A 144,179-nucleotide genomic window follows, 5' to 3' on the forward strand; every position below is an offset into this window, starting at 1 on the left:
GGATATATACATCCCAATGGCTACCATTTATTTCTTATCCATGATGGAATGAAGGATTCTACCTCATGAAATCTGTAGCATTATTTTGCTCTTTTAAATTTCTTGTTTATATAACAGGACTCTTGGAGATGTAGCAGACATCTATCCATCTAACTTTCTCTATCTCTATCAGCTTCCAGGGTAGCTGAGCTGGTAAAGAATAAGCTTGAAATGCAGGAGACCCCAGTTCAATTCCTGGGTCAGGAAGTTCCCCCAGAGAAGAGATAGACCACCCACTCCAGTGTTCTTGGGCTTCCTTGGTGGCTCAAATGGTAAAGAACTCTGCCTGCAATATGGGAGACCAGAGTTTGAACCCTGGGTTGGGAAGATCCCCTGGAGGAACAGCATGGCAACTCACTGCAGTATTCTTACCTGGAAAATCCTCATGAACAGAGGAGCCTGGTGAGCTACAGTCCATGGGGTCACAGAGATCAGACAGGACTGAGTGACTAAGCACACACACACACACACACACACACACACACACACACATTCTTGTTCTTAATTGAAATTATTTATTTAAAAAGCAAGGTTACACTGAGGAAATTAAAAGCTAACTGGATAGATGTTATTTAAAATGTGGCTTACTGCCATTCTATGTATATTATCATATGTGAAACGGATCGCCAGTCCAGGTTGAATGCAAGATACAGGGTGCTCAGGGCTAGTACACTGGGATGACCCAGAGGCATGGGATGGGGAAGGAGGTCGGGGGGGGGTATTCAGGATGGGGAACACATGTACACTCATGGCAGATTCATGTCAATATATGGCAAAACCAATACAATATTGTAAAGTAATTAGCCTCCAAAAAATAAATCAATCAATAAAAAATAAATAAAATGTAGTTTACTTTACTGGGCCTAGATTATAAAACCAGAACAGATACTGGAAGATAGGAGTGCTAGCATTCTTTATTGTACACTGTAAAGAGATGACTCCAATGTCCTTAGCTTAAGGAAAGACATTTCTGAGTTGTAAAACCTAACAAGATGCTAAGAGATTTACATCTCAAAGAAGCAGAAAAATAATTTATAATTGCTAGTTTATGAAGCAAATTCTCTAAGAAAAGGGTGACATGAGACTTAATAGTCTGAAAGAAACTTGTTTAAAGTTTACTCATGCTGAGTGGAACATTGAGGTGGTCTCAATCACAGGCCATAGTGATCTAAGGAGAGGGACTGAAAAATGTTAAAAGAAAAAAAAACAGTAACAATGATGATGGTCTATTTTTATGTATCAAGCACTGTGCTAAGCTCTTTTATATGGGTACTTTAATCTTTTAAACTAAACTTTTGAGGCAGTGACTATACTATTTGTGTTACACATCTTCCTAAATTTTCAGTGAGGTTGTCCTGGCAAACCCATCCTAAGTTGAAAATTAAGTCAAAACTCCATTTAGTGCACCTAACCTGCTTAGCCTCAGTTCAGTTGCTCAGTTGTGTCTCGACTCTTTGCTACCCCATGAACTGCAGCACACCAGGCTTCCCTGTACATCACCAACTCCTGGAGCTTGCTCAAATTCAAGTTCTTCAAGCCAGTGATGCCATCCAACCATCTCATCCTCTGTCATCCCCTTCTCCTTGTGCCTTCAATATTTCCTAGCATCAGGGTCTTTTTCAATGAGTCAGTTCTTTGCATCAGGTGGCCAAAGTACTGGAGTTTCAGCTTCAACATTAGCCCTTCTAATATATATTCAGGACTGATATCCTTTATGATTGACTGGTTTGATCTTGTAGTCCGAGGGACTCTCAAGGATATTCTTCAATACCACAGTTCAAAAGCATTGGTTCTTTGTTGCTCAGCTTTCTTTACGGTCCAACTCTCACATCCATACATGACTACTAGAAAAACCATAAATTTGACTAGATGGATCTTTCTTGGCATAGCTGAGCCTGGGCTAGCTTAAACATGCTCAGAACAATTGCATTAGCCTGAAATTATGTAAATCTTCTAACACCTATTTGTAAATCTTCTAAAGCCTATTTTATAATGAAGTATTGAATATCTTATATAATTTATCAAATGCTATAGAGAAAGTAAAAAGCAGAATGGATATATGCATCCAGAATTGTTTTAAATGTTAGGCTTGTTTACTTTTGTGATCACATGACTGACCAGGAGCTGCTGCTTGCAGTTGTCATCCAGTCTCACAAGAAAGTGTCTTCCACATATAGCTATCCTGGGGAAAAGATCAAAATTCAAAGTATAGTCTCTTCTATTCTGTAGCCTATTTGAAAGTCTATAACTTTCCCACTATTGTCAAAATTTAATATTGTACTAATATTATTTACACACAAATAAGCCTATATATATTGAGTGAAAGAATGAATCTGTGGGAATTATACAATATTTGGAAAAACAGTGGCCTAGGATACATCTGTAGAAATAATATTGGATCTAACAACCTCTTCTGTCAAGTTTTCCAAACTCATAACCTAATCTTATATCTCTAGATCTCAATAATACAATACTGAGAAAATCTGAAAATACAGAACAGTGTAGAAATAAAAAAAAGTATAGTCTGTTGGATCATACAGTACAGCATTTTATTATAAGTAAAATGCAGGTTTCATTTCATATTAAATATATTTATGCTATCTGTTGCAAACAGTATTGTTTAGAATAAAACAAATGTAATGCAGACTGGAGAGATGGAAGTGGAAGGTAGTGAATAATTATTTAGCCATCTTTAAATGTTTGAACAATCTGTCTTGCAAAAAAAATTACATTTATGTTATAAGCTTAAAATGTTGGAAGCAAGATTAAATATGTAAATTAAGAGTATCTGGTTTCTGTTAAATATCTGATTTCCACTAGACTTAATATTGCTATACTGGCTAAATTAGAAATAAATGTCTTTAAAGTCAGAAACTTCTCCATTATTATATGTATTCATGAAAGATTTTAAATGCAGAATTATAGGATAGAATAGAGAATATAATAGGGAGTGATTTTTAGATTTTTAGTCACTTTTAGATTCATGAATTTTGATTCTGTGTCACTTTTGTTATCAAGATACATTCATTGTACCTTATTCTCTCTTGGCTGTATCAATAAAATCAACTTCAAACAAATTTCAGAGCACTGCAATCACAGTAACTCTGTGCCTGGGATTGGAGGGTTATCATATTCATTTTTAAAGCAAAAAAGGGACTGTTTTGGATAGGGAGTAAGCTTAATACATCACTACAGAAGGAAGAACTAAAAGGAGACTTTAAAATTCAAATTTAAAAAAGAAGTTTTATTATTAGAAGTTTTTATCTTATTTTACATGTGGTGGATTCATGTTGAGGTATGACAAAACAGCAAAATTCTGTAAAGCAATTATCCTTCAAAAAATAAATTAATTTAAAAAATAAAATCATATGTGAAATATCAAGTTACTCATTCTTGGAAGATTTTTTTAAAAAGAATGAGAAAGAACCTTTCAGAATTTTGTGACAGAATTTTGCAATTTGGTAAAATATTTGGCCTGATGATATCTAAGTTTATTCTAACATTAGGATTCATGTTTTGTATTCTTCTACATTATAGAAATAGATATGATCTAAACATTCTTTCTAGCAGATAAGAGACTTCCCCTGTGTAATGATTTTTCAAAACACCATCTGCCTTAAGATTCTATTACTGTGTAGCTAATGATATACTGACATGAAAATTAGTATGCCACCTGGTTTATGCAGTTTTTGAATGAACCCAGCAGTACTTTGTTATGAGGCAAACACAATGGTTCAGTTGTGCTAGACAGCCACCGTCCATTATGTTAGTAGCTATGATATATATCACTCTTGCACCTCATGCTTTTATTTAACAGAAATAAACAAAACAAATATGGCTCTTGTTCATGCACTGGATCAATAAAGTGGAAAGGCCCCTTGTAGACTCAAGTGCTATTACCTTATTATTTGTTTTCCCCTTCCAATGTTTAAAATCATACAAGACATTATGTGAAATGGATTTAAATCTCCTATTGAGGTTATACAATTTGAGAAGTTAATGATTATAATTTAATGCATTATTTTTAAGTTTAGTAATCGCAATTTATTAAAAAATATTTTGTTCATGTTTAAATAGTTTTTGTAATATAAGTAGAATGGTAGTGATGAACTATATACTAAATTTTAAGAATAATTCATTTGTGATGCTCTTAGAGTATTTTTCACTTTTCTAGAGATGGCACATTCATGTGTCTTTTCATGATGACAGAAAAATATAAATAAATATTGTAAATGTGAATGCACTTTGGCTTGAAATGCTATATTTTAGTGAAAACATCATGTTTTTCACATTTTAATTTATGCTTTGACACTTTATCACCATGGAGCAGATATGCAAATATATTTTAAAAAATGAGAAGATTTTTATGTGGAGTGCTAACAGTGACAAAATTGCCCTTTTTGAGATGATAAGTTATTTAAAAGTTGCAGTCATCATCTTAGTTCCTTAAATTTTATTTCTAACAGCATTGACTAAGAATGGAGTAGTCACAATAATCACAGTTAACTTTATTCCATGGTTATTATATGATTTACTATACACAGCACTTGACATCAAATTCTGAGTAAAATTTAGAAATAAATTATCTCCTCTATCCTTCCCCTTTTCCTATCCTTACTTTATGGATGAGCATATCAAGGCTAAATTGAGTGAACAAAATTATTTTGTTATTGGACAGATAGGAACCTTGTTTGTGGGTGATGGCAGGATAGTGAGAGAGGTTTATACATGGAAGAATGGGCAATTAATGTAAAATGAAAAAAATGGGAAGAAGTAAGGCCAGATAACGAGGGGCTTACACACCATGGTAAAAATGTCAGACATCATTCTGTAGGTGATCAAAAACTATTTTAGTACTGTGAAAAACAGAAATACAAGATTAGATTTTAATGAGCAAGACAGACCAAGTTCTGATATTACAAAGTGATAGATGAAGGAAGCAAAGCAGATATTAGGACAGAGAATGACAAGTGGTCATGACACCAGGGGACTTAATTTGGACATTATAGTAGAGAAAAAATCCTTTAAGGAGGTGACATTTGAGCTGAGACCCTACTAATGAGACACATTTAAGCTAAGAATGCTTAGAATGAATAAGTCATCTGAAAATCTTGTTGAAAATGTTCTAAGTAGAGGTCAAGGAGAGTTCAAATATCCTTAGAATCAGAACAGTTTGGTGTACTTCTTTAAGGACAAGCATATGCCCAGTGTACATGAAATACAGTAAAAGAAGGAAGCATGATTGGAGATAATGTCTGAGATCAAAGACCAAGTCCTGTGTATATCCCTTTGATACCATACTTAGTAGTCTGAATTTTATCCTAATAGCAATGAGTGTGGAAAACCAATGGGATAATGGTTGTCCAATAGCTGCCCTAACCTGAGCTCTTAGGTACATGACTGACCCATCAATCAGAAAAATTAACACAGGAAAAATAGTAGGTAGAAACATGAGCAAGTGAGAAGCAGAGAAAATGAGTTCAACTCTGAATATTCTGAGTTTTAAGTGCCATTAAGCAATTAACTGGAGAAGTCCTTTAAAAATCACATTCTCTGTGCAAAGAGTGAGGAGACAGCAATTGGGTGGTCATTTGCAAGTCAAGGAGAGAGGCCACAGAAGAAATATACCTTGCTGGCACCTTGATCTTCTATTTCCAGCTTCCAAACTCTGAGAAAATAAATTTCTGCTATTTATACCACTAACACACTCCAGTCTGTGGTTCTTGTTATGGAGATGCTAGCAAGGAATACAGTGCCTTCCTTACTTGTACTAGTCTTTAGATTAGCATCTCTGGTCTCAGTCCATATTTTCCCCAATATGCCTCCATCTTTTGGATTTTCTGTTCTATGTGGTCTTAATTCTGATAGTTTGAAATAGTACACTGATGTTTGAATAATGTAAATTTCAAATCTCTGGTGTCATTCTGTAGTAATCATCCATAAATATTTTAGACATTGGCTTAGATGAAAGTAATAATGCTGTGATGATAAAAAATCTGCCAACAGATGTAATTAGATTCCATGATACAGTGAACACAATGCTTGACTGAAGGGGCATCAAAGAGATGAGCTGGCATGAAGCCAAGTCTAATAAAGAACTATTAAATAAGCATGAATATAATGCCTTGAATATAAGTCTAAAAACTATATTTATAAAGTAGAGATAACACATCCAAACACACCACATGAAATGCTAAAAACAAAGTCTTAACTATTCTAACTATTTCAACTGACTGTTACTAAAATGTTTATCAGTGCTATTAGGTTTGTAATTAACACTGATGTGAAGTTAGATGCATTGGAAGCAATGGCCATTTTTTTTCTAGGCTACTAAAATTCTAGCTGCTAAAACTTAAGAAAGACATTAATCAACCTAACTGTATCCAGAAAGCAGGAATATGGATGTTGAATAGCCTCAGTATCAAGTACACAAGGAGAGACTGGTTGGGCGGTAGGATTTTACACTGAAGATGAAAAAAACTGGAGAGTTTCATAATAGAGACTCAAAAATATTTAAGGACTGTCATTGAGACATTTATTTTTTTTTTTCAAAATGATCACAAAGAAAGCATTTAGACTAAGGGAAAGAAGTTACAGTCACAGAATGGATATTTAATAGTTTATAAAAAAAATAAATTTGCTTACAATCTAAAAAGAGTTCTGCCATTGCTAGGGCTCCAGTTTTGGCTGAGTAAACGTTGCTGCTAATGTCTTAAAGAATAGTAAAGCATCTACTGAGGATTTTAAAATTAGGCTCCATGATCCTTGTGTGTTTTTCTGGAGTTGCTTAATGAACCACACGCCACAGCATGGGTGAGATGAAAGGGGCTGAGTAGCTGGATTTCTCGAATTTTGTCTTATTGCAAACATAAAAGGCTTGCTTTTATGTGCATCACATGCCAGACTTCTGACTTTTCCTATCTTCTCTTCCTCAGAATTCACTCACCACTATTGGGGTCCAGACAATAAAACCAAAGCTACCTCTCTAGAGACTAGAAAAAGAACAGAATGGGACTTAGGTTGCAAAACTGTTGGAAGGACTGAAATATTTGAAGAAGGAACGTAGTGTTATCTGGAAGTCAGCAGCTTTAGGAAACTCCCACCACGCTGAAGAAGCAGGTACTTCCCTGATGCAGGTGCCACAGGCAACCAAGCTTATGTTCTGTCCTTTCAAAGTCCCATTGCTTCTGATTTTTCTTGACTAGTACTTGGGGCTTTGTACTGGCAACACACCCCAAACTTCAATGGCAAGGAAGCCTAAGATGTGCAATTTCTGGTGGTTATAGTCAAAGCATTACAGAGGGGAGGCATTATGCTAAAATGATAGAAATTCTAAACTGATGACATAAACTCATCTACTATGGAGAAAATAGAAGTAATCACACAGGAACCAGTTCCTGCACCTACCAAAGATGCATCAGCCTATGTACACCCTTATTCACATCTTTGCTTCCCTTCTTTTCACAGTGCATAGTTATCAGTTCAGTTCATTCGACATTTGTGTCTGAATCTTTGTGACCCCATGGGCTTCAGTACTCCAGGCTTCCCTGTCCATCACCAAATCCCAGAGTTTACTAAAACTCATGTCCACTGAGTGGGTGATGCCATCCAACCATCTCATCCTCTGTTGTCCCCATCTCCTCCTGCCTTCAATCTTTCCCAGCATCAGGGTCTTTTCAAATGAGTCAATTCCTCGCATCAGGTGGCCAAAGCATTGGAGTTTCAGCTTCAGCATAATTTCTTCTAATCAATATGCAGGACTTATTTCCTTTAGCATTGACTGGTTTGATCTCCTTGCAGTCCAAGGGACTCTCAAGAGTCGTCTCCAATACCACAGTTCCAAAAAATCAATTCTTTGGCACTCAGCTTTTTTTATAGTCCAACTCTCACATCCAAACATGACTACCGGAAAAACCATAGCCTTGACTAGATGGACATTTGTTGGCACAGTAATGTCTCTGCTTTTTAATATGCTATCTAGTTTGGTCATAACTTTTCTTCCAAGGAACAAGCATCTTTTAATTTCCTGGGTGCAGTCACCATCTGCAGTGATTTTGGAGTCCCCCAAAATAAAATCTCTCACTGTTTCCATTGTTTCCCCATCTATTTGCCATGAAGTGATCGGACCAGAAGCCATGATCTTAGTTTTCTGAATGTTGAGCTTTGAGCCAACTTTTTCACTCTCCTCTTTCACTTTCATCAAGAGGCTCTTTAGTTCTTCTTTGCTTTCTGCCATAGGTATGATGTCATCTGCATATCTGAGGTTATTGATATTTCTCCTGGCAATCTTTATTCCAGCTTGTGCTGCTTCAAGCCCAGCATTTCTCATGATGTACTCCACATATAAGTTAAATAAGTAGGGTGACAATATACAGATTGATGTACTCCTTTCCCTATTTAGAACCTGTGTATTGTCCCATGTTGCCTTTCTTTGGGATTGGAATGAAAACTGACCATTTCCAGTCCTGTGGCCACTGGGGAGTTTTCTAAATTTGCTGTCATATTAAGTGCAGCACTTTTATAGCACCATCTTTTAGGATTTGAAATAACTCAACTGGAATTCCATCACCTCCACTAGCATTGTTTGTAGTGATGCTTCCTAAGGCCCACTTGACCTTGCATTCCAGGATATCTGGCTCTAGGTGAGTGAATAGCTATAGCTGTACATTTTAGGTCACTCTTCTGCTGCTTTAGATACAATCCTCCTCCTTCTTCTCTTCCAGAATGTCTCTTCTTTTATTACCCAAGTATTAATATTTCAATAACTCTTTACTGGAGTTTTCACCTAAGACTACCACATATCCTAGAATTGCCTATATTAACAATACTTATTGAGACAGCATCCTCTCTCTACCTATAAGATACCCCTTTTTGCCTGTGTATTTTCAAAATGTTTCACAAAATGTTGGTTCCAGAACATTCTATATCCATGTCCTCATTTCACATCCTCTCCTCAATCTCATCAGTCTTCCATTACCTCAACTCCATTAAAGTCAAAGAATTCTGTTTCCAAATTTGGATTTTTTTTTCATTCTTTATCTACTGTATACACTAGAATCAGGGACAGTTTCCTTCCTATAACATTCAGCATTTTGTCTGCAATCTCCCTTGTACCCCTAGACCATCTTTGGTGTTACATCTCTTTCTTGACTCTTAAAGGCTGAAGTTTCCATTCTGCTCTCTTGTTTTTTCCTTTTTTTAATATTGAGATTAGTCTGCTAGTCTCCAATAACTCAATATAAGCTACAAGCTATATTGAGTTATCACCACAAGCTATATCTAATACTGATCTTAGAATAACATATACCAAAGTTAATTATATAAATTCTCCACTAGGACATAAGTCTTCTCTGTCTGACATTGTTAAGAGAAAATCCTTGGTTTTCTCTCCACATTTTTACCTTCTTAGGTATTTAATGTACTAACAGGGGTTCTAGGGCTTCTCTTGACTCAGCAGGTAAGGAATCCACTTGCAATGCAGGAGATACAGGAGACATGAGTTTGATCCCAGGGTCAGGAAGATCCCCTGGAGGAGCAAACGGCAACCGATTCCAATATTTTTGCCTGAGAAACCCTATGGAAAAAGGAGTCTGGCAGGCTGCAATCCATGGGGTTTCAAAGAATTGGATACTACTGAGTGAATAAGGACAAACACAGCAGGTGTTCTATTACTATCACCACTACATTGCTTATGTTAAAACCAGAGATTATCTTTCGTTCTCTTAAATTTCCCATCTCAATGTCATCCCACCAGCAAAACCTATTACTTCTATTTCTTTTAAAAAATCTTAGAATCAGTTCAACATCCATTGGATCATAGAAAAAGTAAGACATTTCCAGAATAAAACATCTACTTCTGCATCAATGACAATGCTAAATACTTTGACTGTGTGGGTCAAAACAAACTGTGGATATTCTTAAAGAGATGGGAACACCTTATGACTCATGAGCAATCTGTATTCAGGTCAAGAAGTAACAGTTAGAATTGGACATGAAACAAACAAAAAAAACTGTTCAAAATTGGGAAAGGAGAATGTCAAGGATGTATATTGTCACCCCACTTATTTAACTTCTATGAAGAGTACATCAAGTGAAATGCTGGGCTGGATGAAGATCAAACTGGAATCAAGATTGCTAAGAGAAATATCAATAACCTCAAATACGAACATGACACCACCCTAATGGCAGAAAGCAAAGAGGAACACAAGAGCCAATGGATGAAGGTGAAAGAGGAAAGCAAAGAAGCTTGTTTAAAATTCAACATTCAAAAAAACTAAGATCATGGCATCCAGTTCCATCACTTCATGGCAAATGTGGGAAAAAATGGAAAATAAAATCTGGGCTTTTTATTTCTTGGGCTCCGAAATCACTGCAGATGGTGACTGCAGCCATGAAATTAAGACGTTTGCTCCTTGGAAAAATAGATATGGCAAACCTAGACAGTGTATTAAAAAGCAGAAACATCACTCTGTCAACAAAAGTCCATATAGTCAAAGCTATGGCTTTTCCAGTAGTCATGTATGGATGTGAGAGTAGGACCATAAAAAAGGCTAGGCACAGAAGACTTGATGTTTTTGAACTGTGGTGTTGGAGAAAACTCTCAAGAGTTCCTTGGACTGAAAGGAGATCAGTCCAGTCATTCCTAAAGGAATCAACCCTGAACGTTTATTGGAAGGACTGATGCTGAAGCTGAAGCTCCAATGCTTTGGCCACTTGCTGCAAAGAGCCCACTCACTGGAAAAGACCCTGATGTTGGGTAAGACTAATGGCAGGAGGAGAAGGAGACAACAGAGGATGAGATGGTTGGTTGACGTCATCTACTCAATGGGCATGAGTTTGTGCATGCTCCAGGGTATAGAAGTACAGGGAAGCCTGGTGTGCTGTTGTCCATGGGATCACAAAGAGTCAGATAAGACTGAGGGAATGAACAACAAAAAGCAGTTTAATTTTGTCCATCTCCACTATCACACACATAAATCCATACTACCTTGAAAATTATAGTAGCTTTCTAACTTGTCTCCCAACTTCTGCTCTTGGTTCCTACAATTTTTTGTCTACTCTGCATAGTAGGGCTTTCCTCATAGCCCAGTTGCTAAAGAATCCACCTGCAGTGCAGGAAACCCCAGTTCAATTCCTGGGTTGAGAAGATCTGCTGGATAAGGGATAGGCTACCATTCCAGTATTCTTGAACTTCCCTTGTGGCTTAGCTGGTAAAGAATCAGCCTGCAATGCAGGAGACCTGGGTTCGATACCTGGGTTGGGAAGATACTCTGGAGAAGGGAAAGGCTACCCACTCCAATATTCTGGGCTGGAGAATTCCATGGAATGTATAGTCCATGGGATCACAAAGAGTTGTGCATTAGTGAGCGACTTTCACTTTCACTTTCTACATAGCAGCCAGAGTGATTTATTTCAAACTAAATCAGACCATTTTACTTACTGCTTTAAATAATTAACAGACTTTCTTTTTAATTGAAATGGAATGCAGTCTACTATCTGCTTTACAAAGTGTTGATGTGAACTGACTTTCATCTATCTGACTAACATGTTCTAACACAGATCACCCACTTGTCTGATGATTCCAGGGAGCAGACATGTTTCTTGAATATGTCAAGCTTGTTTTAGCTCCAGAACCTTTCTTTAGTCAGTTCCTCTTCCTGGAATCTGTTCCAGCATTTTCTTTGTGCTAGGGAAGCCTCTCTGAAACCCAATATAAAGTAAGTAACTTCTCTTCCTACCAATTTTTGGTTTTCTGTTTAGTATTCAGTTCAGTTCAGTTCAGTTCTGTCGCTCAATCGTGTCCGACTCTTTGTGACCCCATGAATTGCAGCACGCCCGGCCTCCCTGTCCACCACCAACTCCCAGAGTTCACTCAAACTCACGTCCATCAAGTTGGTGATGCCATCCAGCCACGCAAACTCACGTCCATCAAGTCGGTGATGCCATCCAGCCATCTCATCCTCTGTCGTCCCCTTCTCCTCCTGCCCCCAATCCCTCCCAGGATCAGAGTCCTTTCCAATGAGTCAACTCTTCTCATGAGGTGGCCAAAGTACTGGAGTTTCAGCTTTAGTATCAGTCCTTCCAATGAACACCCAGGACGGATCTCCTTTAGAATGGACTGGCTGGATCTCCTTGCAGTCCAAGGGACTCTCAAGAGTCTTCTCCAACACCACAGTTCAAAAGCATCAATTCTTCAGCACTCAGCCCTCTTCACAGTCCAACTCTCACATCCATACATGACTACTGGAAAAACCATAGCCTTGACTAGAAGAACCTTTGTTGGCAAAGTAATGTCTCTGCTTTTCAATATGCTATCTAGGTTGGTCATAACTTTCCTTCTAAGGAGTAAGCGTCCTTTAATTTCATGGCTGCAATCACTATCTGCAGTGATTTTGGATCCCCCAAAAATAAAGTCTGACACTGTTTCTCCATCTATTTGCCATGAAATTTTGGAACCAGGTGCCATGATCTTAGTTTTCTGAATGTTGAGCTTTAAGCCAACTTTTTCACTCTCCTTTTTCACTTTCATCAAGAGGCTTTTTAGCTCCTCTTCACTTTTTGCCATAAGGGTGGTGTCATCTGCATATCTGAGGTTATTGACAGTTCTCCCAGCAATCTTGATTCCAGCTTGTGCTTCTTCCAGCCCAGCGTTTCTCATGATGTACTCTGCATATAAGTTAAATAAGCAGGGTGACAATATACAGCTTTGACGTACTCCTTTTTCCTATTTGGAACCAGTCTATTGTTCCATGTCCAGTTCTAACTGTTTATACTAATGCTGACTAATTATGCATTACATTTGCTGAATTTTCCTTTTTACTAAATTTATTAAAGGCAAACACCTCACCCATATTGGTGACTGTTGGATAGTCAGAGTCTCAAAAGGAGCCCAGTGCTTTGATTGGGATTTAAAATATTTATTTATTAAACAAGTCTTAGATTGAAGAATTAATTACATCTAAAATTATTAGTCTGACTATAATTTGTAAATATCATTACTTTAGGTATTACTAAGCTTTTTGTGTATATTTCTAGCTAGCACATATTTTAGGCATTGGAGCTCATATGATTTTCTTGCAACTATTCAACTCCATCATGGTAGCACAAAAGTAGTCCTATATAATAGGCAGATGATTGGACATAGATGGGTTCTGTTAAAATTTTATTTATGAATAAAGCTCACAGGCTAAATTTTGCCCACAAGCTGTAGTTTGCTAATCTCTGATAAAGATTTTAGTATTACAACTAAATCTTGTGCAAAATTACATAAGATGCACTAATTTTAGGGGAAAGCACATAAAATATTGTCTTTTTATCTTATATTTTTCAAAAAATTTCATTCTTTTTATTTTATCTATTCTATGTAGTTACTATTATATATAGTTACTCCTCCTGTTTTTACATCACCTTGTCTTCTATTCTTTTTTAACTTTTATATTTTCAATTTCTTATTTATATTTCTCTCGCTTCCAATGCACATGTTATCTGCTTTTTTGAAAGGAGATTTCTTACTTTTGTTGGAGAAATACTTCCATACTTATGTGAAAAGAAAATGTTGATTTTCTTGGTAAATAATGGATTAATTCAGTCATCTCCTTTTCCAGTACTGAACCAAGCATCTGAATACAGTTGAGAAAAATAACACTCTATTTCCTGAACATTTGAGCTCCTAATAATGAATGGTGATTAATTACTGTTGTTCAGTCATTCAGTCATGTCTTACTCTTTGCAACCCCATGGACTGCAGCATGCCTGGGTTCCCTGTCGTTCACTATCTCCTGGAGTTTGTTCAAACTCATGTCCACTGAGCCTAGAATGTCATCCAGCCATTTCATCCTCTTTCGTTCCCTTCCCCTCCTGTCCTCAATCTTTCCCAGCATCAGGGTCTTCTCCAGTAAGTCATCGGTTGGCATCAGGTTGCCAAAGTATTGGAGCTTCAGCTTCAAATCAGTCCACCCAATGAATATTCAAGGTTGATTTCCTTTAGGATTGGCTGGTTTGATCTCCTTACTGCCCAAGGGACTCTCAAGAATCCTCTCCAGTGCCACTGTTCAAAAGCATTAATTCTTCAGTGTGCAACCCTCTTTATGGTACAACTCTCACATCTATACATGACTACTAGAGAAACCATAGTTTTGACTAGATGAAGATTTATCAACAAAGTGATATCTCTGATTTTTAATACACTGTCTACTTTGTCATAGCTTTTCTTCCAAGGAGCAAGTGTCTTTTGGTTCCATGGCTGCAGTCAGGGTCCTCAGTGATTTTGGAGCCCAAGAAAGTAAAATCTGCCACTGTTTCCATTTTTTCCCCATCTATTTGCCATGTTTATATATTATTGGGTTAATTATTAGAACTTCATTATTCTAACCAGTTTTACTATTTATTTTGCCAGTTTTTCTTTCCAGTATCCTATCGCATATTCCCTTATCCTTATTCTTGTCAGATGACTTTTGACTTCATCATAGACAAAATAAAGGTTACAAATGGGGATTTTCTAGCCTTTTCAACACCAAATTCAAGGTCACTTTCAGTTTGTGATCATCCTCTATCATGATACAACTAGACAAAAGTGTTTCCTCAAAGTCTGGATGCTTTACCTGTTATTTTGATTTTATTCCTTTGCATCTCCCAAACTGTGTACTGTTGATTGTTCTCTAATTCTTTTTTATCATCAACATTTTCATTTACACTGGATCTTTTTACTCCATTTCATATGTTCTAGTTTATCACATCAATAAATAAACAATAAAAGTGGTAAATAATGCATTAATGATGACTGTACTGCACTTAGTTGTGCCTGACTCTTTTTGACCCCATGGACTGTAGCCTGCCAGTTTCCCCTGTACATCCAGATTCTCTAGGCAAAAATACTAAAATGGGTTGTCATACCCTCCTCCAGGGGATCTTCCCAACCCAGGGATCAAACCCAGGTCTCTCACATTGTAGGTGGACTCTTTACTGACTGAGGCACCAGAGAAGCCCTTATTATTAACAATTTCTCAAAAAAATAAGATAAAAATTCTAGTAATTGACATATAAATAATCAAATAAATCATCAATTTCTGCACATTCTTCCATCTATTTCACACAGCTTTAACTATTCCTTTCACTCACCTTTAATTCAAAGTTAGCTTTATCAAAAGAGTTTTTCAAATTTTTAATAAAACTTTCTGTTCTTTAGCTTACTTTTAAGCTTATTTCATTCTGAATTTCTCTGTTAAAACAATACGATCCATGTTCATATGTTCAAACAGAATTCAGTTGAAAGACTGTATTTTCCTGAAATCACTTGGATCTTTCTATTCTTATAACCTTTTACAGAGCCCCATTTACCCCAGATGGAAAAATACACTCTACCCCAAGTTAAAGCAAGGTTACTAGCAATAACAACCTGTACTTTTCTCAATAAACCTGCAAGGGTCCTTTTGTTTTTACTCACATCAACTGGTGTCCTATTTTGCTGAAAGCTTGCTTGTCAGAATGTTTAAAGCCTTGCAATTTGCTTTCCCAGAATCACTCCTACTTGTCCTTAGCATGGCTCCATCGGCAAAAGCCCTACAAATCCTCATCTCCATTTAATCACTTTCAAGCAGTTTCATTGGAGGCTGTCATCCCTGCTGTGCATCAGCTTATAAGAGAAAACTCTATGCTTTCAGATCTCCTTGTTTATTTCAACACAGGCTCAATTATATACTGATTTTATGTTTTGTTTCTACATATCAGTGGACAGGACTAGATACTCTTTATGGAAAAAAATATTATCACACTGTGCTGGTTTCCATCCCACTTCTTTGGCTACACTTTTGGTGTCTACTTCTAGTTTTATCTCTTTTATCTAATCCTTATATTTTTATTTCCTCTGGATTTGACATTAAAATTGCTATATCTTCCCTGATGGCTCAGAGGTTAAAGTGTCTGCCTCCAATGCGGGAGACCCGGGTTTGATCCCTGGGTCGGGAAGATCCCCTGGAGAAGGAAATGGTAACCCACTCCAGTATTCTTGCCTGGAGAATAATAAATAAATAAATAAATAAACAAAATAAAGATTCTAGTAATTGACATATAAATAATCAAATAAATCATCAATTTCTGCACATTCTTCCATCTATTTCACACAGCTTTAACTATTCCTTTCACTCACCTTTAACTCAAAGTTAGCTTTCTCAAAAGAGTTTTTCAAACTTTTAATAAAACTTTATGTTCTTTAGCTTACTTTTCAACTTTCATTCTGAATTTCTCTGTTAAAACAATGCAATCCATGTTGATATGTTCAAACAACAGAATTCAGTTGAAAGACTATATTTTCCTGAAATCACTTGGATCTTTCTATTCTTATAACCTTTTACAGAGCCCCATTTACCCCAGATAGAAAAATCCACTCTACCCCAAGTTAAAAATTGCTATACTATTGCTTTAATCATTCTCCTTAAATGCTCTCATCCATTCTTATAACTTCAAGCACAGAATACATCTCAATTAATCAAATAAAAAAAGTATATTATTCTGAGCACAGTCATTGACGTTGAACATCAGAATTATATAGCATTTTTTTCACTCATCCTTCCTATTTGCCAAACAAGTCACAGGAATTCTGAGATTGAACTCATATTCCACTCAAGTAGTTTCCCCTCTAGTTAACCTACCCTAGTAAATAAACTAGCCTCCAGAGCTTATGTTAGCAGTAAGGATGACCTCTGCCTCTCTCTCTGTCCAATCTGTCAGTTTCACTTCTGTCCTTTCACTTTTTTTTTTTTTTCCCCAACTACAACCACTCTGGACCTAGCCACAGTCACATCTACTCAAGAGCACAACAGATGCCTTTCCCTGGTCTTGTAGCCTCTCTGATTTGTCTCACACCAATCTTCATTAAACCCCCTTATCTTAAAATCTCCACAATATTTTCTGGTCTGACTTATTTCTGCTGAATTTCCCACACCAAACTCAGGTATTTGTACATATCAGACACTCAGTGAATTGTTAGGATAAACATTAAACTCCATGAATAAATGATAGAATGGATTTGTAAGTTCTTGACAGTGTAGAGAAAATTTTAATATCTGGATGCTAATGAGGGAGACGCAATCATTGAACCAGTGGGTAAAGGTCCCAGTGATCAGAATCTGTACTCTTTACAAGAAATAATTCTCTATTTCTGCATTCATTTAAAAAAAAATCTCTGACAGTAGAAAACTATATCTATTACAAAAAGGCTTTTGTTATAGATGTCATGCATTACCTGCATGAATAGAATATTTTTTAAAAATCACTAAGAATCAGAAGAAGACTTATTAAAGACTTTAGATTCCTTCAAAAAATTATTTTTTTTTTTTTTTTTACTTTTAAAATAATGCATTTATTAGATTCCTTTACCCAATATTTATCTATAATAGGTTCATGAACTCATTTGGTAAATACCTGTTGAATTTAACTGAGAGTAATTAAGGAAGTAATTAAGGAAGTTAGGAAAGAATCCATTTAAATTGTTTCTGAAAAAAAAATAAATTGTTTCTGGTGTACATTTTACCAAATGTCTTTTTTATCAAAGAAAATACTTTATGCTATATTATTAATACTTAGTTCAGTTCAGTTCAGTCACTTAGTCTTGTACGATTCCTTGCGACCCCATGGACTGCAGCACGCCAGGCCTCCCTGTCCATTGCCAACTCCCGGAATCTACCAAAACTCATGTCCGTTGAGCCAGTGACGCCATCCAACCATCTCATCCTCTGTCGTCCCCTTCTTCTCCTGCCTTCAATCTTTCCCAGCATCAGGGTTTTCTCAAATGAGTCAGCTCTTTGCATCAGGTGGCCAAGGTATGAAATTAGTGTCTTTAAAAAAGGAAAACTGAATTCAGAAATGTTAACTACTTAACAATTTTTAGTCAATGAAATTTATAAAGCATGAATCATATAAAATCTTGAAATATTATCATTATATCAGTTAATATTTATGGAATACAAACTATGTGCCAGATAGTAGACTAGAAATTTTTAGTAACATCTCTCATTCTATCCTTCCTCTTTCATTAATCCTCAATCTTTAATTAGTATATATGGGAAAGGTATTATCTTCAATTTTAGAAATGATCAAACTCAAAGAAATCATATGATTTGCCCCAAATTATACAATTATTCAAATAGATGGGGAAACAGTGGCAGACTTTATCTTTTGGGGCTCCAAAATCACTGCAGATGGTGACTGCAGCCATGAAATTAAAAGACGCTTACTCCTTGGAAGAAAAGTTATGACCAACCTAGACAGCATATTAAAAAGCAGAGACGTTACTTTGTCAACAAAGGTTGGTCAAGTCAAGGCTATGGTTTTTCCAAAAAATTATTCTTAACTAGAAACAAAACACAAAAGAAGATGAATTCTCACTGCTCAGATTTAATATCAGTTACTTATATGGGGAAATAGTCTAACAGTTCTATTATTTTGACTCCATCCAGCTTCAAGATTTACGTGTAGGATGACAGAGCATTATATGCCCATGCCATTAGATTCATATTTTAAATTTTTGCAAACCCTTAAGTGAAAACAAAGGAAGAGTCAGCATATAACGCTGACTTGAGTGCACTGTGGTTGTACACTCAAGGCATCTGTTTCCCACTGAATTAAATGCACTTTTCTTTTGCCAAGAAAGACATTGACAAACTCATGATAAGTGAGTAGCAGAAGAGTAGTGCCCTGAATTTAATGCTGATCAAAATATACTTGTTATTTTCAAAACTCTATTTTTTTTAAGCAGCTCGTATTGAAAAGCCAAACTCTCTAAGTAGAGAAGGAGCTCACAACTCTTTCAATTCAGATCAGACTGAATGAAACCTTATCCTGCCACAAGGGAGCGCTTTGCTTTTTCTGCAGATGACATTGTATCACTTACTCTCTGCATTACCCATTAATGAATTCCCTGTACTATAAGTGAGATTATGCATTATTTGAATACCAAGTTGTTCTCATGAATAAAACTAGGATGCGGAAAAGTCATTTTTATCGTGAATGCACTGAGCCACTTAACTGTCAAGTATTCTCAGTCCAGCAAAATCTTTTCCCAGCATCCCCTGGGAAGTTCAGAACATTCCTTTGGAAATGAAAGTGTTTTTCTTCCCACTCCTACTGCATTTTTTTGAAGCCATTATTCAAAGAATGAATAATCCTGAAAATTCTCCTGGGAGTATCATCCTGACATACTAAATATAATGCAAGACAGAAGACAGAATGAGCTAGCTTTTTGTAATAGCTGAAGTTTGTTTTTTTTTTTTTTTAAAGAAAAGCTAAAATAATTTTTAAAAGTTTTTCTTCAAATTATGTGTGTGTGCTTATTTCTGCATTAAACTGCCAATTTTTAAAAGCCATTTGTGGCAGCTAGATTAAACTTTAGCTATATTTTATAAACATTATGGCCCATACCACATTTAATCCTTACATTTTCACTATCTCATGCCATTAAGCTATTTTACAAGGCTTCACAGAGCATATGGAAAATACTCGAAATTTATTGAACAGGGAGGCACAGGGACTGGGTTCAGAGGAAGGGAGAGGAGGTTGTCAAACCAAATCTAAAATATGCTACATTTTTTTAACAATTGTTTTTAACAATCCTAACCTCAGGTGAATTGCAATAAAACATGGGAAATCTAACAATACTCAATAATTATCTTAACTAATATAGATTTTTTCTGAATTTAAGTGTGCTTTCTACAATAAAATATAAGAAAAATTCCTCTAACACATTTGGAAATAAGTAAAAGTCACACTCCACAGTAGTATAACAACAAATATTAAACACATTTCTTTATTTAAATATTGAAAATGTTAAAATGTTTCTCACAAATAACTCTTTCAAGTTTTGCTTATTTCATTTAAAATTGGCCATACACCAATTTTCTCTTTCAAGCTATAAAGAAATATATAAGAAAACAAAACAGAACAGGGGATAGGGTATGTGAAGATTACTGTACTGTGAATGATATCAGAAAACTAATCTAAGGAAGTAATCTTTGATCTGAAACCAGAATAATGAGGCAGCCAGTCATGTGAAGATTTCAGAAAACAGCATTGCAAGTTGAAAAAGCAACAAATTCTAACCCCTGGAGACAGGAATAAGCTTAGAATTATTAAAAGAACAATAAGAAAGTCTATATGGCTGTTGCACAGTATAAAAAAATAAAAATAAACAGAAACCTCAGTTAAATAGGGTTGAAAGACCAAAAACAGAAGCTCACATGCCTTGCCTTGCAAAGATACCAAGAGTCCAACAGGAAGAGAGACACCTGTTCTTTCTTGGCAATGACCCAGCCAATGAAAAGCCATGGTCTCCATTTCCCAGAATCACTCCCACCCCGACCACTTCCTTTTCCCCTCTATAAAAGAGTTCTCCTTCCATTGCTGTGTGGGGACTCAAACATGACTCACCATGGTTGTAGATACTGAATTGCAATTCTCTGCTGATCCTGAATAAATTCATTTTTAATGGAAAAATGATTGACAGTCTATCTTTTTAGGTCAACAAGAGTATGGTGGTGGTAATATGAAATGAAGACAGGGCTAGGACATGTTGAGCTTTGTACTCCGGAATAAAGAGTTTAAGACTTATTTTCAATGTGAAGAGAAATCATTGGACATATTTTAATGGACAGAGCATCACTTGATATCTGAGAATTCAGGAAAGAGTAGAAGCAGAGAGGTGAGTTAGGAGGCTGTTACAGTAGGATTTGGACTATGGAGGTAACAGTGAAAGCAGTGGGGAGAGGATGGAGGGATGATCAAATTTAGAATGTATTCTATACATAAAATCTATGGAATTATCTGTTGGATTACATGTGAAATGTAATGGAAAGTGAGGATTTACGAACAACTATGAGAGAAGGAACAACTATGGAGAAGGAAATGGCAACCCACTCCAGTGTTCTTGCCTGGAGAATCTTGGTGGATTCCGGGGGAGCCTAGTGGGCTGCCGTCTATGGGGTCGCACAGAGTCGGATACGACTGAAGTGACTTAGCATGAGTATGACTTTCTGGATAGTAGTTTTATTTATGAAAGTAGGAGAGAAATAGACTGGGTAGAAAGGTTGTGAGCATATTTGAAAGTCACATTGTTTCATTCTTATGAATGTTTCATTGACATAGTTTAATTGCCAACTAGCAAAGGGAACATACTAGAATAAGTTAGAATGACCATTCTCATTACGTTTTAATCATAACTGAACAGTTAAATATGACATTTCTTGCCATAGTCACTTTAATAATTTGGCTTTTCATTTGCTTTCCTTTCTTTTCCTTCCTTGTTTTTTTTTTTTGATTTGTTTTACTTTGTTTCATTTTGTGGTGCATGTATGCTCAATCACTGTAGTGTCTGAATCTTTGCAACCCCATGGACTGTAGCCCACCAAGCTCCTCTGTCCGTGAAAATTTTCAGGCAAGAATACTGGAGTGGGTTGCCATTTCCTCTTCCAGGGTGTTTTGTGGTACTTGGTACAATTAAAAAAAAAAAAGATATTGATGATTTTTAAAATCTGGAATATTGTCCCTACTCTGGCAGTTTTTTTATATATGCCTCTTATCTGTGGGCTGGCTAGCAGATCCAAGAGCCACAGTATTCTCTGGGAAGCTAATTTAGCCTGATGTTATAAGACAAAAAATCCAATATGAAGGTAAATGGCTCTCTCTGGGAGATGTTAAGCATATATAAGGACTTTCGAAACCAAAGTCCTCTCTTTGATCCAACTGACTGGTTCAGAATTGGAAAAGGAATACAACAAGGCTGTATATTGTCAGTCTGTTTCTTCAACTTATATGCAGAGTACCTCAAGCAACATGCCAGGCTGGATAAATCACAGGCTGCAATCAAGATTGCTGAGAGAAATATCAACAACTTCAGATATGCAGATGATACCAGTCTAATGGTAGAAAATGAAGAGGAACAATAGAGCCTCTTGATGAGGGTGAAAGAGGAGAGTGAAAAAACTGGCTTGAAACTCAACGTTAAAAAATCTAGGATCTTGGCATCCTGTCCCATTACTTCATGGTAAATATTAATAGAAGGGGGAAAAGGGAAGTGGTGATAGATTTTATTTTCTTGGGCTCCAAAATCACTGTGGATGGTGAATGACACCAGGAAGTTAAAAGATGTTAGTTCCTTGAAAGGAAAATTATGACAAACCTATGCAGCCTATTAAAAAGCAAAGATATCACTTTGTCAACAAATATCCATATAGTCAAATCTATGGTTTTTTGAGGAGTTATGTATGAATGTGAGAGTTGGACCATAAAGAAGATTGAATGCCAAAGAATTGATGCTTTCAAACTGTGATGCTGAACTGAGAGTCTCTTAGTTTTGTAAGATCAAAACGGTCAGTCATAAGGGAAATCAACCTTGAATGTTCATTGGAAGGACTGATACTGAAGCTGAAGCTTTGGCCATCTGATGTGAAGAGCTGACCCCTTGGAAAAGACCCTATGCTGGGAAAGATAGAAGGCAGGGGGTGAAGGGGACGGCAGAGAACGAGATGGTTGGATGGCATCACTGACTCAATGGACATGAATTTGAGCAAACTCCTATAGATAACAGAGGACAGAGAAGCTGGTGTGCTATAGTCCATGGGGTTGCAAAGAGTCAGGCATGACTTGACGACTGAACACCAATGTGTAGTATTTAATATTTTTTCAAGGAATTGAATATGAGTTCTACATATACTAACATTTAATTTTCACAATAATCATACGGATTAATCTTTATGATTATTCTCATTTTAGAGAAAAATTGAGACACAGAGGGGTTAAATAAACATGTCATGATTATAAGGTTATTAAGTTTTGTAGTTGTGATTAGAACCAAGCCTATCTAACTCTTTATCATTAGAAAAATTAGGAACATTAAAGAACAAGCTGGTATAAGTTTGGAAATAGCTTTCTTCCAGAAACCATACAAGCATGACATGTTCCACTTGTAGAAATAACATAAAATATATTTCTAATATATGTGCACATAGTCATAGACATTACTTTAAAAAATTAAAAAATTTTTCTTTTTATTTATTCAATTCATGAACATATATTGAAAATCTTTATTGTAGGGTTTTGGAGTTCATTGTTGAACAGAAAGATTCTCACCCTCACTGAGTTTACTTCCTCAAAGAGGGAATTGTTGAGAAGCAAGATTGGCTTATTTCCATCTTTTTCTAAAGAAATGGGAATATATATCATTCACCTTACAGTAAATGCCAAGTGGATCCAGACCTGCAAGGAAAGATTTAACCAAGTATGTCTCAGTGCACTAAGGCATAATCCATTGCACAGCTTCTGGCGTACCATCCCTTTACAAGTCAGCAGTGAGTGTTCCTCCGTGTCTGCAGGGATGAACTAAAGTTTCAACACACTGGAAATCTATGAGAACTGAAAGAAGGAGCCCATTCCTTGATTAAATATCAATACTGTTTTATGGAAATGGATTTTTGTTATTCTTTCACTTTCACTAGTGCTTGCAGTGCTTATAAGACTTTAAATCTGCTGAGAATTTCTGAAGGTTTTAGTAGGTTACGCTTCAGAGGAAAAAATTATTCATGACAATAGTATTCTGAGACTTATCTGGGATAACAAAAGTTAAATTTTGGCACTTCTCTGAATTCCTCCCATTTTGGATAAGTGATACAAATAGTATGCTGAATGGTGTCACTGCATCTTCAGTCACTGAGAAATGGTATTCTGTATTGCTCTCTTAGAGAGCCTACTGGTATAGCAAATCATCAGCCAACCTTTGTGTCTGGAATATCTTCCTTCACGTTTTACACAAGGAGAGATTTACTGTGCATATTAGTGTGTTCATGTAATGTTTTGCTGCTGTTTTAAAGTGATAACATTTTAATGTGCTTGTTATTAGTCTTGTTAAGATGAGGGTGATTATTTATGAATGCTTGCCAAAGAATAGATACTGAAGGTTTTGTGTTTGAGACAAGTCAATAAAAATATACATGCATAAATGAGGTACACCTGTAAAACACTTTTACTATGACCTAGTTAAGACTTTTGTTTTATCACTTTAAAAATGTTTTCAAACCATTACCGATCATTAGAATTTTCCTTCTGAAGTTTGCAGGTTTCTGTGCTGTGGCTTGTTTGAGAAAGATAGTGCGAGTTCTCAACAGCACAAACTCAGGCATCTCAGAGAACCATGTTTAAACCTCTTTTCTTCTCTATTTTTATGAGTAACCTTGCAGCTCAGTAAGAGATCTCCTCTGTGTAAATTGACAGTATGCCAAGCTGTGGTGTGAAATTGCAGTATGCAACTTTGCCCTAAGGAATTTAGCAGCCTAGAGTTGAACTTTGATAAAAATGAATGGATTATTTCCCCCACTGGGAAAAGCTGAATGGCCTGGCGTGCAAAACATTAGATGGTGAGTCAGAAGTCATAGCCTTGTCACTTACTTGCTGTGTGACCTTGGGCAAATCAATTAACTTCTCTGAGCCTCAGGTTCTCTATCTGTATAATGAGGACTGTGATACTTACCTTAAAAGGAAGGTGGAAGGATTAATGAGGCAATGTCCACAAAACACATTAAGCTCCACAGAAGAGAGGAGCTCTATAATTACAAGCCATTATTACCCAATTTAAAGAAGTAAAATGGAGCTATTACTTTATCTTCACTTGTAGGAGTTATTTCAACTGAAACAGTATTAGAGAGCATCTTGAAGCTGAATAGCTTGTTTAAATTGGTTGAATTTTTGAAAAATTTCTCTTAATTATATAAAATATAAAATTTTCAATATAATAAGATCTATGAATTAAGATATTTCTATATGTTGGCAGAATACAAATCACAAAGTATTGAGCTCCAGATGGACTCATATTTATTCCACTGAATAGACAGTACTGAGCCTAATTCATCTCAAAGAGATCGTTATCTATTTGATCTTTACAATCTTAAAAGAGAGTGTTTCTAAGAACTCCCATACTAACTTGTTCTAGTTTTCAGCAAAAGAGCCTTTCACATTTAACTAAAGAGTTCTTGCTCAATTTAACAGAAAAAAAAAAAAAAAAATTTTTTTTCTTTAATTCTCAAAGGAAGAGAGTGGTCACACATTTGTATACTTAAGGAGAATTTTGAAGTTATATTTTTGTCTCAGTGCTTAATACCTTGGAGAAGGCAATGGCACCCCACTCTAGTACTCTTGCCTGGAAAATTCCATGGATGGAGGAGCCTGGTGGGCTGCAGTCCATGGGGTTGCTAGGAGTCAGACATGACTGAGCGACTTCACTTTCACTTTTCACTTTCATGCATTGGAGAAGGAAATGGCACCCCACTCCAGTGTTCTTGCCTGGAGAATCCCAGGGACGGGGGAGCCTGGTGGGCTGCCGTCTGTGGGGTCGCACAGAGTCGGACATGACTGGAGCAACTTAGCAGCAGTAGCAGTAGCAGCAGCTTAATACCTAAAATTTTCATCATTTTTAAGAGGTTCATCTCTTATGATAATATTATCTCTTTCAACTTTGAATCTCATTCAGTTTTTTAAATAGTACTTTACTATTGCCACCTTCAAGCTATGAAGAAATATAGCTTCTACGTGTTTTGCCGTCAACCAGTTATTTGAAAAATTTGTAACTTACTCAGTCTTCCAGTTGGCTAGTGTACTTTTTAGCAGCCTGAAAAGGTAGGACTAAATTACAAGATTTGATTTGAGCACTCATATTTCATATTGCTATACATTTTTTGTTATTTTACCATTAGCTTATTGAACATCAATGAGGTGTTCCAGGCCATTTCTATGAATTGGTATACTTTAATCATTTCAATGACTTTCTGAAATATAATTACTTTTTATTGATAAGGAAATTGAATGCAAACAGGAAGTATCATGTTGCTTGTAGTTAAGTTCCTGGACATTAAAGTCAGAGAGATTTGGTATAGGATCTAATTAATTCAGTTTCCTAGCTTTCTTTTTGTATCTACAGCCTAATAATACTTATTTGAAAGTTTTAATGAAGACTAAAGATCAAATTGCCAACATCCGCTGGATCACAGAAAAAGCAAGAAATTTCCAGAAAAACATCTACTTCTGCTTTATTGGCTATGCCAAAGCCTTTTATTGTGTTCAGTTCAGTTCAGTTGCTCAGTCATGTCTGACTCTTTGCAACCCCATGAACTGCAGCATGCCAGGCCTTCAGGCCTCCCTGTCCATCACTGACTCCCAGAGTCCACCCAAACCCATGTCCGTTGAGTCGGTGATACTATCCAACCATCTCATCCTCTGTCGTCCCCTTCTCCTCCTGACCTCAATCTTTCCTGGCATCAGGGTCTTTTCCAATGAGTCAGCTCTTCGCATCAGGTGGCCAAAGTATTGGAGTTTCAGCTTCAACATCAGTCATTCCAAAGAACACCCAGGACTGATCTCCTTTAGGATTGACTGGTTGGAATACCTTGCAATCCAAGGGACTCTCAAGAATTTTCTCCAACACCACAGTTCAAAAAAGCGTCAATTCTTCAGTGCTCAGCTTTCTTTATAGTCCAACTCTCACATCCATACATGACCAGTGGAAAAACCATAGCCTTGACTAGACGGACTTTGTTGGCAAAGTATTCTCTCTGCTTTTTAATATGCTGTCTAGGTTGATCATAACTTTTCTTCCAAGGAGTAAGTGTCTTTTAGTTTCATGGCTGCAGTTACCATCTGCAGTGATTTTGGAGCCCAGAAAATAAAGTCAGCCATTGTTTCCACTGTTTTCCCATCTATTTCCCATGAAGTAATGGGACCAGATGCCATGATCTTCGTTTTCTGAATGTTGAGCTTTAAGCCAACTTTTTCACTCTCCTCTTTCACTTTCATCAAAAGGCTCTTTAGTTCTTCACTTTCAGCCGTAAGGGTGGTGTTGATTGTGTTGATCACAACAAATTGTGGCAAATTCTTCAAGAGATGAAATACCAGACCACCTTACCTGCCTCCTGAGAAATCTGTATGCAGGTCAAGAAGCAACAGTTAGAACTGGACATGGAACAATAGACTGGTTCCAAATTGGGGAAGGAGTATGTCAAGGCTGTATATTATCACCCTAGTTATTTAACTTATATACAGAGTACATCATGTGAAATCCCAGGCTGAATGAAGCACAAGCTGGAATCAAGATTGCCAGGAGAAATATCAATAACCTCAGATACACAGATGACACCATACTTATGGCAAAAAGTGAAGAAGTTCTAAAGAGCTTCTTGCTGAAAGTGAAAGAGGAGAGTGAAAAGATTGGCTTAAAATTCAACTTTCAAAAAACTAAGATTATGGCAACCATTCCCATCACTTAATTGCAAAGAGATGGGGAAAAAATTGAAACAGTAAGAGAATTTTATTTTCTTGGGCTCCAAAATCACTGCACATGGTGATTGCAGCCATGAAATTAAAAGACACTTGCTCCTTGGAAGAAAAGCTATGACCAACCTAGACAGCATAGTAAAAAGCAGAGACATTACTTTTCTGACAAAGGTCCTTCTAGTCAAAGCTATGGTTTTTCCAATAGCCATGTATGGATGTAAGAGTTGGAATATAAAGAAGGCTGAACACCAAAGAATTGATGGTTTTGAACTGTGGTGTTGGATAAGACTCTTGAGAGTCCCTTGGACAGCAAGGAGATCAAACCAGTCCATGCTAAAGGAAATTAGTCCTAAATATTCATTAGAAGGACTGATGCTGAAGCTGAAAAATCAATACTTTGGCCACCTGATGTGAAGAACTAACTCATTGGACAAGACCCTGATGCTGGGAAAGATTGAAGGCAGGAAAAGGGGACGACAGGGAATGAGATGGTCGAATGGCATCACCGACTCAATGGACATGAGTCTGAGAAAGCTTCGGGAGTCAGTGATATACAGGGAAGCCTGGTGTGCTGCAGTCCATCGGGTCGCAAATAGTTGGACACGACTGAGTGAACTGAACTAACTGAGCTGATGTGAAAACTAAATGAAATAGTATGTAGTCAATGGAAACCCACTCCAGTACTCTTGCCTGGAAAATTCCAAGGACTGAGGAGCCTGGTGGGCTTCAGTCCATGGGGTCGCTAAGAGTCAGACATGACTGAGCAACTTCACTCTCACTTTTCACTTTCATGCATTGGAGAAGGAAATGACAACCCACTCCAGTGTTCTTGCCTGGAGAATCCCAGGGATGATGGAGCCTGGTTGGCTGCTGTCTATGGGGTCGCACAGATTTGGACACAACTGAAGCGACTTAGTAGCAGCAGCAATGATACCAAAGATTTGGCCTCTGTGCCCTGGTGCTGAATTGAATCTCAGAGACAGTGTTTTGGGAGAAGTAGAAAAGAATAGCTCTATGGCTTCCCAAGGCAAAGGAGGGCATAGTGTAGTTGTGCCTCAAAAACTTATCCCACCCTAGGGTGAACTGGAGAGGAGTTTTACAGACATGGTTCAAGGATGGGATTGCTGATAAGGGTCAGGATCTGTTCAGGGCCCGCCATCTTTAGGTGGTCTCCTGAAACTGAAGTTTTAAAAATTCATCCCCTCATCTCTAATTTTCATCAGAAACTGAGCCAAGATTTCTCTTTGTAATTAAATATGATTATTAATTTTTTCCTGCAGAAAGAAGATAAGGAAAGAAGAGGTAGGAAGAAACCCATGATCACACTATGATTCATAATATACAAAACAAGATAACCTGACTTTATTATGCAAAAGCTGAGTCAGTATGATTCTGCCATTTATGAATGGGTATAAGATTGAAGAGACCCAAAACAACTTTCTCCAATTATAGTGAACTGTTCTTTGATTCTCATTGCCTTCCCACCCAATACCCAGTCTCTCTTTATCTAAGAGACAGGGTTGGATGGTCAAACGAATCCCTGACAAATGCAGTTTTACTTTTACTAATCAAGTGTCCTAAACATTCTGAACCCCATTTTCTTCCTGTAAAATGATATTGACTTCATATCAGTGAAAGAAATGTAGAAATGTACAAAAAGAGGAGTGTCTTGTACAGAGAAAAGAAAACAAAGAAAATTATTTTCTTTCTGCACTGTACATTCTTTTTTGCCTGCACAAGCATTTCTTCCTGTCTCTTCATTTCTGAGCCCTGCTTTTCTTTCAGTGCTCCACTTAATTTTTTTCTTCATGAAATGTTATTTCAAATTCTGGGAGAGATTTTCACTGCTGAATTCTGAAAGTAATTTCCTCCATCTCTTTATGGCAGCCATAACATTTTTACATTGTATCAGAATCAGATTGGTACATGCCTTACTGCTTGTCTATATGCTCCTCAGTAAAACTCAGTTTTGTTCAAAATTTATGGAACACCTCTTAAGGGTCAGAATTCATATGTCATTGGAGATTCAAGGTTAAAAAGAATCTCTGCCATGAAACTCCTCACAAAATGGTAAGGAAGATATGACTCTATTGCCTTTATACCCTAGCATAGAGTTAGTGGAACAAATCATTAATCTATTACTGTGCAGATGATGAAAGAAATGAAGCAAGTAATTATTAATAACTTATTCATTGTCATTGAAATGGATACATTTCATCAACCAGTTGTTTAGTAATTATATAAATTTTTTGAAGTACGTATATGTAAATTTCTTTTAAGCAATAAACATACATATAAATGTATGTATACATATTCAGGCATAATAAATAAGCCAATTGCTGCAGGAACTTCGTCCAATAACTGATCTATGTAGTCTCAGCGACCTTGAAGGAAGACAAGAAGAAATTGAAAAATTACCTATTATTTTTAATAAGTTTTCATTGTAGGCACCTTAAAACCTAGCTATAGACTCTGAATAGTGACTGGATTTGGGCTTTGTACAAATTTGCATAAAAATTATGGTTCTGCCTTCTAGATATGTTTCCTGGAATAATAAATTTGTACCATTAATCACAACCCCAATCACAATCAAAAGCAGTAAGCTACCAAGAAATTACCAAGTTTCTAACATACTGGACATTATGTAACACATTACTGAAACCAAGCAGGACCCTGTGGGGCTTCTAGAAATGGAAGACTTTCTGTGTCCCCTATTGTTCATTTGCAGGGAAGAGATGCCAGTCTCCATGACATTTCCTGAGTTACAAAGGGTGGATTTGTACAGTTGCTAGCAAAGGAAGAGAGGGAATACAGAGATAAGGGAAAAGCAGTCAAGAAACAGTAGTGCAGCCTTGGAGCAGGGTCCTGGTTCTGCCTCCAGGGATACGTATAACAATATCTTTAAGCTCTGCTGAACTAAAGCCCCCACCAAATGCAAGATGTTCTAGAGAAGTCACAGTTTGAAAACTTCAAGAAGCTGTAGAAACACACATACATATACAACTTTTGTCATATCTTGCTTACTAATTTTGTTTAATTTTATATTTAACATTTTATAGTACTTATTTCTCTTGAAATTAAATTGTTATGCACATTACCATAATTCAATTAAGTGATCACCTATTCTTGAGCGTTTCAATTATTTAAAAAAAATTTTTTCCTGCTACATATAATGATTTCATATATAAATCTTTGAATTTTCCCACAATCGTTTACTTTTCAGGAAAAAAAGTCTCCATTTCCAAGACTGAAATTGCTAAACTTGTAGATACATATGCTTTTTAAGACTTTTCATACATATTTTCAAGTGCCTTTCAGGATAACTATCCTGTCTCACTAGCTTTCATTCTTCTTTTTTTCTGTGCTGTTTAGAATAGCCCTTTGGTGTTCTTCCTTTTATTCCTTTCCTTATTAGCAGCTCCTGGAGAAGAGAAAGGCTACCCACTCCAGTATTCTGGTCTGGAGAATTCCATGGACTGTATAGTCCATGGGGTCCCAAAGAGTCAAACACGACTGAGTGATCTTCATTTCACTAACTGGCAGCTACTCTGGAATCTCATATAAAATTATTCTACCAAATGTCAAAGTTCTGAAGATCATTCACACAACTTTCAGTATAAGAGCTCTGCCATTTATTAGAGTGGGAAAAATGGTTTTATTTTTATTTACTTACATTTTATTCTATATTTTCATGATTTTATAAATTTAAAGGTAAAAGAAAAGTTTCTCTGAAATTGAGAGTTTAAATACAACTTTCTAAATCCAAAAGTGATTTAATATGCTAAATTTAGCAAAGTATACACATTGATTTAGATCCACTTTTATTGAGCTTAGATTTAAAATATTTCTTCACCAAACTACTTATTGATATTAGTGCCAAAAGCCTAAAGTTACTATAGAAAGTGTTTTGAAATTTGGAACTCTTGAAACCTTCAACTCTCTTGCAGCATTAACTTAAATTTAGTCTTTTGGGCACAATTATTTTGTGTGATGTGTCACTCTTCTAAAATTAGCTACTTTTAGCTATGAGACTCTAAAACTAACTTTGCATTAGGATCTAAGAACAGATAATAACACCTCTATCAGTTTACTGAAAATAAAATTATAAAAGTGGCATCATCCATATACATTAAAATTTTTCACAAGAATGGGCTTATATTTATCATTTTAGTATCAAGCTACTTATGACTTGTATGTGCTAAAATAATCAAAGATAGCAAGAAGATATGAAATGATGCTATAGACTGAAGGTTTATGTCTCCCCATAATTCACTGAATGAATCCTCATCCTCAAGATTATGATATTATATGTAAGATCATAAGTCTTCATGAATGATATTAATATCTTTGTAAAACAGACCCCAGAGAGCTCCCTTGATCCTTCTCCGTTGTGGAAACACACAGAAAACATGGCCATCAATGAACCAGGAACCAGGATCTTCAGTTCAGTTAGTTCAGTTCAGTCACTCAGTTGTGTCCGAGTGCAACTCCATGAATTGCAGCACGCCAGGCCTCCCGGTCCATCACCAACTCCCAGAATTCACCCAAACTCTTGTCCATCAAGTTGGTGATGCCATCCAGCCATCTCATCCTCTGTCGTCCCCTTCTCCTCCTGCACCCAATCCCTCCCAGCATCAGAGTTCTTTCCAATGAGTCAACTCTTTGCATGAGGTGGCCAAAGTGTTAGAGTTTCAGCTTTATCATCAGTCCTTCCAAAGAACACCCAGGACTGATCTCCTTTAGAATGAACTGTTTGGGTCTTCTTGCAATCCAAGGGACTCTCAGGAGTCTTCTCCAACACCACAGTTCAAAAGCATCAATTCTTCGGTGCTCAGCCTTCTTCACAGTCCAACTCTCACATCCATACATGACCACTGGAAAAACCATAGACTTGACTAGACAGACCTTTCTTGGCAAAGTAATGTCTCTGCTTTTGAATGTGCTATCTAGGTTGGTCATAACTTTCCTTCCAAAGAGGAAGTGTCTTTTAATTTCATGGCTGCAATCACCATCTGCAGTGATTTTTGGAGCCCAATAAAGTCTGACACTGTTTCCATTCTTTCCCTATCTATTTCCCATGAAGTGCTGGAACCACATGTCATGGTCTTAGTTTTCTGAATCTTGAGCTTTAATCCAACTTTTTCACTCTTCTCTTTTACTTTCATCAAGAGGCTTTTGAGTTGCTTTTCACTTTCTGCTATATGGGTGGTGTCATCTGCTTATCTGAGGTTACTAATATTTCTCTGGGCAATCTTGATTCCAGCTTGTGCTTCCTTCAGCCCAGTGTTTCTCATGATGTACTCTGCATATGAGTTAAATAAGCAGGGTGACAATATACAGCCTTGATGTACTCCTTTTCCTATTTGGAAACAGTCTATTGTTCCATGTCCAGTTCTAACTGTCGCTTCCTAACCTGCATATAGGTTTCTCAAGAGGCAGATCAGGTGGTCTGGTATTCCCATCTCTTTCAGAATTGTCCGCAGTTTATTTTGATCCACACAGTCAAAGGCTTTGGCATAGTCAATAAAGCAGAAATAGATGTTTTTCTGGAACTCTTTCGGTTTTTCAATGATCCAGTGGATGTTGGCAATTTGATCTCTGGTTCTTCTGCCTTTTCTAAAACCAGCTTGAACATCAGGAAGTTCACGGTTCACATATTGCTGAAGCCTGGTTTGGAGAATTTTGAGCATTACTTTACTAGCATGTGAGATGAGTGCAATTGTGTGGTAGTTTGAGCATTCTTTGACATTGCCTTTCCTTGGGACTGGAATGAAAACTGACCTTTTCCAGTCCTGTGGCCACTGCTGAATTTTCCAAATAGGCTGGCATATTGAGTGCAGCACTTTCACAGCATCATCTTCCAGGATTTGAAGTAGCTCAACTGTAATTCCATCACCTCCACTAGCTTTGTTCGTAGCGATGCTTTCTAAGGCCAATTTGACTTCACATTCCAGGATGTCTGGCTGTAGGTGAATGATACACCATCGTGATTATCTTGGTCTTAAAGATCTTTTTCGCACAGTTCTGGTTATTCTTGCCACCTCTTCCTAATATCTTCTGCTTCTGTTAGGTCCATAACATTCTGTTCTTTATCGAGCCCATCTTTGCATGAAATGTTCCATTGGTATCTCTAATTTTCTTGAGGAGATCTCTAGTCTTTCCCATTCTATTGTTTTCCTCTATTTCTTTGCACTGTTTTCTGAAGAAGGCTTTCTTATCTCTCCTTGCTATTCTTTGGAACTCTGCATTCAGATGCTTATATCTTTCCTTTTCTCCTTCGCTTTTCACTTCTCTTCTTTTCACAGCTATTTGTAAGGCCTCCCCAGACAGCCATTTTGCTTTTTTGCATTTCTTTTCCATGACAATGGTCTTGATCCCTGTCTCCTGTACAATGTTACAAACCTCCGGCCATAGTTCATCAGGCACTCTGTCATATCTAGTCCCTTAAATCTATTTCTCACTTCCACTGTATAATCATAAGGGATTTGATTTAGGTCATACCTGAGTGGTCTAGTGGTTTCCCCTACTTTCTTCAATTTAAGTCTGAATTTGGCAGTAAGGAGTTCATGATCTGGGCCACAGTCCACTCCCAGTCTTGTTTTTGCTGACTGTACAGAGCTTCTCCATCTTTAGCTGCAAAGAATATAATCAATCTTATTTCGGAGTTGACCATCTGGTGATGTCCATGTGTAGAGTCTTCTCTTGTGCTGTTGGAAGAGGGTGTTTGCTATGACCAGTGTGTTCTTTTGGCAAAATTCTATTAGACTTTACCCTGTTTCATTTCATATCCCAAGGCCAAATTTGCCTGTTACCCCAGGTGTTTCTTGATTTCCTACTTTTGCATTTAGTCCCTATTATTGAAAAGGATATCTTTTTTGTGTGTTAGTTCTAAAAGGTCTTGTACATCTTCACAGAACCATTCAACTTCAGCTTCTTCAGTGTTACTCCTTAGGGCATAGACTTGGATTAATGTGATATTTAATGGTTTGCCTTGGAAATGAACAGAGATCATTCTGTCGTTTTTGAGATTGCTTCCAAGTACTGCATTTTGGACTCTTTTGTTGACCGTGATGGCTACTCCATTTCTTCTCAGGGATTCCTGCCCACTGTAGTAGATATAATGGTCATCTGAGTTAAGTTCACCCATTCCCGTCCATTTTATTTCGCTGATTCCTAGAATGTCTACATTCATTCTTGCCATCTCCTGTTTGACCACTTCCAATTTGCCTTGATTCATGGACCTAACATTGCAGGTTCCTATGCAATATTGCTCTTTACAGCATCAGACTTTGCTTCTATCACCAGTCACATCCACCCCTGGATATTCTTTTTGCTTTGGCTCCATCCTTTCCTTCTTTCTGGAGTTATTTCTCCAATAATCTCCAGTAGCATATTGGGCACCTACCGACCTGGGGAGTTCCCCTTTCAGTATCCTATCATTTTGCCTTTTCATACTGTTCATGGGGTTCTCAAGGCAAAAATACTGAAGTGGTTTCCAATTCCCTTCTCCAGTGGACCACATTCTGTCAGACCTCTCCACCATGACCTGCCCGTCTTGGGTGGCCCCACAAGCATGGCTTAGTTTCATTGAGTTAGACAAGGCTGTGGTCCATGTGATTAGATTGACTAGTTTTCTGTGATTATGGTTTGTGTGTCTGCCCTCTGATGCCTCTCACAACACCTACTGTCTTACTTGGGTTTCTCTTACCTTGGGCGTGGGATATCTCTCCACAGCTGCTCCAGCAAAGCGCAGCTGCTGCTCCTTACCTTGGATGAAGGGTAACTCTTCACAGCTACCCCTCCTGACCTTGAACGTGGAGTAGCTCCTCTCGGCCTTCCTATGCCCATGAAGCCACGGCTCCTTGGACATGGGATAGCTCCTCCCAGCAGCCGCACCTGACCTTGGGCATGGGGTAGCTCCTCTCAGCTGCTCCTGCGCCATCGTAGCCTGGCACTCTCGGCTGCCACCCCTGTCCTCGGCCACTCTTCTGCGCTCTTACCAGACACCAAATCTATTGGTATCTTGACCTTGAAATTCACAACTTCCTGAATTGTGAGAAAATATTTTCTTCTTTTTATAAGTTACTGTGTATATGGTATTTTATTTAACAAACTGAATTAAGTAAGACATATGATAATTTCACATGTTGAGTGCAAGTTTAACCTTTATATAATTTAGCATGCTTAGAAAAGTAGAATTGGATACTAAACTAAGAAGAGCTCCTAGAATATACTGAGGCATTTCTAGTTTGAGGTAACGATTTTGAGTTAACCTTTCTGTTTAGTCGTAAGCACTCAATGTTAAATAATTTAGAGTTTTCTTTCATTTTGATTACAATTAAATTTTGTCGTGTCAGATACCAAGCTTATAAGATTGACTTCATTATTAACTTATCTTTTGAGAGATAATTATTGACTAACAAAACCCATCATTCCTAAAGTGAGCTTCATAATTCTTCTGCAGAAGACAACTGTCTCTTAGAATAACGATGGGATATGTGAATATGAAACATTAGGACAACAGGCAGGTTCATGCAGAGTGCCTGTGTGCTTGCTAAGTCGCTTCAGCTGTGTCCAACTCTTTGAGACCCTATGGACTGTAGCCTGCCAGGCTCCTCTGTCCATGGGATTCTCCAGGGCAGAATACTGGAGTGAAGTTCCATTTCCTTCTCCAGGGGATCTTCCCAATCCAGGGTTTAAAACTGCATCTCTTATATCTCCTGCATTGGCGGGCAGGTTGTTTACCATTAGCACCACCTAGGAAGCCCTTATGAAGGAGAGGATTTAACAAATAGAGACTCAATCAAACTACTTGATAATAATGTGAAATTATGCAGTCTTTTTTTCCCCTCAATATAAGACTATAAGTATTTGAAAGAATTAAAGTGTTAGATAGAGCTCAACAAGGAAAAGAATTTGGAATAAAATGGGAAAGGTGAAATTCAGATATTTTCAAGGCAAAGTTGGTAAGTAGGCAGTGTTCAATTTACCTCTAAAATCTGCCTTTCCTCTTTATTTAAGTAAAACTCAGCTAAAAACACTGTTAGTGTTATTTTTAAAAGACTTGTAAAGAAATCTTGAAGGGGTGTATGAAATTTTGTGGAAGGGAAATATACAAAAGGCTAAACACAAAAGCAGAAAATGAAAACTCAGGAATATCATGAATGTGGAAAAAGATGTTGAGGATAAATGTCAGTCCACCAAGAATTCCCATATATAATTAGAACGATATTAAATTTCCTCTGAATGCAGTGGATGAAGTTGGCATAATTGTGTTTAAATCTTTTTTTTTTTCTTTTTGACATAACTATTTATAATTTATTTTTAAACTGGCATATAATTGCTTTATAATGTTGTGATAATTTATGCTGTACAACAAAGTGAATTGGATATATGTATACAAATAAACCCTCCCGGTTCCATCACTTCATGGGAAATAGATGGGGAAACAGTGGAAACAATGTCAGACTTTATTTTTTGGGGCTCCAAAATCACTGCAGATGGTGACTGCAGCCATGAAATTAAAAGATGCTTACTCCTTGGAAGGAAAGTTATGACCAACCTAGATAGCATATTCAAAAGCAGAGACATTACTTTGCCAACAAAGGTCCATCTATTCAAGGCTATGGTTTTTCCAGTGGTCATGTATGGATGTGAGAGTTGGACTGTGAAGAAGGCTGAGCACTGAAGAGTTGATGCTTTTGAAGTGTGGTGTTGGAGAAGACTCTTGAGAGTCCCTTGGACTGCAAGGAGATCCAACCAGTCCATTCTGAAGGAGATCAGCCCTGGGATTTGTTTGTGGGGAATGATGCTGAAGCTGAAACTCCAGTACTTTGGCCACCTCATGAGAAGAGTTGACTCATTTGAAAAGACCCTGATGCTGTGAGGGATTGGGGGCAGGAGGAGAAGGGGACAACAGAAGATGAGATGGCTGGATGGCATCACTGACTCAGTGGATATGAGTCTGAGTGAACTCCAGGGTTTGGTGATGGACAGGGAGGCCTGGTGTGCTGCGATTCATGGGGTCGTGAAGAGTCAGACACAACTGAGCGGCTGAACTGAACTGAACTGTGATTCTCTCTCCCACTCCCCAATCCCACACCTCTAGGTCATTATAGAGCACAGAACTAAACTCCCTATGCTATTTAACAGCTCCACACTAGCTATCTATTTTACACATAATAGTGTGTGTGTGTTTGTATATATATATGTATATATATGTCCATTCTCTAAGTCTATGCCTCTATTCCTACTCTGCAAATAGATTCATATGTGTAATTTTTTAGAGATTGTGTATATATGCATTAATATACAATGTTTTTTCTCTTTATAACTTACTTCACTTTAATGACAAACTCTAGGCCCTATTGCATCATTACTAATGAGGTAATTGCATTCTGTTTTATTGCTGAGTAATATTCCAGTGTATATATGTACTGTGTCTTTATCCATTCATCTGCTGATGGATGTTTAGGTTGCTTCCATGTACTTATTATTGTAAATGGTACTGCAATGAACATTGGGACATATGTGTCTTTTTGAATCATTTATTTTTCCAGGCATATGCCAAGGAGTGGGATTGTTGGGTCATATGATAGCTTTTTAAAGGAACCTCTATACTTTTCTCCATAATGGCTCTATCAATGTACATTTCAAATAACAGTGCAAGAGGGTTCCCTTTTCTCCATACCCTTTCCAGCATTTATTATTTGTAGATTTGTTGATGGCCATTCTGACTGGTGTGAGGTGATACTTCATTCTGGCTTTGATTTATAGTTATCTAATAATTAGTGATGCTAAGCTTATTTTCATATGTTTATTGTCCATCTGTATGTCTTCTTTGGAGAAATGGCTGTTTTTAGGTCTTCTGCCCATTTTTTGATTGGGTGGTTTGTTGTTTTTTGAGCTACATGAGCTGCTTGTACATTAATCCTTTGACAGGTGCTTAGTTTTCAAATATTTTCTCCCTTTTTAAGTTTTCCTTGGCTTCAGACTATATTTTGAAGGTGCAGTAATCAAGACAGTATGGTGCCAGCACAAAACAAAAATATAGATTAACGAAACAGGATAGAAAGCTCAGAGATAATCTCATTCACCTACAGTCACCTTATCGTGGAGAAAGGAGTCAAGAATATACAATGGAGAAAAGATAGTATTGTCAATGATGGGTCCCTCTGGGGTCTCAATGATAAGATGGCTCATTATGTTGACCTCTAAAAGAATAAATCACAGTGATCCTTGAGACTGACCAAATTGCCCAAATGGCATCCTGTTATCTCACTGGCACCTATCTTCTTAAAGCTTCAAGACCACCAGATTCCAGACCTCTGGTTATGTGACCACCCCTTCAGAGAATTTTTCATTGGTGGGGAAAAGAAGAACTCCATCAGAAAGGGAGGATGATGATTCTCCTTAAGGGCCAGTCACCCTCTCTTTTCCCTTTAATAAATTTCCCTTTTCTTGCCTGACTGCCCAGCTCACTCTCTTTTTCTCTGCACTCACTTTACAGTCAATAAGTAGTGCTGGGAAAACTGGAAAGCTACATGTAAAAGAATGAAATTAGAACACTTCCTAACACCATACATAAAAATAAACTCAAAATGTTTTAAAGACCTAAATGTAAGGCCAGACACTATAAAACTTTTAGAGGAATGCCTAGGCAGAACATACTTTGACATAAATCACAGCAAGATCCTTTTTGATTCATCTCCTAGAGTAATGGAAATAAAAACAAAAATAAACAAATGGGATATAATTCAAATTAATAGCTTTTGCACAACCAAGGAAACCACAAAGATGGAAAGACAACCCTTGAAATGGGGGGAAATATTTGTGTTTAATCCCAACCATACTGAAAAATTTAAGGCTGATATTTGAATTTTGTCTTAAAATGATATTAATACCTTACACCAAATCTAGTCCTACAAAAAAAGGCATCTTATCTTTATCTAGCATATATGTTTTTATACTTTGGATGTTAAAAAATGAGATGAGTGAGTGAGTGAAGTCACTCAGTCATGTCCGACTCTTTGAGACCCTGTGGACTGTAGCCCACCAGGCTCCTCCGTCCATGGGATTCTCCAGGCAAGAATACTGGAGAGGGTTGCCATTTGCTTCTCCAGGAAATCTTCCCAACCCAGGGATCGAACCCAGGTCTCCTGCATTGCAGGCAGACACTTTAACCTCTGAGCCAGCAGGGAATAAACTATTAGTATTATCTTGTTCGATATCTGTTCTGGTAATATGGAAACATGATTTCTCTTTTTTTACTTGATTATTTTCTCATTTACTAAAAATATGCAATCAGTATATACTTTGTTATTATTATTATTATGGCATAAAATAAGTACAAACTTTATATTAAATCATTGAACTGATAATTCAATAAACATTAAGGACTTAAGTTTCAAGAACTGGTGATAAAATTTTGAGGAGAGTAGGCGTTTTCATAGAGACCATATTCTGCTGAAAGAGACGTTAGTCAAATAATAAGATAATTAAATAAAAAACACAGCCATGCTAAGTGTTATGAGAGCATCAGATTTAGGAGGACAGAGAATATAGTTTCTTTGAGTAAATTTTGCCCAGGCTTAAGTCTGAATGCTACATAGGAGATAACTGATGAAAAGAAGATGAAAGAGCCCTATGGGGAAGGTGGGTAATGAGCATAAAGTTTTTATTGCAGGAGGGAGCAGGTAAAAATTTCCAGAGCTATAAGAAGCTCTGTATCACTAGAGCAGACAGTGAAAGAGGGCACAAGGTATAATAAAAGCCTGAAGTGGTAGGGAGAGCCCTATTTCATGCTGAGCCTTTCTAATCTCTTTCAATAGTTTTGGCTTTGTTATAGGACCAATTGTAAACAATTAGAGGATTTAACCATGCCTGAAACAAGCAGGAAAGTGGATATGGTCAAATATGTATTTCAAAGAAATCCTTATTTCCAATTGTAGAATATAGATTGAAAGTATGAACCAGCAAAATCACCTTGAAATCTGTTATAGAAATCCAAAGGTGTGATAATAATAACTTGGGTTATTATGATTACTGATGCAAATAGCTACAGTCAATGGGTTTGAGGTACATAGTTAAACTTTAAAACAGAAAAGTGAATTGGATATTTGGAGGGGTGAGGAAAACATTGGAAATAGTTAAGAATGGCATCGTGTTTCTGCTGTGCAGTACTCAGTACGAGGTAGAGTGATTCAGTAATACAGGCATCTTTGAAGAAGGGCAGATACAGGAGGATCATTCATTTCACTGGAAAACATGGAACAGTTTGTGGTTTTGAGATTTTAATAGTGAGCTGAACATAACAATTTGAAATAGATGTCTAGTTTACCTACAATGACTTCTGACACCAAGTATACAGATCTAAATCAAACCTAACAGATTAAGTATACAGTCTTCCACAAAGCTACTCTTACTTCCCGTATCAGATGCAGGTTGCTAGGTCCCCAGACAACCTTCACCTCTGACCAGCTGACTTCTAATTTGGGGGATCCCACTTGTTTCCAGTTTCAATAATTCACTAATACATCCCGTATAACTTAGGAAAATGCTATGCTTATGATTGGAGTTTTATTGTCACAAACAGATTCAAATCAGAAGCAGCCAAAGGAAGAAATGCTTATGTAATATTCAGAAAAGTTTCAAATGTGAAGCTTCTATTTGTCCTCTCCTCATGAAATCAGGACACATTAACCTCCCAGCACACTGATGTGTGACAGTATATAAGGTACTGCCAAGCAGGGAAGTTTACTTAAGCTTTGGTACCTAGAATTTTGTTGACATTTCATTATCTAGGCATGATTGATTGAATCACTGGCCACATGATTGAAGCTCAAAACTCACCCTCCTCCCATCCTCAGAGGTCAAACTGATATCACTTGGCTAAGAATCCCAACCATCTAATCACATGGTTGGTCTTTCAGGCATGATTAGACCCAATCTTAAGTTAATTAATTAGCACAAAATATTGAAAACTCATCCTGAGTCATCTTGTGAGCACATCACATCCTTTGTGGTATTAGGGGCCTGCAATGAATAACAAAGACATCTCTATCACTTAAGAAATCTCAAGGATTTACAGGTTACCACCCAGGAGCCAGATTAAGATCAGCTATTTTATTACACATTAGTAATTCAAAAAATGAGGATCATGGCATCCAGTCACATCTGCCATCTAAAACCATGGCAAATAGATGGGGAAACAATGGAAACAGAGACAGACTTTATTTGCTTGGGCTCTAGAATCACTGTGGATGGTGACTGGAGCCATGAAATAAAAAGATGCTTGCTCCTTGGAAGAAAAGCAATTACAAACCTAGATGGTGTATTAAAAACCAGAGACATTAATTTGCTGCAAACATTCATACAGGTATTAGAGGTATTGTTTTTTCAATAGTCATATATGGATATGAGAGTTGGACAATAAAAAGGCTGAAAAATGAAGACATGATGTTTTTGAACTGTGGTTTTGGAGAATATTCATGAGAGTCCATTGGACTGCAAAGATATCAAACCAGTCAATCCCAAAAGAAATCAAACCAGAATATTCACTGGAAGGACTGATGCTGAAGCTCCAATACTTTGGCCACCTGGTACAAAGCATTGACTCATTGGAAAAGACCCTTATATTGGGAAAGATTGAAGGCAGCAGGAGAAGGGGACGACAGAGGATGAAATGGTTGGATGGTATCACCGACTCTATGCACATGAGTTTGAGCAAACTCTGGTAGATAGTGAAGGACAGGGAAACCTGGCATGTTGCAGTCCATTTCAGTTCAGTTCAGTTCAGTCACTCAGTTGTGGCTGACTTTTTGCGACCCCATGAACCACAGCACGCCAGGACTCCCTGTCTATCACCAACTCCTGGAGTTTAACCAAACTCTCGTCCATTGACTTGGTGATGCCATCCAACCATCTCATCCTCTGTTGTTCCTTTTTCCTCCTGCCCTCAATCTTTCCTAGCATCAGGGTCTTTTCAAATGAGTCAGCACTTTGCATCAGTGGCCAAAGTATTGGAGTTTCAACTTCAACATCAGTCCTTCCAGTGAACACCCAGGACTAATCTTTAGGATGGACTGGTTGGATCTCCTTGCACTACAAGGGACTCTCAAGAGTCTTCTCCAACTCCACAGTTCAAAAACATAAATTCTTTGATGCTCAGCTTTCTTTATAGTCCAACTCTCACATCCATACGTGACTACTGGAAAAACCATAGCCTTGACTAGATGGACCTTTTTTGACAAAGTAATGTCTCTGCTTTTTTACATGCTGTCTCGGTTGGTAGTAACTTTCTTCCCAAGGAGTAAGCATCTTTTAATTTCATGGCTGCAATCACCATCTGCAGTGATTTTGGGGCTCCCCTAAAATAAAGCCAGCCACTGTTTCCACTGTTTCCCCATCTCTCTGCCATGAAGTGATGGGACCAGATGCCATGATCTTAGAGCTTTAAGCCACTTTTTCACTCTCCTCTTTCACTTTCATCAAGAGGCTCTTCAGTTTTTCTTCACTTTCTGCCATAAGGGTGGTGTCATCTGCATATCTGAGGTTATTGATATTTCTCCCCACAATCTTGATTCCAGCTTGTGCTTTCTTCAAGCCCAGCATTTCTCATGATGTACTCTGCATATAAGTTAAATAAGCAGGGTTATAATATACAGCATTGACGTACTCTTTCCTATTTAGAACCAGTCTGTTGTTGCATGTCTAGTTCTAACTGTTGCTTCCTGACCTGCATATAGATTTCTTAAGAGGCAGGTCAGGTGGTCTGGTATTCCCATCTCTTTCAGAATTTTCCACAGTGTATTGTGATCCACACAGTCAAAGGCTTTGGTATAGTCAATAAAGCAGAAATAGATGTTTTTCTGGAACTCTCTTGCTTTTTCGATGATCCACCAGATGTTGGCAATTTGATCTCTGGTTCCTCTACTTTTACTAAAACCATCTTGAACATCTGGAATTTCAGGGTTCACATATTGTTGAAGCCTGGCTTGGAGAATTTTGACCATTACTTTACTAGCATGTGAGATGAGTACAATTTTGCAGTTGTTTGAGCATGCTTTGGCATTCCCTGTCTTTGGGATTGGAATGAAGACTGACCTTTTCCAGTCCTGTGGCCACTGCTGAGTTTTTCAAATTTGCTGGCACATTGAGTGCAGAACTTTCATAGCATCATCTTTTAGGATTTGAAAGAGCTCAACTGTAATTCCATCACCTCCACTAGCTCTGTTTGGAGCGATGCTTCCTAATGCGCACTTGACTTCACATTCTAGGATGTCTGGCTCTACGTGAGTGATCACATCCTCATGATTATCTGTGTTGTGAAGATCTTTTTTGTACAGTTCTTCTGTATATTCTTGCCACCTCTTCTTAATATCTTCTGCTTCTGTTAGGTTCATACCATTTCTGTCCTTTATTGAGCCAATCTTTGCAGTCCATAGGGTCGCAAAAGGTTAAACATGACTTAGCTACCAAACAACAACAGCAATAGGTGAGTTTGCCTAAGTATTTGAATGTTAATTTGGATATAAATTTAAAGTTTCACTGGAGTTTAGAATCTTTAAAATCTGATGCTTAGTTTGAAGAAGATGAGCCAATAAGGAATAGAAAGAGGGAGTGAGTATATAGGTAAGAGGGCTTTAGAGTGGGTTTCTGAAATTTAGAAGAGATTAGACATACTGTTGCTGTAATGTATTGCAAGAGGAGGCCTAAAAACTTTTATGTTTAATTACTGACTTGGATGTAATTTTGACCTTTTATCCTCATTTATATATTTTGAATTAAAACACTGTTTCATATTGGAGTATAGTTGAGTCATAATGTTCTGATATTTTTGGTATACAGCAAAGTGACTTATGTATATCTAATTAGTTATACATATGCACATTACTATGGGCTTCCCTGGTGTCTCAGACAGTAAAGAATCCACCTGCAGTGCAGGAGACCCAGGTTCAATCCCTGAGTAAGCAAGATCTCTTGGAGAAGAGAATAGAAACCCACTCCAGTATTCTTGCTTGGAGAATTCCATGGACAGAGGATCCTGGTGAGCTACAGTCCATGGGGTTGCAAAGAGTGGACACAACTAAGAGACTAACATATTTTTCATGCAGACTACTATAGGTAAAACATATTATTAACAAGGACCTACTGTATTACACAGGAAACAATAATCAATACTCTTTAATAATCTATATGGGAAAAATCTCAAAACAGAATAGATAGATGAATATATAACGTTGACCTTTAGCAATGTATTTTTTGTAACTGAATGGGGGATTGAAAATACATGAGAGGCTGGCTGACTAAGAGAGATTCTGCAAGCATGCTTGATTACTCAAGGATATTTGGATGTAAAGGGAAAAGATAAATTTACACAGCTAAAGGAATGTGACGTGTCTGGGGTTTAGATTTTGTTTGATTGGTTTGTTTTACTGAGAGAGAACTAAAGAGATTAAAAAGCATAATAAGAACCAGTAGAGACATAGGTTGATGTTTCAAAGAAAAGTTGGTTCCACAGGATTAGGAGCAGAAGGAAGTGAAATGAAGATAGAAGAAATTTATATAAGAGGAGGAATAGAAGGAGAGGGAATGACTTGATGGCAAGCCTTCTTGTGGACTTTTGGAGCAATGAACAATGAACAAAGCACAAAGAATGAACAAAGCACAATAACCAAAGCAGAAATCACTCTGCTCTAATGGAGTGCATAGTTAGGAAAATTCTAGTTAGGAACTAACATTAAAGAGGTAGGTAACCAAACAGTGTTACTGAGGAAACAAATTGTATCTGGAGGGAAAAAGCAAACACATAAACAAAACAAACAAATGGGCTCTTAAAGAGACCTATCTGAGCTAACTTCTGTTGTTAGGGTGAGGCTGGGGAAATGCCAGATCTGGAAGGCCTTCTTGTGGATGGAGGCCACTGTGTTGTTCCTCCAATCCTGGGATTCCAAACTACTTAGCCTCCTTTATAGCAGTTTCAGAAATTACTATACATACCCCTAGTGTTATTTCAAGGGTCTGTGATTGTACTTAATGGAGAGAAAGAACAAAAATCAAGCTATGCTATGTTGTCTGAATTCAAAGTCTCAATGACTTTAATTAATAATTTTTGTTTATACTATGACTGATTTTAATACAACTCTCACATTATATGTATTTAGAATATTGAAAATATTTATGTGGCACTATCTTCATGAAAAACATAACCATATTTATCTTTTGATACAGATGTGAAAATTAATGATTATATACCAAGTTACTTTTAATATTTGAAAAAGAATACTGTAAATCATGGTTCAAAAACACATGTATACAGAAGTTATTTATATGTGTACATGATCTGTGGAGTACAAATATGTTTCATGACATTATTAAATTAATTAATTAGAGAAAATTTTGATTATCTCACATTTGGGGGCCTCTAGCCTATATCCAGGGGAAAAAACAATAAACTGGATAAAACCTTTTGCCTTATTGAGTAAACATTCTTAGAAAAGAATAGCATTTAATACCTGTTCAAAATAATACAGTGATTAAATATCCAGTCACATTTTCAGTTCAGTTCAGGTGCGCAGTTGTGTCGGACTCTTTGTGACCCCATGAACTGCAGCATGCGAGGCCTCCCTGTCCATCATCAACTCCCGGAGTTCACTCAAACTCACGTCCATCGAGTCCGGGATGCCATCCAGCCATCTCATCCTCTGTCGTCCCCTTCTCCTCCTGCCCCCAATCCCTCCCAGCATCAGAGTCTTTTCCAATGATTCAACTCTTTGCATGAGGTTGCCAATGTATTGAAGTTTCAGCTTTAGCATCATTCCTTTCAAAGAATATTCAGGACTGATCTCCTTTAGAATGGACTGGTTGGATCTCCTTGCAGTCCAAGGGACTCTCAAGAGTCTTCTCCAGCACCACAATTCAAAAGCATCAATTCTTCGGCGCTCAGCCTTCTTCACAGTCCAACTCTCACATCCATACATGACTACTGGAAAAACAATAGCCTTGACTAGATGGACATTTGTCAGCAAAGTAATGTCTCAGCTTTTTAATATGCTATCTAGGTTGGTCATAACTTTCCTTCCAGAGTAAGCATCTTTTAATTTCATGGCTGCAATCACCATCTTCAGTGATTTGGGAGCCCCAAAAAATAGTCTGCCACTGTTTCCAATGTTTCTCCATCTATTTGCCATGAAGTGTTGGGACCAGATGCCATGATCTTAGTTTTCTGAATGTTGAGCTTTAAGCCAACTTTTTCACTCTCCTCTTTCACTTTCCTCAAGAGGCTTTTGAGTTCCTCTTCACCTTCTGCCATAAGGGTGGTGTCATCTGCATATCTGAGGTTATTGATGTTTCTCCCGGCAATCTTGATTCCAGCTTGTGCTGCTTCAAGCCCAGCGTTTCTCATGATGTACTCCGTATATAAGTTAAATAAGCAGGGTGACAATATACAGCCTTGACACACTTCTTTTTCTATTTGGAACCAGTCTGTTGCTCCATGTACAGTTCTAACTGTTGCTTCCTGACCTGCATATAGTTTTCTTAAGAGGCAGGTCAGGTGGTCTGGTATTCCCATCTCTTTCAGTATTTTCCACAGTTTATTTTGATCCACACAGTCAAAGGCTTTGGCATAGTCAATAAAGCAGAAATATATGTTTTTCTGGAACCCTAGGATTACTTAAATCTAAAAGTTAACAACTACAAATATGTAGTTTTAAAATCAGTGTTATCAATAGAAAAAAAATATCCAAAAGAAAATGAATACACTTTTATTTCACACTTAAGGCAAAGTACCCATTACCCTCCATACCTTGGCTTAGATACACCTGCAGTCTACCTGGGATCTGTGTGTGTGCTATGTTCATGTGTGTATACACATCTTAACAAAGAAGTATCATTCTAATGATAGAAATTATAAGCATTATGAAATTTCACTCTGATGCCAAAGATCTCTGTAGATATACAGTAGTCACTGTTCACCATCCCCTGCTGCTCTCCTTAGTCTCTTCAGTCGTGTCTGATTCTTTGTGACCACATGAACTGTAGCCTGCTAGGCTCCTCTGTCCATGGGGATTCTCCAGGCAAAAATACTAGAGTGGATTGCAATGCCTTCCTCCAGTACCATCTCCTAGGAGAGAAATATTTTCTAATTTTTGTTTAGTTTTCTCTCTTGGATTTGGTTGGCTTATTAGATTATTTTGGATGTAATATATTATTGGATATGGATTGTTTTCTGGACAATAATATGCAACACCTTTCTTCTTTATAAACAGTATGACCATTGAAATATTATGTTTCATATACTTGAAAAAAAAAAACATTTGCTTCTAAAAAAAAATAAAAAAATAAAAGATCAAAATCATCAACTTTATGTTAGAAACTATTCTATTCAGATTCTGAATTCTTAAAATTTATCTACCAATCTCTGATTTAAAATCTATAATATATGCAAATATGTTTTTATCATGAATAAACAAATTTCTTGGTTGGATTACTTTAGTAAAGGCATTGCAGGACAATTTTCAGTCTTTATATCATGAGTTGGTCAAGTGAAATATAGTTTGTGACACATTTATGCCTAAATACATCTTTGAAGAATTAACCTGGCAAAAATTATTATTTTCTCACAGATATTTCAAATTCATCTTTATTTCCTTTTCTAATAAAAATTTGTTTGCCATTCTCACCAGTGATGCAGCATATGTGAGTCAGCCCCATAAATGGTATAATTTATGAAGGATAGATAAGCAATTAATAGTAGATGAATAATAAGTTCAAATTTAATTGTGCCCTAGAGTAGTAAACCTTATTAGCAAAGATGCAAATCTGACACTTGAAAGCCAGAAAAATAAGTTCTCAGGAATTTGATTTTACATTGGCACATCTACTTGCTGCCTTCTGGGTTATGCCAAGCTCTAGCTACTGCTTTCAACACCATAATTTAACACTAGGAACTCCTAATGACACCATCCTTTGAGCAATACACTAATAGATCATGGGCTGATGATGTTCACTAATGATTAATCACACTAATATATCATTTTCCCTGTCACACAGGTGTTTTATCAGATTAAGTCCATCAGTGCAATGACCTGTGATGATGATGCATTGCTTAAGGATGATGCAATTCAGAAAGAAATGAAATTGGAACTAAACATGTATTCAGCAGCTTTGAGGCTCTTTTGGCAAATTTTACAGAAACAAAAGACATGAATGAGATGTGCATTTCAATATTAAGTACATATTCTAGTATTTATAATGGAAAGAGAAAAACAGTTCATATTTCTATTTATAAATTATTTTTTAAGAAACACTTTAAAACCCTAAAACCATAGCATCTAACTTCTTGAAAAATATTTTCTGCTTGGGTGTGAAAGCATCACACTCTAATTAAATATATTTTTGTAAAGTTAAAATGCTGTTGCTCTTCCTTTTTCTAGACATGAGTCAGAAGTTTTTTGTTTTGTTTGTTTGTTTTTAATTGGGAAATTAAAAAAATATAACAGTGCTTTACATATTAAGTAAATAAAAGACAGTGAATTTAGATTAATTTAGAGAGGTTTTCTTAAAGTTTATTGTAATATCTAGTCAAAGAGAATATATTAAAATCATATTTTTCTCAATGTATAAGAATATAATTTTAAAAACATTATTCAGAGTATTTTAATTAGATTTCTCATGGCGATAATGAAAAAAGTGTTAATTACATTCTTATTATTCCATTTTCAGTTATAATGTTGGATTAGTCAGTATCCTATTAAGTTACTTTTATGTGATTATTACATATATATATTTGAAGACATTTTAAAGGATATATTTAATCATGTATTTTAGAATTTTCCTTTTACAAAGCAAGTGTTTTTCTTTTCTTCAAATCAAACTCCATTGCTTCAAAATATCACACAAATGTACCATTTACATTATAATTCCTAGAATCATTTTTAGTCCTTCAGTATTTGTCGTAATGTTTCAAACTTATCTAGATCCATGACTGATATACATGGTTTTTCTAACATGTTTCTAATAAATGCTATCAGTTGGTGATATTCATAGTAACATAAAAAGATCCATGCATACTTAAATAATTGAGTCAATTTATTGATTTAGGACACATTTCAAATAACTTTGAGTTTTTACTGAGACATAGATATTATATTTTCATTTACTAATGGGTATTTGATATAATCTAGATGGGATCTATTTTGACAGCAAATCTATTTTGTAAAGATGATGTCCCTTCTATTTCTTATTTTTAAATTTTTATTATCGGACAAGTGTAGCCATGTCATATCTTATATCACCTTGGGTATCTCACCTATGAGATAAGCATTATAACAGCAGGAAAGAGAGATGCAAGCCTTGACACTCTTCTACTTTTGGCCAAAACAGTTATCTAAAAGTAAATTACATATTAAACAGGTTGAAAGGATTTAGTGCCTCAAGCAAAGATTGAAAGTAGTCAAGGGCATTGTCTCTATCATCTCTCCATTTATTAATAGTTTTTCTTTGTTTGGCTTTAGAACAATGAATTAGATTGTGGCAGATGATGATGAACTACCAAAACTTTTACCAAATGGCTATCTCAATCAGAGCCATTATGTTAGAAGTGGTATATTTATTGGAGCAGAACAGCATAGCCTCTAACACTTGCTATATAATTATTGACCTGGAAAATTCATTCTTCTCAAGCTTCAACAGTAATGAGAATCAAAAGCAATAGATGTACCACTACTGCAATAAAATCTTACTCAAGAGTGTCCCTAAAGGACAGAGAGAAAAAAAAAGAAAAAACAAAACAAAGAAAAAGCTATCCTCCCAGATGGAATGGTTAAACATTATTTGTTCACTTTGTTTGGAGACAGAAGTAGAGAAATAGCCTGAAGTTGATATACATAGGCTTCTGGATAGTAGTAACTGGCTTAATACATCGGTTAGTGATATGAAGAAAAAACACGTGTATGGTATGAGAATGTGGACAAACTTTGTTACTTTTTATTTTGTCAATGATCTCTATAAGAGGAACTCAGAAACTAAGTGGCCAAGATGACTAACTCTGTAGAAATTAGCCAGGCTAAATTTGAGCCCCTTGATGCTGACATAAACAAGTTGATGCTGGTGGCAGTTGTAATGTCTATACATGGGCTCGACAGCAGGGGTTTACTTCTTAATCAAGGATGTTCTAGATACTGATCCTGCAGAAAGTATTCAAGACTGCCATAGGCTGAGACTAATGCCAAGTTCTTAACATTTACTATCCTTTGATGAACTATATCAGTCAATTGCTGGCATGTAGATACCATGGAGAGATATTATTCCCCATCAACAGAGCAGTGATTTGTCCTTAATAGAACTGGTATCATTTCCATATATGCTTGTCTTTCATAACCATGGTGTGTCTCACATCCAAATATATATTAAAAAGGTCTACATAACATTGACTCAGACCAAGAAATCGACTTTACAGCAAAGAAGCGACTGTAGGCATATGAACATGGTTTCCACTGGTCTTACAATGGATCCCATATGTCTGAAGCAACTAGCCTACTAGAAGAGTGAAATAGCCTATTAAAGTCTCAACAGACACACTATCTTAGGAATATCAATCTGTGGAAATGTGATACATTGTCAATTCCTGACAAATGGTGATAGACCCCTAACAGGTAGATAGAAGTCATATGTGTTGTGTGTGTGTGCTAAGTCACCTCAGTTGTGTTTGACTCTGTGTGATGCTATGGACTGTAACCTGCCAGGCTCTAGGCTCTTCTGTCCGTGTGATTCTCCAGGAAGGAATCCTGGAGTGGGTTAACATACCCTCCTCCAGGGGATCTTCCCAACTCAGGGATTGAACCTGTGTCTCTTATTTCTCCTGCATTGGCTAATGCTGCTGCTGCTAAGTCACTTCAGTTGTGTCTGACTCTGTGCAGCCCACCAGGCTCCACTGTTTCTGGGATTCTCCAGGCAAGAACACTGGAGTGGGTTTCCCTTTCCTTCTCAAATGCATGGAAGTGAAAAGTGAAAGTGAAATCACTCATCCTCATCCGTATCCGACTCTTAGCGATCCCATGGACTGCAGCCTACGAGGTTCCTCCATCCATGGGATTTTCCAGACAAGAATACTGGGGTGGGTTGCCATTGCCTTCTCCGTCTGCATTGGCAGGTGGGTTCTTTACCACCAGTGCCACCTGAGAGGCCCAGAAGTCATATAGATTTCTTTTATCTTAATAATAACCTTAAAATTTAATTTGGAAAATGTGTGCTATCTGTCACCACTTTGTATGCTCTGCTAAATTAAAGACCCTTACTCCCAGTGACAAAATACTTCCTCTAGGTAGCACAGTAAGTGTTCCATAGAAATTAAAATTGTGACTACTACTTGGCCAATTTTTACTCCTCCTCCTTCCAAGTATCAGATAAAACAAACAGACCAAAAAAAAAAAAAAATTGCTGTATTAAGGGGATAGCAGCCAGTTACCATAAGGAGCCATAAGCTACATGATATACATCTTAAACCTGGAAAATTAAATGAGATTTCTCTTGCTTCTTTCCTACCCTGCAGTAACTGTATTTGGGCAATTGCAACAATCATAGAAGGACGATGATAAGACAAACAAGGACTCATAACTCTTGGGAAAGAAGATCTGAATCAATCCACCTGGAAAGCAGTCCTTACCAACCATAATAAAGGCCAAGAATGAGTGAAATTTAGCATAAGTTGTGGGGAAAAAAAATGATGAATGTTAGCCATTACTTTGGGGATGCCTACTGTTGCTGGAGAAGAAATTGTTTTCTCTTTTCATTAATTGACTTCTTGTTGGGGGCCAGAGTGAGGTACTCTGCCTGTGGCAAAGGTCATGAGGAAGGAGGCTTGACATACGCAAAGGCGGGATCGAGCCTCAGGAGTCCCCCTGGAAATCCTCGAGTGTCTACCCCCATAACCAGAGCCTGCCTACTTTACTACTTTGTGCTCTCACCTACACCTCTGACTTTACGGGGGACTGTCCCCCACCACCTCTTTAGGAGAAAGAGTTAACTTAGAGCTCCAGTTAATAAAAACTCCTGGGTGTGACAAGAGTGTTTTAACCTACAAACTCCTCTGAAGGTTCTCTAGCCTGCCTGACGGGCTTGTCCGGCCACATGTGATTGCTCACAGCCTCCCAACCGTGAGAGGCCGAGATGCTTTAAACCTTCTAAAAACAGGTTCCTTAGAAAAGTTAGAAAACTATTAGTATAAGTATAATGGGCTGATTAGAAATTGTATTGGTGAAGGGTTTTTCATTTGTTGAGCCAATGTTTGTTGCTAAGTCTCCACATCCCCTACCCTTACACACATTAATGAATATATAGAAGAAATAAGTATTAACCTTTGATATTAATCATGTTAGACCTTAGGCTAAGTAAATTCTTTCCTTAACTAAAATCAACTATACCCTCACCCTATAGGAATGTAACTTTATTTGGGTGGCGTCTGTTTTAAGAATAATCACCCCTGGAGAAATAAGTGTTGACTGACCGCTGTCACAAGGAGAGGGTCATAAATTGTCAGCAGCCCCCCCTGGCCAGAAGATGATGTAACAGGCCTAAGACCTCTGTATACATTTGTGTGAAGCACCTGACTTTAATAAAAGTCAAGACTGCTGTCCCCGCGTGACTCTTGTACAACATCTCAGTGTATAAAAACAGACTCTGGAAAATAAAGAATTGGGATCAGTTCCTCGAAATAGTGGTCTCCCCATGTCGCTCTCTCTCTCACTCTGGCTGAGTCTCCATCTGGAGCGCGGAACCCGCCATGCTTACTAATTATGCCTGGGCTTCTAAGATCCGACCGGGGAGGCCTCAGTGTCTCCTCTCCTTCGGGAGAACGGAAGGATGCCTGCGGCCTACGTAAGTGGTGCAAACTTCTTGTCTTGAAGTTTTATTGGTCCCCCGCATAAACCAAGCTACTCAGCCTCTTTTCTCTACTGAATTTTCCTACTGAGCTATCCTTTATATCTTTGATGAATATTTAAATAGTCGCCTAAGCCGTCTCCCCTTCGAATACCCTGGATCAGCCGGGGCTGGACCCCGGCAACTTCTATTATAACATTTAGGAGAATCTGCTTTAATCAGCTTCCTTTGTGGCTCAGATGGTGAAGAATCCACTTGCAATGTAGGAAACCCAATTTCCAACCCAGGGTCAGGAAGATGTTCTGGAGAAGGGAATGGCTACCCATTCCCGTATTTTTGCCTGGAGAATTCCATGGACAGAGGAGCCTGGTAGGCTACAGCCCATGGGGTCACAAAGAGTTGGACAGGACTGAATTACTAACACTTTCTCTTTCATATATTATTTAAGAGATGGAGTTGGCATCTTGTTGAGGCCTCTGGCTGACTGGCTCTAATACAGCTATGCAATACAAATAGTTGATGGCAGTGGACATATTTAGACACTATTTTATTTATTTATTTTTTTTATTTTTTTACTTTTTTTTTTTAATTTTAATTAATTTATTTTTTATTTTCAAACTCCACATAATTGTATTAGCTTTGCCAAACATCAAAATGAATCCACCACAGGTATACATGTGTTTTAAATCCTGAGAGTCTTTCTTGCTCCCAGCACTGCTAAAGCAACTATTTTTAAATAACCTTCTGAGAAACTTTGCAGATACAATGAATAGTGTCTCAGGTTGAGCCTTTTCCTGCCTATTACTTCCACTTCCAGAAACTCTCCTTTTCTAATCTATTGATGTGCAATGCCCATAGGAATACACTTAAAAGCTTCACATAAGCAATCTTGAATGTTAGAGTCTTAAATGTGTAGGACTGCTACTAACCACTAGGCAAATTACAGCAGCAGGTTACTATTTCCTCTTGTACGCTCAAAAGGGATAATTCTGAGATGAGCTTTAAGAATTTTCAAGAAGGCTAAGCCCAAGAAATTCATAGCAGTGGTCAAACATAGGCCATATATATATATATATATATATATATATATATATATATAAAATTATCTGTCATTTCCTATTCCAGTCCCCCCAGTGCTCATTGCAGCCCCCTAGGATGATCAGTTCAGTTCAGTTCAGTTCAGTAGCTCAGTCATGTCTGACTCTTTGCGACCCCATGGACTGCAGCATGCCAGGCCTCCCTGTCCATCACCAACTCCCAGAGTTTATTCAAACTCATGTCCATTGAGTTGGTGATGCCATCCAACTATCTCATCCTCTGTTGTCTCCTTCTTCTCCCATCTTCAAGCTCTCCCAGCATCAGGGTCTTTTCCAATGAGTCAGTTCTTCGCGTCAGGTGGCCAAAGTATTAGAGATTCAGCTTCAGCATCAGTCCTTCCAATGAATATTCAGGATTGATTTCCTTTAGGATGGACTGATAAATCAGATTAATTTCTTGCCTAAGGGCCTTTGTCTTGGGTTCTCTTTCTGAGGGGACCCAGGCTAAAAACTTCACCAGCAAGGTAATTCACTGTTCTTCCTTTGACAAATATTGAGTAAGGTGATATATTTAAGCCAAAGGCTTTAAACTCAATGGTGAAGCATAAACCAGGTAAAAGGCATTTCCCATCCACCTCAAATTTGTAAACACAAGCCAGGAGAAATTAATATACAATTGAACATGACAAAAACCAGTTTCATTCATATTTCAAATGACATGATGGTTTAACATTAGCGTATCTATTAAAATATTATTGTATTGAATCTAAGAAACATAAAAATCATATGATTGTCATGCTAGAAAGACATTCAGTAATACTCAGTACAGCTGTTTATAAAATATATTCCAGATAAAATATTAAGTCAAACATTTTTACTGAGAAAAAAACATGAAAAATTGAACATAATATGTCATTTTTCTAAGCATGATCAAATATAACATGCAAAACAATATAAAACTGGATAAATTTAACTACATTGAAAAATTCTATATAAAAATGATTACCATTCACAGTTAAAACACAATGACAAGGGGGAAAATAACTACAGCATATTATATACATGCATATTAAAATCAAAAAGATGAGTAAAAAACTCCTTGGGAGAAATGGACTCTGTGAAAGAATAAAGTGTTTAAAGAAACAGAAATAGGAAATAAAAATGGTTCTTCAGCACACAAACACATGCTCACTTTCACTATTAATAAGATAAACAAAAATTAAAAGGACAATGAAATGCCATTTTAAAGTATCAAATTGATATTACTGTCAGGTTACTGCGGTATACTCAAGAATAGATCTGGTCTTTGTTACCAATTCTTGGCACAGTCTGTCAAATAAATAAAACATTCCCTTCAACCATGTAGCTTTTGGGATTTAGACTATACTCATGAATATACTCACAGAAGGATAAGGACATTCATTTCAGCATTAGATTTCAGGAACAATCTAAATAATGTTTCAAATAAATTGCAGTAGAGTCCTAAATAGAATACAATCAAGTTGAAAAGAATAACATAGTTCAATCTCAAATGTACAGTAACAAATGAAAAAGGCAAGATATAAAAATCACGTATAGTGTACTATAGTTTATAACAAAATTAGTATGCATATATTTGCATATAGAAAGAATATCTGTAAATATATATAATTTACAAGAACAATAGAAAATGTCTCTTCAGGGGTGATTTATGCGGTAAGAGAACAGAATTGGGAAGAAGATTTATTTGAACTGTATGTTTTCGGTTATATGTGCTTTTCAATTATTTTTGCTTCTTTAAGTTATAAATTATGTGAAAGTTATCTACCAAAATAATTAATTATTCATTAACATATTTTTAAAATTATCCATTGTACAATAATGCATTATAATAAATATGCATTTGTAATTAATTGTTTATGCATAAGATATACTATTTTGTGTAACAAAGAGAATGTTATTATAAATAAAAGAGTGGAATATGAAGTAAATAAGTTTCTAAAATTTAGTCTAGTGTATTAATCTGGTCAAAATAGTATCTTGAATCAACCCAAAAAAACTGGCTTAGAAAAATAATCCGTGTAGGAGAGCACAGCAAATGAATATTCCTAAATTGCTTTCTGTTCTCATCTTATAATTATATAGTTTTAAATATCTAAATATATGAGCTGAAATTAACTACTGTTTAACTGAAAAAATATATATACATTTACTAGTGTCTTATTTTTGCCCACAATGAGATTGTGTACTATGTTTAGAAAAATATAACTTTTTTTCTTTTGATCTTGTTTTCAAATTTGTGTAAATCTTATCTTTTTGTTCTTAAGTAGACAAATTTTAAAACACAGAGATCAATTTGTTATGAATGAGGAAAATCATGAACTTCAATTAAGGATAACAATGTATTTTTAAATATTTAAATACTTTGCTTAAGAAAATTAAAAATAAACCTTTCAAACTAGCTTAATTTTTCACATTTTAGTGCAATTTTTGGTAGTAAGTTTTATATTCTACTTACAAAATCCATTGCATTTAATTGGTTAAAGCACTATGTTTCTGTATTTCAATTCTTTTCTATTTTGCATACAAAATATATTACACATATTGCTTACTTTTTAAGCTTCTGTGACTGTTATACTTTGAGTTACTGTATATCTTTTGTATCATTTACATAGTCTGTAAGAATCATACATAAGGGAATAATTGTTAGCTGTCAGATCACAGTGTATTTTTGATCATATTCCATCAGTGACACATGTTTTACATTGTTAAGACATACTGTCTGAAAAACAAAACTCTGGAATGGAATTGTAAAAAGCCTATTCTTTTAGATTGTTTGAATTATTCATGAATACAACACCTTGTTGGCACTTAAAATGCAATCAAAATATAAATGATGCATGTGTATGCTGTGTCCAAATTCCACAGTGGATGTTTCTAAGCTATACACAAGTACTACTGTTTTTTTAAATAGCAAAGTAAAGTTGCCATTGTGTAAGACTGTTTTGTCAGATCTAATTAATTAAAACATTTTTAGATTTAAATTTATCTATCATAGCCTTAAATGTGAAATATTCCCAATGTCTCCATTAAAACTCAAATATGTTATCTAGTATATAATGAGCTAACTCACAACCTCTATTAGAAAAAAAAAATTATTTATGTATTTTTTGGTAGGCTCTCATGAGGTTTCCTGAAATTTCATATTAATCAATTATCCAAAAGTTTGTGTTATTCTATTTTAATAAATCTAGAAGATTTAAACAGGGAAATTCAGTGCTTGGATTGTGATATATAGAGCATAGTTTTACATTAGTTTATTCTACAACTAGCAAGTCATGTATATTATGAATGTTAAGCAGTACAATTAGTGAGTAGATTTTGTGAATACATAAACCTAAATTTCACTGCCTAAATATATTAATTTTGGAAACACATAAGGATCTGAGATAAGAAATGGGATGTGCACATATCCTAATTTATGTGTGTACATATATATATATATATATATGTATAAATAAATAAATAGGTAGACAGATAGGTATTGTCTCAATATCATATAGGATGAAAGAAAGTGAAGTCACTCAGTCGTGTCCAACTCTTTGCGAGCTTGTGAACTATAACCTACCAGGCTCCTCCATCCATGGGATTCTTCAGGCAAGAGTACTGGAGTGGGTTGCTATTTCCTTCTCCAGGAGATCTTAGAGATAAATAATTTGACAAAATAGCTGACTTTAATTAGTTTAGGGACAGATAGGGAGAACTGATTACTATCTAGAAAAAGAAAAATAAAACAGGATAAAAGAAGTGATAATTGATACTAAAGATAACTGGAATGAGAGTTCATAATGCATTTATTTAGCTATTACTTCAATAACATTTATCAGCTCTTCTTGTATGTAAAATATGTTGCTATACCCAAAATGGAGAAGGCAATGGCACCCCACTCCAGTACTCTTGCCTGGAAAATCCCATGGACGGAGGAGCCTGGTAGGCTGCAGTCCATGCTAAGGGTCAAACACGACTGAGCGACTTCTCTTTCACTTTTCACTTTCATGCATTGGAGAAGGAAACAGCAACCCAGTCCAGTGTTCTTGCCTGGAGAATCCCAGGGATGGGGTAGCCTGGTGGGCTGCCGTCTATGGGGTCGCACAGAGTCGGACACGACTGAAGTGACTTAGCAGCATACCCAAAATATGTCATGAAGAAGACAGATAATATCCCTGATCTTATAAAGATTCAAGGCTGAAATGTTTGGACTTGATTAAATAATAAGTAGATTGCTTATAAGATACACATCCTAAGTGTAAATATACAGAAATATCAAAAGTAAATCTATGGAAAAAGATATACTCTTAAAATGTAAACCTCAAGAAAACTGAGTAGCTATAATAATGCTAGGGAAAGTATATGGAAAAGAAGAAGCATTACTAGAGATAAAGAGAAAAGCTTATAATGATAAAAATGTATATCCACAGAAAAAGAAATAAATCTAAATGTGTGTAATTATCTCATGCTGTCAAAACATATCAGATAAAAATAACCCTATCTGAAAGTATGAATAGACAAGTTTACAATCATTGTGAGATATTTTTAGTACTTCTCTAAGAAACTGATAAAGTAGACAAAGTATTAAAGACGCAGAAGATGTGAATAACATGATTCACAAGCTTGACCCTAATTGACACAAAGAGTAATGCATCCAACAAATGAATACTTATTTTCAAGTGCACATTCAGGTGCAGTTATCAAAATTGACCACATACTGAGTCATAGTCAACAAATTTGTGAAGATTTATGTTATTCCTCTAATCATAGTAAAAGTAAGACATCAATTACAAAATATAGCTAGAAATATTTGAAAAGTAGGCAATATATTTCTCATCCAACCATGGTTTAATGGATAATTTTATGTGTCAACTTTATTAGATCACAGAGTGTTCAGATATTAGTTGGATAAGATTAGCATTTGTGTTGATAGACTGAGTAGAGCAGATTGTTCTCCTCAGTGTGGGTGGGCCTCATATAATCCATTCAGGATCTAACTAGAACAAAAACATGGAGAAGGGGAATTTTTCTTGGCCTGATGGCTTGAGGTCCACATCAGTCTTCTCCCCTAACAGACTGAGATTTACACCATTGGCACTATGGTTCTCAGAACTGCATCACCAACATTCCTGGATTCTCAGCTGGTAATAGCAGATTATGGAATTAAGCTTCAATAATCACATGAACCAATCCCTTATAATAAATATCTTTATATATACATATATACACATATATACTATATTATATAGAAGTATTGTACAATAGATAATATTTAAAGACACTATACTACTTTATTAATCAAATATATATATTTTTTACACATATATTTCCTTTTGGTTCTCTTTTTATGGAGAACTCTAATACACAAAAAGCAAATGTCAGTGGAAATCCTTTTATGTGTGGTAATAATAATACAATCTAGAGTCGCTCATTCTGAAATTGACCATTTTTACTCCTTCGTCTCTCATTCTGCAAATAATTGCCAAGCTATGTATAGTTTGCCTCCATTAAGTCTCATCTGTTTCATTATTTCCAAGGCCATTATCAGTGAATGAGTTTGGGTCCTAATTATGTCCAGCTTACTGAAAACTACTGAAAAGTGATTCCCATGTTGCTCATTCTTCCTAAACAAAGCTGACAACATAATCTTCCTGAATCACTGTTTTGTTTAGGACTTCCTTTTTTGCCTGTACAAGTAAAGTAAAAACCCTCTGCATGGATATATAAATATACTTGGACTTCTCTCAATTTCCAATTGCCTCTACATCTTTCGTTCTACTACTGTCTCTGGGTTAATGCCGTCTCCTTTTTCTGTTAACATCCTATTTATACTTCAGTTTTGATTTCACATGCTACCTTCTCAAGAAACCTCTAAGCATATGTGACCTTCTAATTTGTTGATCCTTGTACAAGTGTGTTCTATGTTTCTCTGATTGCCTTGTTGTTTAGTCACCAAGCTGTGTCCGACTCTTTTGACACCCCATGGACTGTAGCCTACAGGCTCTAATGTCCATGGGATTTCCCAGGCAAGAATATACTGGAGTGGTTTGCCATTTCTTCAGATCAGATCAGATCAGATCAGTCGCTCAGTCATGTCCGACTCTTTGTGACCCATGAATTGCAGCACACCAGGCCTCCCTGTCCATCACCAACTCCCGGAGTTCACTGAGACTCACGTCCATAAAGTCAGTGATGCCATCCAGCCATCTCATCCTCTGTCATCCCCTTCTCCTCCTGCCCTCAATCCCTCCCAGCATCAGAATCTTTTCCAATGAGTCAACTCTTCACATGAGGTGGCTAAAGTACTGGAGTTTCAGCTTTAGCATCATTCCTTCCAAAGAAATCCCAGGGCTGATCTCCTTCAGAAAGGACTGGTTGGATCTCCTTGCAGTCCAAGGGACTCTCAAGAGTCTTCTCCAACACCACAGTTCTTCAGCGCTCAGCCTTCTTCACAGTCCAACTCTCACATCCATACATGACCACAGGAAAAACTATAGCCTTGACTAGACGAACCTTTGTTGGCAAAGTAAGGTCTCTGCTTTTGAATATGCTATCTAGGTTGGTCATAACTTTACTTCCAAGGAGTAAGCGTCTTTTAATCTCATGGCTGCAGTCACCATCTGTAGTGATTTTGGAGCCCAGAAAAATAAAGTCTGACACTGTTTCCACTGTTTCCCCATCTATTTCCCATGAAGTGGTGGGACCAGACGCCATGATCTTTGTTTTCTGAATGTTGAGCTTTAAGCCAACTTTTTCACTCTCCACTTTCACTTTCATCAAGAGGCTTTTAAATTCCTCTTCACTTTCTGCCATAAGAGTGGTGTCATCTGCATATCTGAGGTTATTTGTTGTCTTTTTGTTTTGATTTAAATGATGTCTTGCTTACCTTTTTATCATCAATAGAGTATAATATAATATATGAAAAAGTACATGGAGATATCTAAACACAAGGCAATGTGCTGAGATTTGTTTTGGTTTGAGATATTGAAGGCCATTATAAAATTTATAGAAAGTAAGATTCAAGTTGAATTTAGCCTTATAAGTAGATGCATAGAGAAAAAATATATTTTGCAATAAGTTGTTTTGAATTATTTGAAAATAGTAAGAATTTAATTTTATTTTTTTGTGTGTATTATATATTTTTATTTTTTATTATTTTGTGAAAATATAAATTTATTTATTTTATTGCAGGTTAATTACTTTACAGTATTGTATTGGTTTTGCCATACATCAACATGAATCTGCCACCGGTATACATGTGTTCTCCATCCCAAACCCTCCTCCCTCCTCCCTCCCCGTACCATCCCCCTGGGTCGTCCCGGTGCACCAGCCCCAAGCAACCAGTATCATGCATCAAACTTGGACTGGCTATTCATTTCATATATGATATTATACATGTTTCAATTCCATTCTCCCAAATCATCCCACCCTCACCCTCTCCCACAGAGTCCAAAAGACTGTTCTATACATCTGTGTCTCTTTTGCTGTCTCACAAAAGAGATGCTGTCTTGTTATCGTTACCATCTTTCTAAATTCCATATATATGCATTAGTGTACTGTATTGGTGTTTTTCTTTCTGGCTTACTTCACTCTGTATAATAGGCTCCAGTTTCATCCACTTCATTAGAACTGATTCAAATGTATTCTTTTTAATGGCTGAGTAATACTCCATTGTGTATATGTACCACAGCTTTCTTATCCATTCATCTGCTGATGGACATCTAGGTTGCTTCCATGTCCTGGCTATTATAAACAGTGCTGAGATGAACATTGGGGTACATGTGTCTCTTTTAATTCTGGTTTCCTCGGTGTGTATCCCCAGCAGTGGGATTGCTGGGTAAATTTCTTAAACATTTTTCATTATATCCCTATAATTGTAAGTACTTGACCAAAAATATTTTTAAATTATTTTATTAGGTTATACCTGATCAAACTAGCAAATTTCTTGCATGAAGAGTAAATTAAAGAATTAAAATCTTCCACAGGAAATTTTTAGTATACTGTATTTTAGAATGTTGGAGTTTCCCTTCTTTCTAATCTCTGGTAACTTAGTGAATTTGACTGCCCTATATAACACTTGTAGTGTTTTCCTTTAACTTTCTGACAACTTAATTTAATGGAAATGAATATTAGAAGTTTGAAATAGGTTAGAAATTGCACATTCCAATGATTCAAAATATATCTACATGCCTTAAATGAATTATAATTTCATAATAGAATAATAAATTTAAGTGCTGAACATTTTCCCAGCTTATACTTAATATAAGTGAATATTAATTATAGTCTTTAATTTTAAGACTCTCCAAGTGTCTTTTATGTAGAATATATTTACAAAAAATAAAATTTATTCTAATAAATTATTTTCACCTATTCATTATTTTCACCAAAAAGACTATTAGGAGTATTTTTCTATTAACTCTTGAATTATCAACCAGAAACTACTATTAAAAATAAAATGCAGAGTTTTTAATGACTAACATTATGGAATACCATGGTGATAGAATTTAATGGGATAAATCAAAAGGATCTAATCAATAAATGGATTTAATTCTTATTTTTAAGGAAATGAAAATTTTTACTATCATCATAGAGATAGTCAAAGTGTATTCCAAAGTTAAGTTTTAATAAAATAGTTGCTTTGCTTCCTGATGAATAAATCTCTTTTCAACTATTTACACTTATTCAATTTTGAGGTATAGGAATCCTTCATATAAATAATTTAAATTTTTCTATAATAAAGCAAGACAACCAATATCACATATTGGAAATATTTAATTGTGATGATTCATCAAAATGTCTCCAAATAATTTTTATAACCATTAAACATCTCATTTTTCTAATGCCACCAAAATTTTCTTAGATTTAAAATTTCTAAGCATTTTAGTTCTGTCAAAAAATGTTTTGAGGGTAATCTTCCAGAAATAAATTTTAATTAAATTGATAGTATACATTTGTCTTCAAACGCTATGTATTTCTCTAGGGGATTATACATCTTCATGGAAAGTAAGACAAAAGTATTCTTTTTAAAAGTGAAGCATAAAAGAGATATCTTCAATATACACAGATGAATATTGTATTTGTGGGAAAAAATGGGAAATGTCAGCTATAATGTTTATGATGAATCTGGGGGAGAAATGATTTTTCAAAATTTTTCTATTTTGTTTTTTCTATCAGACTTCATTATAATTTCATAGACTCAATTGAATGATAAGGAAAACAAAGAGAGAAGGTGTAGATTAGAATATACATGATAGGAAAAATGAGCTCTAATCTCTGAGTTGCCCTTCTCAAGTGTGGTAAAACAGTATTAAATCAAGTTAAAGATACATGAAAAAAAAAAATAGTGTGCTAACTGAGTCTGCTAGGAGACTATTAATAGTAACTTTTAGTCAATTTATTTAAGTGACTTCTCATCTCTAAACTATAGAAGAAGATGAAAGTTGAGATGTATCCCCAAGTGGATAGCACATTTTCCATGACTGACTTTAACTTGAAACTGTTTACTGATGCAGAAAGCATGCAGAGATTAAGTATGTGGTTCAGGCTCCCTTGTGCCCTTGCAGATTACTTAAGACCTGAACTTGGGAAGTGAAGAGAATATAAATGTTGCCTACATAACCAAGAGAGATGCAAAGTGAAAGTGCAACTAGACTACTATTTGATCATCATCAAAGTAGTGGAAAAACTACATGGATCAACAGCATCAAAAAAGGAAGAGTGAGTATGGAAAAACTTCAAATTGGATAAAATTTTCTACATCAATAATCATGAAGGGTTTATACAATGACTTTGTTGTAACCCACATATATTTATAAAAGGCATTCTGAATTTTATTAAATAAAACATGAAAAAATTAATTACAAAATAAGTAAAACTAGCCAAAATAAGGGCTTCCCAGGTGGTGCTAGTGGTAAAGAATCCGCCTGCCTGTGCAGGAGACTAAGAGATGCAGGTTCAATCCCTGGGTCAGGAAAATATCCTGGAGGAGGACATGGCAACCCACTCCAGTATTCTTGCCTGGAGAATCCCATGGACAGAGGAGCCTAGCAGGCTACAGTCCATGGGGTCACACAGTCAGACAAGACTGAAGTGACTTAGCACACACACATGGCCAAAACAAAATGAAGATGTGGGTAAGGAAATTTTAAATCTTCAAGTGCCAATGGAAGCAAAATAATGAATAAAGATTATAGAAAAAATTATGCTTTGGAGGATAGGTTTAAAAATAATCTTCAGAAAACTTAATAAATTGACAGAAAGAAGGTATATAATAATTTATTTGAAAAGGAGTTACAAAGGAAGAGAAATTATATTCAAAGATGTTTTATTAATGAATATCTGAAAATGGGACACAATAAAAACTTAAACATAATAATAGCAATAGAAGAAGAGAATCTTCCTGAACTGAAGGAAGATGTAGACAGAAAAGTGAAATAATTCATGAAATACTGGTCAAAAATAATTGAAAGAAAAATGACCATTGAAACATGCACATGAAAAGGCATTTTTAGTTCTCACGTAGAGTGGATGAATTTGTATGCTTTTCTTCCTTCTAGTGTGCATGCTAAGTCACTTCACTCATGTCTGATTCTCTGAGACCCTATGGACTGTGGCCCACTAGGCTCCTCTGTCCATGGGATTCCCCTTGATTGCATTGCCATACCCTCCTCCAGGGTATCTTCCCAGTCTAGGAATTGAACCCATGTCACTTATGTCTCATGCATCATCAGGTTGGTTCTTTACCACTAGTGCCACCTGGGAAGCCCTCTTCCTTCTAGAACCCTATGCAAATATTATAATATGTATTATGAGACTGAAAGTCTAATACATAGCTGAACTTTGAGAAAGAAAGGGAAATTCATGTGTCATTTTACACAAGAAAATTTGAATGAAAGGCTGTTATAAACCAATGAGGTAATGCCACTGCAGCCTGAAGAAATGTGGTTTCTAGATATAGGCTCTTTAAACATACTGTGAGACACATATTAGTAAATCTGCAGAAAATCTGGCATTTTGTGCTGATTTGTTCACTCAACTCTCTTTTAGATGGCTTTGTTCATGATAAAAGCCAGAATGTTAAAGTCTACCCTCTTTAGATTGTCTAACAGTTCATGTTTTATAAGTATTTTGTCTTGCACCAAACATTCAGGTTCACATGTTATCTGTAAAGCATAAATAAGGGGAAAAAGTTCTTTTTTTTTTATTTCAATTGATTTTGCTAGCAGAGTCATAGAAGAATTTAATTTTTCTGGAGCAACAATGCACAGGACTCAATATATAGTTGCTGGCTTGAGGGACAGGGCATACAGCAACTATTTAATAGCATGCATTTTGTGAAGCTAATGTAGCCCTGAAGCCAATGGTCACTGTGGCAACTTATTCATCCCTAGGTCAGAGGATTATGATCCATGAGTCAGAACAGTAGAGAATTAAGTGATAGGGACCTTCTAGTTTTTCATCCTTTTAATAGTCAATTGAGGCTTACAGTGAAAGACTTTGAAGGACTGGAAACTCTTCAGTATAATAAGTAAGAACGAGATGGCGATGTTACAATCAATCATTCTGGGTGACACAGCAAAGTACCTTCACCAAGCAGATCTCAGTTTACAGTCTCTTCATCAGAGCTCTAAAAATTAGGGCAAGTATGGCAATTAGGACAGATACACACAACAACATTCTAACATTAAGTAGAAGTAGTGTATTCAAGACAGTGTTAAAGGCATATATAAAAAAAAAAAAGGCATATGAAAGTCGTGTGAACCATTGACTTTTTTCCCAGAATGCTTTCTCCTGCTGCTCTCTTATTCCTTCTGAAACCACAACACCTGTGAATCACTGAGACGCTTTTGTGACAAGCTGACCTCAGAAAAACTATTGAGTATACTTTAAAATAGTTCTGTACACATCCAGAAATGTACAGACACTTTCTTTCATACTGAGATGTGGTGCTATAGGAAAGTTTGGAAGAAATTGCCCTATAAAGAATGAAATTTTGAGAAATGTGTCATAGTTTACTTGATAATAGTGATTATTTGAAGTCAGATATATATATATATATATATATATATATATATATATATATATATAATCAGTAGTTTTGGGGACTTCTTGTAGTTCAGAAGGTAAAGAATCTGTCTGCAATGCAGGAGGCCCAGGTATGATCCGTTGGTCAGAAAAATCCCCTGGGGAAGGAAATGGCAACCCACTCCAATACTCTTGTCTGGAGAATTCCTCAGACAGAGGATCCTGGTGGGCTACAGTCCATGGGGTTGCAAAGAGTCAGACACAACTGAGTGACTAACACGTATACCAGCTTTAGAGAATAACACTGTCCAAAGACAATGTATTTGTAATAGAGAAGAACAAACCTATTCCTTTAGCTCTAATCTCTGTGCTCTCTTGTCTCTGCTTAGTCATGATGGCTCTGCACCTTTGTAATAGAATGTTAAAATATACATAATAACCCTTTCTCAATTCTCTGCTTCCCATGCTTGACATTTAAAGGTATAATAATTTTTAATTCACATAGAGATAAAAGTTACAGAACAGAAACTAATAATTTCCTTGTTGAAGGTTTACAGGAACATTTTGAGTAGACCTACCTGAGCAACTGTTAAGAACAAAAGATTATGGCATACTCTCCAGGGTCTGGTCAGTACCAAGAAGTTTTCAACAACCAGCCAAGTTCTCTCTCCTTTTAGTATACAAGAAGCTTGGATTCTAATTCTGGAAAGATGGTTCCCTGGGACACTAGTCCATTATAATCTTGGTCTGGTAGCTGTCTCAATAAAGTCCTTATTCCCTGCCCAAACACCTTGTCTCTTAAATTATTGACCTGTTTTGGGGTGAGTAATTTGAAGTTGGACTCAATAACATATTTGCTTTAGATAAACAATTATGATTCAACAGGTCGTCAGACTTGGGCAAAGCAAGACTGAAAGATCTAGTGACATGGAGAGCTTTGTGAATGGACTCCTTAGAATATAATGCCGTAATACTTATCCTTGTAAATGTCACTGCAGGGTATTCATTAAATAGGATGTTTTAAATAATCAGATGAACATTGTGACCCATCAGTTTGATTGCAATCAGTTTCTCCTCAGCCACACCTGTGCTTACTCAATAGACTGATGAACCCAGTGGCCATGGAGAGAGGATGATAGTTTTACATGGTTGCAATAACATGTTTCTCATTCAAGACTATGTCCCAAACTGAGTAACCACCTGGTTAGTAACAATGAGCTATCTTTGGTCTCTGGCAGGCAATATATTACCAGGTATAAATTTGCCCCCAAATTACAGATTGGAGGCAATGGTTTTTTCCTCAAGATTAGAAATATAAATTCTGGAAATGGATTTACTCTCTCAATATGTCATGTTGTTTCATCAAACTCATAATTGAGTTCAATCGCTGGTTCAAGAAGATCTCCTGGAGGAGGTCATGGCAATGCATGCCAGTATTCTTGCTTGGAGAATCCCACAGACAGAGGAGTCTGATGGGCTAAGGTCCATAAGGCTGAAAAGTTTAGGACATGACTGAAGCAACTTTGCACACACACATATTTTTACCATAATTTGCATTTTAAATATATGTTGAACATGAGGTCTCAAATATAAATAGAATATTTACATATATAAATCACTTTCCTTTAGTACATGAATCATGTTTTTCAATTTTTTGAGATATAGATAACATAGGATTCAATGAAGTATAAATAAACCTGTATTTAAATGAATTAAATTGTCAAATCATATTTACTGTGATAGGTAAGCTCTGGAAGCTTCTCTTTTATTGCCAAAGATCATTCATGAAACCAAGCTTTAAGTATCTAAGGATGCTCAACATAAAACAAATCTAAATTTAAACATAGTAAATTAAGTTTCAGCTTCATTCCATAGACATGTATACAATCACTTTTAGATAGTATACTGACACCAAGAATGATAGTAGAGTAAGGAATTTTATATTCAGATATAAACTGGGAACGCTACAGGTAAGAAAGTGTTTAGAATTTCTCCAGATTCTCAGAACTCTTTAACAAAGTGAAATAATATTGCTTCATAACAGTGACTCAAAAACAAAAAGCTAAAAGCAAAAGATAAAGAGCAAATTAATATTCTTTTCTTTTGTGAATTCCATTTTCTTTTCTTTTCTGTTGTATTTTTTTTTATTCTTCCTTGAATATGCCTCAGAGATGGCATAACAACCTTTAAATGTAAATGAAAAGAGAATACGTAGGTACTTACATAAAATTTTAGTGTAGTAACTTAAAATGCATTATAATTGAAAATACATGTATAATAGCTTTTGTATAAATGTGACATATAGCATATTAGTCTGTGATCTCTTTGATTTCAATAAATAAACATAAGTAATGTGAGAATTGGGCCATAAAGAAAGCTGAGTGCCTAAGAATTGATGCTTTTGAACTGTGGTGTTGAAGAAGACTCTGGAGAGTCTCTTAGACTGCAGGGAGATCAAACCAGTCAATCCTTAAGGAAATTGTTCCTGAATATTCAATAGAAGGACTGACACTGAAGCTCCAATATTTTGGCCACATGATGCAAAGGACTGACTCATTGGAAAAGACCCTGATACTAGGAACGATTGAAGGCAAGAGGAGAAGAGGATGACAGAGGATGAGATGGTTGGATGGCATCACTGACTCAATGGACATGAGTTTGAGCAACCTCTGGCGGTTGGTGATGGACAGGGAAGCCTGGTGTGTGTCAGTCCATGGGGTCACAGAGTCAGACATGACAGAGTGAGTGAACTAATAATAGTAATATTTATGTGTAAATAAAAGAAAAAATAACAGCTATGCTAATAGCATTAGATTCACCAAGGTGAAAGAGGAGAGTGAAAAAGCTGGCATGAAACTAAACATTAAAAAAAAAAAAAAAAAACTAAGATCATGGCATCCAGTCCCATTGCATGCTAAGTCACTTTGAGACCCTATGGACTGTAGCCCGCCAGTCTTCTCTCTCCATGGGATTTCTCAGGCAAGAATATGGGAGTGGGTTGCCATTTCCTTCTCCTGGGGATCTTCTCAATTTCTTGATTGAATTTGCCTCTCCTGCATTGGCAGGCACATTCTTGAACAATGAACCTCCTGGGAAGGCCATAACAAAACTAGATGGCATATTAAAAAGCAGAGACATCATTTTTCCCACAAAGGCCCCTATAGTTAAAGCTATAAGGAAGCTACAGTCACCACCTACAGTGATTTTGGAGTCCAAAAAAATAAAATCTGACACTTTTTCCCATTATATTTTCCATAAAGTGATGAGACTAGATGTCATGATATACATATATATATTTATTTAATGTTGACTTTCAAGCCAGCAGAATAGATATTTTTCTGGAATTCTCTTGCCTTCTGAATGATCCAACAGTGTTGGTCATTTGATCTCATGTCCCTCTGCCTTTTCTAAACCCAGATTGTACATCTGAAAGTTTGCAGTTCATGTACTGCTGAGGCTTAGCTTGGAGGATTTTGAGCATAACCTTACTAGCATGTGATATGATTGTAATTGTACAGTATCATGGACATTACTTGGCCCTGCCCAATAAAGGGCTTCCCTTATAGCTCAGCAGGTAAAGAATCCTCCTGAAAAGCAGGAGATTCCAGTTCAATCCCTGGGTCAGGAAGATCCACTGGAGAAGAGATAAGCTACCCACTCCAGTATTCTTGGGCTTTCCTGGTGCCTCAGCTGGTAAAGAATCCACCTGCAGTGTGGTAGACCTGGGTTTGGTCCCTGGATTAGGAAGATCCCCAGGACAAGGGAAAGTCTACCAACTCCAGTATTCTGGCCTGGACAACGCCATGGACTATACAGTCCATGGGGTCGCAAAGAGTTGGACACAACTGAGTGACTTTCACTTTCTTTCACTTACCTCTTTGGATTTAAGTGAAAACTTTTCCAGTCTTTGGCCATTGTTGAGTTTTCCAAATTTACTGACATATTGAATGTTGATGATTGCACTTTAACAGCATCATCTTTAGGATTTGAAATAGCTCAGCTGGAATGCCATCACTTCTACTAACTTAGCTCATAGTAAAGCTTCCTAAGGCTCATTTGACTTCATACTCCAGAATGTCTTGCTCCAGGTGAGTGACCACATCATTATGGTCACCAGGACCTTTTTTGTATAGTTCTTCTGTGTATTCCTGCCAACTCTTCTTAATCTCTTCTGCTTTTGTTAGGTCCTTACTGCTTCTGTCCTTTATGGTGTCCATCTTTGCAGGAAATATTCCATTGATATTTCCAATTTTCTTGAAAAGATCTCTAGTTTTACCCATTCTATTGTTTTCCTCTATTTCTTTGCATTGTTCATTTAAGAAGTCTTTCTTTTCTCTCCTTGCTATTCCCTAGAACTCTGCATTCAATTGGGTATGTGTTTCCCTTTCTCCCTTGCCTTTCACTTTTCTTTTTTCCTCAGCTATTTGTGAATCCTCCTTAGACAACCACTTTGCCCTCTAGCATTTCTTTTTCTTGGGGATGATTTTGGTTACTTCCTCCTGTACAACGTTATGAACATCCATCCATAGTTCTTCAGGCACTCAGTCTACTATATCTAGCCCCTTGAATCTATTTGTCACCTCCACTGTATAAACATAAAGGATTTGATTTAGGTCATACCTGAATGGCCTAGTGGTTTTCCCTACTTTCTTCAGTTAAACCTGAATTTTGCAATAAGGAACTGATGATCTGAGCCACAAACAGCTCCAGGTCTTGTTTTTGATAACTGTATAGAGTATCTCCATCTTAGGCTGCAAGGAACATAATCAATCTGATTTTGGTATTGGCCATCTGATGATGTCCTTGTGTAGAGTTGTCTCTTGTGTTGTTGGAAGATGTTTACTGTACCAGTGTGTTCTCTTGACAAAACTGTTAGCCTTTGTGCTGCTTCATTTTGTACTCTAAGGCCAAACTTGCCTGTTACTCAAGGTATCTCTTAACTTTCTACTGTGGCATTTCAATAACCTATAAAAGATAAATTTGCCCATCCAGCCAATTTTAGCCCACTGATTCTTAAGATGTTGATGTTCTCTCTTGCCATGTCTTACTCAACCACATTCAGCTTACCTCGATTCATGGACTTCATATTTCAAGGGCCTATGCAGCCAGACTTTAAATTCACCAACAGACTTTCTACACCTGAGTGTCATTCCCATTTCGGTCCTGCTGCTGTATTCTCATTGGAGCTATTAGTAAGTGCCCTTTACTCTTCCCCAGTAGCATATTGGACACCTTCCGACCCTGGGCGCTTGTCTCCTGTCATCATATCTTTTTTGCCTTTTCATACTATTTGTAGGGTTCTCCAGGCAAGAATACAGGAGTGGGTGATACTTGTGATCACAAAAGACTGAATATTTTGTTTGGTTATAAGACTTACTATACTCCTCAAGATATGGAAAGTAAATCATATTCCCTGTAGTCTCTTGCTTTTCACACTCAAATGTTTCTCCTTTCTAAATATAAATGCAAGTTTCCAAGGAATTTCTAATAATTCTAATCTTCTTAGCTTTGAAGGGTGATATTGCAAAGAATGTTTAGCATAAAGTATTTTTCTTAAGTAATGATTTCTATTATAAATGTATACATTAAAACCATTTTCATATATGTACTTATGCACAAAAATAAAGAATTAAAACTGATGCAAGGCCACTTTATTTTTTAATCTATATATATGTCATAGATTTTAAGTCCTTCTGATGGATGCTAGATCTGCCTGAGTATTATCTTGCTTACTCATTATAGTTCTTTGATTGAGGCTGAATTACCATTTTTCTGAGAAGTTAAGAGAGATTTAGAAAGTTTTGATGAAGTTTGCAATCATTTAGCTAGTATTATCTAATTCATGTTCTGTGTGAACTTAGCATCTACTATAGTTCCTTGCAGGGAAGGGCTTCATGGAGTAGATAGTATTTTAAAATAAAAAAAGGAGGGCAATATGCTCAGCTAAGTGAACAGCCTCAGCAAATTCATAAAATGACATGAAATTTGCATGAGGACAGTACAGTTTGGGAAAATAAAATCAATATCCAAATATGCTTTTTTTCTATTTTCCCTAGCAATAATTATATTCTGCTTCTGTTTTTGAGGTTTATAGCAGTAACCAAGTGATTTTTACATGCAAATAGGATGATAAATTCAATCTAAATATCTCTTGTAAAGAGGAAACACCTACACAAATCCTTATTAAAATTTATACTTACCACAGAAACTACAGACATATGTCAAACCCAAAATAAATCCAATTTGAACATGGAATGTTTCTTTCAAGTAAGAAGGAATGCAGTTATATGAAAAATTTCTCTACCCTTGACCCTGTATCAAAGTTCAGCCCAAATCATTTGTGAAGCATCCCAGAAGTGTAAATGAAGCCAGAGTCTCAATATTACAATCAGAGCAGTGACTATCATCTGTAATTAAATTATGGATTATGATAACTTTATTACCCGCCAACTTGGCATTAAATAGTGTGAATCACAGCATGGGGTTTCTGTCAGCTAATGCTCCTGAGTGGAGGGTTCAGATGAGACCATTAAAACTGAAAATCAAAGCAAGCTTCCAATCTTTAGCAAGGAGATAATGCCCTTCCATATTGTTTAAAGCAAATGAGAGGGCCCAGAACAGAGGCAACAATTTTCCCATGGGGCAGATGTATTTGAAAACATTTCTTAACTCTCTTAGAAAATAAAAATTTGAAAAGTGGTTTAATTAATGTCCTTAACTAGATATACCTAATGTAAATGTGCCCCCCAAAGGAGAGAGCACTAAATGATAAACAAAAAGAAAGCTATCCTCCTGTCCTACCTCTGAGACAGTTATAAAATACCATAAATAGAATAAACAAAATAAACACATCCCTGAACAAGCCAACCACCAGATTTTTTTTCAATTAGACATTAGAGTCTTGAATTATTAGAGAAACTCACCAATTCATTCAAATAAAATCAAAATAAAAAATGCTAATGATTTGCCAACAAAGGTTCATCTAGTCCAGGCTATATTTTTTCCTATGGTCATGTATGGATGTGAGAATTGGACTGTGAAGAAGGCTGAGTGCGGAAGAATTGATGCTTTTGAACTGTAGTGTTGGAGAAGACTCTTGAGAGTCCCTTGGACTGCAAGGAGATCCAACCAGTCCATTCTGAAGGAGATCAGCCCTGGGATTTCTTTGGAAGGAATGATGCTAAAGCTGAAACTCCAGTACTTTGGCCACCTCATGCGAAGAGTTGACTCATTGGAAAAGACTCTGATGCTGGGAGGGATTGAGGGCAGGAGGAGAAGGGGACGACAGAGGATGAGATGGCTGGATGGCATCACTGACTCGATAGACGTGAGTCTGAGTGAACTCCAGGAGTTGGTGATGGACAGGGAGGCCTGGCATGCTGCGATTCAAGGGGTCAGACATGACTGAGTTACTGATCTGATCTGAATGATTTTTTGGTACTTGTATCTAAGCCATTAATGATGGCAAATCTATATACCATCATTAATGGCTTTTTAATACTTCATGAAATAATTTCTTAATGTTCAACAAGGCTTTCTAAAAAAAAAATTGTTCTTCCTTCAGAAAAATTTTTTTCTACAGGTTAAATGATTCTATAACTATAAATGATTACATAGCTCTAAGTCTTATGATTTATTTTAAGGTTTCAACTGAAGTAGGTGATTTCGCCATTTTGCAAATAGGGAGCTGAGAAGAGCAAATTGAGACCATAAACACACAAAAGACAAAAAAATAGTAGGTGTTGAAGATGGATCCCAACTCACAGTCTGCATGTCACTGTGTGTATGTTGTCACTTCATGGATGTTGTGCTTTTGTTCACAGATCACTGAGTTTTACTTGATTTGTAAGATTCATGGATGAAATAATCATCCAAGGACTATCAAAACATAGATTCAAATTTTATTGTTACTACTTTTTTGTTTTTGACAGTAAAAACGTTTCATGTATATTTTAAAGATCTGAATATGTGAAGGAGGCATATGTTTGAGAAAAGAAAAAGGGCAGTATTGCAAGGATCCGCCTCAGGTAAGAACAACAAAAAAACACAATTAGTTTATCTTTTGACAAACATGATGCTTAAATAATAACCATGCTGTTGATAACAATCAATACTTCAGGAAAGTGCTAGTGGAAAAGGAGGGTCAGTCGCAGTCATTCCTGTGTAGTATCTTTTTAACTCATGCTGTCACTGATGGGCTTTGCCTCAAGAAACTAAAGCACACTTTAAGGTCCAGATGATATTATGATTAATAGAAACATTTCTATATGCCAGAATTTATTCAATGATAGATATGTGAGTCTTCAGTTTATTTAAATACACCACAGGCAAATAGGTAATTTCACTCTGGTGCACCAATAACTTAATAAGTTATTGTGCTTATTATTGAGACTTAATAATAAGTCTCTATTAATCCTTTAATTCTTTAATACTGTCTGAAAGTTCCTGAAAACCCCACACCCACGTTTAAATGATAGAGGGGAAAATTGTGCAGAGTTGCTTAGTCTCTCCTACTACAAATGCACAAACCCTGGAGCTTTCGTAATAGGAGCTCTAAAATGAGAGATAGTGAAGTGATGTTTAAGTCCATTTCTGGAGCATAAATCAGAAAGATTTAAAGACCCTTGGGAATAGAGAACATGATGGAGCAGAATGGTGCATTTGCCTTTTACTCTTAAGGACTCGTTTTAAATTTATTACAAACAAAATGATTTTGCTAACCTCAGGCTTTCATAAGATCTTATGAGACCTCCTTTATATGAGATGGAAGGATACTCTCTCAAGGAAGTGCATGAGACACAGGTAAACATTTTCATGTCTGGAGATATAGATATAAAACACATATACGTGAGGCTTCCTAAGAAAGGTAATGCCAAAGAATGCTCAAACTACCAAACAATTGCACTCGTCTAACACGCTAGTAAAGTAATGCTCAAAATTCTCCAAGCCAGGCTTCAGCAGTATGTGAACCATGAATTTCTAGATGTTCAAGCTGATTTTAGAAAAGCATAGGAACAAGAGATCAAATTGCCAACATCCACTGGATCATCAGAGTTTCAGAAAAACTGTTTCAGTTTTATTGACTATGCCAAAGCCTTTGATTGTGTGGAATACAACAAACTGGAAAATTCTGAAAGAGATGGGAATACCAGACCACCTGACCTGCCTCTTGAGAAACCTGTATGCAGGTCAGGAAGCAACCGTTAGAACTGGACATGGAACAACAGACTGGTTCCAAATAGGAAAAGGAGTACATCAAGGCTGTATTTTGTCACCCTGCTTATTTAACTTATATGCAGAGTACATCTTGAGAAACACTGAGCTGGAGGAAGCACAGGCTGGAACCAAGATTGCTGGGAGAAATATCAATAACCTCAGATATGCAGATGACACCACCCTTATGGCAGAAAGTGAAGAAGAACTAAAGAGCCTCTTGATTAAAGTGAAAGAAGAGAATGAAAAAATTGGTTTAAAGCTTAAGATTCTGAAAACTAAGATCATGGCATCTGGTTCCATCATTTCATGGCAGGTGTATGGGGAAACAGTGGCTGACTTTATTTTTCTGGGCTCCAAAATCACTCATGAAAAGATGCTCAACATCACTCATTATCAGAGAAATGCAAATCCAAACACAATGAGGTACTATTTCACACCAGTCAAAATGGCTGCTACCCAAAAGTCTACAAGCAATAAATGCTGGAGAGGGTGTGGAGAAAAGGGAATCCTCTTACACTGTTGGTGGGAATGCAAACTAGTACAGCCACTATGGAGAACAGTGTGGAGATTCCTTAAAAAACTGGAAATAGAACTGGCATATGAGTCAGCAATCCCACTGCTGGGCATACACACCGAGGAAACCAGAATTAAAAGAGACACATGTACCCCAATATTCATCACAGCACTGTTTACAATAGCCAGGACATGGAAACAACCTAGATGTCCATCAGCTGACGAATGGATAAGAAAGCTGTGGTACATATACACAATGGAGTATTACTCAGCCATTAAAAATAGAATAAATTTGAATTAGTTCTAATGAGGTGGATGAAACTGGAGCCTATTATACAGAGTGAAGTAAGCCAGAAAGAAAAACACCAATACAGTATACTAATACATATATATGGAATTTATAAAGCTGGTAACAATAACCCTGTATGTGAGACAGCAAAAGAGACACAGATGTATAGAACAGTCTTTTGGACTCTGTGGGAGAGGGCAAGGGTGGGATGATTTAGGAGAATGGCATTGAAACATGTATATTTTCATATGTGAAATGGATCACCAGTCCAGATTTGATGCATGATACAGGATGCTTGGGGCTGGTGAACTGGGATGACCCAGAGGGAGGGTATGGGGAGGGAGGTGGGAGGGGGTTCAGGATGGGGAACACGTGTACACCTGTAGTGGATTCATGTCGATATACGGCAAAACCAATACAATATTGTAAAGTAATTAGCCTCCAATTAAAATAAATAAATTTATATTAAAAACACACACAATCACTGCAGATGGTAACTGAAGCCATAAAATTAAAAGATGCCTGCCCCTTGGAAGGAAAGGTATGACCAACCTAGATGGCATATTAAAAAGCAGAGACATTACTTTGCCAACAAAGGTCCGTCTAGTCAAGGATATGGTTTTTCCAGTAGTGGTGTATGGATGTGAGAGTTGGACTATGAAGAAAGCTGAGTGCAGAAGAATTGATGCTTTTGAACTGTGGTGTTGGAGAAGACTCTTGAGAGTCCCTTGGACTTCAGGGAGATCCAACCAGTCCATCCTAAAGATCATTCCTGGGTGTTCATTGGAGGGACTGATGTTGAAGCTGAAACTCCAATACTTGGCCACCTGATGCAGAGAGCTGACTCATTTGAAAAGACCCTGATGCTGGGAAAGATTGAAGGCAGGAGGAGAAGTGGATGACAGAGGATGAGATGGTTGGATGGCATCACCAATACAGTGGACATAGGTTTGGGTGGACTCCAGAAGTTGGTGATGGACAGGGAGGCCTGGCGTACTGTAGTTAATGGGGTCGCAAAGAGTGGGACAGTATTGAGCGACTGAACTGAACTGAAATGAAGGTGGTGCAGTGGTCAAGAACCCACCTACCAATACAGGAGATGCAGGTTCAATTCCTGGGTCAGGAAGATTCCCTAGAAGAGGAATCTCTTCACTCCAGTATTCTTGGCTGGAAAAACCCATGGACAGCTAAGCATGGAGGGCTACAGTCCATGGTGTCAAGAAGATTCAGATATGACTGAGTGACTGAGCATGCACGCCTACACACACACACACACACACACATATATATATATATATATATATATGTAAATATCTGTATGTAAAAAGGAGCCTGATGTTTACCATTTAAGGTAAAGATAATAAATAATTTTGTTGCCAAAATGAATGTACTTTTTAGGACAATTTTATATTTTTCTCTATTTTATGGAGGAAAATAATTTTATATTACATAACTTATTAGTACTAAGACAATAACTTATTGTGTCTTAATTGTCAAAGTAAATTTTGTATCACAACGGCTTATGTAGGATTAATTTGTACTGTGGAGAATTTGGATCCACTTATGTAACACTAGGTGATGTAAAAAAAAAAAAAAATAAAGTCCAGGTTTGAGAGGTATGTTGTCTGACAAGGCAATACATATTTAATTATTTCATGGCATTAAAATTTCAGCTTCAGTCAAACATATTTTAGTCCCTGATTTTGTACAATTATTGTTATCATTTTTGGTTACATAATGACAAATGCAAAATACTTGCCTTATTAAACAAAATAATTATAAGCTAGTTAAACTGCCTATAGTTGCCAAATCATACCTATTTAGAGAATTGGTCATAAAATATATTTCAATTAGTGGTTTGATTCAGTTTTCCTATGAGATTTATATGCAATATAGAATTTTCCAATTGTCCTTCAGAAGTCAAGGTATCCAGTTCTAGTTCATTTTGATGAAGGTGAGTTACTCTGCATCATCTGGAAGGAAGCTTGTGCTATTCTTAGTTGCTATAACCAGCTGCATTACTGAAAGCAGGCTCTGTCCTTACACATTATAGATGGATAGCTTCAGATAAGAAAAAGCTATCTTGGTGAATGGTGGCCAGAATTTTGATGTTTCTGTCTAGTAGGTGATTGGGTTATCATTCACATCTCTAGGTGATTTGACAAGATGGCTGTCTGGAGCAATAGATAAAGACTCATTGGACTGTTGCAGAGGAAAAGGAATCTAAGAAAAGCATGTGAATTCATTACAAAGAAACAAATACTATAGTTTTCAAGCTAAGGGGAGAAAAGCAAAGAAAATATGTGAAAAATCAGCAGCATTTTCCTTTTGCTAGGCATGTTTTGTATTATTGAGTTATATGAAAAAAGTTAAAAGGATATATTGAGTTTCTTGATTATTTTCTTTTAATCAAGTAAAAGGATGACACATTTGTAATAAAGTTGTAAGGCAGTTAGATTTAAATGACATGATTAACTGTAAATGATATGATCTATATAATATGCTTTCTAACAGAACAAAGAAAGTCACATGTGCTAGCATCAGTATTTTGTTCAGAGAATTCTTTCTTATTCTTTCAATATATTTTATTTATTAAAATTATTTAAAAAATATCTGATGGCTACTGGGATGTTTAAATTACATACATAACAAAGATACATGTGTTATTTCTTGACTAAATATCATCTAAATATATAGAGAGGAATTAATTAAATGAGAATGGAAAATCCAAGCTATTTTGAGAACTTGTAACATCAACAACATTTTGTGAATGGCATGGGATAAAAAAAAAATTAAAGAATCTGTATTTGGACAATGTGGACTTGCCTCAAGACTCTTATTAGGAGTACATCTTAGAAAATATATTTAATCTCTCCTTGACCCAATGTGCTTGACCCATTTTCAGAGGATGATAATAACTGTCACACAAGATTACAGAAAGGATTATGGTGAATGAAAATTAGTCATACCCTCTGACTGTTAGTCATTTTTTTTTCTGTCTTTCTGGAGATTTTGTAGTAATTTCTCCTTTCATGCTTACTTACTGCAGTAGGGAGGAATTCCTAAGTTTGGCTGTGGAGAAAGAGTGGATGTTGACTCGGTTATTATTTTAAAAAATCACTCAAGTGACTGCAAACACTTATTTTCTAGACTTATGACTCTGAATACTTTGGTCAATTTTTTTAAAATTGTGAATTAGCTAATCTGATCACAAATTAATTTGGCTTCATAAACATTAATATCTGACTCTTAGATATGAGAATTATCACATAAATATTGGAGTATCTTATATTGATAAGTCCTATCCTTTCATATGTATTTTAAAATATTTTTTATTTGTTCTAATGTGATTGAAGTAAATGATTTTAAACCTATAAAGTGAGATTACATGCACTGAAAATTAGGTAGCAAATTTCCTAGAAATAACATTTTTAGATGCTTGCTTTATTCCTTCTTTTGCCGGTAGACTTCTTTAAGGCAGGGAATATTTGGTGTAATAGAATGAGCTGGACCCTCCATGTTCACTTATATAGACTGTGGTAAGAAAGTGTAATTTTATTCCAATATCAGTGTATTATTAATAATATTTAATTATTAGCAAGTTAACATTAGGAGAGAATAATACTTAACTAGGCAATATATTAAAATAATGAAACTACATTCTCAAATAAACTAGAAAGTAGTATGTGTTCAAGGCATTCTCTAGAAACTGTTGATCTCTCAAAATAAAATTCTAATCTGTTTTACCTACTTATAGGTAACTTGTAAAATAATTTCCAGCTTTTTAAATAGTTCTGAAATGTGACTTAAAGCTGTTAAATATTTGGGGTAGTTTTGAGTTGCATAATTTTGAAAAATAATACATGTATTCTTTGTCCCATTTTCTCTCTTCTCTATAGCTATTAACTTTGTCTCTGTAAGAATTCTGAATAATAATACAACTGTCCCTAGGTAATTCCTGTTTATATTTTAAATAAAGTTATGTTTACTATGCATTCTTTTAAGAAATTAATGCATATTAATATGAAACATTTGTAAACTGATGTATAGCACCACTTCAATGTATGTATTTATGATCATTTTGAATTTACTCTTTATGCAGTTGATATATAACAGAAATGTTTCCTCAAGCCAATTATTACATTTAACCTTGAATTAAAAGGTGATTAATATGTAGAGTAACCATATGGTTTGGTTTCCCTAGACTAGTCCAACTTTATACTTATAGCACTGGCTTTCTTCCAAATTATTCTTGTCGAAAGTGTCTCCAATTGTATGAAAATTTATATGTCACTTGAATAATACGCTTCTGAGTTAATGTCCACTATACGTATTCAGATTTATGTATATTTATCTTTTTACATTGTTTCCCAAGTTTAATAATGTAAAAAAAATTCTGATAACACTTATAAACACAGAATTTTTAACTTAGCATTATTTTTTGGTAAAATTTCCAAGGTAGAATCACTAACTGAGAAGTAGCATGCTGTTTTCAAACTATTGTTGCATGCGACTCAATATCTTTGTAGTGTATTTTTTCATCGTGGAGTTGAGGTGTTTTCCAACCTTTTTTCTACCACATGTCCTCTATGCTGTCACTGCACAATCCTGTCAATAAATGCAAACTCAGCACAAATATTTAACTATCGTAAAATGTGAGGAATATGAAACCTGCTTTCTCTATCATAGATGACAAGAGCAATGTGTTTCTCATCTAATCATCTGCAGCTCAACACTGAGCTGAGACATTCTTTTCAAAAAATGTTGACCAGATTTCATTTTAGTATTTGTATATATAAATTGTATACACATACATATACATAATATACCTAAATATACATATATATTTGAATTTTAGGTTCTCTGCTGCTGCTGCTGCTAAGTCACTTCAGTCGTGTCCGACTCTGTGCAACCCCATAGACAGCAGCCCACCAAGGCTCCCCCGTCCCTGGGATTCTCCAGGCAAGAACACTGGAGTGGGTTGCCATTTCCTAGAGCAATGCAAATAATATTTTGCTGTATTAAGAACACCATCTTTAACTTTTCAATAGTTTTTTTTTTATGTGTACAATACATAGTAACAACTATAGATATGAAATCTCTGAAAATAATTCATCTTTCATAATTGAAATTTTATACACATTGGTGGGCAACTCCCCACCCCTCTATCCCCAGATCAGGAACTATTATCCTATTCTTTGTTTCTATGAGTTTGATTATTTTTAATTACTAATATAAATGGGATCATGTATTATCTGTTATTTTGAGAGTGGCTTATTTCAGTTAATATAATGTTTTTCAGGTTCAGATTGACTTTTTTTTAAGGTTGAGTAATATTCCAATGTATGTATATACAGTTCCTTTAACTTTTCCAAAATATCAAAATGTAGGGAATACTTCCAAACTAATTTTATGAGGACAATATTCCCCTGATAATAAAAGCAGAACAAGACATCACATAGAAAGATAGCTGCTGGCCAATATACCTGATGACCCTAAATAAAAGAATAATAAATAATAAAATACATGGAAACCAAATTCAGTGGCACTTTAAAAAGACCATAAATACAACAAAGTGTGACTTAACCCTTGATAGTTCAACATATGAAAGTCAATCAAAGTGATACACCACATTAACAGAATGAAGGATAAAAAAATCACATGATCATCTCAATGGCTACAGGAGAAACATTTGACAAAATCAATAGTTTTTCATGATAAGAACTCTCAACAAACAAAGATTACAAGGACACTTTTGTTTTTGTTCAGTCACCCAGTAGTGTCTGACTCTCTTTGACTCCATGGACTGCAGCACAACAGGCCTCCCTATCCTTCACCATTCCCTGGAGTTTGCCCAAGTTCATGTTCCTTGCATTAGTGATGCCATCCAGCCATCTTATCCTCTTGACATATATTCTGTCTGATAAATAAATAGAATTCTATGAATTATTTATTGGAATTTAGTCTCAAAGCACTTTTGTTTTCAATTATATTTGAAATAAAACTACAATAATTTTTGTTGGAATTATCTTTAACTTGTTCACTATTTTGAGAAAGCTAGGTCAGAATGAGTTATTTTACTTTGGAAAAACCCTAATGCAGAGACTATTCTGTCCTTTCACTGAATATTGGAAAAATCTGCAAAGCCTGAAAAATTAATTACAGATTAAAACCAGTGATGATGGCTCCAGGTTTCCCCTTTTTATAAAAATATGCTTTCTATAAAGGTAACTAGAGGAGAAAAGCCTGTCAACCGTGAATTGTTTCTACCAAGTATCCTTCAATGTCAATAGTCTGAAAACCATAGCAAATTCATTCTTTTAGAGAAAGTTACGCTTGTTCAGAGTTTATAACTTTGGTCAGAAAACAAACCATGATATCAAGCCAAAACTGTTATATTAAAAAAAAAATGTACGAATGTTATTTTAAAATACTTATATCAAACAATTACGTGTGCATTTTGAAAATATCTAATTCAACTTGGGCCTTATGAATCTGGTGTTAACTTGTGTGTGAAAATTAATTAGTAAATTCTGTACCTTATGGTGTTGAAATGTTTACAAATATTCTTTTCTTCAGTTTACAAGGGTTACAGTAACCGATTTTTCAAATTTGAAATACTAATGTCTATTTATACATCTATATCAATATCTATGTACTTTGACACTACATTAATTTCAAATGATTTTTCCATGCTGACTCCATTGGAAAGCTGACTTTTATATGGTTAATAATCTGGTGACTCCATTGGAAAGCTGACTTTTATATGGTTAATAATCTGGTAAATTTACATATATAATCTCATATTTTTATCATAGATTTTATATTAAAAAATTTCAAAAGTTTTTAAAGGATCCTTTATATTTGTCATGGTTTTCTCTTACACAGACTTTAGCTGTCTTGTCAAAGATTGTTATGATTATGTCTTGCAACTTTATAAATTATGTGGATGTATACTTCTCTATTTGTGATAGACAAAACAGTCAAAAACTATGTTTGCCACAAAGCTTCATTTTATTTTATGACACAACCATATGGTTAGTTAGTGGTTTGAGGGGGCTAAAAAGATGATCCCAACTTGTATTATAATTTACTGAATATTATGATTGCCACTTTTAATGATATCATCTACAAAGGCTAATGATACACTGGATAGTATAAGAATGCCAATTAAAGGGTGATGGTCATTTCGAAGGTTAATGCATGTAACTCTTTAAAGAGAATAAATTACTGCAATGCAATCCATTTTAAGGAAAAACTTCCCTTTTATGATGATGTGACCAATTATTCTATTGGCAGGTCAGTAGACATACAATCATTTTATCCACTACCATTAAAATGCTTTAATAAAACCTTTTGTATGTGGAAAATGTAGATCTTTTAATTTAACATCCTTAGAAAGAGATTTATATGAAATATAATTACTTTAATAAGAGAAAAGGAGAGCTGTTTCAAGTTTTAGAGAAGTTAAAATGCACTAAAAAAAAAGTCATAGCCATATTAAGCAAATCCCATTGCTATATGTCCCATTAACATGGATGCACATAATTATACATAAACACCAATCAGAATTTATTTTTCCTTTGAAAATCTCAAGAGTTTATAGAGTGACACAGATCAAAATTGATTGCTCTGTAAATAATAGGTTAGAAGAAAGAACTATCATATCTGAGCATTCTGAACCTCACCTCATTCTGGAAAGGAGCTGAGGTAAGTGAGAGAAATGGTCTGTTGGCTCCTAATTCATGAAGTGACAGTGATGAATGAATGGAAGTCAGCTCCAGCTGTAGCTGTATTTTAGCTCTTGGATACTTATTTGCTACTAGAGGCACTGAAAAAACAAAATTTCCTGTTAGCAACCAATAAATACTTTCTTTAGAGTGGTATCTAAACAGTGTCCGACAGGGAGTCAGTTCATTTTTCTGAGAAGGAACACTTCTTTGTTAACAGCTACAAAAGCATCTGAAGGCATGTAACTCTTTGGGGAGCCACATTAGATATCTGAGGAACATTATAATCAGAAGTTTCAGTTTTTCCAAAGTTAAGCAAGTTGAACAACCTGTGGAAAGACAAGAAAATAGTGTTTATGTTAAGGATGTTCATCTCTGTGCAAGATTTTGAAAAGAGAAAAAATTCCAAAGCAGGAAGCTAAATTTAAGGAGACAAAAATAAACTAATAATAGTACTTGTTGCCAAGGACAATTTAATCCCTCTGCTCTATAAAAATTCTTCCTTAAAAAGTCACCAAAATCTGACTGGCAAACCCAAAGTCCTACCTTGATAGCTCTTCTCATTCATTTATTCTTGGTTGAAATTAAACTCTATTTCCAAAGCTATGAAATGAAATCAATGTTTCCATAGTGACTCCATTAGAAGCAATCATATAGGAATAGGCAGGAATTTCAGATCAGAAGATCATTGCCTAATTTTGTTGAATTCAAATTCTACATCTATAGAATGAGAATTAAAAGACCTAATGCATATGTATACTATATATATATTACATAAAAATATGAGCTATCTGAAAAACCTTAGCTGATTAATAGTTACTTTAATTATATGTCACCCCTTATCCCATTTATTGCCTTAACTTTTTCTTTTCTCTGATATTAAATAATCTTGAACTATTATAATAATTCTAATAGTTGTACATGGACTATGCATATACTTTGTAATAACTTTTTTCTTACTCTCTCCCTCTGCCTCTCATTTATGTATATAAGGTTACACATTTCAGAAAAGTACTATTCCAATGACAACAAATTATTACTTATTGAAGAGGCAAAATGTCTACATACATATAATCAGCTTAAGTAATAGAATATTTTATCAATAAAATTGAGTCTTGTGTACATACTTCCTGGAGAAGGAAATGGCAACCCACTCTAGTGTTCTTGACTGGAAAATCCCATGGACAGAGGAGCCTGGCCATCTAAAGTCTATGGGGTCACAAGAGTCAGATACAATTTAGCAACTAAACCACCACCATATATACTTCTGCAATTTCATTGCTTTCTTCCCCACTCTCTCAAAGAAAAAACCTATTTCATTAGTTTCAAAAATATTATTTACACTTATCTTCCTTTTTACATTTATGGCATATACTCATAATATATATCTATATATATCTATAATATTTTATTACTGGCTTCTAGTCCTAAATAAAGAGTATCATAATATAGCAGACATGCATAAGTGGGCTTCTGCTGGGGCTTTCACTTGTAGGTGAAAATAATCAATAAACAACCTATAATAGGAATAGAAAAAAAGTTATTAGGGTGAAACTGAGTAAGACAGTCTAAGGAAAATAGATTTCAGGAGCATTTGAATGGTGTTCCACAAGACCACAAAACAGGGGAGGCTTACATAGGCAAAAACCTCAGAGTTTAAATTAGTCACATGAGATGTTTATCAAGAATAACAATGGGACTGCAAGAAGGTACGGATACTTGTTAAAGAAAGGTTGATGGGGATACAAAATAGATGAATGGTTACAAGAGATCTTGAGACCATGGGTTGCAGCTGGTAGCAGATGCTGTTTTGATAACAGCAGGTAGTGTCTTTGGTGGTGATCAGATACTCAGTCATGGGCTCCTCTGTCTATGGGATTTTGCAGACCAGAATACTGGAGTTCATGGCCACTTCCTCCTCCAGGGGATCTTCCTGACCAGCATTTCTTATGTCTCCAGCATTGCAGGAAGATTCTTTACCAGTAGTACCACCTGTGTCCTTGAGTTTAATGCAATTCAGAAAATTCAAGTTTTCAGTAATGCAGGAATGTCTGAAACATCTGCAATGGCCACCCAGCTTCATTTTGAATGTGTGAACCAGTTACTCTAATTTTTATTTTTCATGTGTTATTTTCTTTAATAGTTAAAGCAAATGTACAAATGCATGTTTGACAGCCCATAAGACAGGGTATCCTAGTTAGCATAAAGTTCAAGTCATGTATAATCCAGAATAACTTCTATATGTAAATTTCTTCCGTCACCTTTCTCACCTAATAATGTGTTGGTGAGATTCATTCATGTTGCTACACAAACATTTTTTTTTCTTTTAATGGCAAAATGATGTTCTGTTTTTTTACCTATGACATAATTATTTTCTCTGTTATGTAAGGTCTATTTTCTTAAACTTAGTTTCTATTATATGCATCTTAGTCTGTTCAGGCTGCTATGACAAAATACTACTGATTAAGTGACTTTATAAACAACAGAAACTTTTTCTCACAGTTCTAGAAAATTGAACACCCAAGATTATGACTTGAGTAGATTAAGTGTTTTGTGAGGGTTTACTTTCTAGATGGTGATATTTTGCTTTTTCCTCACTTGGTGGAAGAGGGTAGAGAGTGTTATGGCGTCTCTTTTAGAAAAGAATCACTAATTTCATTTGTGAGGTCTCCATCTTCATGACTTCCCTGGTGGTTCAGTGGTAAAGAATCCGCCCACAAATTCAAGAAGTGCGGGTTCTATCCCTGGATTGGGAAGATCCCTTAGAGAAGGAAATGGTAACCTACTCCAGTATTCTTGCCTGGGAAAACCCATGGATAGAGGAGCCTGGTTGGCTATGGTCCGTGAGGTTACGAAAGTTGGACATGATTTAGCAAATAAACTACCACCACATCTTCATGACCTGTTAATTCCTAAGGTTGGAAAGTCTAGGCACAAGAATATCCTTCTCATGCATAGGCATTAGAAGGCAAAACCGCCTCCTTGTTTTACACTCAATGAGCCCATGATGCATGGAGGAATGGTATTTGAAACAGAAATTTGGTACCATCTGAGCAAGAAACTCTGACCTTGAAAACTGTGGAATATGCTCAAATAAGTATGCATGGGTTGCTGATAACTGGATAAAAAGACAAAGCAGCCCCCAAAGCCTCCTCATTGTGGCTAGAAGGGTTTCCAGCCTGCAGCATGAGCAGAGGGAATCTCATGCCACCCTCTAGTAATCTTGGCCATGGTGTAATATAATTATAATGCCACTAGAATTGCTGTTTCGATTCCCTTTTCCATGGGTTTTGCTTAGGTACTCATGAAAAATATTCAAAATTGTACCTGGTGGAAGCCCAAATAAGGAATTTCAGATGACACAATTGTACAGGGAGGAAAATGGGGGTCACCCTCATCTAAACCGACCGTGGAAAATTAACCCATATTAACAACCTAAACTGGAGAAGGCAGTGGCAACCCACTCTAGTACTCTTGCCTGGAGAATCCCATGGATGGAGGGGCCTGGTGGGCTGCAGTCCACAGGGTTGCTAGGAGTCGCACACGACTGAGCGACTTCACTTTCACTTTTCACTTTTGTGCATTGGAGAAGGAAATGGCAACCCACTGCAGTGTTCTTGCCTGGAGAATCCCAGGGACAGGGGAGCCTGGTGGGCTGCTGTCTATGGGGTCGCACAGAGTCGGACACGACTGAAGTGACTTAGCAGCAGTAGCAGCAGCAACAACCTAAACTGCCCCTATTGCATACCCCTCACTAACTGGTATGCCCACAACTCTTCTCTGAGTGTGTAACTTTTCCCCTGCTCTAAGTAAATCGCTACTTTGTTTTCTTTGCACATACTGTGCTTCCAATGAATTCAATACCTGCCTTGTAATCTTAGTCTCTTTGTTGAATTCTTGCCTCAAAGAAAACAAGACTGAAGTCCTCTTGCCACCAAAATCAGCTCCACCTCCAACATACGAGAATTTGAGCATACTCAAACTTTGAGATAACAGCAATGACATACCCAGTATTTTGATTTACGTATATCCCTATTATATTTGATTTATTTTTGTATTTATTAATCTATATCTATCTAGATATACATATATATGTGTATATATATACACATATACATATACATATGGCTTCCCTGGTGGTTCAGACAGTAATGAATCTGCCTGCAATGCTAGAGACCCAGTTTTGATCCCTGGGTCAGGAAGATCCCCTGGAGAAGGAAACAGCAAGTCATTTCAGTATTCTTGCCTGGAAAATTCCATGGAGAGAGGAGCCTGGTGGGCTACAGGCCATGGAGTCACAAAAAGTTGGATATGACTGAGTGACTAACACTTTCACTTCTTTACATTTATTTTAAAATATGATCAATCTTGAACTCACCACTCAAAACAATAGCTAGATGTTTACCAGTAATTTAGTTATATCTACATCTTCACTCTACCTTTTAAATTTTTATATTCATTATTCCACTGCTCTTCTGTTTTCTGTGTTATTGCCACATATATATGTACCTGCACAAGCACTGCATTATTTAGACTTGTTTGGATTTTAATTTTATAGAGTGAATGTGAAATTATTTAATCTGGGCCTTTTCTTCACTGAAAATTATAGATATTATTTGTATATGAGAGATATTTCTTCAGGATACAATTTTTTAAATCAAATAAGTGATTTACAAATATATTTTTCTGAGTCCATGGCTTGTTTTTTTTTTTATTTTTTAGCAATGTCTTTTTCCTCACAAACATTTTTACATTTGATCAATTCTAATTTAAGAATTTTCTTCTATAAAGGTGACTTTGGTGTCATATCTAAAATCTCATTGCCAAAATCAATACCACATGAATTTTCTCCTATGTTTTCTTCCAAATCTATATAGTTTTACATTTTTACATTTGGATCTAGTATCCAGTTTGAATTTTTTCTTTTCTCTCTTTTCTGGTAGAAGATGGGTGTGGAAATGGTGTTATGGGTTTGAGGGGGACTTTGGCAGTGGTTATTTTCTCTTTGATGCTGCAAGTTTCAACAATGATTTTCCAAGTATGTTCCTTTGTCCTTTGTTCTATAGATTAAGATAGATTTTTGTAGGAAAAGATTCTCCATTCGTCTCACTCTCTCTTTCCCCCACTGTGTCCACAAATCTGTTCTCTTGAATGCGTCTTCATTGTGGTCCTGCAAATAGGTTAGTTAGTACCATCTTTCTAGATTCCATATATATGTGTTAATATACAATGTTTTAGCAGTGAGTACTGTGACACTCCTATAGCCAGCACCCCAGAAGAAGCTTTTTCAGGAAACTCCACAATCTTTCTTGTGTGTCTGTTTTCCTGACGAAAAAATCTGCAGAGTGGTGAGAATTTCCAATAACATGGCCCACAGGGATTTCATACTTTCACTCTAATCAATACACAGCCATTACTAATTATTAAAATTTGTTTGCTGAATCTCCCTGTAGGCTTATGAATTTGCCTATTTTTCCTTTATTTTCCTTTTTTCATTTTGCTCCATATATTTTAAGGTACTTTTAATAGGTCTATACATACTGTGAATGTTTTGAGTTTCTTTTTGTCACTGTCCATTTTGTCACCCTCAATGCATTCAAGTTCACCTCATCTATTTCTTTTTTAATTTATTTATTTTTAGTTGAAGGATAATTGTTTTACAGCATCATTTTGGTTTCTGCCATACATCAACATGAATCAGCCATAGGTATACATATGTTACCTTCCTCTAAAACCTCCCTCCCAACTCCCTCCCAGTTTCATCCCTTTGTTGTCACAGAGCAACAGGTTGAGCACCCTGCATCATACAGCAAATTCCCAATGGTTATCTATTTTGCATATGGTAATGTATATGTATCCATACTACATTTTCCATTCGTCTCACTCTCTCTTTCTCCCACTGTGTCCATAAATCTGTTCTCTATGTATCTCCACTGTTGCCCTGCAAATAGGTTAATTAGTACCATCTTTTTAGATTCTGTATATATGTGTTAATATACAGTGTTTGTTTTTCTCTTTCTGACTTACATTGCTCTGTATAAACCAGGCTCTAGGTTCATCACCTCCTTAGCATTGACTCAAATGCTTTTTATGGCTGTGTAATAGTCCATTGTATACATGTACCAAACTTCTTTATCTATTTATCTATTGAAGGACATCTAGGTTTCTTCTATGGCCTAACTATAGTAAATAGTGCTGCAACAGACCCTGGGTTACATGTATCTCTTTCAATTATGGTTCTCTCAGGGTGTATACATTGGAACTGGCAAACAGATTCAAGGGATTAGATCTGGGAGACAGAGTGCCTGGGTTCTCTCAGGGTGTATACATTGGAACTGGCAAACAGATTCAAGGATTAGATCTGGGAGACAGAGTGCCTGAGGAAATACAGACAGAGTTTTGTAACATTGTACAGGAGATGGTGAACAAAACCATTCCCAAGAAAAAGAAATGCAAAAAGGCAAAATGGTTGTCTGAGGAAGACTTACAAATAGCTGAGAAAAGAAGCAAAAGGCAAAGGAGAAAAGGAAAGTTATATCCATCTGAATACAGAGTTCCAGTGAATAGCAAGGAGAGATAAGAAACCTTCCTAAATGAACAATTCAAAGAAATAGAGGAAAACAATAGGATGAGAAATACGAGAGATCTCTTCAAGAAAATTAGAGACACCAAGGGAACATTTCATCAAAGATACGAAAAATAAAGGACAGAAATGGTATGGACCTAACAGAAGAAGAAGATATTAACAAGAGGTCACAAGAATACACAGAATTACTAGACAAAGAAGATCTTCATGACACAGATAACTACGATGGTGTTACAACTTACTTAGAGCCAGACATCCTGAAATGTGAAGTCAAGTGGGCCTTAGGGAGCATCACTATGAACAAAGATAGTGGAGGTGATGGAATTCCAGCTGAGCTATTTCACATCCTAAAAGATGATGCTGTTAAAGTGCTGCATACATTCTGCCAACAAATTTGGAAAACTCAGCAGTGGCCACAGGACTGTAAAAGATCAGTTTTCATTCCAATCCCAAAGTAGAGCAATGCCAAAGAATGTTCAAAATACCAAACAATTGCAATCATTTCAGATGATAGCAAAATAGTGCTCAAAATTATGCAAGCTAGGCTTCAACAGTACGTGAACTGAGAATTTTCAGATGCTCAACTGGATTTAGAAAAAGCAGAGGAACAAGAGATCAAATTGCCAACATCCATTGGATCATAGAAAAATCAACAGAATTTCAGAAAAACATCTACTTCTTCACTGACTACGCTAAAGCCTTTGACTGTGTGAATCATCGCAAACTGGAAAATTCTTAAAGATACAGAAATACCAGACAATCTTACCTGCCTCCTGAGAAACCTATATGTAAGTCAAGAGGCAACAGTCAGAACTGGACAGGGAAGAACACACTGGTTCCAAACTGGGAAAGGAGTACGTCAAGGCTGTATATTGTCATCCTGCTTATTTAACTTATATGCAGAGTGCATCATGCGAAATGTTAGGCCGCATGAAGCACAAGCTGCAATCAATATTTCTGGGAGAAATATCAATAACCTCATATATTCAGATGACATCACCATTATGGCAAAAAGTGAAGAAGAAATAAAAAGCCTCTTGATGAAAGTGAAAGAGAAGAGTAAAAAAGCTGTCTTAAAACTCAACATTCAAAAAACCAAGATCAAGGCATCCGTTCGCATCACTTCATGGCAAATAGATGGAGAAACAATGGAAATTGTGACATATTTTCTTTTCTTGGGCTCCAAAATCACTACAGATGGTGACTTCAGCCAAGAAATGAAATGATGCTTGCTCCTTGGAAGAAAGGTTATGACCAACCTAGACAGCACACTAAAAAGCAGAGGCAGTACTTTGCCAACAAAGTTCTGTAAAGTCAAAGTATGGTTTTTGCAGTAGCCATGTATGGATGTAAAAGTTGGACTGTAAAGATGGCTGAGCATCAAATAAATGATGCTTTTGCACTGTGGTGTTGAAGGAGACTCTTGAGAGCCCTTTGGACTGCAAGGAGGTCAAACTAGTCAATCCTAAAGGAAATCAATCCTGAATATTCATTGGAAGGACTGACTGATGTTGAAGCTGAAGCTCCAATACTTTGGTCACATATGTGAAGAGCCGACTCATTGGAAAAGACCCTGATGCTGGGAAAGATTGAAGGCAGGAGGAGAAGCAGACGATAGAGGATTCTATAGTTCAATGTCATCACTGACTCAACAGACCTGAGTTTGAGCAAGCTCTGGGAGATGGTTAAGGACAGTTAAACCTGGTGTGCTGAGGTCCATGGGGTTGCAAAGAGTCAGACACAACTGAGTGATTGCATAATAACAGGGTATATGCCCAGCATGGAGAAGGCAATGGCACCCCACTCCAGTACTCTTGCCTGGGAAATCCCATGGATGGAGGAGCCTGGTAGGCCGTAGTCCATGGGGTCACTAAGAGTCGTACATGGCTGAGAGACTTCACTTTCACTTTTCACTTTCATGCATTGGAGAAGGAAATAGCAACGCACTCCAGTGTTCTTGCCTGGAGAATCCCAGGGGCGGGGGAGCCTGGTGGGCTGCCATCTATGGGGTCGCACAGAGTCGGAAACGACTGAAGCGACTTAGCAGCAGGAGCAGCAGCATATGCCCAGCAGTGAGATTTTTGTGTCAGATGTTAGCTCTATGTCTATTTTTTTTAAAGAAACTCCGTACAGTTCTTCATAGTGGCTATATCAATTTATATTTCCACTGACAGTGAAAGAGAATTCCCCTTTCTCCACATCCTCTCCAGCATTTGTTTGTAGATTTTTTGACAATAGCCATTCTTATTGCAGTCATGAAATTAAAAGACGCTTACTCCTTGGAAGGAAAGTTATGACCAACCTAGATAACATATTGAAAAACAGAGACATTACTTTGACAACAAAGGTCCATCTAGTCAAGGCTATGGTTTTTCCAGTGGTCATGTATGGATATGAGAGTTGGACTATAAAGAAAATTGAGCGCCGAAGAATTGATGGTTTTGAACTGCGGTGTTGGAGAAGACTCTTGAGAGTCCCTTGGACTGCAAGGAGATCCAACTAGTCCATTCTAAAGGAGATCAGTCCTGCGTGTTCTTTGGAAGGAATGATGCTAAAGCTGAAACTGCAGTACTTTGGCCACCTCATGAGAAGAGCTGACTCACTGGAAAAGACTCTGATGCTGGGAGGGATTGGGGGCAGGAGGAGAAGGGGACGACAGAGGATGAGATGGCTGGATGACATCACCGACTCGACGGACGTGAGTTTAAGTGATTTCCAGGAGTTGGTGACGGACAGGGAGGCCTGGCTTGCTACAGTTCATGGGGTCGCAAAGAGCTGAAAATGACTAAGCGACTGAACTGAACTGATTCTGACTGGTGTGCAGCTTGTCTTTTATTAATGTCTCTGCACCCCCTTTCTTAAGCTTAATGTCTTGTTGGTATACTTTTGTCTCTTCTTATACTTTCACAATAACCTCATCTTTATGTAAAGTGGGTACGTTTCTCCCTTTCCCTCCGTCTTTCTTTCTCTATGTTAAATTGGAGACATAACTCGTTTATTTTCATCTTACTTACTAATATAATGATGAAGTCTACACAAATCCTTTTGCTGCTTGAATTGCATCTCCTGGGTTCCAATATATATTTTATTAAAATTAGTTCTTAATGTTTACATTTCTATTCCTGTTACTCTTTGATCTATGAGTAATTAAGAAGTATTTTCCTAAACTTTAAATAACCTGGGGTTTATTTAACTATTACAAATTTATATATAACTTTGTTATGCTGCTGCTAAGTCGCTTCAGTCGTGTCCGACTCTGTGCCACCCCATAGATGGAAGCCCACCAGGCTCCCCCGTCCCTGGGATTCTCCAGGCAAGAACACTGGAGTGGGTTGCCATTTTTGTTATATTATGGCCTAAAAGATAAAATACAATTATTTACAGCTTAGTAAATTCTTAGTTTTTCTTATTTATTATATACCCTTTTATATTCACTTTCTAATAGTTTATGCAGATATAGTTATTATAATTATCTGGTTATTTTTCAGTCCTAGATTTAATTAAACAATTATGACAATAAAATATAAAATTGTTATACCTCCTTATACTTGTCAGAGATACTAGAATAAGTTTTACACAAATTAATTTAATTTTTAAAATGAATCTATGCAATAAGCACTATTATTATTCTCACTTTATAGGAAGAAAATTAAGTTTGACAGAGTAATTTATCAGATATAACAGCTAGTAAGGGACAAAATCATACTGTAATATAGAATGATCAGAAAAGTTCTTTTAAGATAGTTTAATAGGTGAATTTTATTTCTCACATTTCTAATTTATGATATATTTTCAGGTTATTTTATATGCTAACATTCCCTTAGTGTTTTTAATATGTCCAGTTGTTTAATCTAGAATTTTTAATTTTTCAGTTCTAGCAATCCTGATCTTGGTACTCTTCAGTAGTGCATGAGTGTATATGTGTCTATTTCACTTAAAATGATAATGTTAATAACATATCTTATAACTTTAGTCTGAAGCTCACTACCCACTGAAGGTATCAGCTATTCTCTCAACCATTATATACTTGGTTGAGTCTGGGACCCAGTGCTGGGGACAGCCAATTATTTCAGTGGTAGGAAGAACAAGATCTCAGTTGAAGAATTCCAAACAGGTAAAATCACAATCATTTCCCCATCCCAAAAAACATTCTATCAGAACAAGGCTCCATCCTTTGTTAATGAGGAAAAAACAACATTGGAGCTGCTTGTCTTTAGATTACTTCCTATCAGGCCAGGAGGTTTATATAATGTCAAAAGTAACATTCAGGACGTAGTTACCATCATTTTCCCAATTGCTCAAAAGTACAGGAATTCTGCACTGATTTTGTTACTGAAGTACCATGTGTGGCTTAGATGCTCAGTCCTGTCTGACTCTTTGTAACCCCATGGACTGTAGACTGCCAGTTTCCTTTGTTTATGGCATTTTCCAGGTAAGAATACTGAAGTGGGGTGCTATTTCTTTCTCCAGAGGATCTTCCTGACCCAGGATCAAACCTGTGTCTCTTAAGTCTTGTGCACTGACAGGTGGATTTTTTTTTTTTTTTTTTTTTACCACTAATGCCACCTGGGGAACATAATACACAGGTCTAAGAAAAATCAGGGGCAGGGCCAGATACTGTTTCTTCCAAGTTAACAATGATCAAGTGCAAGAGAGTAATTGCTTGTTTGTTTTCACCATTTCATTCATTCATGTTTGACTGCCTCCTGCTGTATGCCAAAGCCACTGTGCAAAAAATGCACAAGATCAAATCAGTTTCCATTGTCACCCTAATTAATTCCTATAATAAAATGTCTTTCTGGTTCCTTTCACATTATATCTGGTATTTATCTTGTGGAGTGGAATGAGTAATCTGGTTCAGAATCTCGATAGGAAGACATTAAATGCCACTAAATGTGTACAGTTGAGGAACATAAATTGAAAAAAAGGAAAGATTATCTGAATGAAATATAAAAATCCATGAGCTTATAGGAAATATACTCTAATGAATAAAACGTTTGAAAGAAAAAGGATGGAAAATATACTGATGCAAAAATTAAAATAAGATATAGTAAAATTAGACAAAATAAATTTTTAGAAAGGTACATTTTATGAAAAGTCAGTAATTTCATAACCACTAAAATTTAATTCACAATAGATGTATAAAATTGATAAATATGCATAAATATAATTATATAGCATCAAAATATGAAGGAAAAATTGAGAGAACTTAAAAAGAAATAGACAAAACTATGCTTCCAAAACTATGTTGAGCAGTAATGGTGAAAGTGGGCACCCTTGTCTTGTTCCTGATTTTAGGGGAAATGCTTTCAATTTTTCACCGTTGAGGATAATGTTTGCTGTGGGTTTGTCATATATAGATTTTATAATGTTGAGGTATGTTCCTTCTATTCCTGCTTTCTGGAGAGTTTTTATCATAAATGGATTTTGAATTTTGTCAAAGGCTTTCTCTGCATCTATTGAGATAATCATATGCTTTTTATTTTTCAATTTGTTAATGTGGTGTATTACATTGTTTGATTTGTGGATATTGAAGAATCCTTGCATGCCTGGGATAAAGCCCACTTGGTCATGGTGTATGATCTTTTTAACGTGTTGTTGGATTCTGATTGCTAGAATTTTGTTAAGGATTTTTGCGTCTATGTTCATCAGTGATATTGGCCTGTAGTTTTCTTCTTTTGTGGCATCTTTGTCAGGTTTTGGAGGAATCAACCTGCCTGACTTCAGGCTCTACTACAAAGCCACAGTCATCAAGTCAGTATGGTACTGGCACAAAGACAGAAATATCGATCAATGGAACAAAACAGAAAGCCCAGAGATAAATCCACGCATCTATGGACACCTCATCTTTGACAAAGGAAGCACGAATATACAATGGATAAAAGACAATCTCTTTAACAAGTGGTGCTGGGAAAATTGGTCAACCACTTGTAAAAGACTGAAACTAGAACACTTTCTAACACCATACACAAAAATAAACTCAAAATGGATTAAAGATCTAAACATAAGACCAGAAACTATGAAACTCCTAGAGGAGAACATAGGCAAAACACTCTCTGACATACATCACACCAGGATCCTCCAAGACCCACCTCCCAGAATATTGGAAATAAAAGCAAAAATAAACAAATGGGACCTATTTAAACTTAAAACTTCTGCACAACAAAGGAAACTATAAGCAAGGTGAAAAGACAGCCTTCAGAATGGGAGAAAATAATAGCAAATGAAGCAACTGACAAATAGCTAATCTCAAAAATATACAAGCAACTCCTACAGCTCAATTCCAGAAAAGTAAGTGACCCAATAAAAAAATGGGCCAAAGAACTAAATAGATGTTTCTCCAAAGAAGACATACAGATGGCTAACAAACACATGAAAAGATGCTCAACATCACTCATTAACAGAGAAATGCAAATCAAAACCACTATGAGGTACCATTTCACGCCAGTCAGAATGGCTGCGATCCGAAAGTCTACAAGCAATAAATGTTGGAGAGGGTGTGAAGAAAGGGAACCCTCTTACACTGTTGGTGGGAATGCAAACTAGTACAGCCACTATGGAGAACAGTGTGGAGATTTCCTAAAAAACTGGAAATAGAACTGCCATATGAGTCAGCAATCCCACTGCTGGGCATACACACTGAGGAAACCAGAATTGAAAAAGACACGTGTACCCCAATGTTCATTGTAGCACTGTTTATAATAGCCAGGACATGGAAGCAACCTAGATGTCCAACAGCAGATGAATGGATAAGAAAGCAGTGATACATATACACAATGGAGTATTACTCAGCCATTAAAAGGAATACATTTGAATCAGTTCTAATGAGGTGGATGAAACTGGAGCCTCTTATACAGAGTGAAGTAAGCCAGAAAGAAAAACACCAATACAGTATACTAACGCATATATATGGAATTTAGAAAGATGGTAACAATAACCCTGTATACGAGACAGCAAAAGAGACATTGATGTATAAAACAGTCTTTTGGATTCTGTGGGAAAGGAAGAGGGTGGGATGATTTGGGAGAATAGCATTGACATATGTATAATATTATATATGAAATGAGTCGCCAGTCCAGGTTCGATGCACAATACTGGATGCTTGGGGCTGGTGCACTGGGATGACCCAGAGGGATGGTACGGGGAGGGAGGAGCGAGGAGGGTTCAGAATGGGGAATACTTGTATACCTGTGACGGGTTCATGTTGATATATGGCAAAACCAATACAATATTGTAAAGTTAAAAAATAAAATTAAAAAAAAATCTATAGCAATGGGTAACTTTAATACATCTCTCAGTAATTGATAAGAAAATGTAAAAGAAAATTGCCAGCAAAAAAATAGAAAGTTTGTGCAACTTCAGTTTGGTATCTGACCTAACTGACTGTGTAACATTGTATTCAACAATGATAGAGATATATGTTTTGCAGGAATACATGGGACAATTACCAAAATTGAATTTGTGTGTGGCCATAGATCAAGTCTTAAAAATCTTACAAATAGAGACATCATAGAGATAATGTATTCTGGTTTATCATGCAACTGAGCTAGAATATTTCTGTTACTACCACTACCTCCATCACTACTATTACTGCAAATACTACTGTGTATCATTATCACTATTATCATTATCATTACTATTAATACTAATACAATGAAAATAAATAAATCTATCAAATTTCACTCACTTTGAAATTTAATAATACATTTCAATCTCACTGATGAGTCAAGAAATCAAAATATAATTTAGAAGACATTATTTGTTGTTGTTCAATCCCCCAGTTGTGTCCAACTCTTTGTGACCCCATGGACTGCAGCACATCTGCTGAAACTTGCTCAAACTCATGTCCATTGAGTCAGTGATGCCATCCAACCATCTCATCCTCCTCACCTCTTCTCCTCTGGCCTTCAATCTTTGTCAGCATCAGGGTCTTCTCTAATGAGTCAGCTTTTGGCATCAGGTGGTCAAAGTATTGGACCTTCAGCTTCAAAATCAGTCCTTCCAGTGAATATTCAGTATTGATTTCCTTTAGGATTAACTAATTGGATCCCCTTCCAGTCCAAAGGACTCTCAAACATCTTATCCAACACCACAGTTCAAAAGCATCACTTCTTCAGTGCTCAACCTTCTTTATGGTCTAACCCTCACATCCATACATGGCACTGCAAAAAACCATAGCTTTGACTAGATGGACCTTTGTTGGTAAAGTAGTGTCTCTGCTTTTTAATATGCTGTCGAGGACTGTGAGAGCTTTTCTTCCAAGGAGCAAGTGTCTTTTAATTTCATGGCCACACTCACCATCTCCAGTGATTTTGGGATACAAGAAAAGAAAGTCTGTTACTGTTTCCATTGTTTCCCCATCTGTTTGCCATGAAGTGAAGGGACTGGATGCCATCGTCTTGGCTTTTTGAATATTTAATTTTAAGCCAGCTTTTTTACTCTCCTCTTTTACTTTCATCAAGAGACTCTTTAGTTCTTTGCTTTCTACCGTAAGGGTGGTGTCATCTGCATATCTGAGGTTATTGATATTTCTCCAAGCATTCTTGTTTCCAGCTTGTGTATCATTCACCCTGGTATTTCACCTGATGTACTCTGCTTATAAATTAAATAAGCAGGGTGACAATATATAGCCTTGATATACTCCTTTTTGAATTTTGAACTAGTCTGATGTTCCATGTCTGGTTCTAACTGTTGCTTATTGACCTGCATTCAGGTTTCTCAGAAGGCAGTGAGATGGTCTGGTATTCCCATCTTTTTAAGAATTTTCCACTGTTTGCTCTGATTCACACACTAAAAGGCTTTAGCGTAGTCAATGAAACAGATGCTTTTCTGGAATTCTCTTGCTTTTTCTATGATCCAATGGATATTAGCAATTTGATATCTGGTTCCTCTGTCTTTTCTAAATCCAGCTTGAACATCTGGAAATTCTTGGTTCATGTACTGTTGAAGGCTAGCTTGGAGAATTTTGAGCATAATTTTGCTATCACGTGAAATGAGTGCAATTGTGTGGGAACTTGAATGTTCTTTCACATTGCTGTACTTTGGGATTGGAATGAAAACTGACCTTTTCCAGTCCTGTGGCCACTGCTGAGTTTTCCAATTTGCTGGCATATTGAGTGCAGCGCTTTGACAGCATCACCTTTTAGGGTTTGAAATAGCTCAGCTTGTATTCTATTACCTTCACTCTTGTTGTTCACCTTGATACTTCTTAAGTCCCACTTGACTTTGCATTCCAAGATATCTGGTTCTACATGAGTGATTACAGCATCATGGTTATCTGGGTCATTAAGATCTTTTTTTGTATAGTTCTATATATTCTTGCCACCTCTTCTTAATATCTTCTGCTTCTGTTAGGTCCATGCCATTTCTGTCCTTTATTATGTAAAAGTAATTTAAGAAGTAAAATATTATGAAAACATCAATGTGGCTAACATCAAATAATGACTCCCAATAAATGTACTTCTTCATTCTATCATTTCTTATCTCCCTGGGAATCCATCATTGCTACTCTTAGAAAGATTCTATTTCTCTCTTCCTTTTTTTATCTGGACAGTTTTCTTTTGGTAGCTATTCTTAAAGACGACCCACAGTGAACTATATCTCCCAGTTATCAAACTTCTGTGTAGACTCTTCTACATTGAATCTGGAGGGCTGTGTGTTTGTTGCATCCAGTATAATGTAAAAAATAACACTTTTAACAGTTTTAGGTTTATACTTTACAAAAGCCAAAACACTTCCCTTTAAGTAATTTTTGAGAGCTTGAGCTGTTCTGTAAGAACTTTAGCTATTATACTTTAAGAGATCATGTAGAAAAACAATGTTATGTGGCAGCCTGGATGGAAGGGGAGTTTGGAGGAAAATGGATACATGCATATGTTTGGCTGAGTCTCTTTGTTGTTCACCTGAAATGCTGGGAGCCGGCATATTGCATATTGAGTGCATATTGCATATTGAGTGCAGCACTTTCCACAGCATCATCTTTCAGGATCTGGGATAGCTCAACTGGAATTCTATCACTGCTGGGAGCCAGCGTGAGGAACTCCGCCCGTGGCAAAGGTCATGAGGAAGGAGGCTCGGCACACGCAAAGGCGGGATCGAGCCTCAGGAGTCCCCCTGGAAATTCTCGAGCATCTACCCCCAAAACCAGAGTCTGCCTACTTTCTGCTTTGTGCTTTCACCTACACCTCTGACTTTACGGGGGGCTGTCCCCCACTACCTCTCTCTGAAAAAAGAGTTAGCTTACAGCTCCAGTTAATAATTCCTGGGTGTGACAGTGTTTCAACCTGCAAACTCCTTTGGAAATCCTCTAGCCTGCCTGAATAGGTTTTTCCCGCCACATGTGATTGTTCAGAGCCTCCCAACTATGAGAGGCAGGAGATGTTCTAAACTGTCTAAACACAGATTCCTTTGAGTAGTTAAAAGATTTGTTAGAAATTGTATTGGTGAAGGGTTTTTCACTTATTGGGCCAAAGTTTGCTGCTAAGTCTCCATACCCCTTACCTACTGTGTCCTTGGCAGTGTATTGATTGATATAATGGGTGTATAGAAATGTAAGTAGTAGCCTCAATGTTTGTAACCTTGGACCCTTGAGTTAATTCTTTTCTTGATTGAGCCCACCTCACTTTTGCCATATAGCAATGCAGCTTTGTCCAATGCTTTTTTGGAGGCTGGCGCCTGACTTTAGAATAATCACCTTTAGAGAAAAATAAGTTTCTTAAAGTGTTAACAGGCCTCCTGGCCAGAAGATGATGTAAATCACCTGAACTTTTGCATATGATAAATTTGAAAGCCTGGCTTCGATTAGGACCAGGAACTGCTGTCCTTGCATGATTCCACCCCTTCCCCCATCATCCTCTATGCACAACTTAAGGTATAAAACTACTTTGGAAAATAAAGTATGCCCCTTTTTTGTTCACCGAAATTTGGTCTCCCCATGTCGTGCTTTCTTTCACCTTCTGGCTGAAATTTTCCCTCTGAGGCGGGGAAGCTCGTCAAGCCTACTAATTTTGCCTGGGCTTCTAAGATCTGACCGGGGAGGCCTTAGTGTCTCCTCTCCTTCAGGAGAATGGACATAGGTGACGTTAATTCCCTGCTTTGGAATTTTATTCAGCAGCTTTTCTTCACTGAATTTTCCCACTGAGCTATCCTTATTTCAGCCGCTTTTCTCCACTGAATTTCCTCACTGAGCTATCCTCATTCTATTACTCTTTATATCTTTGATAAATATTTAAATAAATAGGTTGCCTACGCCGTCTCTCCTTTGAATACCCTGGATCAGCCGGGGCTGGACCCCGGCACTGAAACTATCAAAACATTGTTAATTGGCTATATCCCAATACAAAATAAAAAGTTTAAAATTAAAAAAAAAAGTAAAAAAATGTAGGGTGGCCATGTATAGATGGAAGAAAGATAGGAATACACACCTCTTACGGCCCTGAAATTTTCTGTTGCCTTAGGAAGAGAGTGAATGAAAGAACTCGAAGCTTCTATCCTAATCAAGACCCCCAGATAACTATATCCCCAGGTGATATCTCTTTAGGTCTATGACTGACTATCTCTTTCCATCTTCATTATCTCTGTATCTACCTATCCATCCATCCACCCAATAAGAGAAACTCAACTTACCATTTTCTTTCTTTGTGACTTTATGCAATCTACCTGAACTTCTCAAAGTGTCAATTTCCCTTTTGTTAGAGAATATATTACTGGTACCCATATTACTTTGAATGTACTGGGAACTAAATGAGAAAATTAAATGAAATTAAATTAAACTTAAATGAAAAAATTGTGTTATAGCATGTGCCACAGGTGTTGAATAAAAGGAATTAATGCTCATTTTGTTGATATAATTGTTGTTATTAAGCAAAGAATAATGTATAAAATTCTTTAAAGTTAGAATGATTACAAAGCCTAGGTACTTTTACTTTTAAATACAGTGAAAGATTTATAAATAAGCTATTTATAACACCACCCCTGTCCTTACTCCATGGAAATCACTGACTGTATTTTATACTATGTTTTGTAATGTGCTCTTTATAAGTATCCATTGAAGAAAACATTTTTAGATCTAAATATCAGAAATCGTTTTGCTCATTAAGAACAACTAATAAAATCTTTTAAAATTTTGTATAAATTAAAATAAAATTACTCTTTGCATTGATTAAAAATTTTAAATTTTTAATTAAAAATTTCCAAACCAAACAGAGGTCTCCTTCAATCAAATAAGTGTACTGGGCTTTGCTACTGGCATTGTGGACTCCAGCCTTGGTCCTGGCTTTATGCAATAAAATCTTACATTAGGAAATTTGTTTCTAAAATTAGCCTGATTTATATCCAGCTCTTATTAAATACTTAATATCTTTATTCTCTAAAATTTAGGAAGTGATGGGAATACACAGTCCACTTTGAACACAGTGAATATGAACTTTATTCTATTCCCAGTCCCTGGCTTACAGTAATAACAAAGTCAATATTTACTGAAGGAGTGTAACATAGATCATGACAGAAAATAGAAAAACTTAAGAAAATTTGAATCAATTGGTTACTACATTTATCTTTTATTTTTATCTTTATTTCCAATTTTTGTCTCAATGTTCTCAGGGTTTGGTATTTCTGAATGGTTATTAAAAAAAAAAACTGCATTTGTATCATGTGCATCATTGTGCTTTCAGAGATTGTGAGCTACGTAAGGTCACATTACACAGATGTCAGTGCATACTAGCAAACCTGTTAATCTAAGAGAGTAGTAATCATTGCAAAGTTTATATCACTAGAAGGCGGACTCGTTCTGCTTATCATCTTGTATAGTTTTTAAATCTCTGGGTTTGAATGTGACCAAACATAAAATGGTAATGATGACAGCATTTACTTCATGAACATGTGGAAACAATATTTTTTAAATGAATTAATGCATTAACACTTTTAGAACTTAATGAAACTTCAACAAAATATCTCTCCTGTGGTGGTTGTTGCCGTTGGTCTTCAGCATTGCTGGTTGTCAGAAAATGAAGAGCTGCACAGAATAGATCAGTTTGAGGGAAGACACTTAGTGTCTAAGGTGGCATTTAGAAATCATTCTAAATTCTTATGTACAACTCACTTCATCAAATCTTTGATTTGCTTTCCACTTTTTGTCTCTAAATGCTCATGATACTTTCATGTTTTGTCCCTTTTTTTTTTTTTTGTATTTATATACATACATCTTCATTATTTTATTTTATTTTTTATTCAATGAAATCTATCCCCTTTTCCTATAGTTTTTTGTTGTTTGTTTGTATTTTTGCCTTTGTGTTTAGCAGTATAAGCATTTCTTCAACAGTCACTTTAATTTTCTTTTCTAGAATTTTAATTTTATTTCCTTAAAGATTTATCTACCTCTTTGGAAGAACCAAACAATACATGGCTCACACAGATAAAAGAAAACAATAGTTAAATGGAGACCTATTTTTGTGAAAAATTACAGATATAAATAGTTCAGTGGGATTTTATATTGTTTATTTAAGTTAGAAATTATATACAGACACATGCATAATGTATGTTTGTGTGTTTAATGTATATTTGAAGTAGAGTAATGGCTAAAGCATATGAAGGGCCCATGTGCAATTTCTTCTGAGAAACAATAAAGCCTGTCAGAATTATTTACATTCTCTTCTCACAAAAATAGAAGCATAAGACGGTATCCTACCCCTGTAGATCTTTGAGTATAAATAGATTTTGTATCAAATTAGTAAATGTACAATAAAGTGAAGCAAAAACACACAATTAATTTTCCAAACAAGTACAGAATGGGAAAACCTGAGGTTTTTGATATTTTGAGCTATAAATAGCATTGCTTTAAACATCTTTAAATATCACTGGAATTTCTCTATCCCTTCCCTAATCCACTTTAAAAAGCTTACGATTATTTCCAAGTGCTCCTTTTACGTAAATTATTTGTACCTTGTATATTATATATGGCTAGTTATATGCATATTAGTTTATGCAGTTTCAGGAACATAGAAAAGCTATTATCATGTTACTGAGGCTATAAATAAATAATAATAGCAGCAGCTTCCTTTTTTAGTGTGTCCTCTTTTCCTTTGTTCATTGATCATGAAAGAATAGTGAAGATCAAATGATGAAATATTTTTAATAAAACAATAAAATAAACAAAAAAATAAAACAATAAAATATATTGTTATATATATTTTTTACCGTTACAGATAAGTTTGAGACATTGCCTTGTTTACATATTCAATGTGAAAACTAATACTAAGTCTCTGGCTTTTAAATGTTTTCTGTGACTTTTGTTGCTTTTTGACAGTTGCAACAGATATTTCACTCATCATGCAATGTAATTGGCATTCTGCCACGGTCACTAAGCCCAGCCACAGATTATTAGCTCTAGGGAACTGCCAGGATGAAGTAAAGCTTTTTCAAACTCCAAGTAATTAACAGAAATGTTTACAAGGGGGAAAAAACTGATATATCAAACTTTCCTTTGAAACATCAGTAGTTGCATTTTGAACTTGTCCTAAATTTGAATATTTCAACAGTTGCACTAGGATTCTATTATAAAAATACCCTCTTATAAACTTTGTCAGCATTTATTCCTTAGCAATCACATAAATTATATCTATAAAGATACACAGAATGACTTTCTAGAAAATATTATTATATTCTGCATAAGAGTATGAAGTGATGTTGTTAAGGATAATGTGTGAAAGGAATTGTAAATTTTAAAAGACAGACTTTTACAATTCTGGGTTTGGATTACTACCTAAGATAAAACTGGCTAAAGCTGCTCATAACTGTTCATTAGTTGGAGGTTTCTAGATTGACAGATTATTCGTGATCCCTTCAGCCTCATATACCATTTCCATCTTTCTCAATTGACAAAATAATGCAAGTTATCTGACAGCTCTGATTTCTCTCTGGGGTAGGTTAGCTACAATTAAACACAGAGCAAGCACACTGCTCAAAATTTTAATTGATATAACTCATTAAGTAAAAAAAAAAAAAAAAAATTCATTATTTGAAAATTCTTCAATTTTGTATAAATTAAAATCAATAGAAAATTTCAAGTATTCACAGAGCTTTTGAAGTGTTTGAAAATAAATGTGAGCTTTCTAGTTTAAGTACATGTGAATTTTTGTTTAAGGAAATCCTTCTTATTAAAAAGAAGAAAAAATAAATCTCCTTGAGTCTACATAGGTAAACATATAGGAGTATTTAATATTTGATTTTTATCATTGGAATGAATTTCATTTTTATTTGTTTTTACTTTACTTTTTATGGAAGTATAGTTGACCAACAATATTTTCTTAGTTTCAGGTATACAGTAAAGTGATTCAGTTTTAAATTGTTAAACAAAATATTTTACAAATGTACACGCAGTCAATGAAGAAATTTCATTTTTATTTAAATTAGACATCTGTAGTAGACATTTTTAATTCACACTCTAGTTGAGTGTTTTCTTCCACATGATAAATAGGTAGATAGATAGAAAATTAAGTCAAAAGGTTTACATGTGGAGGCAATGTGAATTGTTACATATTTACTAAGTTTTTTCTCTAGTTAAGATTTTTACTTATGACCTAAAGTTGGTTGTTTGGTTTTAGTCACGCCCGAGGCCAGGGGCGGCGGCCAGGAGGAGCAACCCCACGATCAAGGAGTACCAGCTGCACGGGCGCAGGAGGGCCAAAAGGAGCAACTCCACGTTCAAGGTCAGGAGGGGTGGCCGTGAGGAGATACTCCTCGTCCAAGGTAAGGAGCAGTGGCTGTGCTTTGCTGGAGCAGCTGAGAAGAGATATGCCACATCTAAGGTAAGAGAAACCCAAATAAGATGGTAGGTGTTGTGAGAGGGCATCAGAGGACAGACACACTGAAACCATGATCACAGAACACTAGCCAATCTGATCACACAGACCACAGCCTTGTCTAACTCAATGAAACTAAGCCATGCCGTGTGGGGCCACCCAAGACGGATGGGTCATGGTGGAGAGGTCTGACAGAATGTGGTCCGCTGGAGAAGGGAATGGCAAACCACTTCAGTACTCTTGCCTTGAGAAGCCCATGAACAGTATGAAAAGGCAAAATGATAGGATACTGAAAGGGGAACTCCCCGGGTTGGTAAGTGCCCAATATGCTACTGGAGATCAGTGGAGAAATAACTCCAGAAAGAAGGAAGGGATGGAGCCAAAGCAAAAAGAATACCCATTTAAGGAAGCAACTGGTGATAGAAGCAAGGTCCAATGTTGTAAAGAGCAATATTGCATAGGAATCTGGAATGTCAGGTCCATGAATCAAGGCAAATTGGAAGTGGTCAAACAAGAGATGGCAAGAGTGAACGTCAACAATCTAGGAATCAGTGAAATAAAATGGACTGGAATGGGTGAATTTAACTCAGATGACTATTATATCTACTACTGTGGGCAGGAATCCGTTAGAAGAAATGGAGTAGCCATTATGGCCAACAAAAGAGTCCGAAGGGCAGTACTTGGATGCAATCTCAAAAACGACAGAATGATCTCTGTTTGTTTCCAAGGCAAACCATTCAATATCACAGTATCCAAGCCTATGCCCCAACCACTAATGCTGAAGAAGCTGAAGTTGAATGATTCTATGAAGACCTACAAGACCTTTTAGAACTAACACCCAAAAAAGATGTCCTTTTCATTATAGGGGACTGGAATGCAAAAGTAGGAAGTCAAGAAACACCTGGAGTAATAGACAAATTTGACCTTGGAGTACAGAATGAAGCAGGGCAAAGGCTAAGAGAGTTTTGCCAAGAGAACACACTGGTCATAGTAAACACCCACTTCCAACAACACAAGAAAAGACTCTACACGTGGACATCACCAGATGGTCAACACCAACATCAGACTGACTTTATTATTTGCAGCCAAAGATGAAGAAGCTCTATACAGTCAGCAAAAACAAGACAACTAATACAATTATGTAAAGTTTAAAAATAAAATAAAATTTTTTAAAAAATGGTAAAAAAAAAAAAAAAAAAACAAGACCAGGAGCTGACTGTGGCTCAGATCATGAACTCCTTATTGCCAAATTCAGACTTAAATTGAAGAAAGTAGGGAAAACCACTAGACCATTCAGGTATGGCCTAAATCAAATCCCTAATGATTATATAGTGGAAGTGAGAAATAGATTTAAGGGAATAGATAGAGTGCCTAATAAACTATGGATGGAGGTTCATGGCATTGTACAGGAGACAGGGATCAAGACCATCCCCATGGAAAAGAAATGCAAAAAAGCAAAATGGCTGTCAGAGGAGGACTTACAAATCACTGTGAAAAGAAGAGAAGCAAAAAGAAAGGGAGAAAAGGAAAGATATAAGCATCTGAATGCAGAGTTCCAAAGAATAGCAAGGAGAGACAAGAAAGCCTTCCTCAGTGATCAATGCAAGAAAATAGAGGAAAACAACAGAGTGGGAAAGACTAGAGATCTCTTCAAGAAAATTAGAGATACCAAGGGAATAGTTCATACAAAGATGGGCTCGATAAAGGACAGAAAAGGTATGGACGTAACAGAAGCAGGAGATATTAAGAAGAGGTGTCAAGAATACACAGAAGAACTGTACAAAAAAGATCTTCATGACCAAGATAATCACGATGGTGTGATCACTCACCTAGAGCCATACATCCTAGAATGTGAAGACAAGTGGGTCTTAGAAAGCATCGCTATGAACAAAGCTAGTGGAGGTGATGGAATTTCAGTTGAGCTATTTCAAATCCTGAAAGATGATGCTGTGAAAGTGCTGCACTCAATCTGCCAGAAAATTTGGAAAACTCAGCAGTGGCCACAGGACTGCAAAAGGTCAGTTTTCATTCCAATCCCAAAGAAAGGCAATGCCAAAGAATGCTCAAACTACCGCACAATTGCACTCATCTCACAGGGTAGTAAAGTAATGTTCAAAATTCTCCAAGCCAAGCTTCAGCTATATGTGAACCATGAACTTCCAGATGTTCAAGCTGGTTTTAGAAAAGGCAGAGGAACCAGAGATCAAATTGCCAACGTCCGCTGGATCATTGAAAAAGCGAAAGAGTTCCAGAAAAACATCTATTTCTGCTTTATTGACTATGCCAAACCTTTGACTGTGTGGATCACAATAAACTGTGGAAAATTCTGAAAGAGATGGGAATACCAGACCACCTGACCTGCCTCTTGAAAAACCTATATGCAAGTCATGAAGCAACAGTTAGAACTGGACATGGAGCAACAGACTGGTTCCAAATAGGAAAAGGATTACATCAAGGCCGTATATTGTCACCCTGCTTATTTAACTTATATGCAGAGTACATAATGAGAAATGCTGGGCTAGAAGAAGCACAAGCTGGAATCAAGATTGACGGGAAAAATATCGATAACCTCAGATATGCAGATGACACCAAGCTTATGGCAGAAAGTGAAGAAGAACTAAAACGCCTCTTGATGAAAATGAAAGAGGAGAGTGAAAAAGTTGGCTTAAGGCTCAACTTTCAGAAAACGAAGAACATGGCATCTGGTCCTGTCACTTCATGTGAAATAGATGGGGAAACAGTGGAAACAGTGTCAGACTTTATTTTGGGGGGCTCCAAAATCACTGTAGATGGTGACTGCAGCCATGAAATTAAAAGAAGCTTACTCCTTGGAAGGAAAGTTATGACCAACCTAGATAGCGTATTGAAAAACAGGGATATTACTTTGTCAACAATGGTCTGTCTAGTCAAGGCTATGGTTTTTCTAGTGGTCATGTATGGATGTCAGAGTTGGACTGTGAAGAAAGCTGAGTGCCGAAGAATTGATGCTTTTGAACTGTGGTGTTGGAGAAGACTCTTGAGAGTCCCTTGGACTGCAAGGAGATCCAACCAGTCCATTTTAAACGAGATCAGTCCTAGGTGTTCTTTGGAAGGACTGATGCTGAAGCTGAAACTCCAATACTTTGGCCACCTCATGTGAAGAGTTGACTCATTGGAAAAGACTCTGATGCTGTGAGGGATTTGGGGGAGGAGGAGAGGGGATGACAGAGGATGAGATGGCTGGATGGCATCACCGACTCGATGGCATGAGTTTGTGTGAACTCCGGGAGCTGTTGATGGACAGGGATGCCTGGTGTGCTGCGATTCATGGGTTCGCAAAGATTCGGACACGACTGAGCGACTGAGCTGAACTGACTGACCCATAATAGTTATATGCTTTTTTTATTAACTGTATTTTAAACAGGAGGTTCTTTAGTTTATATTCTTAATGTTAAAAATGTAAATATATGTTAAATATAAAATGACGTATCTACTGAAAACATTATTAAAAGACTCAGTTCACTGTTTTCCAGTATATGAAAATACTATTGTAAGGAGAAAGTGATTACTTCATAAATCAAATTACTCAGGAAGATACTAGCATGAATCCCCATAATACTCTTTTAACAGACATTATTCACATCCTCCATTCTTTCATCAAACTTTTGTCAATTTATCGGATTTATTTGTCAAATAATCTGTGCCAGATAATTAGAAACTTTTTTTTTTCAAATTTCCATGTCTTAGATGCATACATCTTACCTGAGAAGTTGCAAATGAATATTAGAGTCCAGATGTCTCATTTACTTATTTATTCCCTTATATGTTATTCATTTATAATTTGTCAGGAGTTTTTTCTAGACCCAGTAGTCATGTATGGATGTGAGAGTTGGACTATAAAGAAAGGTGAGTGCAGAAGAATTCATACTTTTCAACTGTGGTTTTGGAGAAGACTCTTGAGAATCCTTTGGACTGCAAGGAAATCCAACCAGTCCATCCTAAAGGAAAGCAGTCTTGAATATTCATTGGAAGGACTGATGCTGAATCTGAAGCTCCAATATTTTGGCCACCTGAATCAAAGAACAGACTCATTTGAAAAGACCCTGATACTGGGGAGGATTGAAGGCTGGAGGAGAAGGGCACGACAGAGGATGAGATGATAGGATGGCATCACTGACTTGATGTGAATGAGTTTGAGTAAGCTCCGGGAGTTGGTGATAGACAGGGAGGCCTGGTGTGCTGAAGTCCATGGGGTACCAAAGAGTCAGACACAACTGACTGACTGAACTGAACTGAACTTGCTATGAACATTAGCATAGATCAACTTGTCTAAATCTACTGCTGCATTTGGCAATTTAGAAAGCACCAAGAATAATATAAACAATATAAGACAATGCAAAACAACATGACATAATGCAATGGAATAAATTAAAGGAAAGCTTAAATTTTAGGTGAACAAAGAACTTGGATGGGCAGGACACATCAAGTGATATAGAAACAGGAAGGATCAACTTTGCTGATGGTTGACAAGGTCAGCACCCCAGAGTAAAACTATGATCAACAACAGTGGTTTGTGCATTGATTGTCCACATCTGGTTCAACTCTCCAGCATCCTTTGCCCTACTCAGAGGAAGAGTATTTACTTAAAATCCTCTAGAGGCTCACTCTGCATTTTGTTGGAAACTAAGGAAAATTCCAAAAGACTCCTGGAACAGAATGCTAAACCATTAGGAGTGACTTGTTCAGCACACACAGCAAACTAAAACTGTAACTCTGGTATAAAATAAGAGACTATTTTAAGAATATTTAACCAAGGATAATAAGCCATACCCTAGACCAGGCTTAATTTGCCCACATTGATTGCTTAAAGATATTCTTAATTCAGTATGTAATTTCTTTCAGCAATGTGTTGGGTGGTTCATTGAAAAGATTGGCTCTGGATAAGGAACTTATGATAGAAGAAATATTTGGCATAATTTAAGAGAAAACATTTAAAAATCATTGAGATATGAGAATGCTAGGTTGAATCTGTCAAGAGATACAATAACAGTGATTTAAGAGCACAAATTCTGGAGTTACAGCACTTGAGCTCCTTTCAACTCTGTCACATACAAAGTGGGTAACATACTTAACTGTGATCTGAAATGATACTGAAACCATTTGAAGTAGTGTTTGTTAAACTTTGGTCTGATTTAAAGTATCCTAGAAAGACTGCTAAAAATGCTGATTATTGGTTTCTATTATATATTGATTACTAGATCAAGATAAATCTATCATTGGCAACCATATCAAAATTCAAAGAGTACTTATTTGAAATGCTATTTTTTTTTTTAAGAAAAGAAGATCAATTTTGAATTTTTTAAAATCTTCTAAGTCAATTTCTGAAGGAAGTACTTCTGGGAAAAGTAGATTATTGTATAAGATTTTAGATTTCTAAAAATATATATGGATTACAAAGACTCTCTTCAACAATTTATATTACATGTATTCTGTATGCAAAGAACTCAAAATCTACAATTTGAGTGTTTCATACCTTAGCAATTTATTAGGTTGAATTATCAATCAATATTAAATAAACCTACTTTGTGAATGCATATTAACATATTTTTAGGCAAAATGGGAGATAGTATATAAATGAGTCAAGCTCATTATTCTTGAGTATTTTACAATTGTGTTGTTTTTAGTAGTAACTCAAAACTTATATTCTATATTTGAAATTTTAAAATAATGCATTTATTCAGTAATCTGAACTAGTCTAGAAAAGATTAGATGCATGCACCCCCAAAGCAAAACATGACAGTGGTCACTGTGATATAACACACACACACACACACACACACACACACACACACATGATGCTTCAAAGATACTAAACTTTACTAACATTTCAGTCATGGATTGATATGGGTGTTCTCTCACGTCCTCTCATATGAAGGTGATGTATCATTTATGGTAAGCAGTAAAGGGTAGAATTTCTCACATTTTGGGGGCATCAGCAATTGTGTCTTCATTTATTCATTGACCCTTCACATATTACAGTTTGTATGTTTCTGTTTATGTGGATTTACATATCTGGCGTGTAACTAACATGCACAAAATCAGTACAAAATATTGATAACTTTTGGCAATGAATCAAAATTAACCATAAGCACAAGGACACAAGAAAATAACAAAGCTGAACATTTTTTTCTGGGATGATTTATCAGCAAAGTTATAACATAAAAACTGACTTTTTTGGTTTGTTACTTAATATGCATGTCTATCTTTTTCTTTAATATTCACATGATGTTTTTAAGTATGATTGAAGAAATAATAGGTTTGCTTTTGTTTCAGTAAGTACATTTTATGAAGAGAGAACTATGAAAGAGTTATGTAGAATAGTTTCCTATTTTACCTTTTTATCTGCAATGATATTTCTGTCACTTATAAAAGCCCTCTTATATTCACATTTAAAATTATATGCAAAGAATTTTCTAATTTATATAAAAATACTTCAGGGAAATATATGCTCTAAATAAAAATCAAAAGAAGCATTATCAGATCAGATCAGTCTCTCAGTCGTGTCTGACTCTTTGCTACCCCATGAATCGCAGCACGCCAGGCCTCCCTGTCCATCACCAACTCCTGGAGTTCACTCAGACTCACATCCATCAAGTCAGTGATGCCATCCAGCCATCTCATCCTCTGTCGTCCCCTTCTCCTCCTGCCCCCAATCCCTCCCAGCATCAGAGTCTTTTCCAATGTGTCAACTCTTCGCATGAGGTGGCCAACGTACTGGAGTTTCAGCTTCAGCATCATTCCTTCCAAAGAAATCCCAGGGCTGATCTCCTTCAGAATGGACTGGTTGGATTTCCTTGTAGTCCAGGGGACTTTCAAGAGTCTTCTCCAACACCACAGTTCAAAAGCATCAATTCTTCCGCACTCAGCCTTCTTCACAGTCCAACTCTCACATCCATACATGACCACAGGAAAAACCATAGCCTTGACTAGACGGACCTTTGTTGGCAAAGTAATGTCTTTGTTTTTGAACATGCTTATCTAGGTTGGTCATAACTTTCCTTCCAAGGAGTAAATGTCTTTTAATTTCATGGCTGCAGTTACCAATCAAATAAAATTAAAGAGAATAAAAATGTACAAGCAAAACTTTAACAAAAATATTTTCATAATGGTTAGATTGATTTGGAATCTAATCATGATAATTTAGAAAACATAGCTAATAATGTACTTCCATTGATCTGCACATCTGAGGTTGTTGATATTTCTCCCAGCCTTTTCATACTGTTCAGTGAAAAAGCTGGCTTAAAACTCAACATTCAGAAAATTGACATCATGGCATCCAGTCCCATCACTTTATGGAAAATAGATGGGCAAGAAGTGGAGAGAGTGACAGATTTTATTTTCTTGGGCTCCAAAATCACTGTGGATGGTGACTGCACCCAAGAAATTAAAAAACACTCTCTTCTTGGAAGGAAAGCTCCGATATACCTTGTTAGCATATTAAAAAACAGAGACATCACTTTGCTGACAAAGATCTATATGGTCAAAGCAATGGTTTTTCTAGTAGTCATGTACGGATGTGAGAGTTGGAGCAGAAAAAGGCTGAGCAACAAAGAATTGATGCTTTCAAATTGTGGTCCTGGAGAAGACTCTTCAGAGTGCCTTGGACAATAAGGAGATCGAACCAAATAATCCTAAGGAAATCATTCCTGAGTATTCATTGGAAGGACTGATGTTAAAGCTGAAGTGCTAATACTTTGCCCACCTGATGTGAAGAGACTCTGATTGGAAAAGATCCTGATGCTGGGAAAGACTGAGGGTAGGAGGAGAAGTGAGTGCCAGAGGATGAGATGATTGGATAGGATCACCAGCTCAATCGGTGTGAGGTTAAGCACTCCTGGAGAAAGTGAAAGACAGGGAAAGCTGGCATGTTGCAGTCCATAGGTTCACAAAAATTGGACACGACTGAGCAACTGAACAACAACAGCATTTGGATCTACTTATCTGTGAAATCTATTTTTCATTTATATTAACCATTAAATACAATGAACAAAATAAACCTTCAATGTCCAAAGTTTTACGCTAAAACTATTTAAAAAATGAAGCATATTTAATCATGCTGCCATTATTAAATAGAAAAATTGATGGTCAAATGTAGAATGCAATAAGCCACATGATAAACTAAAGATTTAAATTCAATAAGCTTTTTATATAGGAAAATCAAGTACATCTATATAACAGAAAACAAAGTATGTTATACTTTTTTCTCATTCTTTTAATTTGTACTTTTATTATTAATAACTTTTATACTGTAAAATATTTTATCACTATATCATAGTATATAATAAGTATTTTTATAATAATAATAAATAGACATTTTTTAAACCATTTTACTAGTTAGATTAAACATTACAAATCTTGAAGACTAATTCCCACTGGCATAAGCTTCTTAGACTGTGACAATAATTCAATAAGCAAATACTATTTGCTATCCCACTCCAGTGTTCTTGCCTGGAGAATCCCAGGGATGGAGGAGCCTGGTGGGCTGCCATCTCTGGGGTCGCACAGAGTCGCACACGACTGAAGCGACTTAGCAGCAGTAGCAGTAGCAGTGGAATCCAAAAAATAAAACAAATAAATTTATATGCAAAATGGAAACAAACACAGGTATGAAAAGCAACCTTGTGGTTACCAAGGGGAGAAGGAAGTAGGGTGACAAACTATGGGTATGGGATTAACAGATACAAATTACTATCAATATATATATAATAGATTAGAAATAAGGCTATATCGAATAACACAGGAAATTATACTCATTGTCTTGTAATAGCCTATTCTAATGGAATAAAATCTGCAAAAATACTGAATCAGTATGCCGTACATCTGAAAGTAACACAGCAAGAAAAGCTATACTTCAGTTAAAAGATGAAGCTATTTATTCTAAATTTCAAACTAACAGAAAAAACCATGAGAAAACACACACATTATCTGTATACATTATCTATTTAGTTTTGCAATCATGAATCTTGAAGTTGTGTATGATATAAAATAAATTGTAAAAATGAAATACACATCCCTCTGAACTAAATCATCATGCCTAGATACAGGCATAACACGATGATCAAAAAACTGTTTACATGCATTGTATCTATTTTGAATATTAGTAGATATTGATTAAAAATCACTCCAGCATTAGGTGTGAAATATTATTTTAAAATGAAGTGATTTTGATTCTTGGTTATTTCCTACAGGTATATTAAACACAAAGAGGTTTTGGCTAGGCTTCTTAAATTTAATGCAATCAGTAATTAGCACCAGTACCATATAAATAGACACATTTGTGTGCAGAATGTGAGTATATACTCTATTATATTTCACATGTAAGACGTTCTAATAAAATGTTGTTATGAGAAAATGAAACTTGAATTTTAGTCCATGTTCCTGCAAATTCTAAAAAAAATGAAGTTAAAGAACTTCCATCAGTCTATCCATACATAATATATTATAAGGGAGCTTAGAAAACACAGCTCATTACTTATTTTCTAAATGCTTTACTATGAACCAATGCATAAACACTGACTCTCAATAACATTAATATATTTGCAAATATGAAGGTATATATTCAATGAAGATAGTACAGTATATAATATTATAGCATAATAAATGATACAAAGTAAAGAATATGTGAAGAAAATGAAATAATGTAAAACAAGGTTAAATTTTAAAATCTATATTTGGATGCATATTAAATATGAGGGAAATTTTTTATTTCTAGAAAGAACTATTTTCTCCCCAATTCTTTGTGTGACATGGAAACATCAGACACTATCTCTAATACATACAAATACCCACAGAACATTGAAAAATGACAACAGACATTGTAAAAAGTAACCTGGAAGCAAGGACTATGGTGGACAGTAGAGCATGTGTCAGGGTCATAGGAAAAGTTTCCACAGTTTTTCCTTTCAATAGATACATAGATTCATAAATGAAATCTACTGATTGCTTTTTGTCAGTGCCAGTCTTTAAATGAGAGGGATAACAAATGATACATTTTGTTGATTGCATTTAATCCATGGACATTATGTTTCCAGATAAAGCCTCTATAGACAGTGATCATATCAATTATTCCTTTTGTGGAAAAATATTAAAAGTCCTTGCCACATTTGCAGTAAACTTTGTTCTTCAAAGTAAAGGTTAAATAGCAGTTTATAAAACATGGGTATCATAAAGAGATAATCTTTCATTATCATCCTAAAGTAGAACAGAAAATGAAGAAGAGTCTGTACAGGAAGCCCATATAAAACCCAGGGAAAGAAACTTGCCTCAGGCACAGCTGTAGTTAACACACTGGGTGAAGACACACATCAATTCTACCTGTGTGTGTGGTTACACTTTCCATCTAATTTATTTCTCCTCCACTTTAACATTCTTCAAATCCAGGAGAGTGACTATTATAAAAAAGTAGGATGAGGTGAAAAAAGCATCAGCTCTGAAGCTGTATATCATTGAGTTTGAACATCACTTATTAGCTGTATGATGTTAAACAACTCATTAAATCTCCATAAGTTTTTATTCCATTATCATACCTACTTTATAAGTTTTATTGTGATGATAAATATACGAAACCTCTGTACTATGGAATGATAATAACGGTCATTGATGAATGTGTGTTCTCCCAATGAAGACTGTTTAAATGCCTGAAGAAGTTTAGATTTTGAAAGAATGCACATTTATATACTACTAGCTTTATATACAACTATAGATATTAAGGAGAATGATTCAAAATGTCTGTATGACAGACAGAGAACTATGAATGATTATGCTAATTAAGATAAAAGAATATAAACTTGTTTTAGTATTCTCATACATGACTAAAGCAAATGCAAAATGATACAGCCACTGTGAAAGATAGTTCAACAAGTTCTCACAAATGTAGGTATAATCTTAACATACAATTTGGGATTTGTGCTCTTGAATATTCACCCAACTAAATTAAAAGCGTGTCCCCACAAAACCATATTCACAAGTGTTTATATTTTCACTGTGTGTTGTGTGTTCAGTTGCTCAGTTGTGTCCAATGCTGTGACCCTTTGGGAATGCAAGCCACCAGGCTCCTCTGTGGGATTTTTCAGGCTGGAATACTGGAGTGGGTTGCCATTCCCTTCTCCAAGGGATCTGTGCAATCCAAGAATTGAAACTAGGTCTCCTGCATTGCAGGTATATTCTTTACCACTGAGCCACTGAGAAATCCCTGCAAGCTTCACTAATACCAAATATTGGAAACAACCACAATTTTCTTCAATAGGTTATTGGATAAACAAACATGTGGTACGTGTTCAGAAGAGATCTAATGATTCAACAATAAAAAGAAATGAGTCTCCAAGCTAGGAAAAAACATGGAGGAAACTGTGTAGCACTGAATGAGAGAAGCCCATCTGAAAAGACTACATAATGTAAAATTCTAACAATATGATATTCTGGAAAAGACAAAATTACAGAGACAGGAAAAAAAAAAATATCAGTGATCTCTGTGTGGAAGAAGATGAATGGGGGATAGTTGAATATGTGAGTTAATAGAGTGTGACTCCACTTACTGATATTTGATCCTTCTAGCTTTTATTCTTCATTCTTCCTTTTTCCCTTTCTGTCCACATTTGGACAAGCTGATAAGAAAATTTGGGTGTTCCTTCTTTTTAGCAGCATTGAGAATTCAAACCATGAGTCTCTACCTTTGGGAAATTTTCACTTCCTGCCCTACTTTTATTAATAAAATCCAAGTCAATTTTCATACAGTGCTGTCTCAAATTACTTTCACACCTGTTTGGGATCCACCCTACTCTCCCTACCAAGCCTGATTATGTGCTTAATTAACCTTTGTACAATCTTTTAGTTTGTGTGTGGGATCATCGTTATCATCAGAACCCAAGTTTTGTGGAGATCCATCTGGGCCATGTTCACACCAATTGGTGTTATGAGCAGTTGCTATTTCTGCTGCTTGCCAGTAGTATATTCTTTGTGTTACTGCTTAGTGGTTATCCTGCATTTTGAGCTGTGCTGCTTTGTGTTGTGTTTTCTGAGTTTTACCCAGTCTCTGTCTTAAATTGTGTTTGGGGTTTCAAGATTTGGCATGCAGAAGCAAGAATATGAATTTAGGGTCCTCTTTATGGTGGCTGTGTTCATATGTACTGTCCTAGACCTGTCTTTGTTTTTCAGATTGAACTGAATGTCTTGGTTCCAGAATGAACAGTGGCTGAGGCTAGCTAAGTTCAGGGAAACAAGTCTTCCTTGTGACTGCTGGTTGTGTTTGTCAGCCAGGCATTATCCTCTTTCTGTAGAGTGTTCAGGGGGAAAGAAGATACTGAAGTGATAACACATATTCATTGAGTGATCACTCATGTGCAGCAAAAGGAGCTACTGTTTGTCATACAGAGGTTGTATTCGTAAATGCAAATGGTTTACTAAGACTTCTGCTTTACCTTTGTTGCTGCTTCTTCCTATGCCTCTATCACTAGAAATGATCTGGATCTTCATGGCTATCTGGAAAATTACCCATGGCATATTCATAATTACTGTGGCAAATCCAAAGAGTTATTCCACTGATGCCATTCAAAACCCCTAAATCCTGAGTGTTAAGTCCTCAAATTATACTAACTTTTCTAGAAGAAAAAAATTTTATAAATCTGGGCATTGTAGAGTAGAGAGGAATCCCTGAAGTCTAACCTGCCCACCAAACCACCAAAAAATGACTTCATTCAATCGACCGATGACAAATATTTTCAGGTTGTACAGTTGGTTAAATTTTTTGTACATGGCTACTTCAACTTTTGTACAGTGGATATTTCAACTTTTAGATAAAGTTTTAACCATACCTCCAAAGGTCACAGCAAATCTTTACCTGGCTATAAAAAAGAAACTTCAACTGCTTTGTCATCACACACAGTCTTTTCAGGCAAGGTCTTAATCTGATCCAACTTTTTCCAGAAACACAGGTATGACATCACATTGATAGCTTTCTCCTCAGAAGGGATGCATTTCACACTTATTCAAGGCACAGAAATACTTACAAAAGATCTTCCAAAATGGGAATAGGCCATTGATTCACACAGTGAAGGTCCATGCCCTCTTGGTTAAATTCCTAAAACCATTTGGTAGAATGAGGGCTGTTCCATCCCTCACACTTGCAAGAAACAATTGACCCTTGTAGCACTCACAATATTAACAACAAATCCAAAATCTTTTAAGCCTTTTTGTGTTCTGGAAGCAAGCTATTCCTTGCTTTAAATTTTTAGTTAGGCCATTTATACTGTTACTTAAAAACTGATTCATCTTGAATGGGGAATCCTACATCAAATGAAGTGAAAGTGAAGTCGCTCAGTCGTCCGACCCTTAGCAAGCCCATGGACTGCAGCCTACCAGGCTCCTCCTTCCATGGGATTTTCCAGGCAAGAGTACTGGAGTGGGGTACCATTGCCTTCTCCTATCCTATATCAAAAGGGTCTAGAATCTGTCCAAATTGCAATTCAATAGGCATTACTATTAGTGTCTCTCAGAGATGGCTTAATTTTAGCAAAGTGGAGGCTCTAGTAACCTCCTCTCAAACCTCTTGGAGTCTCTGAATAATTCATGATTGTTAGAAACTGTCCTTGGCCTTCTAATGTGAAACGCTGTTCTCTGTGGCACCATGCTATATGCCTCTTGATCAACAATTGCTGTCCTCATGCCATGCTCTCCTGGAAATAGAAACTCTCCAAAGCTTTGATCCCTTGAGAACTTGATCCTCCATACACAGCTTCCCACTTAGGCAATATAGCATGCAGCAAGCTTGACACAGCTACCTTGTCCTCCTCATTATAAAATGTGGCCCAACTTGTGTCCTCTGTTATATCTATCTTGCTAGAGGGGTGATAAGACCTACCCTGCTCTTAGTATGAGCATGAATGCCCGATACCACAATGCTGGAGGAGGGCAGTCCTCTCTCAGAAATCTTGACTACCTGAAGAACCTCTTGGGACCAAATGAGTGAACAGGAATTAAAGTACATACACTGCACAGTTGTTTTCAGCATCATTGTATATTATGAATCTCTCTGGAGATGTTATTATATGTTATATTCTCTCTGGAGGACATCCCTTAGCCAGGAGGAATATTACATTTGATAAGTGTGCCTTAGCTTTTGATCACTACTTAGTCAACCATTCGTCTTTACCACTTTATGCTTCTCTGCTGAGGACTTCTTGTGATTTCATCTCTTGGTAATATTACCAGATCACTGTTTTGCAGGGATCAATTGTTTTAGTTAGCAACAAAAGGTGAGACCCCTACTCCAAACCATGAATTGACAATATGCTTTAAAATTAAGTTCTCTTCAATTGTATCACACATGTATGGTGTTTTAGAAAACAGCTAATTTTAAAGCAAATACACCCAATTCAAATGATGCCACCAAACTGCGTACTAGTGGGGGAAATTGCATGGCACTATCACTTACTCCAGAATAAACATCAGTATAGCATGGGGAGGAGGAATTTACCTTCTATTTGAAGGAACACAATAGAAATCTCTGAGCCTCAAAGTGTAAACCCTCTGATCCTCAGAGAAAATGTGATGTTACCCTCACCCAAAACACAAAAAGTCTTTCATTGCTTCTCACTCAAGATGAATAGCTGTGGAAAATCTTTCTATAAAAGAAAATCCCACTCCAATCCTTGAATGTAGCCCATATGGACCAAAAAACTTCCCAATAATTTCCTAATGTTGATTTATTCATTCACAATGATATTGTGCTTTATCCCCTAGTTAAAAAAGGCATTTTTTTTTACAAATTAAAACACTCTTTTACAATAATTGTGTCAATAAAGCTAGAAAGGACAAATTTAAGCCCCAGATATGTTTTGTCTCAGGCATCGCTAGCGTTCATACAATGACCAACCGAGTGGATGTTGTGCAAGGATTTAGGATGTAAACCACTAGAATGATACAGAACAAAATACAAAAATGGACTTACTAAGCAAAACTTAAAAACATATAAGTTGTGGAGTACACATTATGCTTTTAATATCTAACATCCTAAAACTTAGGATGGGCACTAATAATCTATATATAGCATGAGCTTTGAAGGCACAATGCCAAAAAATTGATGCCTTCAAACTGTGGTGTTGGAGTAGACTCTGGAAAGTCCCTTGGACTACAAGGAAATCAAACCAGTCAATTTTAAGGGAGATCAACATTGAAGATGAACCTTTAAGGGAGATGAACCTTGATCAACCGTCAATCTTGAATTCACTGGAAGGATTGATGCTGAAGCTGAAAGCTCCAGTATTTTGGTTCTCTGGTGCGATCAGATGACTCACTGGAAAAGTCCTTGATGCTGGGAAAGATTGAGGACAGAAGAAGAGGGTGTCAGAGGATGAGATGGCTGGATAGCATCACCAATGCAATGAAAATGAACTTGTGCAAACTCCTGGAGACAGTGTGGGACAGGAACGCCTGGCATGCTGTAGTCAATGGGGTCACAAAGAGTCAGACACTACTGGGTGACTGAGCAACAACAACAGCACGACCTTTATGTTAATGAAGAACCATAATCAAAGTGATGGTCATACAAATTCAGTGGACTAGGAGGCAGAGTGTATTATCAGACTCTGCAGCAGTGAGAGCACCTTGGTTAGCAATGTGACTTTCTTGGAAAAAGTAGGTTTTGGCAACCTATTGCCTAGTTTTAGTCTGTTCTTTTGTTGAGCAAATTCAAACCTGCTCAGGCACCAAAGGGGAGATGATATAGGTATCAAAGTACATATTTTGTCTGTTCATCCTGTAACCTTTGAGATCTCTGTACATATAAGTATCTCTGTTTCAACTGATCACCAGATTGTAAAATGTAAAATCACAGGGCAGAGAAGTTTCTGCAGCTTGTCTGAGAGCTGAACATTAATGATATCCTCAAAATGCTAGGCCAGGGACAAAGTGATGTATCTATTAACTTTGAGTTTATAAGTCAGTTTTAAAACAGCTGTGGAAGGCCATTTGCATAAGTTCATTCAGCCATGTAATAGCAAAAGAGAGTCATTTACTCCCTCATTCTCCATCCTCTTACAATGATCAGTTGTATACATGCTAAACCAATTGAAGTCTGTTTCCTACCCTGGTGGGGGATACTCTTTCCCTCACAACCTCCAGCAAGGGATAGGCCCAAATCTTTTTTTTTTCCTTGGTCTGGAGTTAAGGGGATCATGGAGACCTAGGAGTCACAATTTCAGGCAGTCTTCAAATTCGTTCTGTCCAGGTATTCTTGATCTGAGCATCATTGATTACACAGTTCTTTTTACTGAGGTTATGTGAACTACCCTTCCATCTGCTCAGGCCAGTGCAAGGTAGGTAGGATGGGAATGATGGAAGAGGAGAGGAACAGAGAAGAGAGAGAGAAAAAGGAAAGAGAGTGAGTGAGTCCTGGAGTGAGGGCTAACTTGCAGTGACTCTCAGTTACCCAAGAGTTCATCTGGAACAAAAAGGATATGATTATATGCAACATAAAAATAATTGACAACAGTTGAATTTATGTTCCATGGAAGTTATTGTTAGAGAAGCTGCTATGTTGGCAAATAGCATAGTTTGTGAGTTAAAATGATTCTCAACACCTAAAAATACTTTTTCTTTGGTTAATTGAGTCTACTGTTATAGTTTCATTACTATGATAGTTTTGGTTATTGATCAAGTGAGTTATAAAGGTAATAGCCAAAAATATTTGATTTAGATTCACCAATCCAAATGTTTTTCTCTAAATGTTTTCAGTTCATAAGGGCATATACATCTGCCACATAAATATCCAGTACATGAAGAGTTTGTTGTGTTTCCAAAGGAAGAAACCCTAATGGGTGTGTCTTAGTAATTCAGTGCTGAATTTATTTAATTAAACTATTAGATTTGAACTATAAGTCTATATAAAGGTATATATAGGTCAGTATGTCCATAGATAAAAATACCATGTGATGTTCAGCCCATCATAGAAAAGATCTCATGTCTTTTGCTACTGGCAACTCTTTGCTATTATGATGCACCATTTTATTGGTTTATCCACCTTAGAAGTAGGTGATTAGGATATTGTCTATTTTTAATGAACACAGAGCCATATATTTATGAAATGGCTCAGGCCTTAAGGGTCAGGTTTGTCTTTTGATTGGAGGCTTACCTAATTAATGCTTAATACTTATTTTGTTAACCAAAGATGAGAGGGATGCAGTAGAAACAATTGGCTGCTTTTTAATGATACAGTAGTTTACATTAAGATCCTTTCACAGAGCAGTCAGTAGCTACTCAAGACAGAGATGCAGCTCTGAAGTCCACAGGCCCAAACTGGATAATATCAGGTGAGTCTTGCTGACAAAAGTTCTTGTCAGATATGAGGTTGACAGCTAACATTTTCAGTCTCACAGGCACACAAAAAAGTTCAGAATCTCCAATATAAAATATAAAAGCATAAAAATTAATAAAGTAATAACTTGGAAAACAACAAAAAATGATTTTATTCTTAAAAAAATTTCAGAGACTCCACAGTAAAGTTTAATTTATAATTTTTTTACTGCATCTAAAGCTTCTTGGTCTAAGGGGTTCCATTCAAATTTAGATATATATCTGTTTTTTTGGTATAAAGGCTGTACCAATTTCTAGACATAGAATGTGCTAGTCCCAATTTACAAATAAGTCAATTGGTCTTAGGCCAGTTTATTTATAATTGGTGGCTGAAGGGTCAATAGTTTGCTATCGGCAAAACATTCATACATCTACCATTATTTTATATTGTATTAGAGATTATTCAAACTTTTGATGTCAGGTTGCTGGCATACCAAAAAAAATGCAGGGAATCTTATTTTTATTTTTTTTTGGAGAACAATAAGAAGTAAAGCATTGGTGATATCCAAAGCAAAATACCAATTGTGGCTGTTTTAATATATTGCTTTGTCGATACATATATAGATATAGCAAAATATAAACTAACAACACACACAATTAGGAGGTCAGTACTGTAAGTGCAGTGGTGATTATTTTCTTATCCAAGACTCTGTCATCCACAGAAAGTTCCAAGTACCACTAGCCTTCATAGGCCAGGAAGAGTTATTATACTTGAAAACCATACTGAATAACACCATTGCTTTAATAAATTTTCTGTGAGATTATATTCTTCTTCTCCTGACTGTAGTATTATTTCAATTGTACAATTGTGGCAGTCTTTATGGATAAAGAATGTTCTTGCTGTGTATAACATTGATTTCTGTAGAAGCCAATGATATGAGTAGCAATGAATGTATTTATCAATATGTCGAAAGAATAGCTCTGAATGTTCATCATCCCTCTTTTTGTGACTTAGTCAAGTCAGAAGGTCTGAGTTAGTTCAACAGAAAATAGTTTAGTATTAATTACTGGACTCATAAGTGTTCCGTTTTATAACAAGGACAGTTCTCAAACTAGGGAGTTCTCATTATTACATGGTTACATGGATCATCTCTGCTTCTCCCAAACTAAGCATAAAGAGAGCATAATTTAGATGGGATGCCTTTCTATTGGAACTTGGTTATGACATTTGTAAACCATCTGTGCTCAGTAGAGTTTGGGAGAGTATGTGTTCTCTGCTATGAAGTCTTTCTCCCATTAAGCCCTATATCTGCACCATTTGATACTAATGATGTGTGTCCATGAACATTTTACATGACAGTCTGACAAGGTTTTGATAAGCTGAAGTGTCATGTGACTCAGATAAATTGTATGCAGATGACTGCTTATCAGAAAGAGAAATTAAGGAAACAATACTATTTCCCACTGCAGCAGGAAGAATAAAATACCTAAGAATAAAGCTACCTACAGTAGCAAAAGACCTGTACCCAGAAAACTGTACCTATACTCAGAAAACTGTAAGATGCTGAAGAAAGAAATCAAAGATGACACAAACAGATAGAAAGATATACCATGTTCTTGGATTAGAAAAGTCAATGTTGTCAAAATTATTATACTAGCCAAGACAATCTACAGATTCAGAGTACTCCCTATTAAATTATCAATGGCATTTTTGTAGACCTTGAGAAAAAAAAAAAAAGTTAAATCTTGTGTGGAAGCACAAAAGACCAAAATAGCCAAAGCAATTTTGAGAAAGAGAAGAATCAGAACAGGAAGGAAGAATCAAGCATCCTGATTTCAGACTATACTATAAAATTACAGTAATCAGAACAGTATGGTACTGGCATAAAAATAGAAATATAGATCAATGGAACAGTATAGAAAGCCCAGAAATAAACTCACACACCTATGGTTAATTCATCTATGAAAGAGGAGGCAAGAACATACAATGGAAAAAAGACAGTCTCTTCAGTAAGTGGTGCTGGACAAGTACTCAAAAGAATGACTCTAGAACATTCTTTAACACTACACATAAAAATAAACTCAAAATGAAAATTAAAGACCTAGACGCAAGCAAGACCAGATACTATAAAACTCTTAGAAGAAAACATAGAACACTCTTTCACATAAATTGCAGTGATATCTCCTAGAGTAATGAAAATGAAAGCAAAAATAAACAAATGGGACCTAATTAAACTTAAAAGCTTTACATAGCAAAGGAAACAATAAACAACATGAAAAGATTCCCCTCAGAAAGGGAGAAAATACTTGAAAATGAAACAGACAATGAATGAATCTCCAAAATATGCAAACAACTCCTGCAACTCAATATAAAACAAACAAAAAAAAATAAATAAAATAAAATAAAAACTAATCAAAAATGTGCAGAAGAACTGAATCCACATTTCTCCAAAGAAGCACATGCAAAGATTCTCAACATCAGTAGTTATAAAATGAATGTAAATCAAACCTACAAAGAAACATTTACTCACAATGACCAGAATGGCCATCATAAAAAAGTCTGCAAACAACCGTTGCTGGAGAGCATACAGAGAAAAGTGGACCCTTCTGTAAATTGGTACAGCCACTATGGAGAATAGTATGGAAGTTCCTTCAAAAACTAAAAATAGAACTGCCATGTGATCCAGCAATCCTACTCCTGAGCAAATTTCTGGGGAAAAAAAAAAAAACATAAGTTGAAAAGGTACATGCATCCCAATATTGACAGCAGCACTATTTATAACAACCAAGACATCGAAACAGCCTAAATATTCACTGACAGATGAATGGGTAAGGAAGATGTGGCAGAAGAGAATACACAATAGAATAAAAGAGAAGGAATATTGCCACTTGCAGCAATATGGATGTTCAGCATACTGAGTGAAGCAAGTCATACAGAGAAAGACAAATATATCATATCACATGTGTGAAATCTAAAAAAATATTACACAAATGAACATAATTACAAACTAGAAACATACTCACAGAAATAGAAAATAAACTATGGTTACCAAAGGGGTAATTTGGTAGGGGGAGAAATAAATCAGGAGTATGGGATTAACGCATACACACTGCTATATCTAAAATGGATAATCAACAAGGAACTGCTGTATAGCACAAGGAACTATTCAATATTCTGTAACAATTCGTATGTGAAAATAATTCTGGAAAAGAATAGATACATGTATACCTTTTACTTAATTGCTTTGCTGTGAACTAGAAACTAACACAACATTGTAAATTAACTATACTTCAACATAAAATAAAACTTTAAAAAATCACCTAACTAAATTAATAATAATAATAAATTCTAAGATAAGTAAAAATAATAATATATTTGAAGACATAAAATTAAAATAAATCTGCTCATAACAACACTGTGAACAAAGTCAGCATTTAACTAGAAAAAATCATTGCTATGTATGTGACAATTAATTTATATACTTAGTGTAAAGAGCTCTAATATGTTGATAAGAAAATGAGAAATACTCTGATAGAAAATATTTAAAATATTGTATTGCCCAATCCATAAAAGATAAAATCAGCAAATGTACTATCAACAATAAAAAACACTAAACACCTTTGAGTGCTTGCTGTGCTTCCTGAATATATGCTCCACAATTTATAATTCTCGTTCTTCTTTTAATCTTTACCCAACCTGTCTGTGGAGTTATACCAGTTTTTCATATGAGAAAACTGAAGGAGAGGAAGGTCAAATAAACTGACAATATTATACATGTTAAAGATTTTACTTTGTCAGAATAAAATAAGAAAAACATGTCTGATTTTTGAACTGGCAAATCAAACTACTGTACTTCATGGAGAGTGAAGTGAGGTCTGTATTTTTCAAATACCCTTACTAGAAGGGTAAATTATAAGAGCATTCCCATAGGCGATAGAGGATGACATGTTGAGACTCTAGCAATATTTACATTTTTGATCCAATAATATAATTTCTATGATATAATTTTGAAAAAAAATGACTACAATATATCTATGTATTAGAAAGTATAACATAGCTTCAATATATGATCCCCAAAATAAACATTTTAATAAATATGTATGTTGATGTATGGCAAAACCAATACAATATTGTAAAGTAAAAAAAATAATAATTAAAAATAAATAAATAAATAAATAAATAAATAAATATGGTGTTGAATTCAAGAGCTTCAATAACTTTTATGTGGAAAAAATGTTTATGATAAGAAGGATTTAAATATATACATATAAGGCAGATGATTCAGTAAAAGGTATTTACTGAAAAGCAATTCAGTAAAGGTATAAATATATTTATATATAAGTCTGGGTGTATGTGCATGTGTACATGTGGTTTCACATATATGTTTATATGATATATGACATTGTGAATGTGTGCATAAATAATAAACACATTGTATGCATTCAAACAGTATAAACATAATACATATACAGTACATTCTCTTTTTAATATAAATTTATTTATTTTAATTGAAGGCTAATTACTTTACAATATTGTATTGGTTTTGCCATAATTTTGTTTTTAATATGTAATCACATATGTAGAGTTAAAGAAAAATTATTAAAATATTGAAGATTTTTAACATAATTGCTGATTTATCAATTTTAATTTTTTTTAATTAATACTTTTATAATCAGAACATAGAAAATGACTGTAAGTACCATTCATCTATTTGCATTGATTAAGGGCTTTAGTAATTGAGTATCCTTAAAACAGGTATCTCTGAAAATTTATATGATTCACTGTACCCTTCAGGATTTTTATAATGAGTGGCATTAGTTGTGGAAATTAAAAGTCTACCTGTACCTTGTATCTTAATACTGTAAATTTCAGTGCCCTCCTGCTTTAATTCCAGCCTCAACATGTGACTTTCTTCGTCCAGCTGGTTATCACTGGACAAGCAGAGGATTGAGAAGTACATGCATATGACTTCTTGCTTCCTGTTTGGTGACTGAGCTTCCTTCCTCTTGAATGCTTGCTTCACCCATAGGAATATGGCTAGAATACTGTAGGAAAGTGAAGGCTGCATGGAAAAGAGCCCAGTGTCCCAGATGAGGCAATTTTAGCAGCCAGCCATAATCCACTGCCAACCTATCTCAAATAAATGAATGAGCACAGATGAGTTCTACCCAAAAATGACCCAAATCATCAAAACTACTCTTCTCATCCACAGACACAAAAAATATAATAAAAGACTTTTGCTTTAAGCCACTCTGTTTGGGTGGTATTCTATGCAGTATTAATTTAGCAATGGCTAATTGCTCTTCCTTATATAAGTTTATATCAGTCAATACAGTAAAGACAGTCAATACTTTCAATTCTTTTGTTTATATAAAACAGATGAAATGAAGATCTAGGATATTGGAATTAAATAAATGGAAATAGTCTTATTTAGAACATATATAGATATATCAATATGCATTCAAAGAACATCATATTCCTAAATGTGTAAATAGTTATGTGAAAGTTTTTAATTTTTAAAGTGGTTTTCTGCAGCTTATTATACATATATGTACATATATGTATATATACAATATTTGTACACACTTATGACTCTCTAGGAAGTAAATATTTCATTACTGGAGTCTTTTGTGTTTTGTAAGGAGTTGGTTGTTTTAGCCCTTTGTATAATACCCAGTAGAAGCAAGTTCATTTGGCTCAAAGAAAGCTACATCTATCTTGTGCAAATTTGTATCAAGACAAAATTGTTGGATAACTAATTCTTTATAAGATAAAATCCTGTGAAATTGTTTTAAGTCATTACTATAACATAATAACTTGGTGAAAGATCAAGATAACATAAAATAAGAAGCTTTAAAAATAACGCATGACTAGAAAGTAAAGTGTTTAAATTTACATGGGTACATTTTCAGTCTTACATTATTTGTCTCTAAAGTATGAAGATGTGGGTTAATAATTCACCTTGTGATTCTTAAAGCAGTGTTTTAAAATGTATTTCAAATCACTGGCCTATATCCATAGTAATAGGAATAGCATTTCTAATTCATCAAAAACATTAAATCGTACAACACTGGGAGATATTTAATTCAACTTAGCTCTTTTACATTTGAAGTAATTTGCCTGAAGTTGCACTGCTGGTGCTGGTTTGGAGCTGGGATTAGTATTCTGGTCTCTTGGCTACTCATTTAGTTCTCCTTGCACTAATCTTTGTTCACTGATACATTACTTATGATACATTATTTATGATACATTTAAGAGCTAAATTTGAGGCAATTAAATAAAATTATAAATGTATCATCAACAATGTGTTATGACTACCTCTAGATGTTAATGGGGCACAAATCCAACAAGATAATCAATTACATATGTAGATAGGTAAAATTGATATGTATATTTATGACTATTTTACTATGAGTTGCTTAAAAACATTTCTTTTTCAAAATGACTGCTATGAGGGGCTGTCTTCACGTTGTCTAACTGATAAAAAGGGCAATCCTTCTTCAAAGACTACTTCCCTACTCCTCCCTTGTTTCATCTGTTTATAATGAATATTTGAATCTGTTTGCCCAGTATCATCTCCTATAAGAATAGCATGTGAATTCTATTTAAGTTTTTGGATTCTGGATGATGATTCACTGTTGTTGTTGTTCAGTCATTCAGTAATGTTCAACTCTTTGTGACTCCATGGACAGCAGCTCGAGAAGCTTCCCTGAGTTGGTGATGCCATCCAACCATCTCATCCTCTGTTATCTCCTTCTCCTCTTGCCTTCAATCTTCCCCAGCATCAGGGTCTTTTCCAACGAGTTGGCTTTTCACATCAGGTGGCCAAAGTACTGAAGCTTCAGCTTCAGCATGAGTCCTCCCAGTGAATAAAACTCCAGTACTTTGGCCACCTCATGTGAAGAGTTGACTCATTGGAAAAGATTCGGATGCTGGGAGTGATTGGGGGCAGGAGGAGAAGGGGACGACAGAGGATGAAATGGCTGGATGGCATCACTGACTCAATGGACATGAGCGTGAGTGAACTCCGGGAGTTGGTGATGGACAGGGAGGCCTGGCTGCTGCGATTCATGGGGTTGCAAAGAGTCGGACATGACTGAGCGACTGAACTGAACTGATATGTGTTTTTTAAGTGATATTCAAATGCATGGATGAATAAATGACTTAAACAATGAATGACTCCTGGGTGCACCAGGCATACAGATCTAGAGGACCATGTACCATGATGATTCAAAGGCAGCTGCAGCAAAATATATAATTGTGACACTGAATATAATTTTAACAGAACTTGTAGAGTTAGCAAATTTCTAGTGTGTTTGTATTGGGAAGAAAGACCCTGCAGTTTCACCTTTTATTATTATCTGAGAGAACACTGAATTCTCTCTGCCTATTCCCCCATGATTTCTCTTCTACTTTTCCTCAAGGTTTAGAGAGTAACTTAATTACTCACAGCTGCTTGAGAGATTTTCTAAGATCACAAAGAATCTATGAAATTTTCTATGGAAGTGTAGACTTGAAATGTTGCCATGGATTTTTAAAATAATTTTAATATAACAAATATACAGTTCTTACTATGTACTAAATCCTGTTCAAGTGCTTTAAAAGTATTAATTCATTTACTCCTTATAACAATCACATAAAACAGGTATGGAGCTTATCCTAATTTTACTGGACTTCCCTGATGGCCCAGTGGCTTAAGAATCCACATTGCAATGCAGGGGACCTGGGTTCATTCTCAGCTCAGGGAACTAAGATTTCACATGCAGCAGAGAAACTATGCCCATGCCTCACAACTATTAAGCCCCCGCTCCGTAACGAGGGATCCCACATTGAGCAACCAAGACCTGATGCAGCCAAAGGGGAGACTCTTCCCAAAGGGGAGACTCCCTCTGTGAGTTTGCCTTTGTGCCTGTCTGCATGTACTTAAAAAAAAAAAAAAAAAATGAGGAAACTGAGGCACAGAGTGATTATCCAACTTGCCCAAGGTCATACAACTAAGAAATGAAGACAATGGAGAAACCCAAACTGTCTCCAGTGCTAAGATTGTACCCTCTCTGTGACCACTGAAATCTTTCTAATTTTACTTATCTTTTGGCACGTTTATATTTCTCAAGTGTATCCCTTTGCATTTTACTGCGAAGGCTTCAGAATTTAAGATTTTTTCTCAGAATTGTTAGGTCAAGTACATATTTTCATTTGCCACCAAGTTTGCATTTGGGCTTCCCTAATAGCTCAGTTGGTAAAGAATCTGCCAGCAATTCAGGAGACCCTGGTTCAATTCCTGGGTTGGGAAGATCTGCTGGAGAAGGAATAGGCTATCCCTCCAGTATTCCTGGGCTTCCCTTGTGGTTCAGCTGGTAAATAATCCGCCTGCAATGCGGGAGACCTGGGTTTGATCCCTGGGTTCAAGCCCTGGGTTCGGTAGATCCCCTAAAGAAGGGAAAGGCTACCACTCCAGTATTCTGGCCTGGAGAATTCCATGGACTGTATAGACCATGGGGTCGCAGAGTATCAGACACAACTGGGTGACTTTCACTTTCACTTGCAATGATAGGGCAATGCATATTCTTAATTTTCTGGTATTGCTGTATTTATTGATGTATTATTAATAATCTGGGTTTCCCCAGTAACTTGGTGGTAAAGAATTTGCATGCTAATGCAAGAGATGAGGGTTCAATTTTGGGGTCAGGAGGATCCCCTGGAGAAGGGCATGGCAACCCACTTTAGTATTCTTGCCAGGAAAATCACACTGACAGGGGAGCCTGGTGCCCTATGGTCCATAGTGTCTCAAAGAGTCCGACATGACTGAAGAGATTGAGTAGCAGCAGCAGCAGCATATGGCAACTTATTAATTGGTTCTGCAAGGACATTTGTAGAAATTCAGAGGTTAAAAAAGATTAACAGGTCTTTAGAACATTCAAAACATATATCCATGCAGATTATTAGTTGCATTGGCTGCAACAGAACATTCCCCACCCCACTCTCCCCACACACATACACAAAAAATTATTTCTAAAGCTTAAAATTGCCAACATATGCTGGATCATGGAAAAAGCAAGAGAGTTCCAGAAAAACATCTATTTCTGCTTTATTGACTATGCCAAAGCCTTTGACTATGTGGATCACAATAAACTGTGGAAAATTCTGAAAGAGATGCAACTACCAGACAACCTGATCTGCCTCTTGAGAAATGTGTATGCAGATCAGGAAGCAACAGTTAGAACTGGACATGGAACAACAGACTGGTTCCAAATAGGAAAAGGAGTACGTCAAGGCTGTATATTGTCACCCTGCTTGTTTAACTTATATGCAGAGTACATCATGAGAAATGCTGGACTGGAAGAAGCACAGCTGGAATCAAGATTGCCAGGGGAAATATCAATAACCTCAGATATGCAGATGACACCACCCTTATGGCAGAAAGTGAAGAGGAACTAAAAAGCTTCTTGATGAAGGTGAAAGAGGAGAGTGAAAAAGTTGGCTTAAAGCTCAACATTTATAAAATGAACATCATGGCATTTGGTCTCATCATTTCATGGGAAATAGATGGGGAAACAGTGGAAACAGTGTCAGACTTTATTTTTTGGGGCTCCAAAATCACTGCAGATGGTGACTGCAGCCATGAAATTAAAAGATGCTTACTCCTTGGAAGAAAAGTTATGACCAACCTGGATAGCATATTGAAAATCAGAGACATTACTTTGCCAACAAAGGTCTGTCTAGTCAAGGTTATGGTTTTTCCAGTGGTCATGTGTGGATGTGAGAGTTGGACTGTGAAGAAAGCTGAGCACTGAAAAATTGATGCTTTTGAACTGTGGTGTTGGAGAAGACTCTTGAGAGTCCCTTGGACTGCAAGGAGATCCAATCAGTCCATTCTAAAGGAGATCAGCCCTGGGATTTCTTTGGAAGGAATGATGCTAAGGCTGAAACTCTAGTACTTTGGCCACCTGATGTGAAGAGTTGACTCATTGGAAAAGACTCTGATGCTGGGAGGGAGTGGGGGCAGGAGGAGAAGGGGACGACAGAGGATGAGATGGCTGGATGGCATCACTGACTCAATGGATGTGAGTGTGAGTGAACTCCAGGAGTTGGTGATAGACAGGGAGGCCTGGCGTTCTGCGATTCATGGGGTCGCAAAGAGTCGGACACGACTGAGCGACTGAACTGAACTGAACCACTGTACAGGTGAGGACTCTGAGATTGTTGTTGTCATCACCTTACAGCAATTGCATATGAAGAACAAAACCCTCTCATACTCATTAACATTTCTGCACAACCAAAGATGAATAGAGATTTTCCTGTCATTCTTGAAAAGTTCTCTTTTTCATATCATTTTTCATTTTTAGGAATAGAATGGGAGAGAAAGAGAGGAGAGAGAAATAGAGCAGATACATCCTTCCATATTTATGAAGCAGTATTAGTAGGATGATGCTATATTGGCAAGACATCTCACTGTGGTGTTATAGAGTATCTGTCTTAGAAATTGCACTTATTTAGGAAAGAAGCTTTCCATTGCTTAACTGAAATAACCTGAACTTTCACTGTGCATTCTACTATGCAGAGTATGATAATAAAGATTCTGTCATAGTTCACTAGAAGTTACAAATGTATTGGAGCTAAGGTATACCAAGAATACCATAAATATATTCATTGAGAACAATGCAATATATTTTTATTTACATTTACATGGATTATCAAAAATTTTTTCAAATGTATTTTACTGAACTGAATGTTGGTTTGGAAAACTTTGGGTAAATGAGTTCTTACAATAGGAACCTTGCAGTCCTTATTTGTATTTAGCCCATGAAAAATTCTGAGTAGGAAGAGAGGAATAAATGGAAAGATATAAGAACATGAGAATTAAAGAGAGCAATCAGTGAGATAGAAGCCAAGAAAACAATCACTTCTGATGAAGTTATTAATTATTTTTCCAATAAACAGATTATATGCCAAATATATAACACATATCTTGAGCACTTAAGTATAATCTAATTTAGTTTCTTTTATTGTTTAAAATTAATTTGGCCTGTTTTTAGCTTCAAAAAGTGAATCAGTGGTCTAGTACTAAATCTTAATGCTTACATGTTGCTTGTGAGGAAAAGACACTTTCACACTACTGAGTTGTAATTCAGGGCTATATTTAAAAATAGAAAAATGTCTTATCAGATTTCCAATAGGATATAATTACAGTTGGCTCAATGATAAATAATTATATTGTGTCCCATAAATTCTCATCAATTGCCATATTGGCAACTGACATAACATGTGCAGACTCAAGCTACTCCAAGACAAATGCAATTTATAACAATAAACTATAACTATAACCATTAAAAAATAAAACTAAAAATGATTTTCTTCACAACCATTAGGATTTTCTGGAACCTAGAAATAAAATGTTAAATATAGAAAGAGAAACTCATTTTAATATAATTAGTTATAGAATAGGATGTATTTATTCAGTGTGACCTCATCACTAACCTACATGAGGTGAGTGTTAGTTACTAAAGTGAATAGAGATTCTTTTCTATTAGGAGGACAGAACAAAGAATAGTCTTAAGTGGATCTTAATGGACAAGTTTAAATTGAAGCTTATTATAACATACAGTTTGAAATTCTATCAACTTTCAAGTCAGTGTAAATTTCTTCTTAAATGGTACAGAAATTCTTACATTACTGAGTTCCTCTTCCACCAAATATAATTCCAGCGATCCCAGCTAGTTCCAGTGAAAGAAACCTCAATCCCTATCAGATTAATATTTCCTCATCACACTACTTCAAATAACTTGAATGGAAAATAGGTTTGAGAATGAAGCTAAATTAGTTACTTTCAGGCTCATTAGTTTCCTGTTGCTGCTCTGACAAATTAACACAAATTTAATGACAAGATATATTTATTATTTTACAGTTCTGGAAGTCAGAACTCTAAAATCAAGTTTACTAGTTGAAAGTCAAGGTGTAGGTAGTGTCCATCGCTTCTGGAGTTTCTGAAAGGGTGAATCTATTTTCTTGGCTCTTTTCAGCTTCTAGGGGAATTCTTGAATTTTGTGTTGTCTCTACATGCTCCTCACTTCATCCTGAGCTCTCGCCAGCAGAGATTTTAACATCCATTTTCCTACCAAAAGTTTATGATGATTTCTTTTTCTCTTAGTATCTCAAAACTCTACCATTTTCTACTCATTTTATAATTCCAAAAACACTTCTACATTTTAAAAATATTTTTACATCAGCACTCCACTTTCAGGGACCAAACTCTAAATTAGTTTCTTATTGCGGCTATAGCAATGATCACAAACCTAGTGGTTAATAACAATATAAATTTATTCTCTTAAAGTTCTGGACATCAGAAGATTAAAATAAAAATGTCTGCAGGGCTGCATTCTTTTTAGAGGTTTTGGGAAAAGTAGTTTCCTTACTTTTTTCAGTTTCTACAACAGGATCTTCACTACTTAGGTTATGACTTCTTGCCTCACTCCAGCTTTTTGATTCTATCATCACCTCTTTCATTATTGACTGGTGTTCTTGTCTTTCTCTCATCAGACTCTTGTGATTACACTGGGCCCAGCTGGGGATTATTCCAGGGTAATCTCCCCAGGTCAAGATCTTCAATTTATTTAAATCTGTAACATCCCACTGACCATAAAAATTATATACAAAAGTTTCAGGGATTAAGATGTGAACATTCCTTAAAAAACTGGAAATAGAACTGCCTTATGATCCAGCAACCCCACTGCTGGGCATACACACTGAGGAAACCAGAAGGGAAAGAGACACGTGTACCCCAATGTTCATCGCAGCACTGTTTATAATAGCCAAGACATGGAAGCAACCTAGATGTCCATCAGCAGATGAATGGATAAGAAAGCTGTGGTACATATACACAATGGAGTATTACTCAGCCATTAAAAAGAATACATTTGAATCAGTTCTAATGAGGTGGATGAAACTGGAGCCTATTATACAGAGTGAAGTAAGCCAGAAGGAAAAACATAAATACAGTATACTAACGCACATATATGGAATTTAGAAAGATGGTAACAATAACCCGGTGTACGAGACAGCAAAAGAGACACTGATGTATAGAACAGTCTTATGGACTCTGTGGGAGAGGGAGAGGGTGGGAAGATTTGGGAGAATGGCAATGAAACATGTAAAATATCATGTAGGAAACGAGTTGCCAGTCCAGGTTCGATGCATGATGCTGGATGCTTGGGGCTGGTGCACTGGGACGGCCCAGAGGGATGGTATGGGGAGGGAGGAGGGAGGAGGGTTCGGGATGGGGAACACATGTATACCTGTGGCGGATTCATTTTGATATTTGGCAAAACTAATACAATTATGTAAAGTTTAAAAATAAAATAAAATTGGAAGAATAAAAAAAAAAAATGTGAGACACACACATACACACAAGAATATTATTCAACCATGAAAAAGAAGGAAATCCTGCTATTTGTGACAACATGATGGACCTTGAGGGCATTTTGCCAAGAGAAATAAGACAAAGAAGGACAAATACTGTGTAGTCTTACTAATATGCAGAATCTAAAACGCTGAACTTATAGAGAATAGAGTGGTGGTTGCAGGAGCTAGAGGGTAGGGGAAATGGGAAGATGTTGGTCGAAGGGTACAAACTCTCAACTAAGTAAAATATGAATAGCTCTGGTGATCTGAAAAAAAAAAAAAAAAAAAAAGATGTGAACATTTGCAGGGGACCATTATTTGACCTACCACCAATCTCATGGGAAGAAGATTTTTCAAACTTAGATAAACTAAGGCAATAGAATTCAATAGTGGTTTTCTGCAACTAGATTGATATGTTGGATTAATGAAACATATTAGTGCCTCAAAATAAGAAGCTTAAGCCATACAAAAGGGCAAGATATAATGCGGGAACAGAAAGTAAACAATTTAATATTCAGAACAGATGAATACAGGAAGTGTGTTGGACAAATGATTAAGAATGGAGAGACTATTTTTATGAATGTATGAGGGGAATTGATAATACTTTGGACCAGAGACTCATGATGAAATAGGATGTCAACAATGGACTGAATGTAAAATTGAGATAATAATACTAATACCTACACTTGTATTTTCTTGGACTCCACAATCATTGTGAACAATGACTGCGGCCATGAAATTAAGTGTTTGCTTCTTGGAAGGAAATGTATGACAAACCTAGACAGTGTATTAAAAAGCAGAGATATCACTTTGCCAACAAAGGTCCATATAGTCAAGGCTATGGCTTTTCCAGTAGTCATGCACAGATATGAGAGATGGACCATAAAGAAGCCTGAGCACCGAAGACTCTAGAGGGTCCTTTGGACTGAAAGGAGATCAAACCAGTAAATCCAAAAGGAAATCAACTCTGAATATTCATTGAAAGGACTGATGTTGAAGCTGATGCTCCAGTACTTTGGTCACTTGATGTGAAGAGGTGACTCACTGGAAAAGACCCTGATGCTGAGAAAGATTAAAGGCAAAAGGAGAAGGGTATGGCAGAGGACTAGATGATTAGATAGCATCACTGACTCAATGGACATGAATCTGAGCAAACTTCAGAAGATAGTAAAGGACTATTACTACTATAGTCCATGGGATCACAAAGAGTCAGACATGACTTAGCAACTGAACAAAAACCCATATATACATATATGCTAAATGAATTGATATTGTCCCACGGAAATAAGACTCTGGATTTTTTTTTAAAGTGTTTTCTTCATTCTTAAGATCCAGTTATATTTCCAGGTGTTTACTCAAATTCACTGAACATTTCTGCTGTCCTCCTGAGTCATTATAGCTATTTACTTAGAGTTTTATTTCAATTACTGTAATTTTTAATTTTAAAATTTCCAATTAGTTCACAAAAATCTACACATAAATATTTAATAACTGTAACCAACCAAGATGTCTCTAAATAGGTGAATGAATAAACAAACTATGTATATTACATGCAATAGAACATTATTTAGTGATAAAAATGCATGAGCTATCTAGCCACAGAAAGACATGAAGGATCCAAAATTCATATTGCTGAGTGAAAGAAGCCAGTCTGAAAATAGAATATAATGTATGACTTCATTTATAGGCATTCTGGAAAAGCTCATACTACAGAAACAGCAGAAATATCATTGGTTGCCAGGGGTTTGGAGATGTAGTGGAGAATGTGTGAACTGCTCTAATATAGTACAAGGAATTTTAGGGCAGTGAAACTATGCTCTATAAGACTTCAGTGGTGGATAGGTTAAATTACATATTTATCAAGAACTGTAATACAAAAAGGGCAAATCTTAATGTAACCAATGTATTGTAGTAAAAATAGTGTATCAATATTGGTTCAACACTTTTATTAAATGTACTAAAACAATGCAATACATCAGAAATAGGGAAAACTATGAGAGAGGAGAAGGAGTATGTGGAAACCTGCTGTACTATATGCTCAAGTCTTCGGCTCTAAATATGTCTGTTAGTAATATAAAAATATTTTCATGTTTTTTATTTAGAGTTTTCATTTTTGTAGAGTCTAAATGTTTGTTATGAACATATCTCTAAAGTATTTCTGTATATTTATGATAGTTTAAATTCATATCAATTTCAGCATTTGAGTTATTATGCCATCAGTTTTTTTTTTTTTTTAACCTCTTCTTTGACTGTGGGCCTTAATTTGGACATGTCTAATATTTCATTTTATATAAATTATTGAGAATGATGTTCTGTAGAGACACTGGATTTTGTTATCTTCTTCTGAAGAATGTTTTTCCTGGATAAAATGAAACATGTCTTCCTCATGATGGGCAGCAGCTGAAACTGTTCAGTTCTTCCAAAATTCTGACTGTTGCTCTTTTGCCCACATGATTGAAATCTTGCCTATGAATTCACATTTAAGGAGTGTGCATTCATCCACACTTAACTAATGACTATAGAAATGTTTGAATGGAAAGTTTGGAGCATCTTCTCTGTGCCACAATTTCTTCCTGAATTAATTTTCTCAGTTTATAGACTGTGATAGTGCCAAATCCCACATTCTGAATCTTCAGTTCAGAATCTTCAAACAAGTAGTAATTTGCAGTTTTCTATATCTACTCATCCTATACTACTTGATCTGGAGCATGTCCCCAGGCAAAACATTTTTAAAAATTGTAAGAATTTTACTTGGTGTAATTTTTTTTTTTTTTTTAACTCTTTAAGGTATGAAAGTGAAAGTCACTTAGTCATGCCCAACTCTTTGCAACCCTATCAACTATACAGTTCATGGAATTCTCCAGGCCAGAATGCTGGAGAGGGTAGCCTTTCCCTTCTCCAGGAGATCTTTCCAACCCAGACGTCAAACCCAGGTCTCCCACATTGCAAGCAGATTCTTTACCACCTGAGCCACAAAGGAAGCCCTTTATGGTGTACTTCCTTTTGATTTCTCCTGTATTTATTCACTCTTAGTTCCTTCCAAAATAGTTGTTCCTATGTTCTATTCAGAACTACAATTGCATTCTACAGAAGGGTTAGTCAATACAAAATATGCCTCTACTAATAGATGGGGAAACAATGCAAACAGTGACAGACTTTATTTGGGGGGCTCCAAAATCACTACATATGGTGACTGCAGCCATGAAATTAAAAGATGCTTGCTCCTTGGAAAAAAAGCTATGACCAACCTAGACAATATATTAAAAAGCAAAGACATTACTTTGTCAATAAAGATTCGTCTAGTCAAAGCTGTGTTTTTTTCAGTAGTCATGTATGGATGTGAGAGTTGGACTATAAAGAAAGCTGAATGCTGAAGAATTGATGCTTTTGAACTGTGGTGTTGAAGAAGACTCTTGAGAGTCCCTTGGACTGCAAGGAGATCCAAACAGTTCATCCTAAAAGAAAGTAGTCCTGAATATTCATTGGAAGGACTGATGCTTAAGCTGAAACTCCAATACATTGGCCACCTGATGCAAAGAACTGATTCATTAGAAAGACCCTATTGATGGGGAAGATTGGAGGCAGGAGGAGAAGGGGATGACAGAGGATGAGATGGTTGGATGGCATCATTGACTCAATGGACATGAGTTTGAGTAAACTCCGGGAATTGGTAATGAACAGGGAGGCCTGGCATGCTGCAGTGCATGGGGTTGCAAGGAGTCGGACATGACTGAGTGACTGAACTGAAGAAATTAAGAGAAGGCAGATACAAATCCATCTACAAATAATTTAGAGATTAAAATCACAAGTGACATAAAAATATAGCATATCAAATATTCCTCAAAATCATATATTTGAACCAAGATATAATTAAGTTGCAACAACTTCTCTATTCAAAGTTTTTCAGTCTTTGAATTTTAACCTGATACATATACCAGTTATGATATGGAAGATGATACGAATGGCTCCATTAGAAGAGATGGAAATATCAACATACTATTATCTGTTGTGAGAATTTGCTTACTATTTTCTTCATTTAAGTTTTGGTAACTTCATAATGAAAGTCTGAGGAAAGCAGAAGTGGGTTTAATAGCAATTATTTCACTAGCTAGCTTCATGATCTTAGAAATATTGATTCCTGTACATCTCAATTTCTTTTGATCAGAAACTGTGAGAATAATGTACTATAATTTAAATAAATTAAAAAAATATGCCATGTCAGTAAAATTTATGACTTTTTAAGTATTTTGAGTAGTTTGTCATACATAGTAGAAAGTATTTACTCTTTTGCTTCCTTCAAAGTGGCTACTGTAAGCAATGCTATACCTTGGAGACCACATTTTTTTTCCTATTAACAAAAAATAGAGAACATTGTCAAACAGTAGATTTTGCTGAGGACTTGAAATGAAATAACTAATCTCATATTATTTGTATTGCTATATTCCTTTTCTTTATTAATTTTAGAGAATATAATCTCATAATGTCTTTTTATTGCATATTTTAATTTAAATTCACTGCCCATAAGCCATTCTGCATCTGCCCTGTAGTGTACACTTTTAGAGCCTTGTCTGAGTCTCTGAAACCAGTCTTTGAAGAGATTACTTAGGGGGCAGAGTGCAAGAGGACAAGGTAAATAAAGAATACCAAAAAGATCTTTGTGTTAGTTCTTGTTATTGTTCAGTTGTCCAGTCATGTCCGATTCTTTGTGACCCCACAGAATGCAGCACACAGGGACTCCTTGTCCCTCACCATCTCCTGAAGTTTGCCTAAGTTCAAGTCCTTGCTGCTGCTGCATCGCTTCAGTCGTGTCTGACTGTGCGACCCCATAGACGGCAGCCCACCAGGCTCCCCGATCCCTGGGATTCTCCAGGCAAGAACACTGGAGTGGGTTGCCATTTCCTTCTCCAATGCATGAAAGTGAAAAGTGAAAGTGAAGTCGCTCAGTCGTGTCCGACTCTTAGCGACCCCATGGACTGCAGCTCACCAGGCTCCTCCATCCATGGGATTATCCAGGCAAGAGTACCTGAGTGAGTTCAAGTCCTTATCCATTCCTAATTTATATGCTAAACTTTGAAAACCAAATTAACCCTAGTTTGACATCTTTAAAACTTGTCATAAAAGTAACTGTCTCAGAGGGTTTACCCATAGTAAAGAAGAACTTACAAACCAGTAAAATTACTGGATCTTTTCTTTTGTGGATGCAACAAATCATCAAGCATTTTGAGGAAATATCTATCTCATTATCATCGTTTCTCTAATCTTAATATTTTAGTGAGTAGAGAATAATACTGAGTTCTATATTAGCAAAATAAAATGCTACAGTTTTTACAAACCATTCAGTTTTTGGGTTAAGTTATTTCAATATAATGAATATATACTAAGAGACAGGCAATGACAACACTAAAATTTGCAACTGTTTTTTATTTAACCCTAGACAATTTTCAACAGAACAATTATATATTTAATCCAGCAGGAAATAAAGATTATGGAGGATGGAAAAATTTGAAAAAGAGATAAACTAAGAAATCTGATCAAAATATTATTATTCAATAATCAGCACATGTTAAAGTTACTTTCATGTAAGTCAAAAGTAATATTCACAATGTTAAAATTACTGAATTACATTTTAATCCACCTAATTTATTTTCTTCTTCTTTTGCTATTATCTCAAAATATTTAGATAAATATTCATATCAAATATGGGGGTGTGAACTTGGTTAAACCCAATAATTTCAGAAGACAAATACCATGCTTAATTGATTTTATTCTAATATACTTTTAGTTCAGTGTGATGTTATGACCTTCAAGTATAGTCTTGTGGCTGTTCCCTATTATCAGTTTGAGGCACTAGATTAAAACATGACCTTTAACAATTACCAAAAGAGATCATCTGTGTTTTCTCTCTTCAAAGAGTTATGGGTTCTTTTAACCTTTTGAATAGAACTTTTATTCATCCTGTGTTATTTAAAAACCCAAATGACTTTTTGAGACCCCTTTAATTCTAAAAAGGGGAGATATTTAAAGAAGGACAAGGTAAGTATTCAAATTAAACATTTGGTAATCAGTGTATAGACTCTTGCCTGTGATGTATTCAAAAGTATGTGAATATTCAATGTTACTGCAAATTGATGTCATTCCTTCTGAGAGAATCAAAAGCCCTGCAAATCTGTTGAGCTTCTGAATATTATTGAAGAAGCCTCTGGTGAAATGTTCGAATCACAGTCTGTCAGGAAGGGCATAAAAGCAAAATCCTTGAAGTTTTACTTTTCACATAAATAATCAGAGACTTTTATTCAACATTTCCAATAGATTAATAAACTGTGAGGCAAAAAAAAAAAAAAAAATACTGAGAACTTGGATTTCATTAGAAATTAAATGAAGAAAATTGTGCAACTTTAGTAAGGAGTTAGTCTATGTGGTGGTGGTTTAGTCGCTAAGTCATGTCTGACTCTTGTGACCCCATCGGCTGTAGCCTGCCAGGCTCCTCTGTCCATGGGATTCTCCAGGCAAGAATACTGGAGTGGGTAGTCTGTAAATTTGGGTAAATTTTATCTTGACTGCAATTTAAATTAGAGAAGGACTGTAGTTTGACAGATAGGAGATGAATATCCTATAATAAGATGAAATATATAAGAAGTATCTTAAAGACCTGGGAGGGAAAATTGTATGATAAATTACTCCTTATTTTTGCCAATGTGTAACACACAGAAGAAACTGTGTTAGCTGCCCTAAGTAACATAGCAAAGTAAGATTAAGGAATACATTAAGATGAAATGAATACAGTTTTAAAATATGTGCATGAGCAGGTTATACAATATCTTGTGAATACAGGCAGAATAACAATATAAGATGTGAGGAATTTAATGATAACACTAAATAGTAAAAAAAATTCACTATGTTTTGATAAGAGGTGCAGATTTTGAGGAAATTAAAACACAAGAAGAGTATATATTAAATGGCAATGAAACTAAATATATAAGATAAAACTAGAAATGCAAGAAAATTTTGGTAAACAT

Source organism: Bos mutus, chromosome 12 (genome assembly GCF_027580195.1).
Source record: "Bos mutus isolate GX-2022 chromosome 12, NWIPB_WYAK_1.1, whole genome shotgun sequence".
NCBI lineage: Eukaryota > Metazoa > Chordata > Mammalia > Artiodactyla > Bovidae > Bos > Bos mutus.